The 144,179-nt window shown below is 38.8% G+C and overlaps 1 pseudogene across 1 annotated transcript; it reads right to left on the bottom strand.

Annotated features, from left to right (window-relative positions):
- Positions 1 to 49,896: 49,896 nt before the first annotated feature.
- LOC308264150 (POU domain, class 5, transcription factor 1-like) lies at positions 49,897 to 107,429 on the bottom strand (annotated as a pseudogene). Its single transcript has 5 exons — positions 107,298 to 107,429; positions 99,234 to 99,383; positions 51,778 to 51,884; positions 50,443 to 51,113; positions 49,897 to 50,040 (listed from the first exon to the last, which is right to left on the bottom strand). The product of its transcript is annotated as a POU domain, class 5, transcription factor 1-like (transcript).
- Between the last annotated feature and the right edge of the window lie 36,750 nt (positions 107,430 to 144,179).

Raw genomic sequence — 144,179 nt, 5'->3', positions numbered from 1 at the left:
TCTACATTTTATAAGTTTATTTTATGTGTCTTCTCTCTGTTGGAAAGAGGAACCTCATGCTTATTTATTAAATAAAGTGTTATTGAAAGAATTAAAATTGACAGTAAGAATAAAAATGTAATTTGAGAAATGGCCAATTTTAGGACTGAGGCAGGAAATAATACACAAGGATTCTGGAGCACATTGTGATACTAACAATCAAGGGAGCATTGAAACAAACAAACAACAACAAGAACAAAAAATCCGTGTTGATGTGTGCCTGTCAAAGGAGCACAGGCACCAACAGAAAGCTGCCTGTAGCCAAAGCTGGAGCAATTTGGAGGGATACAATAAATAAAAAGTATTGGATTATAATCTGAAATATAAAATAAATAGCCATTCATCGTCACACACACACACACACACACACACACACACACGTACACATACGATCTAATAAATAAATGACAGTGAAGAGACAAATCTCCCATACAGAAAAATTTCTAATAAATTATATAGATACTCTGTCCTACAGAAAGGATAGCATCAGTCCTCATCCCTTATATGTGAGCCGCACATAGTGGCTCATCTCTAAAATGTCGAGACAGTATGGGAAGGAGGAAAAAAGTAGCTTGACAATGGATAAGTCTGACACTGCTTCGGTCAAGTGATCAGGGCAAATATCATCAGTGATAAGTCATGTTGTGCCTTTGATATGTTATGGTAAAAAATGGCTCTTTATAAACTTCCACTCCAGAATGCATTTCTGCAGCCTAATCATAAAAGAAACACTGGACAAATACCAATAGCAGGCCACCCTACTGTTTATCTGACCAGCATTCCTTAAAACTGTCAAGCTCGCACGCTTGTAATCCCAGCATTCGGGAGGCTGAGACCGGAGAATCATGGTTCGCAGACAGCCTCAGCTACTTAGTGAGGCCCTCTGCAACTCAGTGAGACCCGGTTTCAAAATAAAGAATAAAAAATAGGGCAGGGAGTGGAGTGTAGCTCAGAGGTCAAATTTCCCTGGGTTCCATCCTCAGACCTGCAACAAACAAACAAACAAACAAAAAAACCAACCAACCAAACAAAAAAAACCTGTCAGGCTCTTCAAGAATAGGGAAAATCTGAGAAACTGTCAACCACAAAGAGCCTAAAGAAAGATCATGACTAAATGTCAGGTGTTCCCTTGATTAATTAAGGGAATAGCAGTAAAGAAAAGATATTAGATGAAAACCAAGGAAACAGAATAAAACACAGACTTTAGTTAACAATAGTGTATCAATATTGATTTAGTAATTTTAATAAGTGCACCATAATAATATAAGATGCTAATGGGTGAAATTGTGCAGGGGAGGATAAATAAGATGTCTCCCTATTTCTAGAAATCTAAAACTGTTCAAAACAGATATTTAAAAAACTAAGAAGGAAAGGAAAAAAAAACATAAGGGCCTGCTATGTTCGTATAGGTATGTATGTAGAATTAAGTGCATGCACTCATATGTACAATTAGGTCAACGCCTTATCTGCTAAAATGAGGAATAAGATATTACATAACAGTTATATGTGTCACCTGCATCTTACTTCAGATACACCTCCTGGCAAGTGTGTACTCTCTGGACCATGATTTCAGTTTCTCGTGGCTACCATCTCTTGGAGAAGAAGGAAAGAATGGACAAGAGGAAGAGAAGAGGAGCTTCTGGATACTGTGTCTACTGGAACACTTTCTTGTCTTCTTGAGACCCATTCATTGTTTAAAGTTGCATTTATTATGGTTAAGAAATTTATTATGGTTAAGAAATTTATTATTGTTAAGAAACTATGAAGTAAGAGTGAGGTAGAGAGCAAATAGCTTACAGGTTTAACTCTCAGGGTCCCCTAACCCTCACTCTTCAAATTCACAATTGACTTGGGTAGAAAGGAGGAGAGAAGATACTCTGTTTAAGGAAAGGATTATTCCAAATAGGCATTGACGATCCCTCTTGATATGTCCGATTCAGTACAGTCCAACAATGCTTCCAAGCCCCTAAAATGTCAAATTAAATGACTAAAAATGACAAAATTTTAATGGCATGGTCAAGAAAGAAGGAAAAACTGCAAGAAGACTTCTTATAACTTTAGGTTTAGGGTCATCTGTTTCTGAACTGACAATTGGGAAGAAATGAAGAGTCAAAGAATATGCCAGAAAACAAGTAAGGAGTTTACATTGATATGTTTCCCAAACCAAAGTCAAGACAGGTGGACTAGCTAGTACAAGGAGTTCACAGGAACAAAGGAACAGAATGTTTTTAATGGAGGATGCCTTGGGAATCTGAGCAGAGGGTCTGTTCAAAATGAAGGGCTTCAGAAAAGGAAAAGAGAGATGAGAAATTGAAGGGGAGATGGGCTGTTGGTCCTTTGGTATCAATGCATGCTAACTGGACTTCTATGTCACTGGGCAGCAATACACCGAGCTGAAAAAGACATTTTCCAGCCTGCCTTTTAGCTGGAAGTATCCTTAGGACACAGCTCTGGATGATATGTGAGCACAAATTCTCAGGAGAAGCTTGAGGAAACTCTTTGAAAGGAACAGTATTAGTGGCTTTTTCCCCTTCCCATCTTTCCAATGAAAACCTGGATTCAATATTTGAGGTGAAGGAACAGTCTTTCCATATGAGGCAGCATGAAAATAGCATATCTTTTCAAAGGGACAATGATGGAGTAGAAAAGTCTAATATAGGTCCTTGAGGACATCAAAGAGTTTCCATACCATGCTTGGACTGCCAAACTCAGTACCTGCTTTTCATGAGAAAAACAAAACCTTTGAATTCTTTAGGCCATTGCTTTTATTTTATGTAGTTTACATTACTTCCAGCAGATCCCAACCTTAACAGACAGACCTTGTCTCGAAAGCGTTTGTGGCATGCTACTGTAACTCTCCTATGTGGTGGACAAAATCAAGAACTGTCAGGACTAATAGGATCTCTGCTCTACACCATGAAGGGTATAAATTGGAACTCTTCCTATGTAGACCTAGAATGAAGGTGGTTCATTATAGAGGGTTTCCCCCTAGCTAAAACTGATGACTTCATGACTCAAAGACAGCATGGTGAAATGAAATCAGAAGACTAATAAAATTTGAGAAGTATTTAGTCACCATCTGCTGTGTGACTGGCCTAATCTTTTTGCACCTCTGTTTCTTTATACACAAGATGGGGTTAATGATATCTATTTTATTGGTTTACTATGAAAATTGAATGAGACATGTTATATATAACATTCATCATAGTGATATTCAACATTTACCATGGTGGTTCTTGACATAATAAAAATGCTCAGTAGTAAGTGGTGGTTTTTATTTAAAATAAAAGTGTGTGTGTGTGTGTATGTGTGTGTGTGTGTGTGTGTGTGTGTGTGTGTGTGTGTGTGTGTGTATTACTGGGAATTGAAACCAAGGGCATTCTACCTCTAAGTTACACTCTCAGACCTTATTATAGTTTTTTCTTTTTTCTTTTTGGTACTAGAGATGATACCCATGGGCATTCTACCTCAGAGTTACACCCTCAACCCTATTTTTTTATTCTTTATTTTGAAACAGGGTCTCACAGAGTGGAAAAGGGCCTCACTAAGTACTGGAGGCTGTCCACAAACCTCAATCGTCCTGTCTCAGCCTTTGGGATTACAAGTGTGTGCCACCACACCTGCCTATATTTTAGTTTTTGAAACAAGTTCTCATTAGTTTGCTAAGAGTGTCACTAAACTGCTGTGTCCTCAAACCTGCCATCCTCCTTTCTCAGCCTCCCATGTACTACGTTTACAGACATGTGCCACCATACCCAGCTCTCAAATGAATTTTTAAAAGCTTTGCAAATTGCAGAGGGTTATATAGTATAAAGGCTTATTCTTATGACTATGCTGGTTACTAAACTATTGTCTTTCATCTCGAAGTCCTCTTTTCTAGTTTTGCCTCCAAAATGTCAGAAAACAATTTGGACAAACACATTTTTATGTTGCAGGTGTTCCCCTTCCATTAAGGGGGAGCTATAGGAAGATGGGGAGCCAAGTAGGTAAAGTGGGCACACTCCTTCCTGTTGGCTTCTGATCTGCATCCTGTCCCTGCTCTTGCAATGTACTTTTATCCTGGAAATGACAGTTCCTTCCACAGGAGGTGCATCCAATTTGCAGGTTCTCAGACACTTTGAAACATCATCACTGGCAGTAGACAGACCTTATTTTTCAGGGGTTGTGCCTCAGGCCTATTGGGTTTCCTTAACTTATCAGTACCAGTGGAGCAATACCGTCTCCTCTGAGCTCCAAGTTTCACCTCTGCAAGGCCACTCCTGCAACTTTTAAGTTGTAATAATTCCACGTTTTCCCTTTTACTTCTCAGTGCTAGAGTTGTTGTGATTTGTAGTAATTCTACCTTTTTCCTTTTATTTCTCAGTGCTAGAGTTGTTGGTTGTGTTTTGGAAATTTTTGTGAAATTTTCAAGTAGTGCTTAAACCATTAATAGTGAGAAACGAGCCAGAAGTGGGAGGACTTACACCATAGAAATGGGCAAGTGCTATGAATCACGTTTCCCCAGCCAGAGAGCTGGGTTGATAAACATTTAGCAGCCAGCCAGTAATTAAGAGTTCTCTTTTTACCCTTTCAGTTATCTGGTTGACAACATTATGTCTAGTTAAAAATACTTTATATTCATTTCTCTCCAGAAAAAGAAGTAGTGGGGTTTTTGTGTTCTGGATGGACCTTGAATATAATATAGCAGCCTTGTAGAGTTGTTATCTGTCAACTTGAGTCTTACCCAGGAAGACTAGTACATGTGTGCAAATATTTTTTGACAAATATATTTTGTAAAAACTGTCTGACACTTAAAATTTTAGAAACAGTTGATTAATATTAGTTGTATTACTAATATTAGTGAACATCAGTGATACAAGCTGATGCTGATTGAGTCTTCAGTTGACAGGTAGTAAGTTGGCTAATTTTTATTTTTATTTTTGGGGTACTGAGAAATTGAACTCAGAAGTGTTCTATCTCCAAGCTACATCCCCAAACCTATCTTATTTTAATTTGAAAACTTACTCTCATTAAGTTTATGAGACTGGTCTCACACGTTTAATCTTCCTGTCTCAGCCTTCCAAGTACTGGGATTTTAGGCACTGCCACGGCACCTGGTTAGAAACCCTGTTTTAGAATGTCATTTTCAATTTTATTCTCTGTAGAGAAGAGTATGAGATGCAGCAACTAACCACCTTTTTGCTGAGTAGGGAGGATGACATATTTTTTGGAAAAAAGAAAAACTCCAAAAAAACAAAAAAAAAAACCCCAAAAACTTTAAAAATATGTTATGGTGCTTTGGCTCATAGGAATCCTATTTTAGATCTTTTATAGAAGGAACATTCATTCCCCATTTGGCATGGTATAGATTTGGTTTCACATATCAGATTTCTAAAAACAAGGTGTATTTGATATCTCTGACTTCTTAAAATATACACTGAGGCTTTCTCAATAACTGTATGCTTTCTGCTAACGCTTTTGATCTCCATTTTAACTGCATAGTTTTACTTATTAGACTTGGAGAAATTGTTCATTGGCTCTCCAAAGCTTTGATCTTTCTCAACATGCCTGTGTGAGGCTCCACAAAGTTATATTCTGAAAAGTGATGCCAACATTCTAATATAATCATCAAAATAACATGTAAGAAAAAAAGCAAACTTTTCACACAAATCCTATATTTAAAGATGCCTTCCTTCCAATAACATTCATTAAGCGACCATCTGTTTGCCTTTGATTATCATCTGGACCACTAATAAGCGAGTTTAATCTGAGCAATGTTATTTGCACGCTACTTCTAAATTTAGTGCTTTTCAAAGAAGTCAGCAAGGCTGGCCTCCAGGAAATATGGACTTTGATGTAACATCTGGTTTTCAGGGAGTTTCTGTGTAGTGCCCAACTGGGGGGTGAGAGGGTGTGGACCAGAGGGCAAAGGGAAATCAAGTGACTTGGCTAGAGTCATGTAATTAGTTAATGACTTCATCTGGATTATCTGCAATTTCTATCTGTGGTAAAAGTCCTAGCCTGAGCGTTTCTATTCTATATGTTGTATAGATGATGTATGTGTAGACATAGGACCCAGATATTCACAAATAGATAAGCAAATATGTGAGGTTCTGTAAGGCTAATTATAGATTCATTTATTCACATTTTTCTCTGGTATTTTTTTCCTGTATTTTATGAAAAAAATTTCCTGCATTATCTTCCACTTTGTGGGAAAAATGATTTGAAATAAAAGAAAACTGTTATTGCCTATGAACATTTCTATTTAAATGAACTGACCTTTTTTCTTTGTAAAGGAAATAGAGGGTTAAATTGCATAGACAACTCACTTGATCTGGGGGAGACTGGAACACATCATCAACATTCAGCCTTTTACTCTTCTCAGTCGTTTCCCCTGTTTTCTTTCCCTGGGCCAATGATCACAGAGCTGTCAACATCTAAAATGTGTGACTGTAAAGAAAGTTCAAGGTTATCATGCTTTTATTATAAGAGCAAGTCTTTTTTATATTTTACTGAGTCAATACATTTTATAATCAATGTGTGATTTTAATATCCTTGCACAAATTATAGCATAACATATTCCATCTGATTAGAGCTTTTAACTTACGATATTTTACATTTATGATTTAATTTAATCTTCTCAGGTTTTTATTATAAAATAATTTGCATATGATGCATATTGTATATGCCTAGAATTGTTTTCCCATTACCAGAAGAGCTACTCCAATTTTTATACAGTCAAGCATATCTTAATATCTTATAAATTAGGAAAATTAAAATTCTAATCTGATAAATTAGAGTGTAAGTCTCAGCTCACACTGTCTGTGTGACCTTGGGCAAATCATTAGATCTTTCTAATTTTTAATGTCCTCATGTGTGGAATACCCTAGGATATTGAGAGGATGAAATAAGATTATATGTAAAGCTCTTGGCACAGTGCTCTGATGCACATTAAAAGGTTAGGAAATAGCATTCAATTGTCTTTCTTGTTCTTTTTCCCCCTTGTAAAATATATTAATGTCCAGTGCTGGCTCTTGCCTGACTCTTAGAGAATTTATGAAAATTGCAGACATATTTTGGAGTGAAAAGGAACTTGAAAATCTTAGAAAACCTATTTTTCTTTCTTTCTTTCTTCCTTCCTTCCTTCCTTTCTTTCTTTCTTTCTTTCTTTCTTTCTTTCTTTCTTTCTTTCTTTCTTTCTTTTCTTTCTCTCTTTCTTTTTTGGTGTTACTGGGGTTCCTAGAAACCCTTCTACTTCTGGGCTACACTCCCAGACCTTTTAAATTTGGAAACAGGGTCTCTTAAGCCAGCACGGCTGGCTTCGAACCTGCACGATCCTCCTGTCTCTGCCTCTCAAGTGCGGGGATTACAAGCGTGCGCCACCACGCCCGGCTAGAAAACCTATTTAGAAATGAAACAAAATGGTGTTGCAGGGGCATATGATATTTGGTTGGACAAGGTACATTCTCTCTGACTTGGGTGATTCCACCAGTATTTTCTTTGAGGAAGTTTCTTTTGCTCATTTCTATATAGTCATAGAGGAACTATTAGAAAAGTGACGTGTTCTTCTCTATTGGATAAGGGCTGGGTGTGAGACCCACACCATTTCAGTTGAGAGTCCTCTCCCAGAACTTTGAACTCTACTGAAATAGCACTAAGGCAGGATAATGGTTGAAGTCACTTGGAGCCTTCCAGTGTCCATCAGAGAAGCCATGCAGTATATCAAGAGGTTAAGAGAGAGAGACTCGGGAGCCAGGCAGCCTGGGGTTAAACTCATAGTTGAACTGAACATAGCTAGGGCAAGTTGTTTAGCTTCTCTGGGCCTCAGTTTCCTTATATCTAAAATGGAATCACTCATAGTACCTATAAGGACTGTTGGGAGAGAAAAATAAGAATATAGCTGGGCATGGTGGCACATGTTTGTAATCTCAGTACTTGGGAGGCTGAGACAGGAGGATCACAGGTTCTCGGCCAGCCTCAGCTACTTAGTGAAGCCCTCCATAGCTTAGAGAGTTCCACTTTCAAAATAAAGAATAAAAAATAGGGCTGGGGGTGTAGCTCAGAGGTAGATTGCCTCTGGGTTCAATCCCCAATACTGCAAAGTAAATAAATGACTTAAATATGTCTAATATGTATAAATAAAATGCACATTATAACAGTAACTGGAAATACTGTTATTACAGCTACTCTGTCTCGAGATGCCCATACCTCCCTAGTTTCTTTTATTCCTTGATTTTGGTTTTCTAGCCTTCTCTTTAATCCACTCTTAAGGGCAGAGAATAAGAAGAAGAGTTCTGAGGTTTGAGGGGCAGCGGGCTTTGAATCGCTAGTTAGGACTCTGGATTTTTTCCTAATTGGTTGGGAAGAGTGAAGTCCTACAGCCAGTTTATACTAACTTAGCAAGTCTTCCCAACTCTGATTTTAGTGATTTCCTGTTGGTTATTCAGCACACCACCAGACTGGAAGTTCTTAGAAGCCTAAGGGGAAGAGAATAGACAATCTCATTTACCTCCAAGGTACATCCTCAGCCCCTTTTTTAATATTTATTTTGAAATTGGGTCTCATAAGTTGCTAAGGTCTCACTAAGTCGTTGAGACTGGCCTTGAAACTTCAATCCTCCTGTCTTTGTTTCCTTTGTACTGGGATTACAGGTATGTGCCACTGTACACAGCTTTCATTGACCTTTGAGAAGACCTCCCTGGCTGCTCTGTGGAGAATGGTTGGTAGGAGGCCAAAGATCAAGGTGGCAGCAGATTCTGTTTCTAATGAGCACTCACTCATGGGTTCAGATGGATGGCTTCTTCCTTTGTCCTTGTGTGATGCAGAGTCAGCAAGCTCTTGTTTCTCCCCATTACTTAGTCATGAATCCCACCATGGATTCCCACCCTCATGACCTCACCTAAACTTAATCACTCCTCAAAGGACCCACCCCCAATTCCATCATATTGGGTGTTAGGGCTTCAGCATTTATACTTTGGGGGGAGGGTTGTAAACATTCTGTTCATAGCAAAGAGTAAAATTAAAATGCCATACAAAAAGGAGGAAGGAACTGGGGACTTGGCAGGAGCCAAAGTACTGGTGAGAAGCCAGATTATTCTCGGGAGTGAAGAATTGGAATTGAAATACTTGAGGGCAGATGTTAGCTTATTAGATAGTGAGTTGGTCACTTCTTTCTTAAATATAAACAGTGTTATATGTAGCATTTAAAATGTGCCTGTTTCATAAAGATTGAACAAACATAAGTGCGGAGAATAAAAATGTTTATTTAATCATTGCCTTTATAAGCATACGCCAGATTCTCTTTAATGTATAAAGAAGTTTCTGATAAGCTTTTTACTTAACAATTCATCCTGATTTTAAGCCATGCTGCTACATTGGGGAAAGCATAGAAAGTGATTAAGAGAGCAGATGTTGGAGCTTCAATACTTGGGTTCAAATCTTAGCTCTGTCCATTCCCAGTTGTGTGAAGTTGCCCAAATTGGCTGATCAAGCTCAGCTAGCAGGTCTAATGTCACAGTGTACATGTGTTAACTCTTGAAGATTCATTTTTCAGAAGTGATGCATGCAGCTTTTGCTTACATTTCTTTGGTAGAAGGAATTCATATGGTCCAGCCTGACATCAACAGGGTGAGGATATTTAATTGTCTTGCAGAAGGGCACATGCCACAAGATGAATGATTTTGACCCCTTTCAGGGAGTAAAAGCAAATGAAGAATCCTCCTTAACACTTAAGGAGGAACAGACCACAGAATTATAGACCTGGAAGCTCATTAGAGAGGCAATGATTAATACAAACAATAGTAAATGCTGGAGAGAATGTGGGAAAATAGGAACTTATATACACTGTTGGCAAGATTGCAAATTAGTGCAGCTACTATGGAGATCAGTGTGGAGGTTCGTTAGAAGACTGGGAATGGAACCACCATATGATCCAGCTATACTATTCCTGAGTATCTTTCTAAAGGAATTGAAGTCAGAATATTATAGTGATATGTATATGTATATATAATATATCAGCACAATTCACAACAGCCAAATTATGGAACCAAGCTAGTTATCCTCCAGCAGATGAATGGATTATAAAATTGTGGTATCTACATATTACAAAGAAGAACATAAAGAACACAAAGAAGAACAAAATCATGTTATTTGCAGGAAAATAGATGGAATGACAGAATATTATGTTAAGTTAAATTAGCCTGTCACAGAAAGTTAATGATGACATATTTTCTCTCATATCCAGAAGCTATGAAGAATTTGGGATACAAAAGATGCTCTACATAAAGGAGAAGAAACCCCAATGGAACAATGGAAGGAATCCAGAGGAAGTGGGACGGACACTTGATGAAGGAAACTTCAAATGATGCTATGTTCATATATAAAAATATCAGTGCCAGGGGGAGGGGAGGAAGTGGGATGGGATCCAGTGCTCACCAAGTGCTGTATACTTTTGTGTCCCTACCACTCTGAACTTCATTATGATGTGAGACTACAATGTACCAATAACAGTATATTTAAAAGGAATTTTTTGTACCTTTTTTTTAAAAACAGAGAATGGCTTTCCAATACTAGAATTTTAGATTGCATAGATGAGATTCTGTGGGTATAATACCGGGAATTTAGAATTGCTAGCCACTCTTTAGATTTTCCCCCTGGCTGCCTTTCCGGCATGCTGTAGCCACTTTACCACTCATCCCATCCTGATTTCTCTAGGTAGACCAGTTGTCACCCACTTGACTCACAGTCATATTGTGAGTATTAATGAGTTAAAGTTTGAAAAATATCTCCAGCTCCCCAAAGTGATAAATAGAAGGCAAAATTATTGGTATTTTCTCATCTTTATCTAGGCTTGAAAGGCCTTTCTAGTCACCTTTGAGATTTTGACATAAGCCAGCAATAGTGGTGAATTTAATCTTTTTTACCTCCCTTCTATTTGACATTTCTCTACCCTCACCCCATTTCAGTGACTTTAAAGAAGAAATGTCAACCTTAACCTTTCATGTTTCTACCTGTTGAGATATTTGGCTTGTCTTCTTATTATTTTGTATATTTTATCTTGCCATTTATAAGAGTGTGCTCTTGTAGTATGCTATTAGCAAAATAACACAGAGGCATAAAGGTCAACCTATAGTCACATGCTTATTCTGTACAGTGACCAGTGATTTCATGGAGTGGTTCAATGATTAACCACTACTATTCACAAACAGAAGTTTCCCATGAGCTCTCAATCTGAAAGTCTCGCTACTAGTTTAAGAGTTCAAAACAGGATGGGGAGTGAATGGGGTGGGAATTGCATAGGGGTTAAATCAGTGATGTGTACATGTATGTACACACAAGTTTTTTACCCCAATATGATGTATGAATATAACGCACCAATAGAAAATTAAAAAAATAAAACACTTAACTAAAAAAAATAAAATATAAAGTAATACAGCAAAAAAAAGAGTTCAAAACAAATGTTTACTTATATATTCCATGCATTAGCATGCAGGTACTTTCCATCCCTGGCTTTGTTGGGCTAGCATATATAGAGGTAAGAGTTGAGGGAGGAATAATCTATGTACTAGTTGTTATTTCAGGGATGTCATTTAAGTTAGCACCTTTGTGTCCACTAAGAATTTGCTCTGGGGCCACAGAAGTAAATAATACTTCTGTAATACTTCTTCAGCTAGGCAAATTTGGTTTCTTTTAGGAATATCCAAATAGATGGCTTCTGTTTTCACATCTTTTCTTGTGGCCACTGGAAGAGCAGACACTTCTGCACATTCATGTTTCTCCCTTAAATCTCTCTCTCTCTCTCTCTCTCTCTCTCTCTCTCTCTCTCTCTCTCTCTCTCTCTATTTCTCTCTCTCTCTCTCTCTCTCTCTCTCTCTCTCTCTCTCTCTCTCTCTCTCTCTCGTACTAGGGATTGAACCCAATGGTATTCTACTTCAAGTTATACCTCCAGATATATTTTATATATTTTTTTTATTTTAAAACAGGGTCTTGCTAGGTTGCAGAAAGTCTTGCTAAGTTGCTCAGGCTGGTCTAGAATTTGCAGTCCTTCTGTCTCAGCCTCCCAAGTACTGGGATCACAGGCATGCACCACCACACTCAGCTCTCTCCCTTAAATCTTGCCTCTGAAAAGGCCATTCACATTGATCTACCTCACTTCAATAATGAATCATTTGGCCTTCATTTAGTACTGATGAGGGCAGTTTTGCCTGGTTGTTCCATTAAAGAGCTAGGTCATGTAAAGCTTCATATACAGCGAGGCTCAAGAGGTTAAATGGAAAATTTGAATCAGAAAGATGGAGGTTCAGGTTTTGGTTTATTTCTCTCACCAATCAACAAATATTTATAATGGACTTATTAGGTGTGGCATTTTTTGCCACACTACCTGGTACTATTTATCTAGCATCCGATGAGTTCTTGACTTGTGGAAACTTATTCATGATTCAGTACAGAAATGGAAGAGGCCATGAATTCTTTTTGTCAGTCATCTTTGTATGGTATATACATATTATAGGCTGGTCATGGGTTAGGCCTTCCTAGGATGAAGTAACTTAATATGTATTCATTTTCTACCTCAGAAACATTCTTTTTGAGAGTTAGAAATTGGATGCATCATTGGAACTCTGTTTTCTTAGGCTGACCAACGTCTTTTGTTCCTTTGCTGGAAGACTTGTTTAAAAACTGAATAATATTAATGACAATGGGGTTCATTAATCATTACTCGGCTTTGGTTAAATAGGCATTCTAAATTGCTCAACTCTTTATTCTGTTTATGCTTTCAAATTCTCTATAGTTGATCTTGGGTAAATGATGTACCTATTGAAATCATAGTTTCTTTGCCTATGTAGTGAATATGATCTGAGTTACCTTTCAGGGTTGCTGTAAAGACTAAATGAAGCCAGGCAGTTCTTAGACAAGAATTATTTGAACATCCCCTTTGTGCCAGGCACTGAACAAGGGCACAGATGTATACATGGCATTGTCCTTGTGATCTTATAGATTACATTATAGAGAAGGAAGTAGAAATAAAATAATGAAGATTACTATTAATTATAGTCATGCTCCATGCTATAAAGTAAAAACAAAGATTCTTTGCTTAATCAAACTCCTAAACCTTCTCCCAGGGCTTTCCATGTACTTTCTTATAAAATCGAGTTTTAGCAAGAACTGTGCCAAGTCAGTTTAGAACAGCCTTCATCCTCCATATCTGATTAGTTTTTATTTCTAATTGGGTTCTTCATCTTCCACCACACAATATCTCTATCTCCTAGTGATGTCCAATTACCTGGGGCTGTCTTCTGCAAGAATCTAAGTTTGTTTAGCCAGAATACTCCTTACTACTGATGTTTACTCTTAGTAATCTTCCATCTACCCATTCCCACCATGTCCCTTAGCTATAAATTTCTACCTCCTCAATTCTCATATGTGGAGTTGAGCCAGTTCTACTGAGGTCTCTTTTCTCCTATTGCAATTGTCCTGAATATTGTCTGTTTTACTGCTTGAACTTCTGTTTGGCTCTGGCCTTCCTTTGTCACTATGAGGGAGTATTGCAGGGAAACTGAGCAAGACCTTGGAGTCACAGAAGGAAATTCCCATGGACAGAGATCTATAAATTAAGAACTAAGGACCAGAAGGAGTGATCAGGGTAGATTCAGAGAAAAGCAGTTTAGGCAGAAGAAATAAGCTGAGATGAGGAAAGGTGTGGTGCCCTGATGCTCTGGTAGAATTTCAGCAGGATGTGATGAGTTTAGGGCTTTGGAGTTGAGAGTTTCCAGTTGACTTTAAGATTGTAGAGACCACTGAAACATTTTAAGCAGCATTGAATTTCAGGAACTCTTCATTTGATTTTGATAACAGTGTGGAGGAAGGTTTAGGAGTTCAGAATAAATTCAGGGAAACTAATTAGGAAGCTACCAAAGATGTCCAGGTAAGAAATGTTGGTGCTTTGGAGCTAGAGAGGTATTTATCAATGGACAAAAAGAAGGACTATGGTAAGTTAAGATGAAAGGTTAAGCATGACACTCAGGTTTTCTGATATGAGCTACCACAGAACACATCAATGGTGTTTTTATTGTAAAATGGGCATTGGAAGAGGAAAAGTTTCAGAGACACAAAGAATAGTAAGTTCATTTTCAAATATGTTGGGTTTTAGTTGTATTTCAGACATCCAAGTGAAGACAACAGGTACACAGTGAAAGATAGCTCAAAGAAGAGATCTGGAGCTGGGCATGGCATACACCTGTAATCCCAGTACTTGGGAAGCTGAGACAGGAGGATTGCAGGTTCGGGACCATACTAAGCAAATCAGTGAGTCTCTGAACAACCGAGTAAGACCCTGATTCAAAACAAAAAATCAAAAGGGCTGTGGGTATTTCTCAGAGGTAGAATGTCCCTGGGTTCAATCCCCAGTTTCCTCCTCTTGCCCCCTCATGCACAGAAGTCATTAGAGTCATGGGATAGATGAGGTGGTTTATAAAAAGATCATAGAATAAGGGAAGAGGACCAGGACCATACTGCAAGGGATACCAATGCTTAAAGGTAAAATAGAGTAGGAGGGGTAGGCTAAGTAGGTTAAAAAAAGAATGGTAGAAGAGAGAAGAGCAAAATTAATGTGCTGTCACAGGACCAAGCAAAGAGAGTCTTTAAGAAAGCAGACATGATATTTTTAAGTGAATGTTTAGAAATGAAGAAAGTAGCTCAAGGGATATTTTTGAGATGATGGAAATATTCTATAATTGGACAGTGGTGATGATTGAAAGACTCTGTAGATTTATTTAAAAGAATTGGATTTTGTCCTTAAAATGGATAGGTTTCATGGTAAGTAAGTTATACTTCAATAAGATGTTAGCGAAAGAAGGCATGGTAATCATGTTGACATTTGAAGAGGGATTGAGATAGATAAAGACTAAGAAGTATCTCTTGTCACCTAAATGAGGCATTTTTTAGACAAGAAGAAATATACTTAGAAGGTAGTGAGGGCTGAATGTATGGTGAGGAATGAAGATAGTGTGGACAACTCTTTGTAGATACTGAAAGTACTTTGATAAAGCAAATCACATTATAATGTGATTTTTTGGGGGGAGTACTAGGGATTGAACCAAGGGACATTCTACCTTCCAGATCTTTTTTACTTTGAAACAGGGTCTTGCTAAGTTGAGGAGGCCTTCCTGAAACCAGTGATCCTTCTATCTCAGCCTCCCAAATACTGGAATTACAGGTATGTGCCATGATGCCAGGCTCTTATAGTTTTTGAAAGCATAACACACTCTCCCTATAATGGTGATTTCCAAAGTGAGATATGAAAAGAAATATTTGAACTTAAAGAGTTCAGAGAAAGTTGGCCTTGCTTCTTTTTCAGTGTATAGTGAGTTGTGCTCTCCCCAGTCCAGGAACACTTTTAATGACCAATTATTTTGGTCATTGTGGGTAAAATTTGGGGAATATCAACAGTAATGGGTGGGCATTGGCACTGACCTCATGAGCTTGTTCACTTCCAGAGAAACATTCTGTATTCCAGTTTATGTCTGGAATATAAGAAAAGATGGAATGTTCATATATTATACTATTGGGCTTTAAATGGACCTTCAATAGACGGACAAGTTTCTTTAAAATGTTTCTGTAAAGCTGGGTGTGGTGGCATACACTTATAATTCCAGTACTTGGGAGGTTGAGACAAGAGGATTGTGGTTCGTGGACAGCCTCAGCTATTTAGTGAGGGCTTCTGCAACTTAGTGAGACCTTGTTTCAAAATAAAAAATAAAAAATAGGGCTGGAGGTATAGCATGGAGGTAGAATATCCCTGGGTTTCATCCTCAGTGCCGCAAAAAAAAAAAAATCCCTATAAATAAACTGCATCATCAGAGAGAAGCTTAGCAATTTAACTACAAAGAGCAAGAAAACACCTCTTTCCCTTTTAATACAGATTTTTTTGTCAGCCACATGAGGGCATAAAACAGTGACTTAATATGATAAGAAGCCACCAAAACACCAGAAGCAATTAAAATTTGAAATATGAGTCTCACTGGTAATGCTATTGTAATCAATACTTTTGTTACCAATACTATTGCTACCAATAGTATTGCCAAACTTTGTTCCACTTGTTTTCTTGTTTTCTCTTTTTATCTTTATGTGGATCATACTGAAAATAGCATAAATTCACACAGTGCTTGGTGCCCTCTCCCTCCTGCTTCCTCATTCCTCCCCTCCTGACAATGAGTGTCCAGGTTGACCATGCTACATTCACACTTATACACACATTCAAATGTAGCTCCTCCATTAGTCAACCTCAGCCTTCTTCTCCTTTCGAGTTTTTCTGAGATTTCCCCTCCATTATCTGGAGTCCCTTTAGTATCCCTAATACTCCCTAGTTTGGGCATATTAGAGAAAACATGTCCCTTTTCTTTCTGTGCTTGGCTGATCTCACTTAACATAATGTTCTCCAGATCTTTCCATCTTCTTGTGAATGACACGATTTGTTCGCTATTGCTGAGTAGAATTTCACTGTGTGTATTTCCCATAACTTTGCAATCCATTCATCTGTTGATGGAGACCTAGGTTGGTTCCATATTTTGTCTATTACAAATTGTGCTGCTATGAACATGGGTATGCATATGTTTCTGTAGTTCTCTGATTTCAACCCCTTTGAAAAGATAGCCAGGAGTGGTAGAGCTGGATCATATGGTGCATCCATTCCCAGTTTTCTAAGGAATCTCCACACTGATCTCCATAATAGCTGAACTAGTTTGCATTCCTACCAACAGTATAAAGGAGTTCCTCTTTCCCTACACCCTCTCCAACATTTGTTGTTATTTGACTTCTTTATGCTTGCCACTCTGATTGAGGTTAGATGGAATCTCAGCTTTTTCTATTGATTATATTGTGCCTTTGTGAACTGCATTTTCTAGCTATGAAAAATCTATAAATCAGGCCGGGCATGATGGTGCACGCTTATAATCCCCACACTTGGGAGGCAGAGACAGGAGGATCGCACAGGTTCGAAGCCAGCCTCGCTGACTTAAGAGACTCTGTTTCCAAATAAAAATATAAAATAGGTCTTGGAGTGTAGCCCGGAGGAAGAAGGGTTTCCAGGAACCTCAGTACCACCAAGAAAAGAAAAGAAAAGGAAAGAAAAGAAAAGAAAAATCTATAAATCAATTGGTCATATTACATATGTTCATGTACAAATGTGTCACAATAAATTCCACTATTATGTATAATTATAATGCACTGATAAAAAGATAAAATATCTATAAATCTTTTGAAGCCACCTCTTGAAATAAACATATCTCAGTAGCAAACCTTTAAATTGCTATGTCACCAAGTGTTAAATCCAGGATTTTTGTAAAAATCAAATATAACCAATGCACTGCTCACATCAAAATTAATGTTATTTTGTTCTAAGAAAAATAACGTAGTAAAGTGAGCTTATGTATCTCAGCCATACTACTGTTTACCACATTTGTGCTTAGGGTAAACAGTGTGAAGGTAAAGTCTGTTTATATCCCTTCCTACTCCACACACATATTTTATGAGTACTCTTTCTCTCTAACCTAACCTCTTTTATCCATGCTTCTCCCAATCCATCCTACATGTGCTCACTTCTGAGAGCAGTCCTGCTAATTTTACCTTGAACAACTATAGTAGCTGTGGATGACAACAGCAATTCTCAGGCACCTCTTCATGTCCTTTCTTGCCCTGCCTTAGAGTATGTAAGTTGATAGTCCCTAGGGAATCATTACAATTCTGCATAGCTGCTGATCTCCAAATTCCACTTTTTGGAATTTAATATGAATATATTTTCATTGCAGGCTAGCAATGAAACTTCAACTTTTCTTTTAAGAGTCACCTTTCTGATAATTCAGAAAAAGTTGAAACTATTTAAATATCTAACATTCAGGGTTAAATTATGCTACACATACAACTCCAGCCACTGGGAATAATGCTGTAGAAGAACATTAAATGACCAAGCTCTTTTTGATATATAACAGTTAGTGAAAAAACAGAATATAAAATATGTATATAGAGATATACATAATTCCATTGTTGGAAAAAATTAGTATGAATACAAAAGAGGCTAGAAGGATGTGCATGAGAACTTTACCTTTTACTTAGGGTATTCTGTGTAATATTTAATTCCTTCTGTGTTATTATCTGAATTTCTTGCTCTTCTCCTTTTTAAAAAAATTTGGTACTGAAGATTGAACCCAGAAGCATTCCACCACTTAGCTACACTCCCAACCCTATTTTATTTGTTATTTTGATATTCGGTCTTGCCAAGTTACCATGCTCTGTCCAGAAACCTGTGGCCCTTCTGTCTTGGTTTTTCAAGTACTGGGATTACAAGCATTACTGCTTTCAGATGCTTGTATTTTCTAGAAGGAACTCAAAGTATTAACTTTTGTAATGAGTAAAGATTAGGTATTAAAAATATCTCACTCCCTTTCTTCTTCTCTTTCCCCCCAAAAAAGAGAAGTCAAGATGATTAGGAAGAGCATATCCATTGAGAGCATTGTTGACAGCAAATGGTCAGGATCCCTGATGTTCAGGTCTCTTCCAGTATAACCCAGAACCTCTTTTCAGAGCAGCAGGAAGTGCCATGGTCACAGAATCATCAGCTGATCACCTCTCATTGCATACACAGTAGGCGCTCTGCCTCTGAGTTATACCCCTGCCACCATGCCTGTTTTTTTTAATATTTTATTTTATTACTTTTTTCTTTTAACAATTTTTTATTGAACATAAATAGTATACATTTAAACTATATTTGGTGCCCTCTCCCCCCCGCCCCAGTTTTCCCTTCCCCCCTCCCACCAATGGTTGTCCAGGTTAACCATGTCTTATTCATAATTTTACACATGTTCAGATGTAGACCCTCATTAATCAAGATCAGCCTTCCTCCTCTCCTATCTTTCTATTCAAACTTTGCTGGTATTTCCCCTCCATTATCTGGAGTCACCATGCCTGGTTTATATACTGTATATTTTATCACATCTTAAAAATTATGAGAGGAGGTTGTAGGGGTTACTAGATTTTGAATATAGATTGAAGGTTAAGCCTATGGGATTTCCTGATGGTTTAGATTTTATTTGTGAGAGCAAAAAAAGAATCAATGATAATACCAACTTTGTGAGCCTGAGCGACTAGAATTGCGGTGTTTTCCTTCCCTGAGACTGGGGAGACTGGAGGAGAAGAGAAAGAAATCAAGGGGAAGATTTAGTTTCAGATGTACTAAATGTGAGATGTGAGGTGAAAATGGTGAATTACCCACACGTCAGTAGCTGGCCCATCCAGCTGGGCCTTCCTTTCAGAAATTGTTTAGGATTTTGCCACAAGAAGTACAGTATAGGCTCTGTTACTTATAATGCACCAATTAACTTAATCATGTCAGATTTTATTTGGATATAGCATATGAAACAAATAAACAGATCGATAGAGAAGAAAATAAGTGAATAAAATAAAGCAAGCCGGCTTTTCAGGACAATAGAGATAGAGTTGTGATGTTCCTGTGATTATCCCTAATGCAGAATTTGTAGCAATATAATCTAGGGCTAATTACACTTCTAAAATCAGTACCATTTATTCATTATCTTTTATCATGAGATGACCCTAATTCACTTGGTCCTTCAGAGGAAGTTTAATGGAAGAATCTGAGTCAGCCTGATCTCCCTTACCTAACAAATTAGGGTAATAGAAAACTCAAATCTTACCTGAGCTCCAAGTTGTTAAATACTTTAATTTTCATCTGTGTTTTGTGTTGGGAAATAATTTTAATATTAAAGGACAGCTGTAGACTGCTAATGACTTGAATACAGTTTGACTGTTTTCATGAAGTGCTCTGTGGGATGTCAGAATATTTAATTCAGGATGTTAAAAACATCCCAAAATGTCACAATAATTATATCACAGCAGGCAATTAAAACACTGGAAAATGCCAACTGACTAAGAGTGTTCCTTGTTATTTAGGAAACTATTAAGAACCTGACATATAAAGTAAAAAATGCTGGTTATAACTTTCTATTTCAACAGACAATTTCATCATCTGAGATGAAATTGCTGCTTGATACAGTCAGGGTCAGGCTAAAAACGTAGTCTGGGGAAGAACTAAAGACGAGGCTTCCATTTGATCTTTAACTTCACACATTATAAAAAAAACATTGTTTGGTTTTACATATCATACCATATGTGCTGCAATACCCTTCACACAATGGCTGTGTTAATTATATCTCATGTTGGCAGCTTTAATTGATTTGATTTTACCATCTTAAATTATGGGCAATGGAACTATTTCCTCTCTTTTCAAATCATACTTTTCTAAATCCTAGTGGATTAACAATGTAATGCTGAAGACCAGGGACAGGGCTTGCATAATCCCTGAGGATTAGAGTGTCATTCTCAGTGGGGATGTTAAGATAGGACTACCATGAACTGTAAGTACAGAAGATAGAGTGTACCAAAGTCCCAAGAGTTTCAATGCAATCACAGGCATGTGATTATCTTGGTCTAAATGAACAATTTGCCTCTATAAACATAACATTTGCAAGAACTGTATTTATGGACAAAGAAACCACAGAAAACTCATTTTTAACCTGAAGATGCATTTTGAGAAACTAGGTCAGAGTTTAGAATGAGTCGTTTGAAGGGTTAAATGCTACATTTATTTATTTATTTATTTATTTATTTATTTATTATTTATTTATTTTGTGGTACTGGGAACCCAAGGGCTTTTCTGCTTTTGGGTTATACTCTCAGACCTATTTCATACTTTATTTGGAAACAGGGTCTCACTAAGATGCTGAGAGCCTCACTAAGTAGCTGAGGCTGACTTCCAACCTGTGTGATCCTCCTGTCTCAGCCTCCTGAGTGCAGGGATTACAAGTATTCAGCACCACCCCCGGCTCTAAATGCTATTTTAAACAACTCATTTAAGAAGGATGGGGTTAAATCAGTGATGTGTACATGTATGTACACTCAAGTTTTTTACCCCAACATGATATATGAACATAATGCACCAATAAAAAATTAAAAAGGACTAGTTCAGATATAGAGTTAGCACCATAGCACTTATAGAAAGTAAGAAATATTGTGATTAGCATTTATTTTGGATTTATGGAAAATATGGTGGAAGACAAGTGCCCTACCTTCAAGGTAACATGGATAACTAAATGAAGTAACGTCATAGGTTGCCTAACATGAGGGTCCAGCAGGGAAAAGTTGCTTGAAATATTTTAGTTCATTCTTTGCTTTGTAGAAACAGGAGTCACTAAAATGAACTATGGTGTAGAGGAGGTATTTTGTTTGAGTGTTAAAGGCTACATAAACTGGGTAGAAGAGTAAGACAGTATCTTAAAATAAAATCCAAACACATGCACAGGTTTCAGTGTTTACATAATTTAGGAGGTCTTCTTTTAAAAAGGAATAAAAAATTATCATTACGAAAATAACCAGCAAAGGTGAATATTTAAGAATGAGAAAACATATTAAAACACATTTTTGAAATATGACAAATACCACCATATTCAAAGAAAAATAACATTTTGATTTTATTAATTACCTATCTGCCACACCATTAGATTGCCAGCCTTCGTTTTTTTCCCTTTTCCCTTCCCCTTCCCCTTCCCCTTTTTCCCTCCCTCCCTCCCTTCCTTCCTTCCTTCCTTCCTTCCTCCCTTCCTTCCTTCTTTCCTTCCTTCCTTTTTTTTTCTTCTTACTGGGGATTGAACCCAGAGGCATTCTACCTCCCAGCTGTACCCCTAGCCCAATTTTTATTTCTTATTTGGAAACAGGGTCTCACTAGGTTGCTCAGAGCCTTACTAAGTTGCTGAGGCTGGCTTTGGACCTGTGATCTTCCTGTCTCAGCTTCCCAAGCATCGGGGTTACAGACATGTGCACCATGCCTGCATTTATTATTTTAGCTGCATACATTTTTATTAGGTGTTCGTGTGTCAATGATTTTGTAAGATTTTCTTTGTGTGTATATGTGGTACTGGGGATTAAACCCAGGATCTCTGAGCTACATCTCTGGCCCTTTTTTATCTTTTATTTTGAAACAGAGTCTTGCTGAATTGCTGGGGTTCTCACTAAGTTGCTGAGGCTGGCTTGAACCTGAGATCCTCCTGTCTGAGCCTCCCAAGTACTGGGATTAGAGGGGTGCCACCAGACCTGGCTGATTTTGTAATATTTTCTAGAGAGATGGTATTTAAAATATGATTTTTAACAAGATTAAATTTTGAGAAAAGTTTCAGCTTCCCAACTCATTATTTATATGCTGTATAAATATTTAAGACTATTGCCAAATTTGGGGAAGTTTCTATTAATTTTTTTCCAGTAGAAATTGACAGATTTCAGAGTATTTCACATTTTCTTGTTCAGTGACAAATCTTCCATACTGGCAGAGTTAAGGCATGCAGTAAGCCATTTGTCCTTTTGCAGAGGAGTATGAAGTTAATTGTCATCTTTGTTTATGTAAGCATCTTGTGTTAAGTCAAGTGAGCTCTTTCCCAATGGGTTCACATCACTTATTCCTCCTCTTCATTAATTGGTTTAATAAAATGTACAACAGCCTATTCATTACTTCTATTCAAAATTTATTTCTTCCTCTTAATCACTTCATTTGGTAAGATCTGAAAGCTTTTGTTATGACTTGGTTTTTTCAATGTCATAATAATTTCTGTTGATTTCATTCTGTGTCTTTACTACTTTTATTCCATATTTCATCATTTTGTTTTGAAATTTATCAGTTATTTAAAAGCAATTTAGGAGTGATAAGAAATAATACCCTTCATTAAGAGTCTGTAATTCATAATTCTTGTAGCCATTTTATGGACATGCCTTTCCAAGTGGCAGTAAAAATTGTGCATTTGAACTTTATAAAACATGCCATTTTGATTAAGAAGGAAGTCTTTCTTGCATGGAGATGGCTTACAATAAATTCATTATTCTTGGAAATTATTGTGAATACTAAATTCAGACTGAATGAACAGCCAAATTGACTTCCCTTAGCTAGATCCCCCCAATACTGTAGCCTCCCCAATGCCAACTGACACTAGAGGATATTTGAAGCAGGGGCCATTAGAGTGGAATAGACAGCTGTCGTTACCAATTGCAGTGGAAGAATCATCCTGTTTAAACAATTTTCAAAAACAAGAGACTATGAGAACACCTTGAGAGGGCCCCTCCTGGGGCTCTGGAAGTATTCCATGGAAGCGGAGGTCTTGAAGCTGCAGCTTACGGTCATTTGGTCTTGGTCACATATAGCTATTTGCAATTTGGCATCTGCCAGCTTCCCCAGACCCACAGCTCATCACTTCTCCCCCTTGTTTTCTCTGGCTGAGCCTTACGCAATTGTTTTCAGTTCCTTGACTCTGTTATGTTTGAACTTGCCCCTGGGCATTCGCCAGTGCTGTCCTGTCTGGCTAAAAATCCATCCTTCACCTGTCACTTTTGAAACTCACCTTTACTACCCAAGTCTGAGATTAATGTCTTCTTTATTCACAGTATATTAATAATAATAATATCCAATAATTGATAATCTCATGGTATGATGTAAGTAAAATAAAGACCTATATCATATCCAATTATTTAGCACACACACACACACTGTCTCATCTGTACCTACTTCTGGAGGGATGTTTGTGAGAGGAGGGACTTGGTCTTCTTCTTTATTATAACTCCACTCCCAGGCACAGTTCCTGGAATATTTAATAAATATTTCTTGAGATGTCAAAATGAAGAAGGTAGATTATTTCAGGCTGAGGGAATAATATCAACAAAAGTGGAAGCTTAGAGACAGTATATTATTTGAGACTCTAAGCTCTGGAGCATAGATTCCCAAGTTAGCAAAACTACCCCTTGAGTTGGGGCATTGGAGTGATGGGAGAGAGTGGGAGCCTTTGGTGCAATTGGAATTTGAATAAAAATAAGGGGGTAGTAGAAGTGCCCAGGGTGGACACTGAGCAACTTTTTTCCCTGAAAATGTGGTGGGGAGGTAAGCTAATAAGTTTGGAAATTTTTTCCCCGGAGTCAGACTTCTGGTATTTAAATCCCAGGCCCATCAGCTACATGGAAGTTACTTAACATTTTTGTACCTAAGTTTCCTCACCTGGGAACTGGGAATAAGAGTATTACCAACCTCAGATGGGCTCTGCAAATTAAATAGGCTATAATGTGCATCAAATGCCTAGCACACAATAGATGTTAATTATGAAAATTCATGGCTTTGTTCCAGTCAACCTTTCACCTTTCACTTCCATCTGACATTTATAAGACACAAGGTCAGGGATGCGCGGAAAGAACTTAGAGATCATCAAGCAATCATTTTGCAGAGGAGGGAGTTTAGTGCACAACATATTACATGATTTTCCTTGAGATTCCTGAGCCAGCTGGGCAAGGGCAGGAAAAGAACCCAGCCCCTGCCAGATCAAGTTACTGCTGTGGTGAGTTTTGAATCGCGCCCTGGTGGTATGGGTCTTGAGTGACATGGGGTTTAAAGAGGTGAGCTGTTTCCCTGAAGGTGGTCGTGTGTTTTCTGCTGTGTGAATTGTCGTTGACCTCGATGACTCCACACTGCACATTACATTTACCTACCTGAAACCAAGAATCTAGAAGAGCAAAAACAGCCTCACCGTAGACTTGTGACCTGAGAGCCTGTCTATGCGTCTTTATTTGGGTGTCAGAGAGGCCGACACAATGGGTGGAAAGCTATCAAGGTGATTCCGATTCTAGCTCTTCAGCTTTCAAGTCAAAAAGTCATACAAACTGATCCTCCCAAAGGGTCTCTTCCATTTACTTATACAGGCCAAGACCCTGTAATCTAGAACCTGTCCTCTCTCTGTTGGACTTGAAAGAGAGGCATGTAGACTTCTGGAGGACTCAGTGTCTTGGGTTTCAGAGCTCACCTGTTGGTACACACCACACATCTTGAGTTAGAAAGAAGCAGTTCTTTGTGCAGTGTTTATGAACGTGGCTGGCTTTAGAATGCATCTTAACATCCCCAACTCTTTTGCATAGCCTGTAAACGCTGCTTCCCCAGATAGCAGGAATTCTTACTCATACATACTTCTGTTAAAAGAACTACTTATCATTTTTGCTCAAAGTAAGTGTTAGGTCCTTAATTAAATGGATTTGGTCTACTTGATTCCACTTAATAATAAACTTAAAGGGCTTCATTTAATTCAGGACTTTGAAAGACAAAAGATTGGTTGGAAAATATGGAATGGACAATAAGCAAGTTACTGTATCTGTATGCCAAACTTAGTTTTATAGATGCAGAACACTGCAAATAATACATGAATACCTGTTTAGATATATCATATATGCTTGAATATTATATCTGTATCATATGTAGATATTAAGTATGGATATTATATTAAGATACATTTGGATCAATCAATCAATCAATCAATCAGATAGGTAGATAGATATGAGCAGAATTTGGGGCCAGGTCTGTAGTCAGTCAGCCTGTTTTCAGAGTTCTGGCCGGCAGGCAGTACCTTTGACAGGAAGAGTAATATTTTTTTGTGTGTGGTACTGGGGATGGAACCCCGGGGAATTCTACCTCTAAGCTACTCCCCCAGCTTGACTTTTTATTTTTTATTTTGAAACAGGGTCTCACTGAGTTGCAAAGGACCTCAATAAGTATTAGTTGAGGCTGTCCACGAACTGCTATCCTCCTGTCTCAGCCTCCCGAGTGCTGGGATTAGAAGCATGCACCACCACGCCCAGCTAGAAGGGTAATACAACTTTTGTTATTTCATATCAGCTTTGTTTATTTAAATAATAATTATTTTTGTGGTACTGGGGACCGAATATGAGGGCATTCTCCTTTTGAGCTACGTCCCTAGCTCTTTTTTGTTTTAAAATCAGGTCTCACTAAGTTGCCAAGAATATGCTAACTTGCTGAGGCTATTCTCAAACCTTGTGCTAGCTTCCCAAGTACTGGGATTACAAGTATATACCACAATGCTTGCCCAAGCAGTACTTCTTTTAAAAATATTTACTGAACACCTATGTTATGGAAGCTGTACTGTTCTAATTACTGTGAATGCAAAGATAATTAAGCATGCTTCTTTTGAGTGTGGTGGTCTATGCTTGTCATTCCAGTATTTGGGAGGCTAAGGCAGAAGGATTGCAGGTTCGCAGTCAGCCTCAGCTACTTAGTGAGGTCCTCTGAAATTTACCAAGACCCTGCTTCAAAATAAAGGACAAAAAAAAAAAAAAAAAAAAAAAAAAAAAAAAAATGGGACTGGGGATGTAGTTCAGAGGTGGAATGCCCCTGGGTTTCATCCTTAGTTCTTCAAACAAAAACATGTGCTTCTTATCTTCAAGCTATTTTCTCTCTCTCTCTCTCTCTCTCTCTCTCTCTCTCTCTCTCTCTGTTATTGGGGATCAAGCTCTGGGGTTTTTCTACCTCCAAGATATAATTCCTGTTCTTTTTATATATATTTTTAAAATATGGTCTCACTAGGTTGCTAAAATTCTCATTAAGTTACTGAGGTTGGTTTTTTTTTTTGTGTGGTACTGGGGTTCCTGGAAGCCCTTCTACCTCCAGGCTACACTCCCAGACCTATTTTATACTTTTTTTAATATTTGGAAATAGGGTCTCTTAAGCCAGCATGGCTGGCTTCGAACCTGCGCGATCCTCCTGTCTCCGCCTTCCAAGTGCGGGGTTACAAGCCTGTGCCACCACGCCCGGCCTGAGGTTGGTTTCAATCCTGCAATCCTCCTGTCTCAGCCTCCCAAATACTGGGATTACAGGCATGCATCACCACGCTTGGCTAAGGAATACTTACTTAAAAAATGTACTGAACACCTACTATGTTAGAGGAGCTGTAGTGTTCTAATTATAATTATCATGAATGTAAAGATAATTAAGCTGTGCTTCTTGTCTTCAGGCAGTGTGTGTGTGTGTGTGTGTGTGTGTGTGTGTGTGTGTGTGGCAATGGGACTTAAACCCTTGGGCATTCTACCTCTGATCTATAATCCTGGTACTTTTTATATTTTGTTTTAAAACAGGCTCTTACTAAGTTGCAGAGGACCTCACTAAGTTGCTGAGGCTGGCTGCGAACCTGTGATCCTCCTGTCTCAGCCTCCCAAGTCCTGGATTACAGCTTTGCGCCACCACACCTGGCTAGCAGCTTACTTGTGAAGGGAAGGCTGGTGAAGTCTCTGTGGCCTGAGTCAGGTAAGAAATATTTGAGTTTTTAAAGAGTGTGTTTTTACTTTCAGGTTGAGTCATATCCTCCACTGGATTAATTGTTTTCTGGTGTTAGAATGTTTTTCCTCAGTATAGAGCAACTTCAGTTGGTTAGTGTTCAATCTTTTCCATTAGTTAGAATTCAACTAATAAGCCGGGCATGAGGCGTATGCTTGTAATCCCCGTGCTTGGGAGGCTGAGACAGGAGGATCACACAGGTTTGAAGCCAGCCTCAGCTACTTAGTGAGGCTCTCAGCAACTTAGTGAGACCCTGTTTCCAAATAAAATATAAAATGGGTCTGGGAGTATAGCCCGGAGATAGAAAACCTCTGGGTTCCATCCCCAGTACCACCAAAAAAAAAAAAAAAAAAAAAAGAATTTAACTAATATTTATTGCATTAGCTATCTTTGCTCCTACTTTTTATTGCATGGGTCTCAGCCATGCCAGATATGACAAAGAAGGAGATGCTCCATGTTTTCCCTTTTCCCTTTGATTGACTGTGAACACGTTATGTTTTGCTGAATTGGGCAGAGGTTTAGAGTGAACTCTGATTTGGAGTAAGAAAAATAAAACAAAGAACAGGCTCAAGGCTAGATTTGCCTGGACGACTGCTTCATGTCACTCTAATATCCTTTCCTTTAAAAGTATTTCCTGTCTCCCACAAGCAGTTAAATTCCCTCCGAAACAGATAAGATTTAGAAAGAAGAGCTATTCATGTGCTCTTAAGGCTTTTCCTGTTTAGAGTATCATTGTATTATGTATGAGAATTATACCAAAGTAAAAGCACATTTTCATTTTGGTATGTGAAGGCCGACTCATAAATATGAAGACTAGAGATTGGTCTGGTTTGCACTTTATGTGTTTTTGCAAAATTCCTACACTTAAATCATAGGGCTCTCTCTCTCTCTCTCTCTCTCTCTCTCTCTCTCTCTCTCTCTCTCTCTCTCTCTCTCTGTGTGTGTGTGTGTGTGTGTGTGTGTGTGTTGTGCATTTGAAGTTTATTTGCTTTTCTTCTGATCTTCATTTTTGCCATTGATATAGCCGAGGTGTACAAAGTAACTACTGAATTACAGATTAGGAAACGGAAACTCAAAGAGCTACCTAGAAGTAAGTAGGTAGCAGAATTAGCATTAAGTAGGTGCTTGTGTCCTTATCATCACTTCCTTCTTTCAGTAGTATCCTCCAAGCTTCATTTGGGGATCATGCCTTCCCCATATTCTGCCTGACAGGTTGGGACAGCACCATAGCTTCAGGCAGCCCTAAGACAATTATATCTCCATTTGTCTGGCCTAAGTGATGAGTTCAGAGTAGGCAAGCTACAGAGTCAGACCTGTTCAAAGGACCCCCAGACTTTGGGGGAAGAGTTTAGGAAATGCATCTTCTTTTTCTCTGGGATTGGTTTGGGGAGGAGCTGAAACTGCTTCCTATCACATGGAGTCTTGGATGAAAGCCACAAGAGCAGAAGGCAGTGTCAGATAAGGAGGAGAAGAGAATCCCTGAGTCTGCAATGCTGCTTGAGCACCCACAGCCGGCTGCACCTCCAAGCCAGCCTCACCTTTGGACCTTTGAAGCCCTTCTCTGCTCAAGCCGTTTGGGTTGGGTTCTCAGACCTAAATGGTTATGACTATGGAAATGAGCAGGTCATAGTTTCAGTTTTCAAGGACTCCAGTTTTTCATTTTGGAAAATGAATGAGCTCTTATCATCTGTTACTGCTGTAAAGTCATGGCTCCATCTTGATCCCTGAAGGTTGGTCCACAGAGCACGTCAAGAGGCACTGAGTGTTCTCTGGAGCCTGCCAACTTAGATTTACTCGTGGGTGTGGTGTTTCTTTATCCCCAGGAAATAGTGGGTATTCTCAAGGCTAAAAGAGACTAGGAAACATGTGTTGTAGTCCAAAATTTTGGTTCAGAAATGTTAGAATATCATCCTTTTAAATATTAATAAAAAACTTTGAAGAACTCAGTCAAAATTTGACATTAGGAGAGCCAGACTATATTTTTCTAGCCAGAAAATAATTTATGTATTAAATCCATATATTATTTTGTCATGAAATAACATATGTATATAAATGTAGCATATAAATATGGCAAATTCTATATAAAATCACATGTAAATGTAGTCTATATAGCCTATATAGTGTCTATATCAATACAGTATATAAATATAGCAAATATCATCCATAATCAATGTGATTCCAAATATAAAATAATCATATGGATGTGGTATGTGTTGTTGTAATGTTAAGGAAAAATAATACATATTACACACATATATCATATATGTGTTGTTGCCATTCCAGTTACTGTGTGGAGGAAAACAGTTTTATATTTCATAGATGTGTAGTAACTAGACTGATCGATACATTAAAAATGTGTAACATCCTCTAAACTGAAAAGGCTAGAATGATGAGAGGGTCCTTTTTTTTACACACTTTTCTCCTCTCAGAAGAAAACTAAACCTTTAAAGTTGCCAAAGTGGCCAGGTAGGTTTGCTGAGTGGTGGAGAGGAGCAAACTGCTGTTTTCTAGTCAAATTTGTTACATTGTAAGGATTTACTCTATTTGATTAAAAAAAAAAAAGATGTGAGTATCCTATCCAAATCCTTACAATAAACTAAATGTTTGGGAGTTTCTAGAGAATGATTACCCATGGTTCCATCAATGCACCAAGTATGTTATATTTCCATGGGTTTGCATATGCTGTTCTCCTAGTCTTCCCTTCTCCATCCCTACATGCCATTTTAGACATAGTTCAAGCACTTTGCTTACCTGGACTCCTCTTCTGGGTGTTTGATTCCCTCGTTCATGGTCCAAGCACTGTGCCAGGTGTTTTGCTGTAGAATCAGTCAAAATATATTGCACTATTTCTGCACTCTTCTGTTTCTGTCAGTAGACTTTGAAGACCTTGGTTTTAAGGACTTGCCTGACCCTGCAAGTACCAATATATGTTGGATGAACAAATATCATTAGCGGTCCCTTTTTGAGCAAACATTCTAACTATAGTTATCATGGTCATCCCTTTTGAACATATTGGGCAGGCAATTTATGCACACTGTAATTTATTATAATTTAATCTTTTGCCCTGAAAAGTATAGATTATTTCCCCCCTCCATTTTTTTTTTTAGATGAGAAAACTGAGACTCAGAGGGTTATAGGTTTCCCAAGATGTCACTATTACGTGATTGTGAAGGCATCCCGAATCTGTGCTTTCCTTCACAACATATCTCTAGTTTTGCTTGAAATAGTTATTTAATTAAAACAGTTCTAAAATGCTTCCTTTTAAACATTCCCCGAAGATTCCCTGGGGGGGCTCTGCTTCCTGCTTGATTTGTGCTACCTGCTTCCGTCTGCGAAATCAAATAAGCCACTTTGTGTAAGCTCCTTCCTCAGGAAATCTGGAAAACCAGTGCTGTTCTTTCTAGGAACACTAACAATTTTTCTCCATTTACTTCCTGGTCCTGCTCACCACTGATTTTCAGTTTAACCCATGGATGGGTCTGACTGTAGCTTGCCTACTCTGAACTCATCACTTAGGCTAGACAAATGGAGATATGGTTGTCTTAGGGCTGCCTGAAGCTATGGTGCTGTTCCAACTGGTCCTGCTCACTAACCACTGACTTTCAGTTTAACCCATTGTGTCTCAGGTTCCCTTGGCCTGGTCATCAGTGTGGTACACATACAAACGTTTTCATTGTCAGAAAATGCAAGTAGGAAACAGAAGCAGAATTTTGGAAAGGGAAGTTCAGAAAGAACTTGTTTCAGTAATCAAGGACAGATACATTTTTAAAGATTGTATGACTAATTTCAGTGCTTTGCTCTGTCAGGGCAGAGTTGGTTCACACCTGTTAGCCTCGCAGTGCACTTTACCCCAGTGATCAGCAAATACAGGTCAGTGAACTTGTCCTATACAAGGCTTTGATAAAGTTTTCACTGGTCCGAAGGGGAGCCAGGAAGAAAGGGACCTTGTTCTGCATACATCTGACAGTGTCACCTGCACAGCAATCTCTCTCCCTTCTCTCTTTCTCCATCTCTCTCATTGGTTCCCTTTTGGATAAGATTCTTTTTGTATTCTGAGATTATGACCTTTTACCTATTTTTTGACATGAAAATGTCCTTTCTGCTAAGAGATTATGGTGTGAGTAGTGCTTAGATTTTTCTCTAAAATGTTTCCATTGGAGAGGATGAAAAAGTCCACAAATCCCTATTGCATTCTCCTTGTTATCTCAACACATCTTACGGGCCTATGAAATTCCAGAGTCCTGGAATCATCTCTCCCTTTATTCCCTTGATATTTTTTAAGTCATAAAGTAGAAATTCTGCTTCCAAAGAGGGAAGACTTAATGTTTTCAGAATGGTTTCCTTTTCTGAATTCCTGCCTCAGCTGTCATCTTTACTTGTCATTAGCTATGTTAGATATGACACCTTCCATTATTACCTACAGATTTATGTCCTAGCTTTTGGAATGTAACTGCCCTTACCCATGGCAAGAAGCATTGTTTTCTTTCTAAGTATTGCTGGAATTTATAGAAAATAGTTGCTCAGTTATTTTAATAGCGATGTAGGGTCTGGAACTGTGGGCAGGTGCTAAAAACTAGTAAGATAATAATTGCAATAGATTTTTTTTTTTGGTGGTACTGGGGTTCCTGGAAGCCCTTCTACCTCCGGGCTACACTCCCAGACCTATTTTTACATTTTTATTTTGGAAACAGGGTCTCCTAAGCCAGAGCGCGCGGCTGGCTTCGAACCTGCGCGATCCTCCTGTCTCTGCCTACCAAGCGTGGGGATTACAAGCGTGTGCCACCACGCCCGGCGTAATAGATTTAAATTAGTATTTATTTCATAACTTCTAGATGCCAGCTACTATTTTAAATATTTTATATATAAATTATTTAATATTTATATATTTAAATATTATATTTAAATATTATATTTATATATTTTCAACATATATTTATATGTTTATAAATATTTATATATTTAATATTTATATATTTATATATTTAATATTTATATATTTATAAATATTTATATATATTTAAATATATATTTAAATATTTACACATAATTTAATTCTCCCACTAGCCAAAGAGACATTTTACAGCCATCTCTTCATTTTACAGGAAAGGAAACTGAGATAACCTGACTTAAGTGACCTGCTCAGAGTTGCATGGTTTTTACTTGACAATGGTGGGATTTGAATTTAGGTCTGCTTAGTGTGACTCTCTTCATAACTAACCACCATGCCACTGTGCCTCCTGCCGGAGCAACTCTGAGAACCACATCTGGAAAAGAATAATGATGGCAGCGTTTGCAATCATAACAACTAAAATTAGGAGGATCCCAGGGCTGCAGGTGTGCTAAGGGCCACATGTGTTATTCCATGCTCACAAAGACACCATGTGATTGGAGTTCCTATGATCCCCGCTTTACAGATGAGGAGAGTGAAGCACAGAGATCTTGTGGGGATTGCCCAAGACTTTAAAGTGGCAGAATCAAAATTCAAGCACAGCTTTGACTGCAAAACCCATGAGTGGTGATGGTGTGTTGGGGTGAGTGTAGGATTTGTGGTAGGAAAATTTGGCCCTCCCTGACACAGTTGAGGAGCAGGATATGAGTGTAAGATGCTTAGTAAACAGTATTGTGTTGCTTACCTGTGATTTGCTTTTAAATTTTTAAAAAGTTTTAATTTTTTTATTTTTTGCAGTAATAGGGATTGAACCCAGGAGCATTCTGCCTTCGTGCTATACCACTGACCCTATTTTTTGTTATTTTCTTTTATTTTGAAATAGGTCTCACTAACTTGCGGAGGGCCTCACTAAGTAGCTGAGGCTGGCTGTAAACTTGTGATCCTCCTGTCTCAGCCTCCCAAGTACTGGGATTACAAGTGTGCGCTACCGTGTCCGGCTACATGTGATTTATTAATGAACGTGTCAGAAGCTGAATCCACTCCTCTGGGCAACTTGGGAGATCCAAAATGTGAACTCACTGTCCTTCTACTTCAATTCCCCTGTTAGCATCCCACACTAGTGAACACCTCAGAAAGGCTTGGGCTCCTGAGCCTGAGAAACTCTAGGAGTATTTGAGCCGCTGATCACCTACGGCTGCAAAAAGAAAATCAAAGCTGACAAGCACTGTGCTCATTAGGAAGACGCTCAGTCTTATATGCTGCAAAAATATTGGGGAAAGATATTTATAGCTGACCTTTCAAGATTAATAATTCCAATGAAAGAGAAACTGTGGTATTCAAAACAATTAAAAAGAGTTCTGACTATGAAAGAAAATAATCATTTTCCTGTTTGTAGTATAGTATGTCGCACTTAAGAACTGAATAAAGTGCTTGTGCACACTTCAAAGAGAGGAGCCAATAATATAAAATTGGTTCAGTCGGCTTCTTTAAAGTTAGATGTGTGACATTCTTATGACTCCTAATTATTTTGATATATTTAAAATGTGTGCATTAATTTTGTAATTTGGGTAAGCAAAATTCCATAACAACCAGATAATAAGAAACTCAAAATGGGCTATTTTAAGCATATTAAAATCAAATGTTAAAGCTTTCATTATTTTAAATATTAGGAACTTAAAAGAGAAAAGAAAACAAGAAATTAATACATTCCTTTTTATTTAAAAATATGCTAAAGATTTTTAATTGACACATAATAATTGCACACATTCGTGGGGTCCAGAGCGATCTCTCAATGTGTATATATGATGTATTATGATCAGATCAGAATTACTGGAATATCCGTCACCTCTCATTTATTGTCTCTTTATGTTGGAAGCATCCAGAATCCTCTTGACTAGATATTTTGAAATATGCAATTAATTTTTTTAAACAATTTTTTATTGAACATAAATGGTATACATTTAAACTATATTTGGTGCCCTCTCCCCCCCGCCCCCGTTTTCCCTTCCCCCCTCCCACCAATGGTTGTCCAGGTTAACCATGTCTTATTCATAATTTTACATGTATTCAGATGTAGACCCTCATTAATCAATATCAGCCTTCCTCCTCTCCTATCTTTCCATTCAAACTTTGCTGATATTTCCCCTCCATTATCTGGAGTCCCACTGGTATCCTCTGTGTTTCCTAGTTTGGGCAATGCTCCGTTTTCTTAACCTTTGATCTTTCTTTATTCCTCCTTCAGATTCCACAACAGGCTAGTAACGAGATTCATGTCTAGAATTCATGAACCCGGTAAAAATCTTCATAGCTCATTTTATTGTCTTGGAAAAGAAAGAACTGGTAGACTCCATTTTGTCTCTAAGTTAATAAGTTCTCATTGACGCAGCTTTAGTACACTGCACTGTGCACATAAAAGATGCTATATTCTGAGTGCAAAAACTTACAACTTCTCTCGATGGGACTCCAGTTTCTGAGGTGGAGCAGAGATGCTGGAGGACCATGGGACCCACAGAAGTTATCATCAGGGGATCATTTGCTTAAGTGTTTCAAATGCCTGGTTTGTTGTTTTAGTGGGAATAAAAAGATTGTTATAGATTAAGCTGAAACACAACTGAAAGTAATTTTGTAAGCATACAAGATTTTCTTTTTCTTTTTTGCCTTACTGGGGATTGAGCCTAGGGGCATTCTACCTCCGAGCTACAATTCCAGCCCGATATTTATTCTTTATTTTGAAACAGGGTCTCACTAAGTTGTGAAGGGCTTCACTAAGTAGCTGAACCTGCATGATCCTCCTGTCTCATCCTCCCAAGTACTGGGATTACAAGCATGCGCCACCATGCCCAGCTTATGTATTTCTTGAGTAGAAATATATCATCCTTTCTTACTTAATATAATAAATTATTGTGAAAGGGTTAAAATTTATTTTTTATACTGGGGATGGAATCCAGGGGCTTCATATGAATTCAGTGTATCATGTAACTACATTACCAGTCCTCTTTCTTTTTCATTTTAAGACAGGGTCTTGTTAAGTTGCCCAGGCTGGTCTCAAATTTGTAATATTCCTACCTCCCTCCACCTCCCAAGTAGCTGGGATTACAGGCATTCATCGTCACTAAAAGGATTTTATTACAAAGATCACTACAGAAATATCCAAAAGTGATTTAGTTTTTTTGGGGGAAATACTGGGGATGACATCAGGAGCACTGTACCCCTGAGCTACACCTCCAGCCCTTTTTATTTTTTATTTTGAAGCAGGGTGTCACTGAATTGCAAAGGGTTTTGTTAAATTGCTGAGACTGGACTTGAACCTGTGATCTTCCTGCCTCAGCTTCCCAAGTACTAGGTTACATGAAATGAGCCACCACTCCCAACTATGTGTAGTCTTTAAAAGTCCTGTTCATATATTATAATCAGAATCATCTATTTTAGGTTCTCTAAAGATATTCAATGCTATTACATTTTTCCATTGTCATTTTTATGTCTTGATTTGGTTAGTTATTACTTATTTAGCCATTTCCTTATTTTTTGATAATTATGGTTTCATGTATTTATTTTGCTTTTCTGGGAATCTCAACTACACATTCTAGGTTTCAAAAATGTTTTGGTGTTTTTGTCCTTTAATTTTCATTGTATTTGTGTGTCCTGCCTTTCAATTTTAAAAATAAGGTCTCAATAATTGTGGTTCACAATGCAGGGACCTAAATATGCCTGCAGAATCTTTTCCTGTGGTGAGTTATTTCTTTAAGACAATTTTTTCCCTTTGCCTATTGTCTTTTTTTTTAACCATGTTCCCACCATGAACTCCTACTAATTATTTAATACCCAACCTCAATTTCTTTTCATTGAAGCTTTCATTGATATTCTCTAGTTTGTCACTCTGTCCTTTACATTCATTACTTATTTATAGCAGAAAGTACATTGTAGTACAATTATGTCTAATATCAAATATTTACTGCCTTACTATCATGTGTATTTTGTTAGGGGCAGGCTCTGAATGTATGTAGTGTTTTCGGGATATACATATATCCCCAATGTCACAGGACTTTTTTCACACATTTAATATTTATTACATGCATTGAGTGAATGTGTTAAATAAAAGGGCTTCCAAGGACCTTGATGAATGGAAGAAGAAATAAAGTTCTATGTTAGAGGAGTTCAAGAAGAGGTGAGACAAAGGGGGGCTGGAGGAGAAGGGGGAAGGGAAGGAAGGAAACCCATTTCTATTGAGCTTTGTTACGTATCAGGCCCTGTGCCAGGTACTTTATATATCTTATCTCATTTCACCTTGAGAACAACTCCCAAGTAGGTCCAATTGCTCTCAGACTGCATATTGCAGATAAAGAGATTAATGTTCATGGAGTTGAGTAATTATAGAAGTTCATTTTACTAGTGCCATTGCTGGAAGAGAGAGAGGGACAGAGAGAGAAGGGGCGTTTCATTGACACTCAAAAGAAAGGATGTGGATGGGTCATTTTGCAAAGGCAAATACACAAACAAGGATAGGACAAAACAGCAAGTGTTTATATGTTACCAAGTTGACCAACCTGGTTAATTTAGAGAGTTTAAATGGGGGTGAGGGATCGGTAGTCTGTATCTACGGTGTCACATGCTTTCTGAATCATTAAGTCCTCTCGCTGAGGAGAGGGAGTTAAGGTTCTGCTGCAGGGTGTGTCTGTATAAATAAGGGTTGTAACTCTGTTGGCCTGGGAAACTCCTGATACTCAAGGCAAATCATATTCTCAGTGTTGCTCTGTTACCAGGCCATTACGTTGGGCCCATAGGAATTAATTTATACTGTAGAGCGCTTTGGGGAATCCCCACTAGAGGGTTTTAATGAAACAAGAGAGGGTTGAACGAAGGAAAATAGTTCATGGGAAGAAAAATCAGCTGCTTGAAGGATGACATTATATTAGAGACATTTATAAAATAAAATTCAACTTTTAGGAATGGTGGTTGTGGGCATCTTTTCTATAAATTTCTTCTCTTTGTGTTTTTGGGTCCCTACTACCATCCCCACCAAGTCAATATCACAAACATGGACCTGCTGATGTCTGTCTATAGGCACCACTGGGTAGAATAAGAATGGCAGTCTCTGTTTTGTTTTGATTTTGGGGAGGGGTGCTTGGGATTGAGTCCAGGGGCATTCTACCTCCTAGCTACATCCTCCAACCCTTTTCATGTTCTGTTTTGAAACAGGATCTCTGGTTTGCTGAGACTCTTGCTACATTACTGAGGCTGTCCTCAAATCTGCAATCTACCTTTTTCAGCCTCTCAAGTGCTGGAATTACAGGCTTGTATCATCACGTTGAGCTATAGTTCCTGTTCTCAAATGGCTTATGCCTGCGAAAACAGGAAGTGGAGAGGAGGCAGTAAGAGAACTAATATTTATTTAGCATGTTCTATGTGCCATCTACTTATACCAAATATGTCACACAAGTAGATAAAAATTAAACACCACTTTCTTAATAGTTAGCATAAGAGTTAATTTAGGAAGGGGAGAGTCTTTAGGAAACATTGTTAGGTTACTTTATGGTGGGAAGTGACCCTGGGAGGACTGGTCTTGATTGGAGGATCCCACAGGAACTTAGCAGCCCCCCAAGAATGAAGTAAAACAACAGTCCTGTACTGCCAAACTGTGGTAGGAAGACATTGAGAAGAGGGGTTGCGAAAGCTCGGCAAAAGCAACCTGGAAAACCTGGAGAATTTTGGTTTCTAGAAGAGTCGGAGAGCTGATAAAAGAGACAGTCTACATCAGCACCATTTAGGTGGGAAAGTAGTTGCTTGCCTGCTGTGGCTCAGCTGGGGATGGCAGTGGTGAAAAGTAAAAATTTGGAGATTAAGTAAACAGTGAGAGGGTCAGTGTGGTGCCTCACATTGCTCTCATTTGAAATGGAATACAGATGTTCCAGATCTGACATATAGATCAAATATAGTCTCATCACATCAACCCAGGTATCAGAATTTCTACATCCTACACTCAAACTTCCCAAGCAAGGCAAGCTAGAAAAAGGAATTTTGATTTCTACCTAGGAGAAGCAACAGACATAATTTTAGACAGTCTTAAAATGTGTAAAATCTGTTCAGAAGATGCTGGGGGCTCACTACAAATCTATTTTTATTCCTTCCTTCCTGTGACGGGCCCCGCCCATCAGCCAATAAGTCCGAGAGCTAAGATGGCGCTGAGCGGAATTTCCCCAGAGCACTTAGGTGGTAAACAGCTTTCAGGAAGTGACGACAAGAGCATGAGATACACGGGAACACCGCATGCCATAGGGCAACAGCCAATGGACTGGCTGTTGCCATGAGTTGTGCACGTGAACAGTCTGCTGATTGGCTGTTGGGCTCTATATAAGGGGAAGATTTCTGGGGGGAGGGGATCTACGGGAGAATCTACGGGTGAAGATGAAGAAGATTTACGGGAAGAAGATTTACGGGAACTGTACAAGAACCTGGGGTAATAAAACTGCTTGAGGAAGATCGTGTAAGAGTCGTCACTGCGCACGACACCTTCCTTCCTTCCTTCCTTCCTTCCTTCCTTCCTTCCTTCCTTCCTTCCTTCCTTTTGTGGTACCAGGGGTTGAGCCCAGGGGCATTCTACCTTCAAGCTATATCCCAGCTCTATTTTTTATTCTTCATTTTAAAAACAGGTTCTCAGTAAGTTGTGGAGGGCCTCACTAAGTAGCTGAGGCTGGCTGCAAACTTGTAATCCTCCTGTCTCAGCCTCCCAAGAACTGGGACTACAAGCATGTACCATCATGCTCGATTCTATCTCTTCTTTTGTAATCACAGAGACCCATGGCAGTTAGTGCCCAGGGCCATAGCACTTGGTCACAATGGATGTGTGCTGACTGGATGACTGTTCTGGGAGTGCCATTCACACTGGCCCTGCTGTGAATGGCACTGCTGCATTTGTGCAGCCTGGAAGTCTTCAAAGTATCTCTTGCATTTACAATATTAAGAAAGCACTGAATGTCTACCACAATGCAGGTACTTTCCTACTATATGACAATGGAGAGGTCCAGAGCATGGAGTTTGGGGTCTAATTATAGTCTGGCTTGAATTTGACATCTGTCATTTATTACCTGAGACCAGAGACTAACTCTCAGGATCTTACTCTCTTTGCTCTAAAATGGAAGTACCACTACTTAACTGTATCATGCTTTTATGTGTGCCTGTGCCAGGTAAGCACATGGGGAATGGTAGCATTAATTATGCTTCACAAACATCTTCTCATTTAATTACCATTTCAGTTTTGTAATTTAGCTTGAACACGTAGGGAAACTGAGATTCAGAATAGATGAGACTTGCCCAAGATAAGACAGTGGAGATGTAACAAAGGATGATTCAATCTCAGACTTGGGAGCCTGTGCTCGTTTTGTACTGATATGTTGATTTTCTACCTATTTCCAAGGAGGAGTCTCCAATCTAAAGTTCTTTTCTTCCAAGCCTCTCCTCATGTCCAGCATAAATATTAATGCAGCTACCATCTGCCACCATGTAAAAACACTTGGTCAAATCTATTTTAGCAAATGAAGAAGATTGCTTTGTGTTTGGTTGAGTGTATGTGTGTTATACTTTCTTTTGAGTATCTAGTCCCTTTTTGCATCAGATTCTTGGTTACCTAGGAAACTAGCAAATAGCATTGGCAATTTAAAAAAATGAGTTGTAAGTTCAAAGTCATTGGAATGGGTGGTTGAATTTCAAGTGGTAACCTCTGTTTTGAAAGGAAAGTAACATAATTGTAATTTTTTATAAAAATAAAATTAAAGGTGGGAGAAAATTAAGAGGGCTTGAGGAGAGCTAGTGAGAAATATGCATCTTTAAGTTGTAGATATTTTTGCCTGTGGTTGGAAGCTAAGTAATCAATATCTTCATTTCAGACTGTATAATTTGCACATAATTCTTATTGCTCTGGGACATATTTTATGTGTTTTTAAATAGGAATAAGTCTCACATGCCATGTTATAGAAAACTTTTAGCCAGTAATGGTTCTAAGTTCCTTTCTGAAATGGCACTGCCTATAAACCTATGGCTTTTGCTTAAAGAAGCCTGGGATTAGTTCGTTGACTCAGAACTCTCACAGTGCACACTCACTATCATGGAAAAAAATCACTGAAATTAAAAAAAAATAAAAATTATTATTCAATTTTTTTCTGCCCCACTGAGTACAAGTCATGATGATAAGGCCAGGGAAGAAAGATCCAACCTGAAATGACACCAGTTTGGGGAACTAAAGTCCTCAAGTTGAACAATGTTTTCTGAGAATCTGAGGCTCCTATACACCAAGGCATATGTCATGAGTGCCAGCTTGAAAGGCTAGAGGGAAGGAATTTTTAAGATTCAGAATTAGTAGTGGAAGATCAGGTAGACTCAAAGGTTATGAACCTAAATTGGTACTCAGTGAATAAAAGGTCAAATGAACGGTGTTTGTGTTTTATTTTAAAGATGGCAGGTGATTTGAAACCTGAGCTGATCTGTCCATGTTAAAAGACACAGTTGGAGCAGCTATTTTCACAGAGCATGTGTTTTAATTTTTCATGTTCTATTCTTATCATTCATATTAACTATACAACTGTGGCTTTGGAAGACCATCTTCATTTGGGTTTCCTAATGGCAGAGTCTTAGACTATGGAGCCAAAGAGAGGTTATATAAAACAGATCAGGGCTGAGGTTGGAATGGAGAGCCAAGCATTGGCTGCTGAAATGCTGACTTAATTAAACTGGGCAGAGAAGTAAGTAATCAATTATGTGGTGGGAATTTATGATAACAAAACAGAGCAAGTAGAAAGAAATATAAGGTAGGAGGTACCTACCTGAGGTGCTGGATGTAGCCACAAAAATGGCTTCTAAAGTTCCTGCAGCCTGGTTCACAAGTTTCAGATGGAAAATTATTAAAGTTACTGAACCAGTTTTGGCTAACTGAAGCTTGACAGTGGGTGAGACCCTATGGGGGGGATAGAAGGAAGAGCACTTCAGTGGAGGCGTGCTCACAATGACCCCACATGGGAGATCTAGGAAACATGGCTGGCATGTTTCATAGATCTTTTTAGCCCATTTTCCTCAGCTATGTGTCACTAACCAACATTATGCTGTTCAAGCATCACTTTTTTGTTACTTCTGGGCCTTTTGGTTGAGCCCTTCCCTTAATAAGTACTGAAATTAAAAAAGCCAGCTGCAGTTGGGTGTGGTGGTGCACATTTGTAATCCTAGTACTTGGGAAGCTGAGACAGGAGGATCACATAGGTTTGAAGCCAGGCTCAGAAACTTAGTGAGACCCTTTTTCTAAATAAAAGATAAAAAATAAAAGAGGTCTGGGAGTGTAGCCCAGAGGTAGAAGGCCCCTGGATTTCATCCCCAACACCACACACACACACACACACACACACACACACACACACACACAGCCAGCTGTTGCCTGGCATGGTGGCCCATGCCTATTATTCTCATGCCTGGGAGGCTGAGACTGGTGGATGATAGATTCAAGGCCAGCCTTAGCAACTTAGTGAGGCCCTCAGCAACTTAGACCTTGTTTCAAAAAATAATAATAAACAAACAGAAAAGGGCTGGGGCTGTAGCTTGGAGGTAAAATGCCTCTGGGTTCAATCCCCAGCACAGCAAATAAACAAATGTATGAATAAATAAATAAGTAATAAAATAAATAAATAATAAGCCCATTGTTGTGATGCCACTGTGTAGGAAAACACCACATTAACATTGTTTTGAAGAGTCTCCCTTACACTCCTAATACATGTTATTCTCTGATGGATGGTGCAATCCCAAGACAAAGTAGCCACTTCCTGTTCTATACAGATATTCAGGCTGAAAAAACTGAAAGTCTTCTTAGAGAATGCCTACTGCAAGGCAGAGTATTTTTTAACCTGAAAGGGAGAGTGGCCGTGGCGTGCCATATACAGATGGAGCATGTGCTGAGGAAGGCAAGTGTGCAAGGAGCCACAAGTAGAGAAGGGAAGGTGAGATTTACCAAAACTAGTCCTGGGAGCAGGAGAGCATCCTGAGGGATATAGTGCAGGACCAGGGGTGGGTGCATTAGGAATGTGTAATAAGCACATTGCAGTCCACGCCAGAGAGACCAGGGAAAAAGAAACACAGGCTGGAGGGGACAGCAGTCAGACTCTGAGCACCATACCCAGAGGGAGTGTGTACAACTCTGCTGGTCAATAGTGAAGGCACAAGTGGTTCAAATACACATTCCAAGTACCTTATTTAATAGCTAACCAATATTTTAGTATATGTGATGCATTATCATCATGTCGTTTTTTAGAAATTATTGGCTCCAGCTGAAAATACTAGTAAGTTAGGGAAATACTTCAATTTGAATGGTTTTAACAGCCTCTTGTCCCCTAAATTAATAATTTCCAGACTAGATAATCTCTTCCAACTTGCAGCTACCTGGCTCCTTATTTTCCTTGTAGGAGTAAAGGAGCTTTAAGTACTTACTCATTACTTAAGAGAACTTTGATGCGATGAAATTGTATATAAATCTAGACACTTAAAAATACTTTCCACGTGCAGAAAGGCATAAATTTAATGACAAATTTATATAAGTAAATCTCTTTGTACACATTTGCTGATATATGAATATATAATGCTTTTAGAAATAAATAGAAATGGACTCAATTGCTTACACAGACATATAAATCCTTCACATTTGAAAAGCCTGAGCAAGGACACTGAAATATTCACAAAGGCTCCTTTCAACAGAGTTGACTTAAGACTTTCCCCTACATAGACTGTACTTCATTGTTCTGAGGATTAGAAAAATCTATGTCGTTGTCTCCTACAACAGGTGTGAAGGCTATTGCTCTGTTGGAGGGGAAGATACTTTCGAACCAGTTTAGAGTGAATGGTTGCTACATTCTAAATTTCCTTGAAGTGTTCAATTACTAGATTTAAAAAAGCAGACATGAATAGTCACCAAGTACATGGTTTCTAACATAGTTGCATATGACACCATCTGATAATGTAAAAGGATGGTAAGGAGACATAAAAAAAATCTATCTTTATTTGGTTATTTTAGTAGTACTGGGGATTAATGCCCAGGGGCATTCTACCTCTTAGCTATACCCCTAAACCCCTTTTTATTTTTAATTTTGAAACAGGATCTCTCTAAGTTGCTGAAGTTGGCCTCAAACCTGTTACCTTTCTGTGTCAGCCTCCCAAATGCTGGGATACAGGTGTGTGTCACCACATTCAATTAAAGATGTATTTTTGAATAAGTTGGAAAGGAGAGAATATCTCCAAAATGTGCTTTTCACTATTTTTGAGTGACTATGGAAATCCATAAAATATATTTATCTATATCTTTTTCCACTTAATAACTTTGTAAGTTATTTATTTGTTGCTCTATAGAATCTGTATTAGCTGGAAGGGAATCAGATGAAAAATTTTAGCTCCATTTTTCCAGGATAAATTATAGGTAGTTGTAGCATTCTTTGTGCATGTTAAAGGTCTGTCATAGAATAAAGGTCTTAGAAATGCAATTCTATGGGTAACAGGAATCCTGAGATGAATCAGAACTGATTGATACGAATTGTAGGGGGACATATGTGAGTGACTCGTGTGTAGTGATAGAGGAGTCATATAATTTGCTATTTGTCACCGTTTTTGGCAGTTGCTTTTGTGTATAATACTAAACAACAGAAGTGATACCAAGGAGACAGGAAAAACAAAAGTTGACCTTTGAAGGGTCAAGTTCAAAGAGTGCAGCTGACAGCCAGAAGAGTAAGATTATATTCTGTGTGGGTGGTGAGAGGTACACTAATCAATTCGATTGTAGTCACCATCAGAAAATATAAATGTATATCCAATTACCACATTGTCACCTTAAATACATTCAACCTTTGCTTGACAATTAAATAATTTGAATGAAAGAGTATGGAGGATTAGAATTAAAGAATAGTTCAGTGTTCACAGTAACAAGTACAAGAAATGTAAAAGAAGGAGAGAGATTGAAAGTTGGTCATATTCCTAGACCTAAGGCTTTGCACTTCTAAACAGTGGTTATCTCTTTCTGATATTCCCCTTAGAGATGAGGCATTCTAGTTTTGGATAGTTATAATTTTCTAAAAGTATCCTTTGTATATTGAACATGACTTCTTCATTTTAATTTTATGCATTGGTACCAAATACCTCAAAATTCCTTCTTGTCATAAATATTTAGGACCTGCTACATGTAGGCACTGTTGTGGGTACTTGTACTAAGTTTGGATATAGTGTGTCCTCAAGGGTTCATGTGTTGGAGGCTTGGTCTCCAGCATGGTGATGTGAGTGGGGTGGGACCTTTGAAAGGCAGGGATTAGTCTAAAGTAATTAGGTCAAGTAGGGTGCTGCTTTCAGAAGGAATTAATTAATACTAGTCTTATGAATAATTTAGTTTTGTTAAGAGTGAGTTATGGAAAATCAAGACCATCTGTGGTGATATTTCATTTTTAATCTCTTATTTTAGTAATTGGGTCAACTCTTTCTTTTGGTTAGGTTGGTTAAAGGTTTATTGATCTTATTTATCGTCTCAAAAAACCCAACCTTTTTTTTATTCTTTTGTGTATGCTTATTGAGGCACAATTAACCACAGCCAAGTTATAGAACTAACCTAGGTGTCCATCAACAGATGAATGGATAACAAAAATGTGTCATATAAGCCAGTTGTGGTGGCGTATGCTTGTAATCTCTGTGCTTGGGAGGTGGAGACAGGAGGATTGTGCAGATTCGAAGCCAGCCACGCTAAGAGACCCTATTTCCCCCCCCCAAAAAAAATAGGTCTGGGAGTGTAGCCCGGGGGTAGAAGGGCTTTCAGGAACTCCAGTACCAATGCCCTCCCCCCAAAAATGTGTCATATATACACAATGAAAGTTTACTCAGCCAAGAAGAACAGCAAAATTATGTCACTTACAGAAAAATAAAGTGAATTAGAGTATATTATGCTGTCTCAGTCAACATTTTTACTGATATAATGCAAATCAACTGACCATATATCTTAGAGGAAAGAAAATTTATTTGCTGTATTTTTGGAGATTCTGGGTTCAGTCCAAGTGAGGCTAGGGTCTGAAGCTCAAAGAATGGTGTCAGGAAGTGGAGCCAGGGAGAGAGCAAGGCTCTGTTCTCATAATGGAGACTGGATGTGATGGGGTTGTATATCAATCTAGACACTTAAAAATATTTTCCAAATGCAGAAAGGAAAGGGGAGGAGAGAAGCATAGAGTCTTCAAGGCCACATCCCCAGGACCTTTGCTTAGCAACCAAACCCTGCTTCCAACACTGCAACTTTGTTTTCATGAGGGCTGGTGGGGGCATTCTAAATTCAGACCATTACATATGCTAAGTGAGATCAGCCAGTCAGAAAGTCAAGGGCTGAATGTTTTCTCCTAAATGTGGAAGCTAGAGAGGAAATGGGAAACAAAATGAACTTTAGATATTTGAGGAGAGAAATCAGTAGAATAGTAGAAGGGAATAGAGGAGAGGTTGGGGAGTGGAAAAGGAAGAACTGATGACAGATACAATTCAAGTTATGCTGTTCTTAGGTATGAAGGTATCACTACCAGCCTCACTAATATGTACAAGGAGGAGTTCGTAGTGGGGTGGGGTGTGACCTGAAGGTAGACATACCAAGACTTGTGTGAATGTCGGTTTGAACCTCACTATGATATGTAATTAAAATACACCAATATATATATATATATATATATATATATATATATATATATATATAATCTGGAGGAGTGGCCCCTCCCCACTCTTTGGCTTCCTGTCTCACCATGTGACTTCACCCTTTTACATGTGGTCCCATCATTTAGTATAACAACAAACCTGATCAACATTCCATTAGGAAAATGGGCAAAGAGCGTGGAAAAGCACTTCACAGGAGAAAAAGTCAATTGCATGAGAGAAAGCTCAACCACACCAGTAATCAAATTCTTAAACACATAAAATAACACTGAGAAAAGTGTCAGAGTGGTTAGGAAAAGAAACATCAGGGCTAGAATTGCTGAGTTTGTGGACATCTCTCTAAAACTGACTAGCTGGCTAACATTGGTCAAGTTACTTAATCTTTTCTTGATTCAGTTTCCTCATCAATAAATGGGGACCCATAAAAGACCTCAGACAAAGGAGTGAGCAATGGAGGAGGTTTTGGGGAGGGAAGAAGGGAGAAGGAGATATAACAAAAGCAAAAGTTTAAATAATGCTATGTATATATGTGAAATTATCAATACCAAACTCAATGATATATATATATATATATATATATGGAGAGAGAGAGAGAGAGAGAGAGAGAGAGAGAGAGAGAGAGAGAGAGAGAGAGAGAGAGAGAGAGAGACAGGACCCAGAGGGAAACACCAAAATATTTTTTTATTTATCTCTTATTCTGTGGACTGCCTCTTTTTTGTTATTGGTGTATTATACATCTTAATGGGGTACAAGATGGTAGAGGCATACATGCACACATCACTCATTTAGTCTTTCCCCAATTTCCTCCCCCTACCCTCCTTCTTATGTTTGGCTTAGGGATTGACTTTGAGATGTTTGTGAATTTGCATCATGTACATTAGGGAATTTCCCTCTTTGCCCTCCCATCCCCCTCAGTTAGGTTGCTTTATTTGCTCATCTGTAGATTCTCTGTCATCATCTAGAGTTCCTCCTGTGACCCATTTTCTCCCTAGCTTTGGCATATTAGAGAGGGCATCTGATTTTTTTTTACTTTTTGTGCCTTACTAATCTTACTTAGCATAATATTCTCCAGTTCCATCCATTTCCCTGTAAATGATGTAATTTTATTCTTCTTTATGGCTGTGTAAAATGATTTTGTGTACATATCCCATAGTTTTGTAATCCATTCATCTGCTGATGGACATCTTGGCTGGTTCCATAGTTTAGCAATGGTAAATTGTGTATCTTTGAACATAAATATGGATGCATTAGTTCGGTATTTTGGTTTCTCTTTTATAGGGTAGATACTCAGAAGTGGTATTGCTGTATCACATGGTATGTACATTCCCATTCTTCTGAGGATCCTTCATACTGTTTTCCAAAGTTGTTGCACTAATTTGCAATCCCACCAATAATATATTAGAATTCCCACTTCTCCATATCCTCACCAGAATTTTTTGCTGTTTGTGTTTCTAATGATTGTGATTCTAGTTGGAGTTAGGTTAAAATCTCAAGGAAGTTTTGATTTGCATCTCTCTAATTGCTAGTGATATTGAGAATTTTTTATACAGTTATTGGCCATTTGAATTTCTCCTTTTGTGAAGCATCTATTTAGTTCACTTTTCCATTTTTTGATTGGGCTATATGTTTTCTTAGTGTTGAGTTTCTTGAGTTCTCTATATCCTCTAGATATTAGTCCTTTATCAAAGGAATAGCTGGCAAAAAGTTTCTCCATTCTATAGACTCTCTGTTGAGATTCTTGATAATTTCCTTTGTTTTACAGAAGCTCTTCAGTTTAAAACAACCCCACATATTGATCCACCTTTTAGTTTCTTGTGCCTTTAGGGTCTTGTTGAGAAAGATTTTACTTGTGCCTATGTATTGTAGTGTTGGACCTATGCCCCCTTCAAGATGCTGCAAGGTCTTTGGTCTAATTTCCAAGTCTTTTGTTTTGAATTGATTCTTGTGCAAGGTGAGAAAGTGGGGTTTATTTCTATTTTTCTGCATATGGCTAACCAGTTTTGCCAACACCATTTGTCGAAGAGGCTTTTTTCCAGTGTATGTTTTTGTTCTCTGTCAAAAATCAATTGGCTGTAAATATAGAGATTTGTTTGAGTCTTCTATTCTGCTCCATTGGTCTGTGTATCTGTTTTTATGCCAGTATGATGCTGTTTTTATTTCTATGGCTTCATAGTATAGTTTGAAGTCAGATATTGTGATGCTTCCTGAATGGTTTTTATTGCTGAGAACTATGTTGGCTGGCTAATCTGTCTTGTTTCAAATGAAATTAAGGACTAATTTTTTTTTATGTATGTGAGGAATGACCTTGATAATTTAATGAGTATTGTGTTAAATCTGTAGATCACTTTTGAAAAAAATGATCATTTTGATGATGTTTATTCCACATATCCAAGACCATGGAAGATTTTTCCATCTTCTAAGGTCATCTTCAATTTCTTTTTATTTCAATGTTTTATATTCTTTTGTAGAGGTCTTTTACTTCCTTGATTAGGTTTATTCCTAAATATTTTGTTTTTTTGTGGTATATCCTGAGTGAAAGTGTTTTCTGGATTTCTTTTTCAGTGGATTTATGGCTGTCATTCAGGAATCTTCTGATTTAAGATTAACTTTGTATCCAGACACTTTTCTGAATTTGTTGATCAGTTTTATAAGTCTTTAAGTTGAGTTTGTTGGGTCCTCTTGGTATCATGTCATCTGCATATAGTGATAATTTTAGTTCTTCCTTGTATTCCTTTGATTTCCTTTTCCTGCCTTATTGCTCTGGCTAGAGCCTCAAGTACCATATTGAAAAGAAATGGTGATAATGAACATCCTTGTCTTGTTCCTGTTTTTAGGGGGAATTCTCACAGTTTTTCCCCACTTAATATGATGTTGGCTGTGGGCCTATTCTGTATTGCCTTTATAATAGTGAGGTATGTTCTTTCGATTCCAATTCTCTGCAGTGCTTTTAGCATAAATGGGTGTTGAATATTGGCAAATGCTTTTTCAGTATCTATTGAAATGATCATGCAATTTTTGTCTTTGGTTCTGCTTATGTGATGAATTATATAGATTGATTTTTGTATGTTGAACTAGCCTTGCATCCCTACTTGGTCATGGTATATAATTTTCTTGATGTGTTTTTGAGTGTGCATTGCTACTATTTTGTTCAGCAGTTTTGCATCTAAGTTTATAAGTAATATAGGCCTGTAGTTCTATTTCCTTGAGCTGTCTTTATTTGGTTTTAGTATTAATGTGATGTTGGTTTTATAGAATGTATTTGGGAGAGCCCCATTTATTTTTATTTCACAAAATAAATTGAAGAGTATTGGGATTAGATTTTCTATAAAGGTTTTATTTATTTATTTATTTATTTATTTATTTATTTATTTATTTATTGGTGGTATTGGGGTTCCTGGAAACCCTTTTACCTCCGGGCTACACTCCCAGACCTATTTTTATACTTTTTTTATTTGGAAACAGGGTCTCTTAAGCCAGTGCACCTGGCTTTAAACCTGTGTGATCCTCCTGTCTCCACCTCCCAAGCGCAGGGATTACAAGCATGTGCCACCATACCTAGCTCTATAAAGGTTTTATAAAATTCATTTGGGAAACCATCAGGTCCTAGGCTTTTCTTTGATGGTAGGCTCTTTATTGCTGCTTCAGTCTCTTTAATTGCTATTGGTTGGTTTAAATTTTCTATATTCTCTTGACTCAGTTTAGGAAGGTTATATTCATCTAGAAGGTTGTCATTTTCTTCCAGACTTTCTAATTTGTTGGAGTATAGTTTTGCAAAGTAGTTTCTGATAATCCTCTGGATTAGCATTGTCCATGGTAATATCTCCTTTTTTACCTCTTATCTTCATAATTTGAATTGAATCTCTTTTGTTATTGTGTCCCAGGTTTCTTTATTCAAAAACAAAGTATTGAGCAATGTGAGGATTAAAATCAAGAGCATCATTAGCCTCACCTCCTTCCAACCAGTCCCCTAAAACTGTCTCCACCCTTTGTGCTTTCAATTCCTTCCTCAGTAAATGAAGACCTTCACCTCAGAAGCCTTGGCACAGGCTCCAATCTCCCCTCCCAAGTCCCCTCCTCCATCCCTGGGAAGGGCCACCACTTTAGTTTAGGGACAAGGAGAGCCCAGAGTAGTGACAGGGACCAGAAGTAAGGTGCTACCCTCAGGGAAAGGGACCTAGGGGTAGAGCGAGGTAAAATGGCGCCTGGGGCACCAAAATGGGGCCCTGGGGCCAGAGGAAAGGGTACAGGTCTGCCGAAGCCAGCCAGCAAAAGTACGGGTTCCGAAGAGAGGAGTGAGGATTAAAGAATTTAATTCAAAGAATTCAATTCAAGCATGGGAGGATCGCCAGTCTACTCCTGGGTCGATATCTCTACTGACTGATCCTGGGTTTATTTCTCTTGTGGTATTTATACAGTTTCTCACTTCATGTTACACCAGAATACAATAATGACAATCCAAAGTACATACATCACAGGCAGGTCAATCAATACCCTCATGCCATCATGAACAACACAAACCTAATCTTCTCTCAGACCTTAATTACTTTGAACCCTCCATGACCCTAAACCTTGTTGACTCTAGGCGAAGGAAATTCAGTCAGAAGTATTCTTTTAGTAAAGATAAGGGGAAAACCTTAATGGCTCCCCACACAGATCTTCTTGGGAAGGTGACCCCACTGGCTCAAAACCCTCTGGCTGGGAATAGTTACTGCTTGATTGTTTGCCCTTCTGGCGCCAGTTACAGAACCACACTCAGACTGCATCCTTCTCGAGTCTGAGCTCCTGGGCGATGTCATTGATCTGCTGCAGCATGGGCTTTGGGCACTGCAGGAGCAAGGCCTTCAGATTGCCTTTTACTCAGTTTTTGATGCTTGTCTGCTTTCTCTTCTGGGCCCTGCATGAGGTTCTCCGTTTTGCATATCTCCTGGAGGTTCTCATTGTTGTCCGCTTCCTCCACCCACCTCTGCATCAGCGGTTGTAGCTTACACATGTTCTTGAAGCTCAGCTGCAGAGCTTCAAACCTACCCAAAGAGAACCCCCAGGGTAAGCCCCACATCAGCCTGGGTGTACCCCAGGGCGAGCCTCTTCTGCTTCAACACCTTGGCAAATTCCTCAAGTTATTTCTGTAGAGCTTCAATGTCCTGGTACTCCTCAGACTTCCACTCTGGCTTCTTCTCCTTCTTCAAGGGAAGAGGATTGGCAGCACAGGGCTCCAGGGAGGCTCCCTCAGAACTGCTGCTCTCTACCCTGGCTACCACCTCACCCTTGAGCTGAGAGCTTTCTTGGCAGCCTTGGGGCACCAGGCCCATTCCAACTGGAGGTCTGCAGCAAGGCACCCATCTTCAGAACTCCTATGGTGAGGTGCACGGGGAAATCCCCCATACCTCCCTGTCTGACCCAACCACCGGCCCAATTCCCTGCTCACTGGGAGAGCCTGGGAAGCTAAACCAGCTCCGATGGTCAACCAAGCCTGGCTCAGGCCCTTTAGGCCCATTGCTCCACCACTCGCAGGGGCGAGAAGGTGAAATCTGAAGCCAGATAGCTGGCCATGGGGAAGAAGCACACCCCGAAGCTGGGGCCCTGAAGATGAGTTCTCTCTCTCTCTCTCTCTCTCTCTCTCTCTCTCTCTCTCTCTCTCTCTCTCTCTCGTTAAGTTGGCTAGTGGTTTATCTATTTTGTTAATATTTTTGAGAAACCAGCTTTTGCTTTTGTTGATTTTCTGTATTTTTTTTAATTCTCTACTTCATTTATTTCTGCTCTGCTTTTAATAATTTCCTGTGTTCTACTGACTTTTGGATTAGACTGTTTCTATTTTTCAAGGGAATTGATGTATGTCATTAGGTAGTTTATTTGGTGATTTTCTGTTCTTATTTGGGCACTCAGTGCTATGAATTTTCCTATTAATACTGCCTTCAACATGCCCCAGAGGGTTTGTTATATCTCTAATTTCACTTGTTTCCAGGAATTTCTTGATTTCACCCATTACTTCTTACTTACTTCTTCCATGACCCATTCTTCATTCATCAATGTGATGTTCGGTCTCCACATGTTTATGTAGCTTCTCTGGGTCTTCTTGTAGTTGCTTTCTAGTTTCTATTGGTCTGAAAAGACACAGGGAAGTATGTCACATTTTTTGAATTTTCTAGTACTCATTTTGTGGCCCAGGATGTGGTCTTCTTTGGAGACAGTTCCATGAGCAGCTGAGATAAAGGTGAACTCTTTTGTAGTTGGGTGGAATATTCTATATCTGTCTAATAAGTCCATTTGATTTATTGTTTTTTAGGTTTGGTGCATTTTTACTGACCTTTTGTCTAAAAGATTGGTCCAGCTATGTGAGAGGGGTGTTGACTCTCTCATTATTGTTGTATTGGGATTTATGTATGACTTAATATCACAAATTATTTATTTTATGAAAGTAGCTATACCTTTGGAGCATAATTGTTGACTATCATTATTTCCTCTTGCTAGATTGCTCCTTTTCTCAGTAAAATATTACCTGCTTTGTCTTTTCTGATAGCTTGGGCTTGAAGTCTAACTTGTCTGATATTATAGTTGCTACTCTTGCTTGTCTTCAAGTTCTGTTGGCATAGATTACCTTGCTCTAGACCTTCACCTTTAGTTCATTACTATCTTTACTTGTAAGGTGTGTTTCTTGCAGGCAGCAAATAAATGGATTCTGATTTTTATTCTATTTTGTCACCTTATGTTTTTTATTGGGGAATTGTTTAATTCTTCAATAAATTGCCATTTATGTTCAGCATGATTATTGAAAGATTTTTAATTCCTAACATTTTTTAGTTTTAACTTATGTTTGAGGTAGTGTTTGTTCTTCTTTGCTTAGTTGTTTGTTTGATGGAAATTCTTTCTTTGGTTCTAGCATGTATTACTTATTTCTTTTGTGCAGTGCTTGATGGAAATTCTGTTTCTCTGATTCTGGCATGTATTACTTATTTCTTCTTTGCAGTTAATCTCAAGTATTTTCTCTAGTGTTGGCTTTGAAGATATAAATTACGTCAGGTTCTGTTTGTTGTGGGAGTTTTTATTTCTCCATCAAATTTGAGAGATAGTTTTGCTGGGTAGGAAATTTTGATCTGCAAGTTGTTTTCTTTCAGAGTTTGAAATATGTTACTCCAGGCCCTTATGGCTTTCCTGACTTGTTTTGGGAAATCTGAAGGGATTCTAGGTGGTTTGCCTCTGAATGTCACTTGGTCTTTTGTATAGTAGAGATTAGAGATAGAGAATATGTAGTAGGATTATAGTAACCGATGTAGTGTATTTAGTATAGTGTTATGAAGTGGGTTTAATATAAAACAAAGAAGAGAAAAGAAATAAAAATAGAAGTGATATATATAAGGAAAGAGGCTTGTGGAAGGGACTATGTATAAGGAAAGAGGCTTGTGGAAAGGGTCGGGAAGAGAACAAACAAACAAGCATACACACACACACACACACACACACACACACATACACACACACAAAAAAAAACCCCACCAAAATTAAAAACAACCTCCCCCAAAACAACAACAAAATAATGCAACCCTATAAATATATGAATACTCAGCAGACTTGGCCTCTGCAGTCTCTTTTTCAAATGCTGAGTGTCACTGGCACCTTTCTTGCTGAAAACTTGGTTCTCTGAGTCTCTCTCAGTCTATGCAGATGGCCAGTATTAATAGAGCAGGATCTAGTGTTATGCGTAGTTGTTTCTCCACAATTTCCACCAATGCGGAGCCCAGGTCTTTGCTGTGTCTAACAACAGACTCCATCTGCCCATTGTCAGGTTGAACTGCAAAGTCTCAGACCCAGCGAGCTTATTGCAGCTGTAAGAGTCCCTCTAGGTGCCTCACTGGGCTTTCTCCCACAGGGATGGTGGGATATGGTGTTGTTAAATGCCACTCTGAATCTCTGGAGGGCAAGGTCAGTTTGGCCGTCAGTGCTACAAGTTGTAGCCGGTATTTACAGGAGGAATGGATGGTTTACAATTACAATGAGATGCAGCCACTTACTTTCTTTCAAGTCATTGGCTTTTTTCCTGTGGGTCTCTGGCAGTCCAGTACAGTGAGTCAAGATGGTGCTGCCACAGCAATTGGAGGCAGGTGTGGACCTTTTCTGCTCTCGTCTGCCTTCTAGCTTTTTTTTTTTCTGCTGCCATTCACTTGTGCTCATTTTAAATTTATGCTGTTTTTTTTTTCTTTTGTCAGAATGCTGTTTTTCATGGCAATAGGGACTTAGTGTCAGCAGGACTGATGTGTACTGCTTGCCTTGGTCTCCATCTTCCTGAAAGTCTTCTCCTTACCAAATGTTGTGTACATATGTGTACCTATATGCTTATACCTCAGTATGATGTATAATTATAATGCACCAATTAAAGCATATTGAAAAAGGGAGTCATACTAGTACTCAACTCATAAAGTTGTTTTGTATATTAAGGGGATGTTAATATAGGTAAATAACTTAGAAAAATTTATAGCATATAATAATTGCTATTTTATTTTATTTTATTTTATTTTTGTGGTACTGGGGGTGGAACCCAGGGGCTTTTCTACCTCAGGGTTATACTCCCAGACCTATTTTATATTTTATTTGGAAACAGGGTCCACTAAGTTGCTGAGAACCTCACTAAGTAGCTGAGGCTGGCTTCAATCCTGTGCAATCCTTCTGTCTCAGCCTTCCAAGTGCTGGGATTACATGCATGCACCACTGCGCCTGGCTATAATTGCTATTTTAGATATGCTCATTGTTGCTATTTTATAACTGTTTAGTGTATAAATTATTGTCAGATGATTTTGAAATGACAATATGAGCTGATCTTAACCACTGTTATATCTGTACATGCCTAAGTATGGCAGTTTTCTATACAAAGTAGCTAAAATTGTGCTTCTGCACCTGAAGGACTCCGAGGCTTTTTCTCTCACTGTACAGTTTGAATGTGCTCGCCCATTCTTGTTTCCTTAATTTCCAGGTTCTTGGCTCTTTATCACTCTCATACTTTGTGCCAGGACTTGCTTTTTGACTGTGACCCTCAGATTAAATACTTTGATTTAATGCATGAGAGTGTCTGGAAAATATGTTTTGTCCCTGTGATTAGTCTTAGTTCAGTTTAATATTTTGGTTTCCTCATGTCTGGAAGGACCAAACTAATCTGAAATCTTACTTTGTTTGTTTTTATTAGTCCTTTACGGACCAGCCAGAATTGCAGCTGTATGCCTCCATTTTCCTGTCTGACAGTCAAGGTCAAAAAGCAAGTACTGGTACAAGGCACAAGCAGGTTATCAGTACAAATGGACAAGGCCTGATTGTTTCCAAGAAATAATGCAATTATTTTGCTGTGTGATTGTAGATATTAGATTATTCTGTAAAGGTCTTACTGTTTTATATTAAAAATAAATCTGGTAGTTAGCACTCTGTTTCTGAATGGGATAGCTTTTTTGTTGTGTAGAGTAGAGCATTAATCTGGAATTGGTTAGGGTTAAGACTGTTCTAATGTTATTATCACTAACTGCCTAGAGAGGAGGTCATGCTACTGAGATAAAACACAATTTGAAAGATAATATAATAGTAGTACAATTAAAGTAGAAAATTTTGGGCAATTTCAGGATTTTAAAGACAGGTATTAAATGAGCTGAACAGTTATCTACATAAAGACAGCCAATGGGTACAAGAAGCCCAGATTGCAAAAGCATGTAATATGGAATTACACCTATAAGAATATTCCATTGTTAATTTTGAAATGAACTAGGAGAGGGGAGAGAGAGAGAGAGAGAGAGAGAGAGAGAGAGAGAGAACAAAAGAGTAAGAGAGCTAGAAAGAGAGAGTGAAAGCAGGAAAGCAAGAGTTAGCACACACATAAAAGCTTTGGTGTAAGCTTCACATATAAATTAGCAGATACAGTATTTGGTTTGTTTGAACCTTATCCAAATTCAGTCATTCTTGTCCAATCAGGGCAACATATTCTTCAGTCATATTTATGTTTACTTTTCAAATGGCAACAACCCATTTATGACACAACCGAAATCATGTAAAAGTCCAATCCCTGTAAATGATCTCCTACTCCTGATGTCAGGACTGAGTGACGTCACTTACTTGCTTTGCCTGGCTGTTGAATCTTTAGACTAATGCCTCCCAGCATACTGGGCTACTCTATTGGATCTTAAAGTTTATATTATTTATCTACTTTTGTTTATTACAAAAAGATAAAATAGAAGATAAAATAAATACCAATTTTAACCCCAGCTATGCAAAATAATTGCTGCTGTCAAATTATCAGTATCATTTACAGTATATCATTAAATCTAAGATAATATCAGGTCTAATTTTATTTTATTTATTTATTTATTTTGTGGTACCTGGGGATGGAACTCAGGGGAATTGTACTTCCGAGCTATACTTCCAGCCCTATTATTATTATTATTATTATTATTATTATTATTATTATTATTTTAGTCTTTTTAGTTTTGAGACAGGGTCTTACTGAGTTGTGAAGGACCTCATTAAGTAGCTGAGGCTGTCTGGGAACCTCCATCCTCTGGTCTCTATCTCCTAAATGCTAATATCAGTTCTAATTTTATTACTGAGAAAGAAGAATGCTGTCAACTAAACTGTGACATAAATTGACTGATTGAAAACGTTCTTCTAGAGTTTTAAAAATGGCCATATTAAGCCGCGCGTGGTGGCGCACACTTGTAATCCCCGCGCTTGGGAGGCAGAGACAGGAGGATCGCGCTGGTTCGGAGCCAGCCTCGCTGGCTTAAGAGACCCTGTTTCCAAATATAAAATATAAAATAGGTCTGGAAGTGTAGCCGGGAGATAGAAGGGCTTCCAGGAACCCCAGTACCGCCAAAAAAAAAAAAAAAAAAAAAAGCCATATTAATTTTGTCCATTATTTTAGTAATTTTTATCAATACTTTTTATCTTCCTGTTCCCTCCTCTTCCTTTACCCTCTCCTCTTCCTCCTGTTCCTTCTTAATTTTCTTTTTTTGTACTCAGATTAAATCAAGTAATATTCTATGTTTGGGCTCTACTCTTGGTCCTTTTTATTTTTCATTTTGAAACAGGGTCTTACTAAGTTACTGAGGATACTCTTTACCCTCCTGTTTTAGCCTCCCAAGTGTTGGGGTTACAGGCATGCACCCCTATGCCTTAATAGATTCATTAAGGTCAAGCACTTGAATTACTGGAGTGAATTCGGCTTGGACTTTAAAGTGCTAGCAGGGTATGTCTGCCATTTTACTTTCATTTATTGGTATCAACATTGTACTTGTTTTATAAGCAGACTTGCTCTGATATAGACTTTTATCATGGGTAACTTTAGAATAGATATTAAAATGAAAATATAGAAAATTGTTTTAAGTTAGTATTAAAATGTCTTTCCATTCAGAGTTCATATATTCTATGTTACTTTTTTTTCCAGTCCTGGGGCCCCATGTCAATTTTTTGAATCAGCAAAGTCTCTATCCTATCTGTGTTTTCCTTCAGGGTTTCAACCTCTGTGGCATTAAGAACACAATGATGTGGCATTTGTTAAAGAGTGCTCTGTGTCTCCTAGAATGGAATAACCATTCGCCCTTGCTTCCTTTTAGCACTGGAATCACAACTCCCTGTGTCAGGCGATAAGGGGCAGCCCAGCTAGGGGCATTCCTGTACTTCACTGGCAGCTTGGCATGACCAAGCTCTGACCTGAGGGGCAGGAAGAAAAGTGTGTGCCATGTTGTTGATATCTGGAAAGGAAGCTGCTCACCTTCCACTTTCTTCTCATGCTTTCTGTGGGCTGAAGTACAGTCATTGTACTAGGACTCAGCCTTAGTCATGTAGAAGAAGATGCTCCACAGATGGTGAAGTGACTAGATGAAACCTTTATCTTTGAATTACTTGTGCAGTAGAGCTGCCTACCTGCCAGTATTGCAAGGCTACTACTTTTATGAGAGAGAACAATCAATTTTCCATCTTGGTAAACCACTGTGCTTGTCAAAATAGCCAAATCAATAATCATATTATGGATCTTGTTTTTAAAATTCCTCTTTTTATGTAATATCACATTGAAAATTACCTTTATATGGTATTAAATATTTTAATGGCTAAATAATATTCAAGGTACAAATATATCAGTTTAACTAAGCCTCTATTGTTGGACATTTATTTTTTTATTTTTTTTGTGGAGTTGGGGATTGAACCCAGGGGCATTCTACCTGTGAATTACATCCCCAGCCCTAATTTTTATTCTTTATTTTTTGAAACAAATTCTCACTAAGTTGCAAAGGGCCTCACTATGTAGCTGAGGCTGGCTGTGAACCTGCAATCCTCCAGTCTCAGTCTCCCAAGGACTGGGATTACAAGTGTGCACCACCATGACTGGCTTATTGTTGGATATTTATATTCCAGTTTTTCAGTAATAAACAACACTGGAATAAAAGTTCTATATGTATACACATACATACACGTTTGTGTGCATTTGTACAATACCATGCATATGTCTGCTAATTTCTTTAAAATACATTTCCATGTATATACTTACAAAAGTTATTTTTCACATTTTAAGGATTTTGAAACTTACTACTAAATTTACTATCAGTATTTCCACACTAATTTCCTCTATGATTAGGAATATATGTAGACTACTCTATGACACTGAAGTCATAACCTGTTCTTAAGGTATAATTTGTATACAATAAAGCCATAGACCTTATCCGTTCAGTTGTCCAGTTTCATAGTTTTGTTTTAATAATTGTATACATCCATGTAACTACAGAGAGAGAGAGAGAGAGAGAGAGAGAGAGAGAGAGAGAGAGCGAGCGGAGGGCATTTTATTATTCAGAACATTTTTTGTGTCCCTTTTCTCAATTACCATGCTACAGAGGGAACCACTGATTTCTTATTTTGTCTGCTTTAGAATTTTATATAGATGGACTCTTCTAGTAGGTATTATTTTGTTTCTAACTTCTTTTGCTTTCATTTTTTTGAGGCTCATCCAAGTTGTAAATATCAGTACTCTTCTGTTGATAAATATTTGGGTTATTTCCAGTTTGGGGCTACTATGAATATAATTTTTTGTGGGCATATGTTTTTAATTAATTTCTCTCTTGGGTAAATACCTGAGGGATAGGATTGCTGTGTCATAGGAAAGATGCATGCTTATTTTTCTTTCTTGGTACTTGAGACAGATATTCTATGTCCAAGCTTGACGCCCAGCCCTATTTTATTTTTTGTTTTGAAACAGAGTCTCACCAAGTTGCTAAAGGTCTCACTAAGTTTCTGAGGCTGGCATTGGACCTATAACTATCCTGTAGAGCCTCCCAAGTATTGGAATTACTGACATGCACCACCATCCCAGCTCATGTTTACATTTTTTGAAGAAATATGTGACTCTCCAAAATTTTTACAACATGATGCTTGCAAAGGTGATATTATCAGCTTTAGATTTTAGCAGTTCTAATGGTATGGGATTGTCAATTTGTATTTATCTAATGATGTCAAACTCTTTTGTATATACCTATTAGCTAATCCTCCTTTCTTTTCTTTTTTTTTTAAGTACTAGTGATTGATTTCAGGGCCATTCTACTTCAGCTCTAAACCCTTGGAACTATTTTTTATTTTGAAACAGGGTCTCACTATGTTGCAGAGAGCCTCACTAAGTAACTCAGGCTGGCTGTGAATCTGTGATCCTCCAGTATCAGCCTGGATTGTAAGTGTGAGCCACTATAACTGGCTTCTTACATCTTTTGAAAAGTGTTTGTCCAAGACTTTTTATGAATTAAGTCTTGTTTTAATTTTTTTATTTGCAAGAGTTCTTTATGTGTTCTGGATACAAGTTCTTCATCAGATTTACATGTTGTGTACTTTTCTTCTAGAAGACAGCTTTATAAACAAAAATTTTAATTAAGATGAAATAAAATATATAAATTTTTCTTTTATGCTTAGCTGTTTCTTGTGTATTCTAAAAATGTTTGCCCACTATAACATTACAAAGATATTCTATATTTTTCTTTGAAACTTCATTATTCTAATTTTCTTATATAGTTTGTGATTCATCTCAAATTAATTGTTATTGAAATTAGTTAAGGGTCAAGGTTCATTTATTTCACAGTTTTTATACAGGCTTTTGAACATATTAGTTAAGTATTTCTCTTTTGTTTTTTTTTCAAAATGATAGGTAAAATGATATTTTACTGTTTGGGGCACTAGTGGATGTTCCACTTAGAATACTTTCTGAATTTCCATGTTCCTATATCTCTGAGTTAGAGATATTATAGTATCCAGCCCCAAAGGATTAACTTCCTGACTTCAATTTTCTATATAAGTGAAATTACCTTAGCAAGACTGATCTAAGGATATCTATGCCAATTAAAGATCATAAGATACCAGAATTATTGGCAACTGTTAAAATATGTTAAATTAGCCAACATTTAGACTGACTTCTGAAGCATTAAGATTATCATATTTACAATGATGTTGCTCAATCATAATGTAGGTTACAACACAAGTAAAGACAAATTATACCAAATACTTAAAGTAGAATAATAACTGTTGAATCTGCAAGGCATGAACTATGCTTCCTAAGGTAATAAAAGCAAGCTGTCTGAACTATATTTAAGTGAAAGATATAAAGAGAATAGAGAATTATATTTCAAGGAAGTAGCTTATGCCAGTAAGTTAAATCAAATTACTATGGTGCTTTTGCCTTTAGATTTCTATGACCTCCAAACTAAGAGCCAGCTTCTTGATGCCAAAGCCTGAGAAATTCAGTAAAGGGCAAGTCTGAGCTCTATTGTGTTTTTAAGGGATTATACTTTACATAGAGAGGATTGAGATCCGAGCAGAGCAAAATATTCATATTCATTCTGGAGGGTTAATGTCTGAGAAAAATGACTAGCTAAGCAGCTATAATAATTCCAATAGAGAGCACATTTACATTTTTCTAATAATACAATTCATGTAATTCTTTATGCCACATAAATCCTTTCCACATACTTCCAGATATTTGGCTTACATATGGTCTATAAAAGCTATAAAGCCAGCTCAATTCTTTTCTTTTCTCTCCTATTTTTCTGCCAGTTAACTTCTTCCCATGACCTCTAGTAATGATGTGACATTGCTTGGACTTAGAACCCTAAATAATTTTTCCTTCCTTTTCTGACAAATACTAATAGCAATTATTTAATTATCTAAATGTATTTCTTACATATATTTGATCAAATCATTTGCATCTTGAACCTCTTAAATCCTTCTTATTTTGTATTTGGTAGAAAAATAATTTAAAGCTTTGATAGCACAGCAAATAATTTTCACAAGGAGAACACTGCCATAATCTCCCCAAGGAATGCCATTCTTGTTAACTCTTTAAAATTGCTGAGCATATTTTTCTTAAGGGATTTAGCCTTGATTTTGTCAGTACTTTTTATGCTGCTAAAAAAATCCATTTGATGTATTGAATAGAGTACTAGTAATATCTGTGACAGCAGTCCTGTCAAAACACACAAAATGTATGCTCACTCATTATAGAAATTTTGAAAGTGTCTGTCTGTGCAAAAAAAAAAAATTATATGTTTTGCTTTGGAATCTATGTAAAACAGCTGAAATTTTGGAACACTATGGGAGCAATTCTGAGAGAAACCATCTTCATTTTCTAATTAAAGAATCCAGGACAATGTTACGGAAACCAATCTAGACAGCACTGCTTAACCGAAGATAGTTCTAAGAACACCTAAAAGGTTCTAGTGCAACAGAGATATTTTCATTTTCCAGCATTGCCCTAACATTTTATTGGCAGTTTAAAGAACTATAGTGTCTTGCATGCAAGCCACTGAAGATCTGACTTCACTGAGTTGGTCCTTTCTGACAGAGGAGAAAGGCCAGTAAGCCAGCCCCAAATGGTATAATTAGGAGCAGTGCATAATTAAAAGCCATCTGCATGTCTTGTGTGCCCCTTTTTGTATGTGAAATAGGGCCAGTACTATTTGAGTGCTTAAAAGCTCCTTTCAAAAATTTCAACTCCTTATTGAGACATTACACTACAGTGCAAAGAATAAGACAGACCAAAGTATTCATAACCAACCGAACCCCCACTTCTTTTTTTCTCCTAAAATGTATGAGCGATTTACAACCAAATTAACATAATGCCGTAGCACAACACTAGAAATGTTTATTGTAGATTTTAAAATATTCCATAGTTCATGAAAAAAAGTTAAGTTGGAGGAGTTGAGAAAATAACTTTGTTGTGTGTATCCATCCAGACAGTAGTCAAAAGTTCATTCTGAATTCTAATGTAGGCCATGCCCTACACCCACAGTAAATGCTAGTTACTAAGCTTTGGGATTCAGATGTTTTAATTATATTATCTTAGAAGTGTTGTTTTTTAAAAATACCTAATTTTTAAAAATGTGGTTTTGAGTTTATAGCAAACTGGAAAGGAAGACTCAGTGATATTCCATATGCTTCCTGCTCCCACTGTCAGCATCCCACGCCAAAGAAATTTTAGTTTTTCTTTTGAATGAGTTTGCCTTCTAAGCACACATTTAATCTACTTTCTTTGCTTGGAAGTAACTGGTAAAGGAACCTAACCTTAGCGCTAGTACTAGGTTTGATTGTAACGCGGTGGTATTCCTTTTAATCCCATAATGGTAGGTTGCCCTGGTTAAGAGAACACAAATGTTCGGCAGACCATTTTGGAAGTTGGGCTCATCACACCCAGACCACCAGTCCCTTCAGGAATAGATTTACCTGTTGTGTAATCTAGGTTATCACAGAGGGGAAGTTGGCCCTGACACCCTCAGAAGTTCCTTCCAACTATTAGAGCTGACAAGTTTATGAGTTTCATTTTTAGAATTTCATATGTCAACAGTGCAAGTATGCGGGATGATAATTTAAACACATAAAATAATATTCAAAGATCTGAACTTCAAACGTATTTTAATTCAAGTTTTAGAAACTTAAAATAATTTTGCTTCTGGTGTGTCATACTTGCTGAACTTATACTACTATCCCACATGCTCTCGGCATTTTCCATGAGTCGGAATCCTTTTTTTTTTTTTTTTTGATATTTCAAACCTAACTTCTGAGGTTTTGTTTAGTACTCCTGACATCACATTCGGGCTGATACTCTCACCTGCAGCACTTGCGAATTCCTGCAGGTTTAGAGGTTAGCGGAGGCATCTAGTGTTCCCTTTGAGCTTCGTTACTGGTGTGTCCCTGCGTCCCTTGGGCTTGTTGGTGTCTAACTGGTCATTTCTGGGCATTTTTTGCCATTCACAACTGCAGCCAGAATGCAGTGCATTTCACTCTTTTGAGGTGAGCAGATTTGGCAACCCAGGACATCATCTCTCCCATGTGTGGCTTCTGCTGTTATAGCCACAAAACCCCTAAATCTTCATAGAATCACTAGGTCTCTGCGTGGTTTCGTGTGGCCCTGAGGGCAGAATGTGAAGTGCTCCAGGCCTCTCTGGAGTTTAGAGTCTCTGTTCTGACAGTTTTAGCTCTTGGGAGAAGAAGTCTTTCTATCCTCCTGCCCCCAGACTTTTTTCTTAGGAGATTAATCTCAGAGGATGGCTGAGAGGAGGGGTGTATCCTATCTTACGCAGATGCCCTCCTCTCTCTCCTTGGGGGAGTGGTCTGGCTTCTATCGACCTGACAAGACAATCAATAACTAGCTTGGCATGACTATCAGGGTTATGTGGTCATTTTTTAATGCATGGATAGTCCAAAGAGGAGACTTGCATGGTTGGTATTAATTTGGAGTCAATGGAGAAGGAAATGTGTGTTAAATCCCTCCTCCCTTCCTTCCTCCTTTTCCTTCCTTTCTTCCTTTGTAGTACTGAGTATCGCATGCAGGGGCTACCATTTCCCCTGCCCTTTTTATTTTTTGAAACAGGTTCTTGTTAAGTTGTCCAGGCTGGCCTCAGATTTGCGATTCTCCTGCCTTAGCCTCTTAAGTGGCTGGGATTATAGGCATATATCATCACAGACAGCACTTTCTAATTTTTTAAAATCCTATTTCCCTCAAACTTTGTACCTCTAAAATATCTCTTGATTCGAGAGTGCTGCCCATTTAATAGATATTGTGATTTCACTTAGGAGAAAACACAGATTTTGTAACTTATTAAGTAATAGTTACATGGTTCCTACAGCCAAAATTATATATATGTGTGTATCAAATTTCTCTTATAAATATTTATTTTATATCCACAATGTGTCATTGCAGCGACAGATCTCTTGAGGCTGGGAAAAATATGAGAAAACACTAGATAAAATTGTTTACATTTGAGAACCTAGGAGTAAAGTGGTCTTAAAATTATTTACATGTTCAGTCAAGAGAAAATAATAATAGTGATATAAAACAAATAGTTGATTATAAAGAAATTGTTATCAGTTGGGCAGGGTGGTACATGCTTGTAATCCTAGTACTGAAGAGGCTGAGACAAGAGGATCCCAGGTTTGGGACCATCCTCAAGCAAGTTACTTAGAACAGTCATCTGCAACATAGACCCAGTTTCAAAATAGAAACTAAGATATCTCAGAAGTACAATGTCTCTGAGTTCAATCCCCAGTTCCACATACACAGACATATGAAATTTAAAAAAAAGTTATTTTCAAAGAAATATAATCACTTCCAAGGAAATGTGGATGAAATTTATAATTATTTTAAAAGCTATTAAAACAAGTATGATAGATTTTGTATACTGTTGCTTATACAACAGGAGAAAAATTAAATTTCTCAGAAAATTTCTGCTTTTTTCCTTCTCTATCTATGGAAAAATATTGCTGCCTTCTTTTTTACCCCCAAGTTGTAATATGAAAACAAGCCCTTTATCCAAAGAACTAAAAATATTTATTTGAAGTAGTTGAAGCTGCTGCAAGGTCTATGTGTTCATTGTTTAGGCAGCGTTTTCTGTCAGTGGATGGTACGGTTTCAAGGATGTTGATAGTAGAAAAAAATGTAATTGCTTAATTTCATTTATATCCATGGCTACAGATGCTAAAGGATTAACTCTTTTATTTCCAAAGTAGATGTTGCTTTTGAAATCATGCTTTGAAACATACATTAGAGTAAAAATTTATTTGACTTAATGTTTGCCACAGAAATGACAGGGAACTGACTTTTGTTTTTAGGCCATCAAATACCTTGTGCCAGGCTCTTTCAGGGGTGAGGTAGAACTGCTCTTTCTTCATCTACTTATCTGTCTATATACTCATCAAGTATTTACTTAATGCTTCCCACGTGCCAAGCTTAATTCTGACACTAATGATAACAATCAGATGTGCCTTGTGAGTAAAGGAAGAAGTCTAATCATGAGTAGAGTGATTAGGTGTGTGTGTGGTGGGATTGATTCTGGACTCAGGATGTCAGAGATTGAAAACTCCTCCTGATCCCAGTCCATTGGCAATTGCTGTCAGAGGCAACAGGAAAGATAATTGTTGGGAATTTGATTGGAACCTCCCTAGATGTGTATGTTTAATCTGTCTCATATGGACAGTCAGCCACAGGGAAGAGGCCTCTCTGCACGGGCTGATGAGATTCTCTGGCAGTGGTAAATGGCCCTGTTGCTGTGGACGGAGAAAGCAGCATACATATTTTATGGATATGCCTCCAAGTACTGTGGACTGTGTATAGTGGATTTGGAATGTTCCCCAAAGGCTCACGTGTTGATGGCTTTGGGGAAGTGATTGGATAATGAGACTCAGACCTCACCAGTGGATAGTCTGATGATGAGTTCATAGCTGATAGAATCGTTGATAGGTGGTGGAAACTGTAAGAGGTGGGGCCTAGCCAGAGGAAGTAGGCCCCTGGAGGCGTGCCCGGGAAGAGTATGCCTTGGCTAAGGCCTCTCTCACCCTCTGCAATCCCATGCCATCCCTACCATGACGTTCTGCCTCACTGCAAGTCCTCAGGGATGGAACCAAGAGACTGCTGGAACCTCTAAAACATGAGCCAAAATAAACCTTTCTTTCATTTAATATTTGACTTTCCCAGATACTTTGTCACACACACAAGAAAAAGAAAGCTAACACTGACAGAGACTAGAAGAATGGGATTTGAGATTCATTAATTTGGATACGGCCGTGTACAATAAGGTAATAAAGTTTGGCATATAGGTTATATACATTTGAAGACAGTGAGGCTTTGAAAAGCTGTGTAGATGATAAGCAGACACAGGGATTCAAACCTTGGTTTGTACTTCCTTTGACAACTTTCTAATCATTTAGAGACATTTGTTTGGAATGCTATCCTTAGACTTTGCCTTTGTGACTGCATACATACAAAATTTCCATATAAAGCAGAACAATTTTTTCTAACAGCAAAATGTTTTAATAAATAGTGAGAAAGTCATTGCAAGTTGTACTCTGACTCTCTGTCCTTTGTTCACACTGCACAAACTCAGAGACAGAGTGTCTCTATGACTTAATTATAATGAGTATAATAATTGAAAGTAGGTGGTTATATTATGTCAGAGGAGATAATTAAATGGGGAATTGTACTCTTAGCTGGGCTTTTAGTACATGCATTATTTTTATGAAAGAGGATATGATTCCACTATACATTGCTCAGATAAAAAATATTTACAGAGTCAACATTTAAGATCAGAGGTCATTAAAAAGTATATTAGATAATATACTTCTAAAGCATATTAGAAGATATCCCAGAGAAATCATTTAGATACTTTGGAAATTTTACAAGCACAATATACAGGACATCGACTTCCTTTCTGATGAATAGATTTATTGTCAATGGGATTGGCAATTCTTCCTGCACCCACAGTTTCAGCTGAAATAAATTAATCATTGAAGCAGATAGAATAGGAGCATAGTTGACAGCTTAGCTTTAAATCTCCCCACTTCTTTTCTTGGAAACCATATACGAGAAGGACAGAAAAAAAAAAAAAAACTGCCCTCAAATTAGATTCTCAGCAACACTAGAAAGCAGAGAATCCACCCGCTCTGACTTATATTTTGTTATAGCCCCAGAAAATGAGATCGACATTAATTTTATGGGGGAAGTGAAGTATGGAGCGGCAATAACGGGGCCTGGCAGTGGTAGATCTTTTAAATCAGAAGCAAATATTCAGTCATAGAGGGAACACGTCCCTCCCTCAATGAGAAGTTCTATGAGCTGGATTGAGATGGGACCAGGTGTAATTGCTAGGGAAGGAAGGTGAAGGCATTGCAGAAAGCACCTGGGGAAAATCAGAAGGGGACAAACTTTTCTCAGAAGGCCTTATTTCAAAAGGGAGTTAATGCTTTGTAATGCAAAGATACACCCCGCAGTGTCTATGCCAAGGAAAGGAACTGGGGGGAACTGGAGATGGGGGTAGATGGTCTTCTCAACCATGTTGGCTGCTAAGAGGCTCAGGAGATGTGAATTATAAAGAGTCTACACTTTGACAGTACTGAAGAAGATCTGGAACAAAGAAAATTAAAAGACAACCTATTGGCTCTCTTGTGAATAGTGGTCCCGGAAAATCGAGCTCATTTAAATATGAATTAAAAAGTGAACTAAACACAGATTTAAAAAAAATTACTATAATGCCGGGCATGGTGGCACACGCTTGTAATCCCCGTGCTTGGGAGGTGGAGACAGGAGGATCGCACAGGTTTGAAGCCAGCCTCGCTGGCTTAAGATACCCTGTTTCCAAATAAAAAAAATATAAAATAGGTCTGGGAGTATAGCCCAGAGGTAGAAAGGTTTCCAGGAACCCCAGTACCACCAAAAACAAACAAACAAAAAATACTATAAAAATGCTCCTGTATGGAAGAAAACACAATATAAAATGTTTCCAGGAAGCAGGTGAAAATTATAAACCAAAATTGCAACACCAATGAAAAGAGTGTAGCCAATGCAGCTTTGGAGAAATACAGTGAAGCAGAAATGAAAGAGTCAGGAGGAGCTGAGCAGTTAACAGGGAGTATCAAGCAAAGGGTTGAGGAGCTAAAGCAGAGAGTGGTAGAAAGAAAGGGAAGGAGAGAAAAGGCTTAGAGGTGGACTAAATTACAAGGAAAACAACATGAAAGAAATAACAGAGGAAGCCCAGTAAGAGACAAAGAAGAAAGAAATGAGAGAAACTAACAAGTGAGACATACACAAAAACAACTAGAAAGAGACAACAACAGCAACAAGAAAAAAAGACCAGGGAAAGATACCATATGCATAATTGGAGTTTCAAAAAAAAAAAAAAAACCATCTAAAACAATGTAATGTAGCAAGTATACAAAATATATATAATTTGTGAAAACCTTTTGGGAAACAAAAAATCTTAAGTTACAAATTGAAGGGGTACATCCTATTTTACGGAAAAATGACCCACAAGGGTCAATGCCAACATATACCAGAGTAGGCTGTAAAAATAAAGAATATAATAGACAGTCACATGATTGGGTTGTCTATAAATCAGGTACCCATTAGACTTCTCTACTGCAATATTGAATTTTAGATTATATCAGATCTATATCTCAAAGTTACTCAAGGAAGAAAAAAACTGTGACTTAGGAGTTTTATATCCAGTCGAGCTGTATTTCAAGTATATAGTTTTGCAAAAAAAAAAAACTCAGGGCACATTGTTTACAATAAGCCTGAAGAGACCTTCTTAGAAGATGAACTCTGATCTACTAAGAGATGATAAAGGAAACATCAGCAAAATCGATGGTGAGCTTTAAACAATTTAACTATAGTTATAAGACAAAAATCACAAGGTAAAATATCAGTGTGCCATACTAATATTACGAACTCTGAAAAATGTAAAAACATAGCTACGAAAATGGTTGAGACCTGAGACTACTATTCTTTAAAAATTCTTCTATAAAGATTAGTATTAGGCTCAGGTCTGACTTTGGGTGGGTCTCTAACATTCAGAAATCATAAAGAACACTTATTGTGCCAAAAATTTGCAGAACCTTACGTTTCATACTAAACACCTTCTTTCCTTCTCAGAGTCTGGAATTTGGAGATGTGCTTGGTAGAGGGTGCTTATTTGACTAACCGTAAGTAAAAATCTTGGGTACTGAGTCTCTCGTGAGCTTTCCTGGTAGACATTTCATACGTGTCATTATAACTTGCTTTTGGAGGAATTATGTGCAGCCTGCAGTCGGAACTCCTCCCCCATATGGTAAGCTTGTGCCTGACTCTCCTGGACTTTGTTCCATGCACTTTTTACCTTTGTTGATTTTATTTGTATCCTCTAACTAAAATAAATGATACCCCTGAATACAACTATACATTGTGTCCCGTGAGTCCTCTTCATGAATCATTAACACTGGGAGTGGTATTGATTAAACATAACCATTGGAACAAAATATAAATCTTCCAAAGTATCACAACTACTATATAAATTAAGATAAGAGAGCATATAGTGAGAGCTTTTCTCTTTCTAGTCATCCATCCTCTACCTATAACACGGCAAAACCCCAAACTTTCTGTAAATCAATAATTATCAATGCCAATATCAATATCATGATTGGGGAGGGGAAGAAATGCAGAGGGAGCTGGGGAGAAGCTTGCCAAGTGCTATGTGCATGTATGTCTCTATCACTGTGATCGACATTATCATGTGAGCCTACAGGGCACCAATAAAGGTGAGTTTGTGTGTGTGTGTGTGTGTGTGTGTGTGTGTGTGTGTGTGTTTAAGTCCACTTATTTATAATGTACTTAACTCATAGAAGGGAAAAAAATCTTCAAAAGTCACACTTAAATTAGTTCAGAAATATTAAAAATGGAAGTATGAGCAACTTTATAGAGGCAAATGAAGACAGAAAAAAGTAAGCAGACTTGCATTCTGAAATATCAAACATAAAAATTGAGATGCAAAGATATTAAAAGAGACAAAAATTATCATTCACTTCACAATGAAAATATAGCAGTTACGGTGATGGTTAATTTTTATGTCAACTTGACTTGTCTAAGGAAAGCCTAGACATCTGGTAAAATATTTCTAAATAGATCTGTTTCAAGAAGAAACCAGAATATGAACTGGTAGACTGATTAAAGTAGACCCAGCCTCACCAAAGTGGGCCGTCATCTTTCACTCCATCAAAAGTTCAGATTGAACAAAATTGGAGGAAGTGTGACTTTATTCCATTTTCCTGAGTGAGGCCATGCATCATCACCTGCCCTTGGACATTGGCGCCCCTGGCTCTTAGGTCTTTGAACTTGAACTTGTAACAAGACTTACACTATTGGCTCCCCAAGTTCTTAAAGGCTTGGGTTAGAACTAGATGACCTGGGCTTCCAGCTATCAGACAGCCAAGGTGTGAGACTTGGTCTCCATAGTCTCATGAGCCAATCCCTCATAATAAATCTCTATTTCTATCTTTATATATCTTTTGGTTCTGTTTCTCTGAAGAACCCTGACTAATACAATGATATAATATTGAAGGATAAAATTAATAATTCATAATTATCTATGTACCAGATAACATCATGAAGAAGAAAATAGAAGGAATTAATTGAAAAAATAGATAAAAATACATTAGTAATAGAAAACTCAAATTTCTCTCTCTACTTGAAGATCAAGAGGACAGAAATAAATATCTAGGCTACCTATACAATTTAATCAGTAAGGTAACTCTAGTGGGATATGCATCAAATTCTGAACTCTAAATAATAAAGAGTATCTTTGATTTTCTGAAATTATCATAAAATTGATTATATATAGTGAAGCACAATTCCAAAATAAACAAGATTCAGACAATATTACTACAATGTAGTAAAACTAGAAATGAATGACAAATGTATAGAGAGGTTTTTTATATCTTTAAAAACATTTTAAGGCTATCTTAAAGGACTCTTGAGAGAAAAGGAACATTAGCAAAAATGCAGCAGCTTTTTAAACATATTGGTGAAAATAATACATATCAGAATCTGTGGAATAAGCTAAGTTCAGAAGAAAAACAGCAATAAAAACCATAAAAGCATGACATTAAAGTAGAAAAAGTATTACAAAATAAACCAAATCAAGTAAAAAGAAGATTAGTGAAGAAAAAGGCAGAAGGGGAAGTGTTAGAGAATATAGCTAAAAATAATATGAAAATCTGGAGATTTGAACAATTAAACAAATAAATGATTAGGCAATCATTTATTTTTTTCTGTGAGCTATTGATCAATGACTTTTATTTATTTTTTTAATTTTTTAATTGGTGCATTGTAGTCATATATCAATCACATTGGAGTACAAGATTTGAGAGGATATACAAGCACACATCATCCAATTAGCCCTCATCCAGCCCCCATCCCATTCCCTCCCCCTCCCTCAATCCCATGCTTGTTTGGTGATTAACTTTGACACATTTGTTTATGTACCTCCTGTTTTAAAGAGGCTCCGTCCTCCACTATTCCATACCCTCTGATTGGTCACATTAGTTGCTTCACTATAGGGCCCTTTCTATAGCTCAACCTCTTCCTGTTGATTAGGGGAAGCATCTGATTTATATTTTATTTCTTTTTATTTTTTTCTTTGGTGGTACTGGGGTTCCTGGAAGCCCTTCTACCTCTGGTATACACTCCCACAGGCTACACTCCCAGACCTATTTTTTAACATTTTTATGTGGAAACAGAGTCTCTTAAGCCAGCGAGGCTGGCTCCGAACCAGCGAGATCCTCCTGTCTCCGCCTCCCAAGTACGGGGATTACAAGCGTGCGCTACCACACCCGGCCTGATTTATATTTTCTGCGATATTTCTTTGTGCATGCCACGTTGCAAGTACCGATCCCACTCTTGACGGCCCCAGTAGTGGCCTGGCTACTCAGTGGACTGATCCAGACCTCACTGGCTCAAGCAGCGGCCTTGCCTCATGGGAGGCCCCAATTCTGGTCTCGCTGGCCCCGACACCAGCCTAACTCCTCAGCTGGCTCCGATCCCAGCCTCGGAGGCCCCAGTAGCGGCCTTGCCTCCTGTCAGGCTCCGATGCCGGCCATTGGCCCCAGCATCGGCCTAACCCTTTGGCAAGCTCCGATCCCGGCCTCGGAGGCCCCAGCACCGGCTTTGTTAGGCAATCATTTAGAAATGAAGAAAGAAGGAAGAAAGTACAAACATAGAAGATAAATGACAAGAAGAAAAAGCAAACCAGAAAGAAGAAAATAAAATATTATAAGGGCATTTAATGCAACTCTATGAAAATTTAAAAAATATTTTGGTACTGGGGATAGAATATGGGGTCATTCTTTCTCTGAGTTCCACCTCCAGCCATTTTAATTTTCTTTTGTTTTGTGGTTTTGAGAATTGAACTTAGAGGCATTCTACCTCTGAGCAACACCCCTAGACCAATTTATTTCTTATTTGGAAACAGGGTCTCACTAGGTTGATGATAGTCTCCATGCTGAGGTTGTCCTTGAACCTGTGATCCTCCTGCCTCAGCCTCCCAAGTACTAGGATTACAAGCATGCACCACCACTTCTGGCTTTACCCTTTTTCATTTTTATTTTTGTTACAGGATCTTTCTAATTTGCTGAGGGCCTCAGTGAATTGCAGAGACTGACCTTAAACATGTGCTCCTCCTGTTGCAGTCTTCCAAGTAATGGGATTACAGGTGTATTCCTGGCTCCATGAAAATAAAATTTAAAGTGAATGAAATAATTTTCAAAACTAACTTAGTTTTGAAACATGTAGTATGGGTTTTCAATACCCAAAATGATGATTTTCTAAGTAGTTATGTTTATTTGATTTGTATGCTATACAACCTATACATGTATTGAAACATCACATGGAACTCCATAAATATATGTAACTATTTTGTATGTAACTGTGGATTAAATTTAGGACCTCATGCATGTTAGACAAATGCTCCATCACTGAGCAATGTCCCCAGCCACATATGTGCTTTTTTATGTGTCAAAAATAAAACAGAAAAATAATTTTTAAGAAACTATCACTTAGACATACTAAATATGTCAAACATGGCAAAACTGACCTGAGATAGAAATTCCTAACAGGAAAAATTTCTTAGGAATTAAGAGAAACAGGAGAAATCTTGGCTCCCTCATTCACTGCCCTTGAGACCTGTAAAGGTTTGGGTTTAAAATGTTCTCCTAGACCTCCTGGATACAAGATAGTCATGTTGGAGGTGGGGCTTGTTTGCTGAGGAGGGGGTCCCTGGGGGTGTGGCCTTGAGGATTATATAGGGTCCATCCTCCCTTGCTCTTTCTCTTGCTTAGGACCTCCTTGGTGTGAGAGTGGAACCTTCTCTCTCCCTCTCTCTTAGCTTACCACCATCATGCTCTGATCTCCACCAACGTAACCTGGCCTGACATGGACTGAACCCCTGAAATCTCCAGAATTGTGAGCAAACAATTCTTCCTTTCTCCAAATTGTGGTAGTCAGGTGTTTTCAGTCACAGCAGTCAGAAGATGTACTAATACTTTGAATCCATCTTTCCAAATTTGGCCTTCAGTGCTGGGGCTGGCTTGTATTTACAGGGTTACATTGTAGTTCACAGGTTTCTTTGCTACTGACTTTAGCAGTAGAGGGCACTAAGGAAGGCAGGAGCTGCAGAGAGGGTCTTTCTGCAAGTTTGTTGCTATTTCTGTTTGTCACCTTTGCCAGGCTACTGCTCCAGTAGGGATTGTGAGTTTCAGCTTTGTGCTTATAATGGAGTCCCTTGTAACAGCCAGAATGCTGGGCCCCTCTTTTAAACTTCTAAGTTAGTTCTTGCACTTGTATCCCTTCCCTTGTGTTATTCCATCCCTATTCCATCCCTACTGTTGGTCCCAACTTTTTGCAGTTATCTCTCGTACCTCAGTTTTCCCATTGTCTTGTTTCAGCTCTTCAGTACCTGTGTAAATATCCCCTATTTTACATTCCATCTGTTAATAGAATGATGCTGAAATCTATTTTTTTCTATAACTTATTCTTTTTGTGGTTCAGTTTCCTCAGATATAAGTTAGAGAGAATGATGATTTTTAGGGTTTGGGTATGCCCTGTCCCCCAGAAAAGCTCACATGTTGGCAGTATAGCAATGTTTAGAAGTAAAATAATTGAATCATAAAGGCTCTAACCTCATCAGTGAATCAATCCATTTGATGAATTAGTAATTTAAATAGATTTACTGGGTGGTAACTATAGGCAGGTGGGTGTGGCTGTTGGAAGTAGGTCACTGGGGGTGTGGCCTGGGGAACTGTATCAGTTCTTGGTTCTTTTTCTGTCTCGCTCTGCTTCCAGGTGGCCATGAGCTGAGCAGCTCTCCTCTGCCACTGCCATGCCCTGTGCCACAATGTTTCTACCTTGGAGCCAGCTGTCCATGGACTGAACTGCTGAAACCATGAGCAAATAAACCTTTCTTTTTTTTAGGTTGTTCTTGTGAGGTATTCTGCTCACAGTAAAAAGCTAACTAATACAATGATGATGATGATGATACTACCTAATTCAATTGTGTAGATTGACTAAAAACAAGGTCTTGCTGAGAGTAAACTCTATGTAAATTATTGCCATTATTGAACAGATCTGCTCACCAACACCTGCACTCACCACAAAAAAACCACAACAAACAAACAAACAAAAAACAAATCAAACCAACAAACACATCTGGCCCAGAAAAATCTGGAGGGACTGTTATGAAAAGTGCAGATACTGCCATTGTTACTTTTCTATTATAGAGAAAGAAAGAAAACTCCAAGTCAAATTTTGTGATGTGAGTATAATATGATAACAAAGCTGAACAAATATTTTACATTTTATAACTTATAAGAAACATTTTACACTGCATAAATTAAAGTACTATCTCACTTTAAAAATAAGGATGAAGAATCCTAGATTAGACATTAGCAAAGAAAACTTGGGCAGCACATTAAAGAATAATACATCATGACCAAGTCAGAAATGTAAAAAAAAGGCTCCACGTTAAGAGATCTACGAACATAATTCACCACACTAATAGATTTAACAGGTGTAATTTCATGTCGGAGGCCCTAGGGCTTGTATATCTGGGATGTTCTCCTCTTTTCTATCTATATTCATTCTCTTCCAAGTTCTCTTGACTTCAAATGCTATCATGGCCTGCTTTTGTACAGGCTTCGAGTTATTTTTTTTTACATTTTAAAAGTGTCTTAAAAAAACAGACAAATGAAAAATAAGAACAAAGACGGAGACTCTATGTACCTCATAAAGCCTAAGATGTTTACTATTTACAGAAGCAAACAAACCTTTACAGAAAAGGTTCCACTGCCCAATTTTATATAATTTAATGGTGTTTGAAACAGACTGACAGTTTTGGAAACATTTATGTATAACCTGCATTCAGAAAGTGCACACACCCTACCTGTACCACTCTACAAGCTTCACAAACTGATCATCCTTTTTCCACTATCGCCCAGATCAACAGAATATTACTTGGTCCTCAGAAGCCACCTCGTTCTGGGAGTGTTTGCTCTTGCAGGTGTATATCCACGTTTTCAAAACTCCATTACAACCTGTAGCGTACAAGTTTTTAAATGTGTCGCAGTACTCTTGATTACATCTCCCACTCATTAATTTCCTTCCTACCTGAGAGAAAAATGCCTCAACTTTATCATTATCTTGCCTGATTTCTTTTAACAACTTGAAAACTTTAACAGAAGAGAAAATTCAAAGCTACATCAAGCGAAACAACATGAAACTAACAGCCTTGTGTAGGATGGCAGTGTGTTTTTTTTTCCCTCTCCGAAACAGACGGAACATAACACTGAGAAATAACATAGTACTTCACTTTAAATAGATTAGAGAGAATGATGCTTTGTGTCTTCAAGGTAGCATATACACAATCTAATGCCACAGTTGCTATGGAAACAATTGAATGATAGAAAAAAGAGTTGCATAAATCTTTATAATCCATGGATTTCTTAGAATTTTAACCCCTAAGTTTATAAAGCACAGAACTTCTTACCAATGGGGTATTTATCTCTTTTGTAAACATCTTTCTTTCTTTTTTTTTTTTTGTTGCATGTTATGAACTACTTCTATTGACTAAATTACTCTGAAATTCTTTCCTGAATGATCAAACTTTTGTTTTAAAGGCTTAAAATTGTTAATCATATTTGTTTTTTTTAAAGAGTACACATATATTTTTCTTATCTTAAAAATTGATAAGCCCTATCAACAATTTAAATTCTTTTTTTTTTTTGTGGTACTGAGGATGGAACCCCGGGACATTCTATCACCAAGCTACACCCCTGGCTCTATTTTTTATTCTTTATTTTTGAAACAGGGTCTCATGGAGTTGCAGAGCCTCCCTAAGTAGCCTAGGCTGTCCACAAACCGTGATACTCCTGTCTCAGCCTCTCAAATGCTAACAATATAGTTTCTAAAGGCACTGTTTAGCCTTTTAGAAATTAAACAGGCACAAATTATTTATGGAAAATGAGAATGCTAATTTAGAAATCACTACAATAAGTATTAATTGTGTGTGTGTGTGTGTGTGTGTGTGTGTGTGTGTGTGTGTTTGTGTTGTGCTGGGGATTGAACCCAGGGTCATTCTACCTCCAGTCTACACTCCAGCCCTTTTTAATATTTTGTTTTAAAGGAGGATCTAGCTGGATTGTTGTTAGTTTTGCTACTCTGCTGAAGCTGTCCTCAATCCTGCGATCCTCTTGTCTCAGCCTTCCAAGTACTAGGATTACTGGTGTGGGGTACTGCTCCTGGATTAAGTACTAATGTTTTCTTTTCTTAATTTTTATTCTTTATTTTGAAACAGGGTCTCACTGAGTTGCAAAGGGCCTCAGTAAGTAGCTGAGGCTGTCCATGAACCATGGTCCTCCTGTCTCAGCCTCCCAAATGCTGGGATTACAAATGTCGGGCACCACGCCCAGTTTAAGTACTAATGTTTTACTCCGAGGTGGATTTGAAACCAGTTTAGGAAAGATGATGGGACTCTGTGTCCCAGACCAGAGATATTTTCACCTGCCTTTTCCAAGATAAAGGAAATAGATTCTTTAGTTCTATATGCCTTCTTCAATTCAAAGTCCTCTTTGTTTTTGGCATGCTGGGGGGCAATGGGAAATAGCAGAAAATAAGACCCGAGGAGGAAAATCCTTGTTCTCATTACATGGTAGGCAGATGATAAAAAATATTAACTAGTGGTAAATGCTCTAATGAGAACCAAGCAGAGGAGCTTTATGTTTTACTGTAGCTGGGGAAATTCTCATTTGATCGGAATTCTGAATGGTAAGGAGGAGGCAGCTGGGCGAAGATCTGAGTCAACGAGACCCTGGTGGAGAAAAAGCAGACACCGCCGAGCTCATTTCTCTCTCCCAAGAACTCTGAGTTGCATTTAGTTTGTACTCAAGTTCACGTGAAGTCCACAGACCACTGTGTTGTTGGACATTTAGAGTGAGACTTTTACTGACTAGCTCTCCGCAGCCATGGCCTTGATGCTCTGAAGTAATCACCTGCTGTCAAACGGAAACAGGATCCAACAGCAGTGTCCTGGCCAGCAAGCTCTTATGTAGCTCTTTTCTTTTTCTTTGCCTCTTTCTTGTCTGCTAGCCTTCTCCCTTCTCCTCTTCTTCTCCCTTCCTCTCTCCCTCTTCCTTCCTCCCATCCTCCCATCCTTCCTGCCTCGTTTTCTTCCAGAAGCAATCTATGAAGTGTCCAGGGTGTGTGTACGTGCCGGAGTCATAGTGAAGGGAGTTTTAGGGGAACAGATTCATCAGTCGGAGTTCACCCAGAACAGGTGGTCCTCATCCAAGAAATTCAAACGCACAGCTTGCTTCAGCCTTGGCTGATTTTCCGAGGCAGAATTTTAAAAGTTCCAGATTCCCCAATTTCAAAACACAATAACCTCTTCTGTTTGTTTCACTTATTATAGCAAATGTCTCTCATGTGTGAGATCAACATTTTTGGCGTGTGCCTCATGAGGTGGGAGTGTGGGGGAAAGTGTTATGCCAACAGTGAGGGGGAGACCAAACTTTGTTCTCTGTGCTTGAAAATAATGACTAATTCCTGTGCATCAGGGTTGGCCTTTGGGATACTGGCTTTGAAAACTTAACTCATTGGTGAGGGGAGAAAAGGTAATAGACACACAAATGTAACCATAAAACAGGGCAAAGTGGACTAGGTGTTTGAGGGTGAATGTGAAGACTTCTCATAATATGTAGCAGATCCAGAAAGAAATATGATTTAGAGAACTTTTACAAGTGGATTGGCAAGAATTAGTTATTTGATTTACCCCCTCTGCATTAATAAAATGTTGACTGCAACTGTCAGTGGAGTCAGTACCATTTGGATATTATTATTATTATTATTAGTGTTTTAATTAACAATATCCAAGGAGCTTCTTTAGGAACTTCGGAAGATTATTAAGGGGTTAAGAGAGTAACTGAATCTGTATAGCAAATGAACACTATGCACAGTTCGCTATATATCTAACGTAGACATAATTATATTTTAGTTGAGTCTGGGTATAACTGGATATGAACTTCTATCTCTTCTCACTGAGAATACATGCAGGCCTTAGCTTTGCATTGCAAGGGAAAGGCCCTGCCCCAGGCTGACTCTCATTTTCTCTTCCTACAGTCTCTGTTGATCCATACCTGCAACCTATGGGTTGTGGGAAAACTGCTTCCCTGTATTAGGTTGTCTGAGGCCAATCTGGAGAACTCTGTCTCTGCTTCTTTCAATCTCTGACCACTCTTTTTGTTGCTTTTCTTCAGTGTCTTCCCAGAATATGGGCTGCTCAACACACACACACACACACACACACACACACACACACACACACATGTTCCCCTTCTTTGTAGCTGTCTCTGGCCCCCCTGATGCTATGCTACTGACCCTGCTCTGGCTGTCTGGGCTCTGATCTCTGCCCACTCACTTCAACCTACCTACTTTCCCCCGCCTTCCTGCTTGCTCTCTATGCTTCAGATATGCTGGACTTTTCCTACTTTCTGGATCCTCCACATTACTACCTTCTCAGGGCGGTCATATATGCTCTTCCCTCTGCTTGAAAATGTTTTTCTGCTTTGATCAACCCATCTTTTTTTTTTTCCAGTACTGGGGATGGAACCCAGGGGCATTCTACCACCAAGCTACAGCCCAGCCCTAATTTTTTTTTATTCTTTATTTTGAGACAGGGTCTCACTGAGTTGGAAAGGGCTCACTAAGTAGCAGAGGCTGTCTTCGAACCCGGATCCTCCTGTCTCAGCCTCCCAAATGCTGGGATTACAAGCGTGCACCATCACGCCTGGCTAACTTCCTTCTTTACTAACTACTTTACTTCCTAAATCCATTTTACTCCCAGCACCCCTCCCTGCATGACTTTGCAGATTCCTTCTCATTTCTCTTGATCTCTGTGATATGCCTTGGCTGCAGACTGATGTCCTCAATCATGCAGCCTTTTTGCTTACAGTATGTTTCTTGAACTCATCAGGGTGAGGTGAACTTTTGGAATACATTTCCCATGTTCAGTACTCTAACACAAGGTTTATATCTTACTCACCATATTAGTTTCTTAGGACTGATGAAACAGTATCCACAGTTGGTTCCTTAAAACAACAGGAACATATTGTTCTAGAGGTTGAATGTCTGAAATCCAGGTTTTGAAGGAGCATCCTTTCTGACTTTTATGGCTTCTGCTACTTACCTGTCATTCTTGTTCTGTGGCTTATAAAGTCATGGCTTTAGTTGTGTGACCATCGTCTCATGTGTCTTTACCTCCTCTTCCCTCTGTGAATGCCTGTCTCTGTATCCAAGTTTCTCTTTTTCATAAGGACATCAATCATATTGGATTATAGGCCACTCTAATAACTTCAGTTAACTTGATTCCCTCTGTAAAGACATATTCCTAAATGAGGTCACATTCTGAGGCACCGGAGTGCTGATTTCAACATATCTTCAGTGGTAACACTTATATCATGGCATTATTTTTGGTCAGTGGGTAGCTTTTCCATTCGGGGTGATTTAGGAGCCAGATTCACCTCACTGTGCAGTTTCGCTTCCCATAAGATTTTGGCATCATCTATTCCAGCTGATGATAAAGGGAAGAGTGTGTAGGGCAAGATACTTCACACCCACATTGGCTCAAGGCGGCACTGGGAGAACATGCCTCATGATCCTCCTGGAAGAAAGGGAGAATGAAAATTATAGTTCTTGCCAGGCACTGCTTCTTAAGTCATCCATGGCAAAGATCTAGTTTTTTTTTGTTTTACAATCCATCATAGCCCAATATTTATTAAATGTAATTAATCTATGTTATTTATCAAGGAATCAAAACCATACAAAATACAAGGCTCCATTTTTTATTAAGTTTATCAGACATAAAATACTTCCATAAAATTTTATAAATTGCTAAACCCTTAAGCTTTCTACTTGTATTCTTCGTCTTACAGACCACTAACAAATAGTTTGCAGAAGGGCACGGCTCCCATTTTGAGTAGCACTGCCTTTTACTGTGGAGGGGACTATAAAATTTGTCATATAGATGGCTACCTCTGTCTCACTCTAATGGCCTCGGCATTTGCTTCCTCCTGAATTCACACTTCAGTCTAATTATTTGTTTGACATTTGTCTTTCCTGCTTGTCTTCTAGACTCCAAGTTCTGTGAGGGGAGAGACCACATTTGTCTTGTTTATGGCCGTGTTTTCAGCACTTAGCTGAGTACCCAGCATGAAGTTAAAGGTTAGTAAATACATGTCAAAATCCTGTTTCTGGTCTGCACCTGAAGTGATCCCTATGAAAACATGTTTACATAAAATGTGACATTAATTTATTTAACAGAAGCTCGGCTGTTTTCTTCTGCCTAGGAGATGTTTTCCTTCTGCCTTGTGAACCAAACACTCATGCTCTAAGTTTATGCAGTGCAGACAAAAGGGATTTCCTTGGAACAATGGGCCTAATGAGATGGCAAGCAGGTGGTCAGGCCAGGGCAGGCCTTTGTTGCTGCAAGAGGAGGGTTAATAGTTGTCAGAACCCTGACTGCTCTCAGAAAAAATAGTTCTGTAAGCAGCACAAGAAATTGTGCTAAAGAATACTGAGAAATCTAGGGAAGCCCAGTTAGAGCCATCAAGGAGAGCTCTTCCAAGAAGACAGAAAAAGAAAAATTATAGATAAAGCCTGATGAAAACACAGGCATGTTGCTGAGTTACAAGAAGATAAATTTAGCAAGTGTTAACCATCAAATTCAGAAACATCCCTATTAGTCAAGCAAGAAGCTAATAAAATGTTTGAACTGGATTATTTATAATTTTTTTTCCAGCAGCTGGAAATATGATTTTTTTTAGAAAGAACTTGTGTGGATTTCCTCTACCGCCCCTCCCCAGTTTTGTCTCTTAAAGTCTTTCTTGAGTGTCTGGTTGTTACATGTAGAAAGAAACTATGCTTAACAAGTTTATATTGTAAAAATATCTAGCATTTATTGAGAGGTTACCTGTGTAAGGTACTAAAGTAGTTAGCTTTTTATGAATTGTTCACTTAACCACCACAACACCTTCCCGAGGTAGATTCTGTTATTGTCTTCATCCCATAAGTGCGAGAACTGAATCTGCTTGAGGGTAAGTAATTTACCAGGATCCCAGAGCTTGTAAGGGGACAGAGATTTACTTAGTTGTTAATAACTTCTTATTTTAATAAAAATTTAGTCATCCAAAATTAACTCCCTTGCATGAACAAACCATCCAAGATGTCTTTTAGTTTTAGAAAGAAGAGCATCTTATGTAAGCACGTTCTTTTTTTTCTTCCTGAAACTCTTCATATTACATTGTGTTGTGCCTTATTGAGTTATTTGCTTTTGATGACAAGTATTTTAACTGATAACTATGATAACTGATAGGGGATCACACAGTATTTTCAGAGCAATCACAATTCAGTGTCAGAGGAATAAAAGCATTGTAGGAATTTAGGTTAATGCTACTCAGGATTTCATAGGCAACCCATTGCTTTCATGTATTAGCCTCAGGAGAAACTCTTGGGCTATGGAGAAAATTGTTTAACTCTAGTAACAATAAGCCAGCAAAATATTGTGTTGGAAAATGTTGACTGGAGATGTCATCCTGATGAAATCGAAGTTATTGCTGCAAGAAAGGAGATGATGGTAACTTTCAGTGACTCAATTTATTTTTCCCAGAAGTTAAATGTGTTTTAAATTCATAAGCTCTGGTGTGTATTGCTTGAGTTTCCTGTTTAGCAATTCTCATTGACTTATTACAGTGTGGCCTTTCTTGCCTTCTTTAAAGTGCCAATCAACTCAGGTTTGTGTGTTCCTTCCTTTCCTGTGTATCCTCTGGCTTTGTGACAGATGCATGCCCTTTAGGACAGCAGGTGTTCCTAGGCCACGGGGAAAGTTGTTGCACAGCTGAAAAGCACCTGGCTTGGCCTATTGTCTGAGACACGGTAAACCTTGGGAACTCTTGAAGTATTCTGGATGCACAGAAGAGGAAATTAGTTGTGTTTATAGAGACAAGGGGAGGCTTAACCAAAGAGGAAAAATTTATTCTGGGTTTCTGAATGCAGCAGACCAACAGCTTCATGAAAGGAAAGCTATTTGGCTACCATGGTAGTAGCTGGAGCTTACAGTGATCCCTAAAACTTAATGGGCATGGAATAAATATTTGCTGAATGAACGAATAAATGAACAAATGATTCAAAAGCCATTGTGGAGTAGTGAGAAAAAGTAAAGACTGTAGAGCTGAACTGCTAGGATTGTTTCCTTCCTTCTTGGCTGTTCTATTCACCAGCCCTGTGGTCTTGATGGCATCACCCACTTCCTAGCATTAGCTTCCTTCACTGCAAAAGCAGAGAAGGTAAAATAGTGGAAAACATAGTAAAAGGCAAAAATAGCCATTACAGTGTCTGGTATTTTTCAGGTGCTCAGTTTATAAGGATTTATTTAATATCTATTAACATCCACCTTTTTCAAATGTATTGAGGTATAGTTAGTAAATAAAATTTGTACATATTTGCAGTATATAGTATAATGTTTTGGGATATATAGATTGTGAAAATCACCACAACCAAGCTCATTAACCTGTCAACTCACACTATATTTTTATGTGTGGATATTTTTATTTAATTAATTAATTAATTAATTAATTTTTTTGGTGGTACTGGGGTTCCTGGAAACCCTTCTACCTCCGGGCTACACCCCCAGACCAATTTTTATATTTTTATTTGGAAACAGGGTTTCTTAAGCCAGCGAGGCTGGCTTTGAACCTTGCCGATCCTCCTGTCTCCACCTCCCAAGCGTGGGGATTACAAGCGTGCGCCACCACGCCCGGCCTATGTGTGGATATTAAAGATCCACCATTTCAGAAAATCGCAAGTATGCAATATTGTTGGTTAGAGTCACCATGTTATATGTTACATCTTCAGATGTTGCTTCTCCTGCATAATAAATTTTGTATCCTTTGACCAATATCTTTCCACAGTTCCTAACCCCCCAGTCCCTGACAACCATCATACTATTCTGCTACTATGAGTTAAACAATTTAGATTCCACACGTAAGTGAGGTCATGCAATATTTTCTTTTTGTGGCATATTTAACTTAGCACAATGTCTTCCAGTATGGAAGGAATATCTATATCTATATCTATCTATCTATCTATCTATCTAGAGAGAATGAGAATGAATATAGCTTAATATAATAAAGGCCATATATGACAGGCCCATGGCTAACATCATACTCAATGGCGAAAAGCTAGAAGATTTTCCTCTAAGATAATAAGTGGAAAATAAGGAAGCCCGGATGCCCACTCTTGCTACTTCCATTCAAAACAGTAGTGGGAGTCCTAGCCAGAGAAATTTTAGGCAAGAAAAAGAAAAGTTACTCAAGTTGGCAGATCCAAGGTGGCAGAACAGAGACCCATCACTCACCTACCCCTCCCACAAAGAACTAAAGTAATAAGTGTGTAGCTGAATTTTGAGGTAAGGGATTGACTGTGGGAGAATGCTAGGAATCAGCAGTAGAGACAGATATATTGCAAGATACAGGTTAATGGAACAGAATAGATTCAAGAAATTAACCCTTGCTTCTAAAGCCCACTGAGTCACACCAATGATGTAAAAAACACACATTAGAGAAAAGACAGCCTTTCCAGTAAATGGAACTGGCAAATTTTTATTTACAGGCTGAAACTTGACCCCCAACCAACCTTTTTTTTTTTTTTTTTTTTTTTTAGGAACTGGAGATGGAACGCAGGGGCATTCTATCTCTGAGCTCTGTCCCCAGTCCTATTTTTTATTCTTTATTTTGAAACAAGCTCTCACTAAGTTGCAGAGGGCCTCACTAAGTAGCTGAGACTGTCCACAAGCCTGTAATCCTCCTGTTTCAGCCTCCCAAGTAATGGGATTACAAGCATGCTCCGTCATGCCCAGCTGACCCCTAACTTTTGTCTTGTGTAAAAATCAACTCATAATGGATCAAATACCTAAATGTAAGACTTGAAACTATGAAACTACTAGAAGAAAACATGGGGAAACACATGGAGACATTGGTACAGGAAACAAAAAATAAAAATTGACAAATGAGAGAACATCCAAGCTAAAAAGCTTCTGTACAGCAAAAGAAACATTCAACACAGTGAAGAGACACCTATGGAATGGAAGAAAATATTTGTAAACTACTCATTTTGTTACCAAATGATGATTTTCCTAGAAATTAGTATTATAGGGAAGTAATCTCTCTTACTCAGTTCTTGCTTTCTGAGAGAAATATTATAAATAGGCCTACTAGGGAATACAAGATGTTTATTTAGAAAGTGGGGGTGCAGTAATAGAAGGCCATGAAAAAAGGAAGTTGCAGTCCAGAGAAAGGGTCGAGTAATGAGCGAGAGACATAACCTGGAGAGGGTTGCTTCCCTGGTCTGAAGTGGTCCATTTTTTGGGAATGGAAAATGGTGTGGAGTCTTCCACAGGGCGAGTTTTATTCAGTTGGAATGCACAGCACCTTATGCACCCCTAATGCACAGCACCTTAGTCCTCCGCGTGCACAATAGAAAATCTACATTGTTTCTGCTTCTTCTCAGGAGGAGGGTTAGGGTCTCAGTGAGACCCTGCAGGGGTATAGCCATCTGATAGCCTGTCAGTTTTCCAACCCAGCTATTTTCATTTAAAAGGGCCTGTTTAACCTCTTCCCTTTGATGTTTCAGGTCTGTTCCAACACGGCCCACCTGCTTCTCTAAATACCTAAAATGTTGATCCAGAATATATCAACGTTATAGGTTTGGGGTTGGGCTATTCCCCCAAAACTCATGTGTTGCCAGTGTAGTCAGGTGGGACAGAGCTGGAGGAGGTGGGTCCTTGGGAGTGTGGTTGAGGGGACTATCTCTGTCTTTTATCCCTCCTCTCCCTCTGTTTCTCAGCTGCCATAGCTGATAGAAGTTCTTCCTTTTCTTCACACCTTGCTGCCTAGCCATTCCTGTGGCCAGCCAGTTGGTCAGCGACTGGCCTCTGAAATCACGAAACCTAAAATGAACCTTTCTCCCTCTAAGTTGTGCTTTTCAGGTATTTTGGTTACAGTGATGAAAAAGTTGGCTAACACAATGGGGAACTCAAAAATATTAACAAGAAAAACCCCAAATAAAAGCTGACAAATGATTTAAATAGATATTTCTCAAAAGAAGAAATGCAAGTGGCCAAAATGTATATAAAAAATGTTCCATATCACTGTCTACCAGGGAAATGAAAATAAAAACTACAATGAGATACCATTTTACTCTAGTTAGAATGCTTATTATTAAACAAACAAAAAGGAAAAAGAATAACAAAGGTTAGTGAGGATGTGGAAAGAAGAAACTCATACACGGTTGGTGGGATGTTAATTAATATAGTCATTATGGAGAACAGTATGGAGGGTCCTCAAGAAACTAAAAATAGATCTACCACCTAATCCAACTATCCCACTTCTGGCTGTGTATCCAAAGGAAATGAAATCAGCATATCCAAGAGGTACTTGCATGTCCATGTTTATTGTGGCACTAAATCAGCTAAATTGTAGCTAAAATATGAAATCAGCCTAGGTGTCCATCAACAGATGCGTGAACAAAGAAAATGTGGTATATAAATACAATGGGGTATTATTCAACATAAGAAAGAATAAAATCCTGTCATTTGCAGGAAAATGGATGGAACTGGAAGATAGTAAGTTAAATAAGCCAGACACAGAAAGATAGGTACCACATGCTATTTCTTATGTGGAAGCTAATAAAGTCAATCTGAAAATAGAATGGATTCCTAGAGATTGGAAAGTGTGTGTGTGTGTGTGTGTGTGTGTGTGTGTGTGTGTAATGGGACTATTTGATCAGTGCATGCTATATGTATGTACAGAAATATCACACTGTACCCTCTTAAGAGGTATGATTAATATGTATTAATAAGCTGGTCATGGTGGCACACACTTGTAATCCCAGCATTCAGGAGGCTGAGACAGGAGGATCATGGTTTAAGAACAACCTCAGCTACTTAGTGAGGCCCTTTGCAACTTAGTGAGACCCTGTTTCAAAATAAGGAATAAAAAATAGGGCTGAGGGTATAGCTCGGAGGTAGAATGCCCTGGGTTCTATCCCCAGTACTGCCAAAAATAAAATGTATTAATAAAAATAAAAGACATACAAATAAAAGAGGCATCCCAAAGGAAGAAGTTAATTTGCTTTTCTTTCCCCCCCTCCTCGTTTTATAGTCTCTTTATTTTACCTTACACTGGCTTTCACAGGTGCCTGGAAAACTCAATGTGCAGGAATCAAGGCCCTTGTGATACCACACAGTGCAGGTAGAGGGTAAGGACTCATTCAGAGGCCAAGCAAATCCAGGACTGGCTCAGGGCAGTGGGCTCTGGCATCAGCAACACGTGGGATGAAATTTGCGGTCATTTTAAAATAGATTCTTAATAGGTGGAGCTTCTTTCAATTCTGGGCTTGAATCTGGGTCAGCAGGAGGGCTGTGTTCGACCAATGGAAGAATAGCAAATGCAGTGCAAGCAGGGTTTAAAATAAGTATATTGGGCCTGGCCCTCTCGAGCATTTATTTCTTCAGTACGAAGGCTTGAACTCAAGGGGCTTGTACATGTTAGGCCAGGGCTTTACCATTGAGTTACCTCCCCTGCCCAGAACTTGTCTCTCTTGTTAGGTGTAGAGCCCCAAGACTCCTTGTGTAAATGAGCCTGCGAGAGCCTTCTGGGTGATGGAACCCATGCAGATGAGAATCCAGGTACCCCAGCTGGTCCCAGCTGACCCCGCAGGTGATCCAGTAACTGAGTGTAGACATGTGATGGAGGCCCAGCTGAGCTCATCTGAATCCAGCTTAGGTTTCTGACCTCCTTACAGCTTTGTGAGCTAAAAGAAATGGTTGTGGTTTTAAGGTACTAAGTTGTAGGGTCGTTTCTTAATACAGCAAAGCTTATTAATCAACAGTCTCAGCTAGAGACTAATTACTAGCTACACAACTTGGCACAAATCGTTTACTTTTTGTTACTTTCCTTTTGTGTGATATGGGAATTATGATCGTATTGATGTCACAGGATATTTGGAAAGTTTCAATGAGAGAAAGCATGTAAAACGGAACTGTAGTGCTAGGTACATGAGTTCTCAATAAACTGTAGCCATTACCGTAATGATGTAAGGATATTTCAGCCTACGTCCTGACTAATTATTGACTCTCCCTATATGAAAAAAAAAAAACAGCAATGAGGAAGTTATTACTTAACAGGGCACAGATCAACACAAATGTTTTATTAAGAAGCCATTTTAATTTTCCTGCTGGCATGAGGCAAATGAAGAGGGCAGATATATTTTAAATTAAAAAGTACATAATTCTCTCTTTGGAATATATATGTAACCCTGCAAAGCTGAATCTATAAAACAGAGAGGGTATTCAGCAAGATAGGTCTTGAATAACAATTGTGATTCACGTGGAATTTGTATTTGAAACACTGGATAAGATAATGTCAAAAAGTGCAGGATAATAAATTGCTGAAACTCTTCAGTTCATATAAAATCGACATGCACTGCCATATTCCAGATGCTAGATTGCAGTTCCTTAATATAACAAGTTGCCAATTCCTCTCTCTAGAGAGCGATTGACAGATTGCAATGCAATCTGTTGATGTTCTTTGACGGTGATTCTCAGTTACCGTCACTACGGAGGCTTTGCTCTGGAAACCGTGTATCACCACTGGGTGTTGTGACCATTGCAATCTGTATTAGGACCTATAAACTATCACTTAAAGAATGGGATTTAGGGGGCTTCAAAAAATAAGCAAGACTCGCTAAGCATATTACACAGAAGAGCCAATAATGAAATTACGGTGTGTATTTTACAGAACAAAATGTCTTCATGAAGACAAAGAAAAGCTGATAAAAATGAATTATAAGGAAAGTAAAAGACCATAAAAAATTTAGTCAAATTTTTAGGCAGGGATGAGGCTGGGATAATTTTCAACATGACTAAGCTTGCCTTTGAAATACTGAAGATTGATTACAGGGGAGGAATAAACTCATAGATCATAATGCTGGGGACACTGTTTGTTACATGTGATTTGCTTTTAGTTCATATTTACATCTAATTTAATTCAATCATGAAAGGTACATTTTGATTGGCTGTATTATGACACAGTGATTGAGTTCTACAGTCAGCCTATCTGTGTTGAAACTCTTCATAGCTATGGGGCTTGGGGAGAAGTGCTCACCTCTCTAAGGGTTTATGTGTAGAACAGGGATAATAGTTGGCTCTCCCTTTCTTGCTTTGATAATACAGTGAAATAATACTTGGAAAGTGCTTAGAACAATGTCTGGCAGAGAGAAGCATTCTATAATTCCTATCATTTGGAGAAAAAAATGTAAAAGGTAGCAAGGAGATAAGAAAAAATCACATATCACACATGATACCATTACTATTTTGATCTATTTCATTTTGGATTTTATGGGTGTGTGTGTGTGTGTGTGTGTGTGTGTGTGTGTGTAATGCAGGGGCATTCATCTGAGCTACATGACCAGCCCTATTTTATTTTTTAAATAAAAAAACAGGGTGTCCTTAAGTTGCTGAGTGCCTCAGCAAATCGCTGCGGCTGGCTTCAAACCTGTGACCCTCCTCTCTCAGCCTTCCAAGTACTGGCTGAATTTTATGCCTTTTCAAAAGGATATTGGTGAACTCAGATAAACTTGGAGAAGATTGGCATTTCTATTATTTATGAAGTTTTTTTTAGGGAGAAAATGAAAAATAAAATCACTTTGAATGAAAGCAATTTGCTGTATCAGGTAGAGTTCTAGAATAATACAAATTCAGAAGATGCATTGAGATTGAGGAATACTTTTTATAAGTGCCACAAAATCTGGTTTTGTACATCTATAATATTGTAAAACCTGAAAAGTTTGGTTATATCCAGTGTAGGTCAGGGAGTGGGGAATAAGGATATATTTAAGCACTGCTTTTGAGAGAACAAGTTGGCATAGTTTATTGGAAGGGCTAGATAGCAACGCCATTCTTCCTATTTTTTTATTTTTATTTTTTGGTGGTACTGGGGTTCCTGGAAGCCCTTCTATATCCGGGCTACACTCCCAGACCTATTTTTTTATTTTTTTGAAACAGGGTCTCTTAAGCCAGCAAGGCTGGCTTCGAACCTGTGTGATCCTCCTGTCTCCGCCTCCCAAGCGCGAGGATTACAAGCGTGCGCCACCATGCCTGGCCCGCAATGCCATTCTTAGTTTCCACTTCTAATGATCATTCTGTTCAAGCAATGCTAGAATCTTTTATTAAAAACAAGGAATGACCAAGAATGTTCACGCTGGCATTGTTAGCAATAGGAAAAGGTTAGAAACAACCTAAAATGTCCCCCTTAAAGAGGAGAGTAATGACACATGCCTGCTTAGTAAATTTTTAGGATTTATTTTTGAGGAAAGGTGGTGATTTGATTGTGCTAAGACACGTTTTCATAGACATACCTGATTTGGTAGAAATCCAGTAAGAAACATATTCAGTACATTTAGCAAGTCATTTATAAATGGACAGAAAAACACCCAAACATGATAGTTTGTTATGCTCCTGATTGGAAAATTCTACTTTTATTTATTTTTCGGTACTGGGGATGGAATTTGGGCATTCTACCTCTGAGCTACACCCCCAGTTTATTTTTTATTCTTTACTTTGAAAGAGTCTCACTGAGTTGCAAAGTGCTTCACCAATTAGTAGCTGAGCCTGTCTGTGAAGTGCGATCCTCCTGTCTCAGCCTTATGAATGTTGGGAATACAAACTTGTGCCACCATGCCCGACTCTGCATTATATTTTTTTAAGAAGTTGTTATTTTTAAAGGAGTTGAACTACTGGTGAAGGGAGGATTTTCAAGCTTTTTAATGGTTATTTGGAGGTAGAAGATTTTATGAGTTCTTGCTTGAAAATGGGGGATTTGCAACAGGATTCTTGCTTTGTTTATATGCTATGCTAGTTTCTTCCAATAATTTTGAAGAATGTATTAGACCATTGATTTTCAAAGTATGCCCTCCCAAGCAGCATGTACATCTCCTGGACCCATGTTAAAAATGCAAATTCTGAACTAAAAGTGGTGGTGAATGCCTGTAATCCCAGTGCTTAGAAGGCCAAGATTGGAAGATCAATGGTTTGAGGTCAGCCTCAGCAACTTAGTGAGCTCTTATTTCAAAATAGAAAAAAAAAAAAAAAAGACTAGCAGTGTAGCTCAGAGGTAGAATGCTGCTGGGTTCAAAAAGGAGGGAGGAAATGCAAATTTAGTGACACTGTTGCTCATTAAAGATTGAGAGCTATCACCTTAGACTGAACACATTGAAAGCAGGAGTTATATTGCTGAATTTACACACAGGTCTAGTATGCTATATTTTATTCAAGTTTTGGAGATGGAGGGTGTGAATGTAGCAAGAGAGCTGTCTATTGGTTACAGAGGTCAATGTGATACCTAACCAACCATAGGGGTGCTGACTTAGCACCCGCTATATTAGAAGATTAAACAAAAAGCTGTTCATTAAGGTATACATGCTCTTGAAAAGTGTAGTTTACTTGGAAGAAAGGAAATAGATGTGGAATATGCGGAGGCTCATAGGAGTAATGATTTTCTTTTCTTTTATTTTGAGCATAGAAAATAGGAGTTTTCTGATGGTCTAAATGTGGATGGCACCTTCTTGACCTGTTTAATGAATTATAGATTTTTGGATTATTATCTATTGCTTCTAGGACTCCAATAAAGGTTAAATACAACTATCATGATCTTTTAAAATACCAGTCTGACTCTGCCAGTCTCTTGCTTCATGTTTTTTTCAAATGAATGCCTACGTTGTATTTAAAGAGACAAACGTTCACTCAATTATTCATTTGCTCATTTATTTTTTACAAATATATGTTGAACATTTACCATATGCCAGGCAAATAATATTTTTTTCCAAATGTGAATAATAGCCTTCAAAGTGCTGATTTTAGAAAATGTAAATGGTATGTAATAAAATCCTTCCTTGCTGCAAGTCAAATTATTCACTCATATAATCAGTCCTAGTATGTTGTGAAGATTTGGAGATTATTTAATAAATTTCAATCACAAGGTCATAAAGAGATCTGATGCTGCAGAGTTGGTTTCCTGTATCCGAGGATCTGGTTTTATTCTCCACAAAGATCAGATAAATGGAGAATTTCAAGATACTTCATTTTGTGTTTGGTGGACACAGCCAGAGGGGGCAATAAAGCTGAGTTTGAAGAAGCAGGATGTTTTCAAAGACAGAAATAACACTTAAGGGGAACTCTTTTATATGTAAGGAAGAAGCTTGATTATTCTTGGCCTGAGGGAGCAGGGCTTATGGGCACGGAGGCCCAGTGATCTGAGATTTGGAGTGATCAAGGGGCCCTCTGGCAAGTGGCATGAACACTTGCTAAATGGCTAACATTTAGAAAAAAGTCATCCATAAAAAATCTTTTGTATAGATGGGGTGGTGGCGCATGCTTGAAATCCCAGCATTTGGGAGGCTGAGAAAGAGGATCTCTTGGACAGCCTCAGTTACTACTTAGTGAGACCCTTTGCAACTCAGTGAGACCTTGTTTCAAAATAAAGAATAAAAAATAGGGCTAGGGATGTAGCTTGGAGGTAGATTGCCCCTGGGTTTCGTCCCCAGTATTGAAAAGAAAAAGTCTTTTGTGTGCTGCTGAAACATATAGATTCAGAGTGAGTTGGGTTGAGTTGATCAAAGTGAGTCTTCTGTGATCTGATTTGATACTTTTAAGCCTGACCCAGAATCAGAGGCTGGGAAACCTGGTCTTGGATTGTACTAGGGATGGAGAATTCAACATTGTTTTGAGGTAGCTAGAAATCCCAGACTGCTCAGGAGTCCAGTGCGTGATCTTCTGCACCCAGGACTTCAGTGTGCTGGGCCTTACCGCAGCACCTGTTCAGCCAAGATCACCAAAGTTTATAGAAACTTGCACTTCTTGTCTATCACTCTTCATATACAGGACCCTCCCCACACCTGGAAATACCAAGCTCACATGAGAAGAAGTACTTCTTTCTTCAGAGATGGTTTCACACTGGGATCTCATCTTTACAATTTTTATATTAAATAACCTGATCATCACTGCAGTGAATTTTAAAGACTTTAATATAGACTTTTAAAAAATGTAACAGCTTATTACAAGGCATGCACTAATTTATTTGTTTATTTTAACATTTATTAAAATCACCAAAGCTTACTTTCTAAAGCTTTTAAGAAAAATTGGAAAAACCCAGACTAGCTCATATATGCTCCCCCGCCCACTGCTTTAGTTCGCTTATGTTGCCATAGCAACGTACCATGAACTGGATGGCTTATAAACAACAGAACTTTATTTCTTCCAGTTCTGCAGTCTAAAGTCCAGGTGCCAGAAGCCCTGGTGTCCAGTGAGAGCCCACTTGCTTTCTGATTCATACATGGAGCTTTCTAGCTGTATCTCCACGTGGTAGGAGAAACAAGGCAGCACACACTCCTCTTTTATAAGGCACTGTGTCTCACTCATGGGGTTCAACCTTCATGACCCGAACCTTCACCTCCCCCAAGCCCCATCTCTCAACATCGCTGCATGGGTGACCAGGTTGCAATCTCCAAGTTTGGGGGTACAAAAGCACTTAGAAAGTAGCACCCCCAAATCTAGATGCTAGCTTAGGGAGTAGAATAAGAGGACAAAATCTGAAAGATTGAACATTTAAGAAAATAATCCAAGAAGATACTAAGATGTTTAAAGAAAGTATCAAACATGGTTCTCTCTGTCTCTGTCTAACACACATTTTTAAAAATATCAAGATGGGGAAATGTGACCTGTGTTCCTTGGATGGACTTGAGGTAACTAGGAAGTTTGTCTTTGCTTCTTCTAACCCCAGCTCCCCATCTTTCACTGGGTGCCCTTCTCCCCATCGGAAAGGCTAGACTAATGACATTTGAAGCTACAAAAGGGGCTTCTCCTACAGTAGAGCACACCTGTGCCACCTCAGGGCTGGTGGATGAACAACTGGTTGCCCCTTCTCCAATCCCTCCTCGGCATGACCTTTCAAGACTCACCTTATGAGTCTCCTCTTGAAGGTATAACACTCCTATGCAGAAAGAATTTGACTTCTGGGCACATTGTATCGTTATGCTATGTCTTCCTGTTTGTCTTCATGACTAGGTTGTGAGTCTCTAAGACAACACTTTCTGATTTACTGTTGTATCTCGGGTGACAAGTAGAGCCCTGTCCTATAAAAAGTGTCCAATAAACTGAATCGAGGAATTAGTTGAAGCATCTGCATTGGGAACTTTGATATCTCAAGCTTAAACAGTGAAAGGGGCATTTCAAGGTCAGAGCGAAAACAGTAATTGGTAAGATGTTGGCAGCAAACCTGGAATTTGAGCCCAATAGCTGAGCAGAGGTCATGCCAGTTTTAAAGAGCTACACGAAGGGGTTGAACAACTGCTTCAAAAGACTATTAAAAGTGCTCCTAACATACTGTACGCAGAATAGATGTTGCTTCTGGCTGTTGCCCAGAGCTCTTGGGGGAATTGGGCAAGAAAGAAATCAAATGACAGATTTACGCAGTGCTTTACAATTTATGAATCCTTTCCATAGCTTGTTTCATTTGATATTCACAAAACACTGTGAAGTAGGTACCAATTTTTATTCTTATTTTAGAAATGTGAAAAGTGAGGGTCAGAGATAGTGAATGAATTGTGGAGACCACAGGGCCCAGTGTTTTTATCATCCCAGTTTGGCTCGGTGAAGATGCCATCACTTCCATCTCTTTGCCTGAGCAGATCCAATAGGTAGCTGCCAAGGTGGAATAAAACAGAGCATCATTCATCCATTGGCAGTTTTGTACCAGAAGCTGGGCTAAGCACTATTTGTACATTGATTCACTTAATACTCATAAAATGCATCATTATTATTCCCATTATATATAGGTGAAAACCAAGGCATAGAGAAATTAATTGCCTTGTGCATAGTCACATAGCTGATAAATAGCAGTGCTGGATCTAGAATTCAGTCAGTCTGACATCAGAACCCTAATATACTATCTTGCAAGAGTACAGGTGCTGAAATTATACCTCCAAGTCTAGAATAGCACCTGCTGTTCTTTTTTACTGGGAATACTTAGCCAAGAAATGTAACTTCTCCAAGACTTTTTACTTACTTATAAGATTAAAAATAACAGTTACGAATAAGACAAGAAAATAGGCCACAATGCCTGGCACATAGTGAGTATTTAACAAATGTTAGTCATTATTTTGGCAGTAGACATTCTTTGTCCATACATACCTAGATGAGTTAATGGTAGGCACTGGAGGGAAGACACTCTTGAAACTTTGAGGGTTTAATCTGAATGTAACAGGTAAGAAAAGAGCTATGTAATGCTTTCTCAAGATACAGAATTATTCTCAGGTTATCAGAACTTGGCCATAGCTCTAATGATAGAATGCAACAGATGTGAGGATGAGGATGAAAGAGTGGTGGTCAGCATGGAAATGCATGCTTACATATATGCAGACATATATACATATATGATGGTGCAGAGAGGAAACATTTGTGCATGTGCAGTCAGTACTGGTGAGGAAAGAGGGTAACTTTACCTGGATTTATCTGATGCTTGGAAAGTCTACTAATTAGGGGTTAAGAATAGCTGTATAAAATAGAAAATCAGACTCTTGTGGCTTAACCAAATGGGGAATTATTTTTACCATGTAAGAAGTGTGGCAGTAGACTGTCTGGAGCTGCTACCATGGAAGATCCAGCTTCTTTTTATGTTTCTACTTTGCCATCCTTGGCTTTCATCCTCAGTTTGCCTTAGAGTGACAAGATGTCTGCTCTTCCTGTGGCTTCTTGTCTCTCTTCTCAAAGGAAGAAGGCACAGCAAAGAAGAAATTATATATATTTGGAAAGGAAAAAAAAAATCCCCAAAAGTTCCAAGCAGAATTTCTGCTCACATGTCATTTGTTGACCAACACGGTGTCACTAGGAGCAATTAAAAAGGAAGTAACAAGCCGGGCGTGGTGGCGCACACTTGTAATCTCCGCGCTTGGGAGGCAGAAACAGGAGGATCGCGCAGGTTCGAAGCCAGCCGCGTGCGCTGGCTTAGGAGACCCTGTTTCCAAATAAAAATGTAAAAATAGGTCTGGGAGTGTAGCCCGGAGGTAGAAGGGCTTCCAGGAACCCCAGTACCACCAAAAAAAAAAAAAAAAGGAAGTAACAATAACCTGACAATGAGCTAGCAGATGTGCAGAAAATGCGTGCTCTTGATCTACTGTCTAATCTTCTCTAACTTTTCTTCTCTTGACACTGACCTGCATACACTGCCTCTCTGAGTTGCTGGTCCATTGGCTTCCTGTTGGGTTTGAGCAATGGAAACTTGGATGGGAGGTTGCAGCAATGGAAAGTGGAGGGTTTGAGAATATTTCTTTCTCAGCTTCTTTCTTGCAGGATGACCCAGAGAGGACTCAGCCCTTGATCAAAGATCACACCTCTTCTCAAGATGGCCTTGATATAAACATTTTTCCCTGAATTCTCTCATGTTTATTTCCCATAGATATAAAATGCACTTTTGATGTGGTTTCAAGATTCAGTCATGAGTTTTATTTTGTAGAAGCTATCTTTAAATTACTGGTAATTTTGTAAAGGGCCAACACTTTTACAAAATGTATCTTAAAGATATACAAGGTAATGTTATGAGATGCATGCATATAATAAAATAATTATTATAGTGAACTTAACATTAACATCATATCAAATACTTACCCACTTTATTTCCATTTTTTGGCAAGAACAGCTCTAGCCTACTCATTTAGAAAATAATCCTGACAACAGTACATTATTGTTAAATATAATCCCCAAGTTGTATAATCACCTTGTTCATCCTATATATCTGCTACTTTGAATTCTCTGATATGTATCTTCCCATTTCCTTCCTCAACAACCCACCTCTGGTAACCAATCTTTTATTCTCTATTTTCTTTTCTTTTTAAAGTCTACATAAAATTGTAATCATACAACATTTTTTCTGTGTCTGTCTTATTTTAATCAAAGTAAATGTTGTTAGCAAATGGCAAGATCTCATCCTTTTAATAGGTATCACATACATTTGCAGAGGGGAAACATTTGGGCATGTGCAGTCAGTACTGGTGAGGGAAGAGGGTAACTTCACCTGGTTTTATCTGATGCTTGGGCGGTCTACTTATTAGAGGTTAAGAATAGCTGCATAGAATAGAAAATTAGACTCTTGTGGTTTAACCAAATGGGGAATTATTTTTACCATGTAAGAAGTGTGGCAGTAGACAGTCTGGAGCTGATACCACTGGTGTATCACAATTTCTTAATCTATCAACAGATGGATTATTATTATCACAATCTTGCTTATTGTGAATAATATTGAAGTGAATATGGGGCCACATATATCTTCATGGGGTAATGATCTGATTAAATGAATATATACCCAGAAGAGGAAATGCTGGGTCATATGGTAGTTAAATTTTTAATTTCTTTAGGGACCTCCATTCTGTGTTTCATAGTGACTGCACTAATCCACCCCAGTAATGTACAAATTTTGTTTTCTACACCAACAGTAATCTTCTGGTTGGAAACAGATATTCTAACCTGTGTGTAAGGTGATTTCTCATTGTGGCTTTAATTTTCATTTTTTCTGATGATTAATTATCTTGAGTATCTTTTCATATATCTGTTGGTCATTTTTATGTCTTCATTGTAGAAATGTCTATTCAGGTCCTTTGCCTATTTTTAAATTGGGTTATATGTTTCTTGTCATATGATTTATCAATTTTTATTTCATCCTTTATCATATATGTATGGTTTGAAAATATTTTCTTAACAGACTGTAGGTTGCCTCTTCATTTTGTTGAGTGGCTTCTCTGCTGCATAGAAACTTTTTGGTTATATGTGGCCCTATTCATTTATTTTTACTTTAGGAGTCTGAGATTTTTGTGTAGTAAAAATGTCATTGCTGAGGACAATACCAAGGAGCTTTCCCCCTATATTTTCTTCTAGGAATTTTATAGTTTCAGATTTCACATTTATATATTTTGTGTTGGCTTTTGTGGATAGTGTAAGATAAGGGTCCAGTGTTACTCTATTTGGTGTAATAGAAGGGTCCAATATTACTCTATTGCATATGAAAATCCAGTTTTCCCAGCCCTATTTATGGAAGAGTTGTTCTTTTTCCTATTGTGCCTTCTTGGGGACTATGATGGCTTGGGTCTGAAATGTCCCCTAAAACTTATATGTTTGGCAATGCAGCAAGGTGCAGAGGTGGAGCAAGGCTGAAGGAGATGAGTCAGTGAGGGTGGGGACCTGAGGACTACATCTGTCCCTGGCTGTTTTATGTCTCTCTTTCTCAGCTTCCTGATGCTATGAGTTGAGCAGCTTTCCTTTGCCAGACCATATACCACTGTTATTCTGCCTTGGAGCTGACCTATTTACTGAACTTCTGAAACTCTGAGCCAAATAATTTTTTCCCTCCTCTATGTTGTTCTTATCAGATATTTTGGTCACAGTGATTAAAAAAAAAGCTGCCTAACACAATGCCCTTGTTGACAATTAATTGACTTTATAGGTTTGGATGTATTTTGAGGCTTTCTATTCTACTCTACTGGTCTGTGTGCCCCCTTTTTTTTCTAGAATCACAATGTTTTTTTATTACCACATCTTGTAATATATTTTGAAATAAGGAAATATGATGTCTCCAGCTTTGTTTTCCTTTCTTGTAATTGTTCTGGCCATTCATGATCTTTTGTGGTTCCACACAAATTTTAGAATTGTTTTTCTATCTATGAAAAGTAACATTGATTTATTTTTTGATAGAGGTTGCATTGAATCTGTACATTGCTATGAGTAGTGTGGTTATTTTAATAATATTAAGTATTCCATTCCATGAATATGAAATATCTTTCCATTTGTGTTCTCTTTGATTTTTTAATCAACATTTTCTAGTTTTCAATGTGTGTATCTTTTACCTCCTTCATTAAATTTATTATTATTGCTAGGCGTGGTGGTACACACTTGTAATCCCTGTGCTTGGGAGGCTGACAGGAGGATCCCACAGGTTCGAAGCCAGCCTCAGCTACTTAGTGAGGCTTTCAGCAACTTAGTGAGACCCTGTTTTCAAAAAAAATATAAAAAAGGTCTGGGAGTATAGCCCGGAGGTAGAAAGCCTCTGGGTTCCACCCCCAGTACCACTCACCCACAAAAAAAAGGAAAAATAATTTATTCTTGTTATTTCACTTTTTATTCTAAGTGGAATTGCTTTCTCTATTTCTTTTTAGGCTAGGTTATTACTTGTGTCCAAAAATGCCATACTTTTTCGTATGTTAATTTTTTAATCTTGTAATTTTTCTGAATTCATTTACTAGTTCTAATAGTTTTTTTTTGTTTGTTTGTTTTTGGTGGTACTGGGGTTCCTGGAAGCCCTTCTACCTCTGGGCTACACTCCCAGACCTATTTTTACATTTTTTTTTTTGTTTTGAAACAGGGTCTCCTAAACCAGCGTGCGGGGCTGGCTTCGAACCTTCGCGATCCTCCTGTCTCTGCCTCCCAAGCGCGGCGATTACAAGCGTACGCCACCACACCCGGCCTCTAATAGTTTTTTGATAGTCTAGGGTTTTCTACATTTAGCATCATATTATCTGCAAATAGATATGATTTTATTTTTTCCTTTTAAAAAACCTTTTTATTGGTGAATTGTAGTCATAGATCTCTTTCTTTATGACTGAGTAAAATTTCATTGTGTACATATCCCACAGTTTTTTAATCCTACTGCAAGCATGGTTTTCTGAGTCTTTCTCAGTCTGTGCAGATGGCCAGTATCAATGGGGCTGGATCTAGTGTTAAACACAGGTCTCCCTCCATGCTTTCCATGGATGTGTAGCCTGGGTCTCTCCTGCTTCCGAAGATGGCATATGCCTTTGAGACCAAACTCAATGTAAGAGTCTTTGTTCTTCACAGCTAGGGCTGGCCTGGTCTGGCTTCTCTCTGTTTACCACAATTGGGTGGCTCTTGGTGATTCCAGAGATCCTTCTAGTTGTACCTAATATTAAGTAAGCATGGGTCTCCCCCCACATTTTACGCTGATGCAGAGCCTGAGTCTGTCTGAGCCTCTGCTATGACCAATAGCAGACTCAGTCTCCACCTTTTCTGGGTTGAGCTGCAAAGTCTCAGACCCAGGGAGTTTATCATAGCTGTGCGAGTCCCTTGGGGAGCTGCACTGGGCATTCTCCTGCGGAGACAGTGGCTTTACTTAGGGTGTTGCTGTGCACTGGTCTGGATCTTTGGTGGGTGTGGTAAGCGTGGCCACCACTGCTGTAAGTTGTAGACTCCATTCCCATCTTTGCCAGGTTGAACCACAAAGTCTAAGGTCCAGGGTGTTTGGCTGTGGGAGTCCCTGGGGGAACCACGCTTGGCATTCTCCCGTGGGGACCATGACTTCACTTACAGTGTTGTTGAGTGCTGGTCTGGATCTTTGGAGGGCATGGTGAACTCAGCTGCCATGCCACTGCTGCAAGTTGTAGCTGGTGTTTGCGCAGGAGGAATTGATGACTGATGATCAGAATTGTTTCTGATGATCTGCAGCTGCTCACTTCAGGTTCTTGGTTATTTTCCTGTTTGTTTCTGGAGTTGGGTGGAGTGAGGCAAGATGGCACTGCTACAACATCCACCAGTGCAAAGCAGCGTGTTTCTTTTCTGCTCTCTGATTGGTCTTCTAACCTTTTTATTCCTGTTTCCTTGTATCTATTCTGTTATTTCTCTACTGTTAGTATTTTCTGGCTTTTTAGAATGTTGTTTTTAAGGAAATGGAGATCGGGTGTCAACAGGACTGGTATGTGCTGCTTCCCTCGGTCACCATCTTTTCAAAAGTTTCTTTCTTTCTTTCTTTCTTTCTTTCTTTCTTTCTTTCTTTCTTTCTTTCTTTCTTTCTTTCGGTACTGGGGATAAAACCCAGGGGCATTCTACCTCTGAGCTATGCCCCAGCCCTAATTTTTATTCTTTAGTTTTGAAAGAGGGTCTCATTGAGTTGCAAAGGGCCTCACTAAGTAGTAGCAGAGGCTGTATACAAACTGTGATCCTCCCGTTTCAGCCTCCCTAATGCTGGGATTACAAGCATGCACAACCATGCCTAGCTCTATATTTTTCTTTCTGATTTGCATGCCCTTAATTTCTTTTTCTTGTGTGATTGTTTCTTTTTCCTTAATGATACTAGGGATTGAACCCAAGGGAATTCAACCTCCGAGCTATACCCCCATCCCTATTTTTTAATTCTTTATTTTGAAATAGAGTCTCACTAAGTTGAAGAGGGCCTCATTCAGTAACTGAGGCTGGCCACAAACTTGTGATCCTCCTATCTCAGCCTCTCAAGTACTGGGATTACAAGCATGCACCACCATGGGCAGCTGTGTGATTGTTCTTGCTAGTATTTCCAATACTCTGTTGAAAGAAGTGACAAGAGTGGTAATCCTTGCCTTATACCAGATTTTTGATGAAAAACAATCAGTTTTTGCCTGTAAATTATATTAGCTATTGGTCTTTCATAAATGGCCTTTATTATGTTGAGAAACTTTTCTTCTTCAGAAATTCATTTGCTGAATTTCCTGACCTTCAAAACTCAGAACAAGACTCTTTGTCTATTATTATACAACCCAGAAAATGTTATCAAGAAAGGCTCCCTTGGGGTATGATAGAAGTTAGTCCTCTGCTTTGCTAGAGGATCTAATCCATACTACTAATAAAGTCCCATTTCTTGGGAGTCTGGAGTATGCAGACTAGGTGAGTCATTTAGCTCTAGCAGGTAAGAAGTACAATTTGCCAGGAGAGCACAGGGTCACAGGACCAGGCAGGCTACACGCAAGAGGGTGTTTGAATTTAGGGGAGTCAGGAACTGAGGAAAGTATAAAACAGTGTAGCTGAGTTCAATCCAGAGAACAGGAAATCAAACGCTTAGGAAAAGTGCCTGTCAGGCAGGAAACAAGAGCATCTTATCCTGATGACTTGCTCTAATACAATCCTTCTTATGTTTTTTGCTCTGGCATAAGCAGGTAAGTTCAAAGATGTGGGATTTTAGCCAGAAGAAGAAACAGAATTGAGAAGGCATCATTAGGGTCTGATGAGAGCAGGAGAGAGGGCTAGGATTTCCAGAATTTCTACTTTCTCAGATAGACAAGATTCTATTTTGAAGGAACCTAGAAAGATCTTTTTCCTGCTTGGCTATTTAATTCATATAACCACAAAGCTGGAAATAATTCCAAGAGTGTCATCATTAAGAATCCACAGAATAAACAATATTGTACTACTACTCTTTAATCTGGTTTTGATTATACACTGTTTCTAACTTAATAATACCTTATGATTCTATAGCACATTACAGTTTTCAAAATGTTTTTACTTGGATGATCTAATTTAATCCTTATAGCAACACTGTGAGATGCTTATTATTATCATATTATTATCATCAATATAATCTCTGTTGTAGATTCAGTTCAGTTCAATTCCATTGAACATTTGTTGAGCACCTAATGTTTGTCTGGAACTCTAATAACTGCTGGAGCTTAACTTTACATAAACAAAGCCCACCTGAATGAGAATAAACAGATTATTTATCCAGAGTTTGCTCTCACAAGGGATCAGCCATGTTTATGTGTATTTGGGAGAACTCAAAGGCATGTGGAGGAGTGGGAAAGATTTAGAATGAAAAGAGGTTGTTTGGCTATGTCTGACTGGAGGATGCCTGGAGAAGCTGGAGGTAGGCTAACAGGAAGTGGGGCATCTGATGTTTTGGGTTAAGGACTAAGGATGCGTGATTGGCTTTCTTTGGTTGGTCCAAAGCTGATAATGGGGATGCATATGAGGAAGTATAGCAAACATTATTGTATTGTGAATGGATGGTTGCAGAGGCTGTGGTTCATTTCTTGAGCTGGTTGCTACAGAGGTGGGTTAGAGGACTATTTCTGTAGATAGGCTGGCGATGGCCCATTTGTATATTCAGTCTCTTAATATGTGGGTGGTGAACATACAGTGACACTAATGGGCTAAGGAGTAGGGAGCATCTGTCTGAGAGATGAAGAAACGGAGGCACGGGGTTCTGCTGGAGGTCCTGCCCGGAGTTAGGGAGTAAGTAGAGTGAAGAGCCAGCGATTGAATGTGGGGTTTTGACCCTTTCTTCAGAGTTTCTCCTGGGTAGAGTTTCAGGAGCATCTAATTCAATTTGGGGAAGATATATGCAGAAGTCTTTTTTTTTTTTTAGTTTTATTGGAGTGTGCTTCTGAATAAGAGCAAAATTTTCCCTTGAATCTTCTATCTATATAGGTATCGATAGTGATCCGTGAGACACCTTCCTTATTTTATTATTATTATTTTTGTGTTTTGCGGCAATGGGGATGGAATCAGGCGCATTCTACCTCCAAGATACACCCCAGCCCTATTTATTTATTTATTTATTTATTTATTTATTTATTTATTTATTTTTTTGGTGGTACTGGGGTTCCTGGAAGCCCTTCTTCCTCCAGGCTACACTCCCAGTCCTATTTTATATTTTTGAAACAGGGTCTCTTACGCCAGCACGGCTGGCTTCGAACCTGCGCGATCCTCCTGTCTCCACCTCCCAAGCGCGGGGATTACAAGCGTGCGCCACCACGCCCGGCTTTATTTTTTTATTCTTGATTTTGAAATAGGATCTCACTGAGTTGACAAGGGCCTCACTAAGTAGCTGAGGCTGTCTCTGAACCTCGATCCTCCTGTTTCAGCCTCTTGTATGCTAGGATTGTGTGTGCCAACACGCTTGGCACACCTTTCTTATTTGCAATAAAAAGTGGACCAAAGTAACCTGGTACAGTAATAAAGATGTGCAAAGACTGGCATCAGATCTTCAACTTATAAGCCCTGTGCTCCTTTTTGGGGGGGAGTGTTTTATAACTGTTTTCTATTATTCTGGATATTATCACCAATATTTGCTTACCTCTTGGACAGACTCTTGATGCACTTTTTGGTTTTAACATCTTCTCATCTTACTCTTTACCTTACCTTCCTCAGCCATTCTTGGAAAGTTTCACAACTATGTTCACCATCTTTTCATATTATGACTTCATACATTCTATTTTCATTCACTTTTTTTCATTAGCCATAAATTTACCAGTCCTTGATGAGCTATAAAGGACTGTTCCATTGCAAGGAGAACAGAGGTGAAAAGATGGTGAAAGTTCTTGATATTGCATTTATACTCTAGTGGAGGAACAGATAAGACGTGGATAAGGAGGTGGATATAAAGTCAGGTAGTGGTAAGTGCTATGAAAAAAAAACTAACTCACATCAAATGTAGAACCTAGTTGCATGTATATGTTTGTGGGTAGAGTTGTTTTAAATGTTATGGTCAATGAAAGTCTCTCTAAGAAGGTGACACTGAAGCAGATGTTTGAATGAAAAGTAGTGAGACAATGGAAGTTCTAGAGGAAATAGCATTCCAGTGAGGAAGAACAGCAACGCAGTAGCCTGGAGGTAGGAAAACCCTCAGTGTATTTATGCACTATCAAGATGCTTGCTGACCTAGAGTGGGTTAATGAGGCAACTTGTGAAGATATTAGCCTAATAAATAAAATTTTACCCTGAGAAAGAAGTGTCAGTAAAAGCAGAAAGAGAATATTTGTTTGCTGATCACACTGGTTAAAGGAATCATACAATTGATTTCCACTAATTTTTTTTTTTTAGTATGAAAACATATATGTCTCTCAAGTTGATTGTTCCTTTTCTATCAGGGATATTTGATGTTTAAAACAAAAACAAATACTAAATTTAATAGATTTGAGAAGAGTTGTCTTCTGTGTTTGTTTTTGTGTTTTTATGTCCATATCCATTGGCCTTGATCTGAAATTGCATAATGCTCATGTACTTGATATTTTATATTCAAATGAAGAAGGGCAAAGGACATGAGAGCGTTGTCTGCCCAGGGCTGCTTCCTCCTTCTGTCAGCACTACTCTGTCCTTTCACTTGAGAACTTCCACACTTTTGGAGTCATTTGAATAAGAGGTGCCATCTCCATCTCAAGAAGTCCCTCACCCTATAACCCTGAACATCTCATTGATTGCTTGGCACAGTTGATGATCAGAAGATGGACAGCTGATTTGACTTTAAACTGGCTAAATGGAGAATTTTCATAGATATTTTCTGAGCTGGAGATTGAAAACAAAAACTATACCCTCCTGGATGGCAAAATCTAGAGACAAGTAGAGAGCTGAGACTTGTTGGCCAGGCTCCTTGCGTTGTGGTATACTTTATCAGGGAGAATGGAGAAGACACACCAACACAGTGGCCAAGATGAATGGCAGGCATTAGTATTGTATCTCTGTTTCTAGTACTCTCAGAAGACTGGCCATATTCTTTCTTATTCTTCTCCTGGCTACTTGAACCTTTTAATACATTTACCTTTCTTAACTTAGGCATATTTGAGTTGTTACTGTTAACCTAAAGTGTTCTAAGAAAAAGCAGACTACTTTAAAAATACACCATTTTGAGTTTGGCTACATTATTTTCTTTACATTAAGAACTGTGGTCATAAGTAATCCACTAAGTACCAGAAGTAACCCTTACAGTCAGTTTGGTTAGTGCTTCTAAAACTTAATGCAATAACAAAGCCCCAGGGAGTCTTGTGAAAGTGTGACTCAGTAGGTCAGGGTGTGTCCAGAGATGGCATTCTCAGCAAGTCCTGGGATGCTGCTGATGCAGTTTTATAAACAACAATTTGAGAAATGAGGGACTAGATAGCAAATTCCACATAGTACACAGGACTGATGGTTTCAGATATCTAATGTTAAATACACACTTACTGAGCTGAGTGAAAACTTTCAGATTCCCAGTGGCCTATGGAGGCTTGATTAGTTAAAGGATGACATCAATTGGAAAAAGAGTTTAATACAAGGGATTGTGAGGTTTATTCACCAGTAAAAATGCACACTTGTATTTTTAAAGAAGATTTGAAAATGTGAATGACACATTTAAACGAATCTTTTAGCTAGCTGAGAGCAAGTCTTTCACAGAGCTTGCATGGGACAGCGTAAAGAATGCTCATCGTGGAGCCACTGTGCCTGTGCTTGGAAGCACGTGCCATTGCTTTCCAGATGTGTGCACCAAAAAGTCCTAGGCCAGCCTGCAGAAACACAGACACATCAAAGTCAATCACGAAGCCAAACATGAGAAGGAGGAAGAGGGGAGGGAGTGGGGTAGGAATTGGGGAAGGGCTAAATGAATGATGTGCGCAGACATGCCTCTACCATCTCAGACCCCCACTAAGATGTATGATAATAATACACCGATTAACAAAAAAGAAATGTAATGAGACCCTGTCTCAAAATAAAAAATAAAAGAGTCTGGGGATACGCCTCAGTGATAGAACACTCTCAGTAATAGAACACTCCCAATACTGAAAAACAAAATATCAGGCGTAGAGAGGAGTATTGAAACCTCTCTCCCATTAGATGTAAATAGTGTAAGTAGTGAATGTAAGTAGTGGATGCCTTCCAGAAATCACCTGCAAGGACCAAGGAACTAGGGACATGGGCTAAGCAAATTGCTCTGAACTGCTTGGCTGTGCATTAAGACTTAATTCTTCCTCCCTCATGAATGAAATCCTCAATCCTTATCAAATGGCTGAAGCCCAATCTGTCTGAAAGAGAGAGCTGGCTGTTTTACAAGAATTCTTGTTTCCATCCTCCCAGGTTCCATCTGTGCCCTGGATGTCACCTGGAGAGATGGTTTTAGGAAGCACAAATCAGGGCAAACCAAGGACAAAACATGGATGAGTCAGGCAGGAGCTATCCATGGGGAGCCAGACCCCTCCTTGTCTTCTAGTATTGTTCCTCATAGTGGGGAGGGCTGTTTATTTTAACTTTCCTTTTCTGTGCTTGCAAAGGCTGCTTTCTGAGACTGCAAGAGCTGTCTAAGACCTTTAGAAACACTGCCTGGTTACCTGTCTCAGAGCCCTTTTGAGGTAGCACCCTGAGACATTTGCTTCTCTCCCCAGGATTACATTTATAATTTTAAGGTTATTTCTAATGAGCTATGGCTGAGAAGAAATAGAAAAAAAAAAGAATGATTTTTTTTGAGAGGAGTTCCCTTCCCCCTACCCAACATACACACACAGGCATGCAAAATGGGAAAAATGTTTGAAATAGAGGCAGGCTCTAATTACTCCGGTTGGACTAGGGCCAGGCTATTGGTCATTGGATTTTCTCTCTTCCCACCCCAGTTTCTTTTCTTCTCCCTTCTGTCATCTTTCCCCAACCATCAGGTGGGTGGGTGGGTTGCTGGCTGGCTGCTGGTTGGCAAACAGAAATAGTTTGGGAGCAAGCATTCTTGGGGTATGTTCACTGACAGGATGAACCAGAGCAGCAAAGAATGATTTTTCTCTCAACGTTCAGCCAATTTATATCCAAGGAGAGCAGGTGGGGAGATATAATGCACAAAAAACTGCAGACACACAAATTTAAGTCCGAGTAAGTGATAGTGAGGCTTTTCAGAGTGAAGACAAGAATGGAGAAAGTAAATAATCTCCCCCAAATGTGAGCTGAGATGGAAGTGTTTTAACCAATGGGGGTGGGGGAGGTATGCATATGTACATCACTATAGACAATAAATCACTCCATTCTGAGAGGTGCAGGAAAGGATGTAGATGCTTGATATGGATTCCATTATAAAATGGACCAGAGGATATTTAAAACCCACGACATTTGAACTACCTAGAAGTTTAGCAGTTTAAGGGGGGAAAGGCATGCTTAGACCTTTCTGGTTTGGTGATATATCCTTACGTTAGCCACAGCACATTGTTTGCAAGAAAATTGTGCCGCAGATTAATTTAGTCATCAAAGATACTCTGAGTGAGTGTTACCATTTGTAATCTGGATTTCAAAGCTGCAGTCTGTTGATGTTCAGACAGTTTAAGAGGATTTGTTCAATAAGCAGAGATTTGTCTTGCAACAAGACTGTCTGGGCCACCTACAGAAGAAAGCAAGCTGAACTCCTCTCCTCGGACTTGTCTTTGAGGCGCTCTGGCAACCGGCATTGCAGACCTACGAGTGTGCACACATTACGTGTTTCTTTTGGATATTTCTGTGCTCGAACTCAGTGGGTCTGCTCATCTTCAACAGCACCTACCTGCCGGATTCTGGGCAGTGTATCTTGACTGATGCTCTTTTTCTTGTCTGAAAATTCTTTGGATTCACCTTCTCCAATCTGTGTGCTGTATTTTTTTTTTTCCTTTGGGCGAATCCTCCTCTGGATGCACATCCTACACAGCATCTCCTTCTGAGGTGACAGGATCTTCTGGGGGGTGGGAGGGAGGGATCTCGAAGATTATCTTTTAGAACACAGTATTCACTGCATGGTGCAGTCTTTGCAGGATCGCTCCTCAGTAACAGTTGCTACATGCACTCAGCAATTTATAGTCTATTCCTCATAGCAATCCAGTAGGAGAAAAGTGACACATAGGAAGACTGAATAACTTACTAGGACAATACAAAGAGTAGAAATTGATCAGGAATTCTCAAAATTTATCTAACTCTATGCCCAGTGTAGACTGCTACTCTGGTCTTTTTGGCATTGGGCAAATTATTTCCATCCTCAATTCCTTCTGGGACACATCCATCAAATGTGAAAAAGGATTAGAGACTGGGCACATTAAACACTTAGTACAATGCCTGACAATATTAGTTACTTCCTAAGTGGTAATGAGGCTGTTATTAGTAATTGTGTGGCGATTCCATGCCTTGCCAATCAGAGTTTGGTGTTAGTCACATCAGCTTTGCCTGGGACCTTGCTAGGAATGAAGAATCTTGGGCTGGATCCAGATCTACCAAATCAGAATCTGCATTTTTTTTTTTTTTTTTTTTTTTTTGGTGTGTGTGCTACTGACTGAGGATTGAACCCAGGGCATTCTGCCACCAAGCTACACCCCCAACCCAAAATTTCTTTAATTCCTTATTTTGAAAAAGAGTCTCACTAAGTTGCAGAGGGCCTCACTAAGTAGCTGAGGTTGGTGGCGAACCTGCGATCCTCTTGTCTCAGCCTTCTATGTACTGGAAAGCATATGCCACCACACCTGGCTAGAATCTGCATTTTAAAAAGTTTTCCGTGTGAGATTTGTGTGTATTCTAAAGTTGGAGAAGCACTGGGCTAGCTTTTGCTTGCATGCCTACTGGGAATGAAATTTGCTACCTTTCCCCCTCATTGTTTATTTAGAATTAATTTCTTGCTCACAGAAATATGTCAGTAGTGCAAAGAACCCTGGTTCCTTTTAGTGGAAAATGATATTTAGAAGTTAAAAGCCATGTTCTGGATGCGCTTGAGACCACATTATTTATTCCAGCTTTCCCCCTTTTTGTGTTTGTAACTCCCTTCTCTGAAGTGGGAAACTCTGACTTTATTGTCCTCATCATGTGTATATATTTGCTCACTTCTACTCTATGTAAACAGTTTCCCGATCTGCTCATTTTCCCCTTGAACACCTTCTTGATGGTTTCTGATCCCACTCACAGTCCTACCTGGTGGTCCATTTATTACTTCTTGAGGCAACTCCTTCTATCCTAGAGCAGCAAGGGAAGGTTCTTTTGTATCCTGCACTAAGCCATGCTCTGGCAGTGCCCTCTTCTCTCTCTTCCTTCTTCCTCCTTGGACTCCCAGGGAAGGGTAATTGTGCGCAGATGTGGTAGAAAGACCATGGCCTGGAAGAGAGACACTGTTCTGTACTTGCTCCTTGTGAGAATGGTGTTAGTTATTAATCTCTTTTTGCTTCTGTTTCCTCATTTGCAAAGCTAGGGACAAAATTATCTACTTGCAGGTAATTGAGGAGCAAATGAAGCAGGCATATAAATGGCTTAGCAGAGTGCTTGGCCCATATTAGGGGAAAAGTGAGCCTGCCTGCCTGCCTGCCTTCCCTCCTTCCCTCCTTCCCTCCTTCCTTTCTTCTTTTAATAAAACATTTGCCAAGGGCCTAATATAGCTTTCATTTTATAGCAGACATAGTTATAAAACTTACAAGATAGAGCTCATAGAGTTTACAAGATAGAGGATAAATAGGTATTAAAATATAATTGAATATGCAATTCGAAGTTTTGGCAATTGTATGCTCTAAGCTTTGGGATTCAGGACTGAGCCAGAGAGAGAAGAACCCTGCTTTCTGTAGCTAATATTTTCTGGGAAAAGAGAAACAATAAACAGGAAGCAAGTTATTAAAGACAAAAGATGGCATTAGATACTATTAAGTGCTATGAACAAGCAAGCACAGGCAGACACTGGAGCTCAGGGAGTGAGGGCCACGGTGCAGGTGGGTGTGGACAAGTCAGCTGCACCCAGGTCACATGAAGCTTTGGAGACACTGTCCTTTTATCAGTAAACACTTTCCAGATCATCCTAGCATACATGTCCAATCTATGTGGGACTGCAACGAATCCAGATGTGATAGCTTCTGACTGACAAAGCGTATAAACATGCTCTCCCATGGAGTTAACACTGTACTGGAAAGAGCTCTGGGTTCAGATGAGCAGTGTTTTGTGATATCCAAGTTTGTAACCATGTAAAAACTTTATAATGTTTCTGGCACACAATTACTAAAATAGGATAACGACAGCTCTTTATAGAGTTATTTTTAATGCTTATGTAAAATGCCCACAGGAAGTAGAACATCAATAAATGCTTATCTTACCCTGTTTTCATAATTCTCTTTTTCATAAGAATGGGATTAGGGGAGGGGGTGGCAAGCAGGTGAAAACTTGAGCTAGTCCAAACCCTAAAGATTGCAGCATGTGTTTCTGACCTCCCAGCGGGCCCCTCCGCAGAAACAGTTACTGATGAGGGATGTGTTTCTCCTCAATTCAGTGACACAATATTCCCACTGGAGGAGTCCTTTTCTAACCCCAGCCCTGAAGAAGTCTTTATCAAAGTGCAGTTCAGAGCAGGGCTCCAATGTCATCCAGGCAGGGAAAGCCCTAAGGTCCTGATGCTCAGGAAGTGGTAGCAAGGAGGTGAGGGTGTCTTAGGTCCATCTGGATGGCTCTGCTACCATGACTACGGACTGCGTGACTCTAGCATCATTTATTTCTTATTCTGAGGCCTGTAACACCCGAGATCGAGGCACCAGCAGATTTGGTGTTTGTCAAGAGCCGGCTTCACTTTCTGGGTCTTCTCTGTGCCTTCTAACATGGCAGGAAGAGGTATGGGTTGGTCTGGAGTTTTATTTATTTACTCATTCATTCATTGGTATGGTGATTGAACCCACATACATTCTATCTCCAAGCTACACCATCTCCAGCCCTATTTTTTATTATTTATTTAGAAACAGGGTCTCACTAAGTTGCAAAAGGCCTCACTAAGTAGCTGAGGCTGGCTGCAAATCCGCAATCCTTCTGTCTCAAACTCCCAACTACAGGGATTATAAGCATGTGCCACCACACCTGGCCTGAAGTCTCTTTTAAATAAAAAAGTCACCAATTCTGCTCATGAGGGCGCCATCCTCATCACCTAAGCACCTTCTCAAAGCCTAGATTCACTTCCTAAATTCATTAATTACATTGGAGGTTGGGATTTCGATGTATGAATTTTGGAATGGATATGAATCTTCAGTCTATTACAGAGGGTGACTGTCTCAGACCAGTGCTGATGGCTGAGGCCCACTGGGTCCAAAAATACCCTTTTGACTTGGAACTGTGTGGTATGCTAAAATTTTCATCAGCCTCCCGTTGGATATCACACCGACTATTTTCTGCCAAGATCTCTTTTAACCCTGCTTCCATTTTTATAAAATTTTACAGGAGATTTTATTTTCTGGTAACCAAGTCTGCATTTAAAAAAAAATATTTTGGTGGTACTGGGGTTCCTGGAAACCCGGCTTTGACCCAGCACGATCCTCCTGTGTCTGCCTCCCAAGCACGGGGATTACAAGTGAGCGCCACTACGCCTGGCACCAAGTCTCCATTTTAAGATCAGAGTCAAAGGCATACTTGGGGTAGGGAGGGCAGCCCCTTTTCTCCATAACCTCAATTTTCAACTCCATCCAAATCAATGCACGATTTTTCATATTATCTGTTTTTCATATTATCTATTCACTTTTCAATATAGTGTATTTTGTATACTTTTTGATTTTTTAAAATTTTATTTTATGCACTATATTCTCACATCATAATGTGGATAATGTTGACAATGGCATATATTCACATAGAACTTGGTGCCCTCCCCCTTCCCCTTTTCCCTCCATTTCAACACTGAATGTCCAGGTTAACAATGTTATATTCACATGTAGACACATATGTGAATGTAGCTTTTCCTGGGTATCTTTCCAAAGGGTTTGAAATCAGAGAACTACAGCAATGTATGGATACCCATGTTCATAACAGCACAGTTTGCAATAGTCAAAATATGAAACCAACCTAAGTCTCCATCAACAGAAAAATGGATTGGAAAATTATGGGAAATACACACAATGGAATTCTACTCAGCAATAAAGAAGAACAAAATCATGTCGTTCGCAAGAAAGATGGAAAGACCTGGAGAACATTATGTTAAGTGATATCAGCCAAGCACAGAAAGAGAAGGGACACGTGTTTTCTCTAATTTGTGCACTTTTTTTGTGGTACTGGGGGGTGGAACCCAGGGCCTTTTCTACCTCTGGGTATACTCCCAGACCTATTCCTATTTTATACTTTATTTGAAAACAGGGTCTCATGAAGTTGCTGAGATCCTCACTAAGTAGCTGAGGCTGGCTTCAAACCTGCATGATCCTCCTGTCTCAGCCTCCCAAGCACTGGGATTACAAGCGTGCACCACCATGTCCAGCTTAATTTGTGCACTTTTTGACCACTGTCATGCATTTAGCAAATATTTTTATTGGGCGGCTCCTGACAATACCTGCATCTGTTTCTTGTGGTTATTAATTCAGGTTCATCATATATGAGAGCATTTTATAGACTCATCTCCAAAGTTCTCATATGGAAATAGAAATGTGAAAGATGAACACAATTAATAAACAAAATATTCACTTGTTCCTAAGGCTGCCTGTTTAAATGGGAGATATGCTTTTCACGAGATATAATTCTAATTGTGGGCTGAGAATTTTTACTGATATTTATTTGTAATATATATGGAGAGGAGCTAGATAAACTAAGCATTCAGGGCAAAGGACCTAGGAATAGAAAGGGTAAAGGTAAACCATCTGCAAAATAAAGGGAAGGTTAAAAAGATACGGGGCAACAATGACCAGGCAAGATCTATGGAAATTAGAACAATCCTTCAACTCCTTCTGCAGAGTAGGGCAGAATTCAGGACAAGCGGTATAAATTAATTCTAAGAGTAGACAAAGTGGGGAGGCAGCCCCAGAAAAATTAAAGCCAATCAGCCCACAAGATAACAACTCAAATTAAAGATTGAAATTTGGCAAAAGACATTGGGTCCGCAAGACTCAGTTCTTTTTTATATACTTTTATTTGTGCATGGTGATTATATATTATAGTGAGATTCAAAGTGATACAAACATACATGCATGCAGCACTTGGCATGTTTCCCTCTAGATCCCATCCAGCTCCCTCCCCACCTCTCACATGCTAGTGAGATCGGTAGTGATCCCTTAGTATATGGACATGGAGTTATCTGAACTGTTCCCTTAGTCAGTTCTTCTTCTCTTCCCATTCTTCCCCCACCCCAAAATGAGAAAAGTCAAGTGACCAAAATTGAGGTTTCCATATTTCACTCAAAGTAGTGAATATTAATACTAGTAGACTGTGATAAATCCCATTTATATACTGTAATGCTAACAACAATCACTAAGAAAACTATACAAAGAGATAAACTAAAAATATCATAAACAAATCAAAATGAAACTCTAACATATGTTCAAGTAACACACAGGGTACTGTTTACAAAAAAAAAAAAAAGAACTTCAAATGTAATGATATAAGTAGGTTGAAAGCAAAAGGATGGAAAAGTATATCACTCAAGACCCAGTTCTGATGAGTCCCAAAAAGAGCAAAGGATAAACTATAGGAAGGGATAAAAGCTGGCCCTCTGGGAATCTTCAGCTGCTACTTTCTTTCAAGAGCCTTTGCCCTGTGTGAAAACTATTATCTCTATTTTCTGTTTTGCTTGACTTACAAATAAACTTTCATATTTATACACCCTTCATTAGTCCTTGGACTTCATTGACTGAGATCCCTTGGACCAAGATCTCAATAATAGAAGATACCTGTATCATTAGTATGGTATGGCCACTTGAAGTGATATTATTCCACAAAGCAGTTATAGAAGGATGTAGTATGAATGAATTAACTCATCTCCATCTGTCTTTGTTTCTCTCATATGCACATTTCTTTCATTTTATCTTAAAAGAATATTTTTAGTTTTAACTGGCATAGTAATTGTGCATTTGTATGGGGTGCAGTGTGATGTTTTGATACATATGTACAATGTATACTGATCAGATTGGAGTACTTGACATATCCAACACCTGAGACATATATCACTTCCTTGTGTAGTGAATTTGCAAACCTTCTCCTTGTTATTTTGAATTATTCAATTGTTGTCAACCACAAGTTGTCCTATTCTGCTACAGAACATTAGAAGCCACTCTTCCTAACCAAATATACTCCTGTACCCATTTACCATCTTCTCTGTTCCTCCCTCTTCCACTCCCTTTCAAGCCTCTGGTAGCCACTTTATTGCTACCAGAGCAATAGGGAAGTCCATTCCCTAAGTGATTGCACACCTGTGAACACACACTCACAGCCACCCATGCACTCACACAATGCTACTACCCAAACACAGGAGGATGGCTGACTTTTTTTATTCTTGCTAGTAGATTTTCACTGATGGATCCATATCGTCCTTCCTGGTAGCTGTGACCAATTTTTTTTTAATGTTTTCCTGTTTTTTATTTGATTAAAGATAACCTTCTCCTCCTTTAAAGCTCAGATCAAATCCTACCTCCATCACAAACTCTGTCCTGATAGGTTCAGCCCACTTTGTTATCACCCTTATTTCCATTCATATAGAATTAATGACCAATAACATATAATTTGAGGTTACAGCTATTGTATAACTGCTTCAGGTGAATTATGTTGTTCAGAAAAGATTGAGGACCTATGAGGAACTCTCCAGAAGAGAATAGGTTTCAAAAAATATAATATGAGATATTAAGTCCTCTTCTACTCTTCAGAAGTATTTGATACAAAGCTGGGGCTTTAATTGATGTCAATAAGTATTTTGATGTGTGATTCATTGTTAATAAAATAAAGACAATAGTATGTGATAAAATAAAACATCAGGCTTTAAAAATGGGGCATGTTTTGCATTAGATAGAACCGCCCTCCCCCAGTACAGGAAGATTTTTATCAATGTAGTTTTCATGAAATTACATGTTCAGAAGTAGCCTTTGGGGGTGTTTAGAAAGAAATCTGTCTCTGAGGAGCTTTTAGAAAGTTGGCTTTAAGTCAACACTGCCTCTGGGTTGTCCCCAGCAGGATGAAAATGATGCGTGTAAAGGGACAGAGTAAGAGCTACGAGCCCAGTAGAGAGGAGGGCATGTAGATACCTCTGCCCTGGTGTAAAGAGAGGCTGTTTTTCTCCATTTCTAGAGTGGTGTCTAACTTTAGTAGGGACACAATAGACATTTACTGAATTAATGTGGATATACTTGGTCAACACTGGTGTCAAGCAAGCCCTTAGTCTTACATCTTAGTCTGCACATCACAAACACTCATGCCAGACAATTTTTTGTATAGACGTAATCATATCAACAGAATAACAAAAAGCCAAAGATGACCTATGGGTAACTAGTTGGCCACTATTTTAAGTGTTCAGCACGGACATGTCCTATAGCTTACTTAAGGTGACCAAATTACTCAGTTTCAATGCTAGTTAGGAACTTGATTAAAATGTACCTGAATCAGGACCTGTCTCTATCAGCTGGTGGATTCCCATTTCTTGCTTGCATCATTTGCCACTTTGCTTAGTGAAGAGACTTAGATTGCAGGGAGGCTTGTAACAGGTGTTGTGTGCGTTCTTGTTTTTCCTAGTAGCAGATGGTCCTGAAAGACGATCATCTCTGTGGGGCCATTACAGGATAATGCAGAGGAATAAATAAGCACAATGATAGGTCTCAGCAAAGACAGCCGGATTTTGGGGTAGGCTAGCCTCTGAAACCAGAATATATATATATATATATATATATATATATATATATATATATATCGGGCAGCTTTATCTATTAGCTCAGAAAGGCCAATTTAAAACGCTGTTTCCTTTTCCTTTTCTTTTATATTAAACTTTTCCCCCTAAAATCAAACAACCCACTTTTCGCTTGAATTATAGGTAGTGTATTAAAGGGATCTAAATAAAGGGAAGTTCTTTCTGATGATGCTTTGTACTAAAAAGGAGGAGGTAATTTTCCTTGGAGTTCCTCCCCAGCTCCCAGCAATTTCTGTTTTTATTTTAATGGATTTTATGGGACTTGGTCTTTGATCTTACCCTCTTAAAAACCAAAGGAGCCGATGGAAGGTTAATTCTAGCAATTCTATCCTAATGTACCTCTGCTATTTTGCATGAAGGACACGGCATGAATATAATTTAACCTGGTATTGGACTGAGGATATGATTATTTTTCTTTGTGCAAGGGTAATTTTCATCTTGGAGAAAAAAAACTAATCTCCATGGGTCTCAGTAAATACATGTGGAATATATCTACACTGAATATATATATATATATATATACACTTATATTTCTCCTATTTGAATAATATTTAAAATTGACAATGCCAGAGAAATATTTCAGCAGGACCTAGGCTCATCTTCTTGCTTGCCTTGTTTGAATTTTATTTCATACTATCTCAGCCTCAGCAGTATTTAAGGAATATTGTTCCCTTGGCTTAATGCAATCCTTTCCACATGATGGACTCTCAGACTGTCCCTTGTCTTCCTGTCACTCACTGACAACATTGGGGCTAAAATGCATTGAAAGCAAATATATACCATTTTAACATTCTGCCCAGTTCTTTAACATAGCTCTGTGTTCATTAGCCAGAAATACTATCTAGCAGGTTGGTTAAATGGCCTTCATTCTTTTTAAGAAAAAATAAGACCAAAGAATTCTGTGATGTCTTTGGCAAATAAAGATGGTTTGCAAGCTTATCAAATCTACTGGCATTTTCCAAAGCATCTAAGTGTGCTTGCACCTGTGGGTTTATGCACACAACCGCACATCTGCAACCAGATTTATTTTCTTATTTCTCAATGGCATTATTATTGATGCTTTCTACAATTTCATTATGCATGTGGATCTAAGACTTACGGAAGTATTTCATTTCCGATGTTAAAAATATTTGATGTAAGCATTTAAAATGTGGCTTTTATATGGCCAGACTCTACATTAATGCAGACATTTGAACTATGGTTGACCTCTGCTGTGCAAACATCTGTGGGCCCCAGAGGGTTAATTTTTGATTGCCTGCTCTACCTGCATCCTCAGAACGGCAAGATGCATGCATAAGAAAGAACAAAAACAGACTGCCTTTGTGATGTCACGTGGATCTGCCTGTAAATTTCTGTATGGAAAATAAATGGCAACAAGAATTTAAATAGAAAACACACAAAAAAAATCTCTTGAATTGGGATTATTCCAGTTTAAAGCTCCACATTAATTATGTCCAGTTTTTACAGTTTTTCAAACACTGGGTGCATGCAGCAGTGGTGATGAGTGTGTAAAGCAAAGGAAGATTGAAGAGAATTTCAGCTAAATCAGAGCAAACCCTGTGCCACTCTTCCCCAATTTGGCTAAATAGCCAAACAACAATCTCCAGAGTATAAACAAAGTTAAGAGAATGCATTTTTTTCTAGTAAAAAGGAGCATGCAGAGAGGTAAAATTATTGTAATACTGATCATACAGACTGAGTTTATTCAATGAAAATAATACATCGCATGACTGAGAATTACAGAAGAGAAAATCGTTGCCATCGTTGGACAACTTAATATAAATTCCTTTATTGTTTACTGTGTCTAATTAGCCTTAGCTTCATTTTACAGGCAATATTTAATCCAGGGTATTTTTAATTTATTTTTGTTTTTAATATTATCATCTTACCTCGAGTACAATTATCCATTCCTGTCTAGTAGGAATAAATTTGCCCAGGAGTTACTGCAAGATAAACATTGCTTAGAAACCGTAATTTTTCTATTGTGTTTGTCTAGTTAATAAAGGAAGGCATTTTATCTTCCCCTGGTGACCACTTGTACTTTGTTCAGTAATTAAGGAAGTAAGTCAGGGCTCCTAGATTTTAGCCTTTCTATAACCCCTGCTAGTTTGCCCAGGATCCCAGAGCCTGCAGTATTATGTTTTTGGGTAGTTACAGAAAAAGATGAAATAAAAACAGGGAGGATTGTAATAGTGACACTTTGAGCTGCTGTCAGTATTATTTCAGATGTCAAATATATTCTGCCTGAGAACAATCTTCAGGTTTCTTTTCTGTTTGGATGTTTCCAATTGTCACCATGATGGAATAAGTTAAAACATAGATGTCATCTCTCTATATTTTTATGCATATATTTGTTTATATGGGAAGCTATACCTTTGCTGTTAAATGATAGTTTGAATCCTGACTCTATCACCAATTAGCTGCATTATCGTTACTTAATCTCTCTAAGCCTTTGTTTTCTCATCCATAGATTGAGAATAATGATATTGCTTACCTCATAGTATTAGTGTGAGGGTTACATGGGGGCAATACATGGAAGGTACTTTTATAGCACTTAACTCATATTAAAAATTCAGCAATATTTTAATTACTATTGCTAAGGTGATAAGAATGAAAATACCAACTGGACTATGAAGTCATGATCCTGAGTTCTGCGTGAAGTTCCATCGGTCTACTTGTCTGTCTTTATGTCAATACCACACTGTTTTATGAAGTCATTCTACTGATTTTCTTTTTACTTTGTCAATCCAAGGCACAGTTACAAGTAACCCTTGTGAACTGTACATTCCTGCCTTATTCTATTCATGGTTCAAGTTTCCACCCAGGTGTTTCCTCTTCCTGGAAGTATCTCAATTCTACTCCCTCCAGCTGGGACTTTGTTTTCTGCATGGTATAGCACTGTAAACCTATCCAAAAAAGCTCTGTCATTAGAAGTGTATTATAATTGTTATTTTCCATATCTTCCTCTACAGAAGGTGAACATTGTGTTTTGTTTATCTTGGACATATGCACTGCTTTGTGTACATGTAGCCATAGCAAGTGATTAGAAAGGTTTCTTGACAAATAAATGAAGCCTAAAATACCATTATTTATGAATGCAAATATTGATCTTTCAGTGATGTTGTCCTTTATATTATTTTTCTTATGTTGTCTTTAACCATGTTTTTGTCTTTCAGTTAAATAATATCAGTGTTTATGACACCTTCTTATAAAAATTATTTTCTCAAGGGGAAAGAATTGTGTACTGAATTTTTTTTTTTAAATTGCTGAAAGAAGACACAGATATATAGAAAGATACCCCATGTTCATGGACTTCATGTTGTTCAAATGTCTATACTATCCAAAGCGATCTTTTGACTCAATATAATCTGTATCAACATTCCAATGACATTTTTGCAAAAATAGAAAAATTCATCCTAAAATTCACATGGAATCTAATAAACCCTGACCAACCGAAACAATTTTGAAAAAGAATAGGAGGTTTTACACTACTTGACTTAAAATCCCCGCTTGTAATCCCCGCGCTTGGGAGGCTGAGACAGGAGGATCACACGGGTTCGAAGCCAGCCTCAGCTACTTAGTGAGGCTTTCAGCAACTTAGTGAGACCCTGTTTCCAAATAAAATATAAAAAAAGGTCTGGGAGTATAGCCTGGAGGTAGGAAGCCTCTGGGTTCCACCCCCAGTACCACCAAAAAAAAAAAAATCATTACAAATTGACAGTAATAAAAACAGTATGGTAGCCGGGCGTGGTGGCGCACGCTTGTAATCCCTGCGCTTGGGAGGCAGAAACAGAAGGATTGCTCAGGTTCGAAGCCAGCCGCGCTGGTTTAAGAGACCCTGTTTCCAAATTAAAAAAAATAAATAAATAAAATAGGTCTGGGAATGTAGCCCGAAAGTAGAAGGGCTTTCAGGAACTCCAGTACCATAAAAAACCCCCAAAACAAAACAAAAAACCCCAGTATGGTATAATAGTAGTAGTAGTGCAATTTAATAGTAGAATAGAGATACCAGAAATAGACCCTAATATATATGATCAAGTGCTCTTTTCTTGGGGTACTGGGGATGAAACTCCAGGGCATTTTACCTCCAAGCTACACACACAGCCCTATTTTTTATTCTTTATTTTGAAACAGGGTCTCACTGAGTTGCAAAGGGCCTCACTAAGTAGTTGAGGGTGTCTGTGAACCACAATCCTCCTGTCTCAGCCTCCCAAATGCTGGGATTACAAGCATGTACCACCATGCTTGTCTCAAGTGATTTTTGATAAGAGTGCTAAGACATTGGGAAAAGAATAGTCTCTTTTAGAGGAGGGCATAGGCTCAACACTCCAACATATAGGCGTAGGCAAGAACTTTCTCAACAAGACCTCCAAAGCACAGGAAATTAAAACAAGAATTAACAAGTGGGATGGCATCAAACTAAAAAGTTTCTGCTATCAAAGCAAAACATCAAGAACCTAAAGAGGAAGCCTACAGAATGAGAGAAGATCTTTACCAGCCACCACTCTGATAGGGGGCTAATATCCAGAATATTCAAAGAGCTCAAAAGACTCTACATTAGCAAAACAAATAACCCAATCAAGAAATAGGCAACTGAATTGAATAGACACTTCACAAAAGAAGAGATACAAATGGCCAATAAATACATGAAAAACTGTTCAACATCATTAGTCATCATGTCATTTGCAAGAAGATGGAAAGACCTGGAGAACAATATGTTAAGTGAGATTAGTCAAGCACAGAAAGAAAAGGGACATATGTTTTCTCTAATATGCTGCCCAAACTAGGGAGTATTAGGGATACTAGAGGGACTCCAGATAATGGAGGGGAAACCTCAGAAAAGCTAGAAAGGAAGGGTAGGAGAGGAAGAAAGCTGAGGTTGATTAATGGGGGAGCTACATTTGAATATGTGTATAAGTGTGAATGTAGTATGGCCAACCTGGACTCTCATTATTGGGAGGGGAGAGAAGTGAAAGTGGGGGGAGGAGGGCACCAAGTACTGTGTGAATGTATGCCATTGTCAGTTGTCGGGGCCCGCTCAGCTAAACCAGGATGGGGCAGTGGCTCAAGATGGCGCCTAGGCATGTTGCCAAGTCACGAGGCTCACGAGGCTGGCGGTGCTCTGAGCCTGCGCAGTGAGCCCTATCAGGCACCCTATGGATGATCAGTGACGCAGCGCCTCGTGCTACCACCAGCCCGCCTATGAGAGGGTTAGAAATGTGCATGCCCTAGCTGTGGGAAGCTTGGGGTTGGTGGAGTGATGAGGGAGGGGTTATGAGACTGATATATATTTGCCTGCTGTGCACATTGAAGGGGAAGCATTAAAGAGGAAGCATCATCAACAGACTCGGCATTTGTGTCTTCTTTCCCAGGGCTCTGCAGTACGGAGCCTTAGGGACGCGACAAGTGGTGCCGAGACCCGGGAACGCCGTGGGGTAAGTTCGCAGGTAAGCGACGAAGGGACAGCACTGTGTAGGTTCCAGGATTTAGCGACAAAGTAGAAAGCTCACAGATTGCGATGAAGCAAGCCGTGGGGTAAGTTCGCAGGTACAGCGCTGTGTAGGTTCGCAGGATTTAGTGACGAAGTAGAAAGCTCGCAGATTGCGACAAAGCAAGACTTATTATGGGGTCTAAGGTTACTACTATGAAAGTCAAAGAGGCTCTCTGTAAGATTCTTTTTAAGGGAGGAGTGAAAGAAATGGGCAGCTTAAAGCAGGCATAATGATGGTAAATCAAAGAGTGGACCTATTACAAGAACAGGTCGACATCTTGGGACAAATGGCCATGGTACCATGTATTCAAAAATTGTCTGGATTATGCATAACCTCTGTGCATTATCAGAATTTTTCCTGTGCAGGCAATCTATCCTGACAGATAGGTAGAATGCTTCTGGGAAATTGGAGTCATAAATTTGAACAGACTATGACAGAACTTCGAGCGTCCATTGTCGCGATCAAATCTACCTGTGTGAAGATTGCCTGAGTACAACAATGGATGGACCTGATACAGGGGACGTGGGCTTCTTAAGAGATTGGGGTGGCGTGGCATTCTGGGCATTTTTTGCTGGTGGTAGTATGCTGTGTCCTGGTTGGATATATCAGGCGTATTCGACAACAAACTGCGCAACAACAGCACATGCTGGTGCAAGTTCTGGCTGCCCTTGAAGCTGGCTCATCTCCTCATGTATAGCTCAATATGCTGGATCGGTAGTCAAAGACAGGTATGATCGTCCCCAGGATCATATCAACCTAAGACAGGGGAGTAATCATGCTATTGGTTTCCCGATGATGGGTAAGAATGATCCTTGAGGTTCGACAACCTAAGACAGGCACGGTCCCAAGCCTTAATTTTAATAAAACAAAAAGGGGGAGATGTTGGGTCCCGCTCGGCTAGACTAGGATGGGGCAGTGGCTCAAGATGGCGCCTAGGCATGTTGCCAAGTCATGAGGCTCATGAGGCTGGCAGTGCCCTGAGCCTGCGCAGTGAGACCTATCAGGCACCCTATGGATGATCAGTGATGCAGCGCCTCGTGCTACCACCAGCCCGCCTATGAGAGGGTTAGAAATGTGCATGCCCTAGCTGTGGGAAGCTTGGGGTTGGTGGAGTGATGAGGGATGGGTTATGAGACTGATATATATTTGCCTGCTGTGCGCATTGAAGGGGAAGCATTAAAGAGGAAGCATCATCAACAGACTTGGCATTTGTGTCTTCTTTCCCAGGGCTCTGCAGGTCGGAGCCTTAGGGATGCGACAGTCAGTGTGATCCACATTATGATGTGAAAATATAGTATACCAATAAAAAAAGAATAGTCTCTTTTACAGATGGTATTGGGAAAACTGAATATTCAAATGAAAAAGAATGAAGTTGGACTCATATCATACATACAAATTACTAAAAATGGATTAAAGTCCTAAACTTAAGACTTAAAACTCTAAAACTCGTAAGGGGAAACATAGGGGGAAATTTTTTCATGACACTAGATTTGGCAATAATTTTTTTAATGTAACACAACTAGCACAGGAAACAAAAGAAAAGAGGTATGTGTGACTGTATCAAAGTAAGAAATTTTGTGCACCAAAGGGTTCACTCAACAAAGTAAAGAGACAACCTGTGGAATGGGAGAAGCTTATTGCTTCTCTCTGCCCAGCATCTCAAGTCTCTTATTTTGCTTTTAGTGGCTCAGTTTCCCTTTGGGATATTTCCTTTAAGCATTGCAAGTGACCTTAAAATTGTCCATCAAGTTGCTCTGCTCATTCTTGACAGAATAGTGGAGAGAAGACCTGAGGAATAATTCTCCCCTGGAAATCAGATGCTTGGGAAGAGCCCATGGTTGTAGCCTGACTGTTTGGGGTGTTTGCTGCACCCCAAAGTATTTCCGGCTGAGACCCTCAGTGCCCTCTTGCTCCTACCTTTCCTGAGGCTTACCGAATCACCTTGACCTTCACTCCTGTGAGCTTCCTTGTATTTTCAAATCACCCCATTAGTTTTTATGGTTTATGGATCAGGAATCATCTTCTGTTACTTGTAGCCAAATAATCGAATACACCTGTCAATGGGTTCCTACTGTCCTAATGTCAAAGCCCAAATCCTTAAGCATGGCTGCTTAGGTGAGCTCCCCAGAAGCAGACCCCAGGGCAAGGATGTGAGCACAAGTAGTCCCTATTGGAAGTGATTTCAGGAAGACCTGGCAGAAGAGTAGGGAAGCAAAATGGTGAAGTAAAGGCAATTACTAAAGGTACAAAATGGAGTTGTTAACTTGGGGCTGAGTGATTCAGTTCTGGAGCAAAGGCTGAGACACAGCATAGGACACAGTAAGAGTGACCCACTGAGGGCTGGGAAAGCTGGAAGTATTTATCCTCCTACTCCTATATTTTCTTATCCAAGAGCTTTCCCTGCTGCAGCAAGTCCTTGGAATTCTGCCCGTGCCCCCCGTAGGACTTAGGAAAACTCCAGCTGAGAGTTGTAGATGTGGGCAGTAGGAGGTGATCAGCATGGGCTGAAACCGCTGTGCCAAGATTGTGTGGCTGCACAACAGAGCATCTGCGGAGTAGCTCACGGTGCCTGATCTCAACCACCCTCCCCTTGCGGTCCATGCAGTTGTCACACAGAGCCTCTCTTGGTTGTCTCTGGGCACTGTGTTCCTGAGCCCTTGTGCCTTTGCACAGATGGGAACTTTTCAGTCTGGGACACTCTTCCTTTTCTTTTTGTCATTTTTGAACTGACTCCAACTTATTCTGTCTCAACTCAGTTGTCTTTTATTCCAGGGACCCTTTTCTGAGGGACCCCAGAGCAGGTGTAGGTCCCTTCATCCGGGATCCCATTGCACTCCATCCTTCCTGCACCACAGCACTTACCACATCTACATTAAATGCATTCTCTGCACTTCCAATTATAGTTGTTCCCACTTATCCATGAAAGGTACATTCCAAGATTTTCTGCAGATGGCTGAAACTGTGGATAGTTTCAAACCACACATATATATATGTGTGTGTGTGTAGTATGTGTTTATATAGGTTTATATATGTCATTTATATAGTACAAACCCCTATATATATTACATACTATATATATATATATATATATATATATATATATATATATATATGGAGAGAGAGAGAGAGAGAGAGAGAGAGAGAGAGAGAGAGAGAGATGATGGTTTTCCCTATATATATATAATGGTATGATAAAGTTCAACTTATAAATTAGACACAGTAAGGGATTGACAGGAGCTGATAATAAAACAGGGATTATAACAATATACTATAATGACATTTAAAACTTATGAATTGTTTATTTCTGGGATTTTTCAGTTAATATTCTCATCTTAGACCATGGTTGACCATTGGTAAGGTAACTGAAAATGCAGAAAATGAAATAGCAGATAATGAGATTACTGCATGCATATTCTGTATTTGTGTGTGTTTGTGTGTGTGTGTGTGTGTGTGTGTGTGTGTGTGTGTGTGTGTGTATGTGTGTGTGTACTGAACCCAGGGGGAGTTCTTCCTCAAAACTATACCTCCAGATCTATTTTATTTATTTGTTTTAGGTACTAGGAATTGAACACAGGGGCATTTTGCCTCTGAGCTTTATCCCAAATCCTTTTTATTTTGAAGCAGGGTCTCACTAAGTTATAGAGTGTCTGGTAAAGTTACAGAGGCTGGCTTCAAATCTACAATCTTCCTATCTCAGCCTCCCAAGCACTGAAGTTATAGGCATGTACCACCATGCTCAGTTTATCTTATTTTATTTTGAAAAGAGTCTCAATAAGTTATTGTGTCTTGGTCTTGAACCTGCCATCCTCTTATTTCAGCCTTGATTGCTAGATGTTCCTGATGCCATGAGAAAAGCAACTTTGTCTTTATCACCAGGGTGTCCCTAGATCCAAGAGCAGAGTTTGGCATTTGAACACAATATTTGAATGAACAAATAAATGGGCACAGGATAGGGACAGTGGAGTGAGATGAGAGGGTTCACATGGTGGGCACTGAAGTCCACGCTGTGGTGCTGACTGTGGTGGTGTTGACTGTGGATGCTTTGACTAGACTTGCAGTTTTAGAATAAAGCGAGTAATTTTTCACTTCCTACGCTATGAATGCACTATTTCATTTTAAGTTTTTGCCTTACTCCTCATGCCCTACCACACACTACCCTCTTTCCTGACCCTTAATTTCTTATTAGCAGTCTAACCTTGTATGATGGAGAAGTGTTCATTTATGACCCGGTGGTTTCCCACTTCAAAAGCATCAGAACACCTCACCCGAGGATAGTGTACTTTCGTAAAATTAGACTTTTGTATTGTGTTTTACCAAATTTTGTGTGTACTTCTAACCTTAGCATTATGGGTAATTACTTTTCTGGCCTGAAAAAAATCCAGGGGCTTTCTACCTCTGAGCAATACAACCAGCCCTATTTTTTTATTCTTTATTTTGAAACTGGGTCTCACTGAGTTGCAAAGGACCTTATTGAGTAGCTGAGGCTGTCTATAAACCGTGATCCTCCCGTCTCAGCAACCTGAATGCTGGGATTACAAGCATGCACCACCACGCCTGGCTTCTGGCCTGAATTTTAAAATTAATTCCATAGATATAGAAATAGGTCTTAAATGCTGTTTATATAATATTAAACACAGAACCATTTATCTTCACAAAGTGAAGGGCCATACCATGTTTCAGCATGGTATGAATGCTGAAGACTCCGGCAAAGTCTAGAGGCTTGCTTGTAGAATATGGTCCACATCCTAAATTACTTGAGGCCACTATGTTCTTAATAATACAGAAAGCTAACCAAGTAAATGAACTTAAAAAACTGTAGATGAGCCAGGCATGGTGGCGCACACTTGTAATCCCCACGCTTGGGAGGTAGAGACAGGAGGACCATGCAGGTTCGAAGCCAGCCACGCTGGCTTAAGAGACCCCATTTCCAAATTTAAAAAAGTTTAAAAATAGGTCTGGGAGTGTAGCCCAGAGGTAGAAAGGCTTCCAGAAACCCCAGTACCACCAAAACACAAAAAAACAAAAACAAAAACAAAACTGTAGATGAGCCTCCAATGAATGTACACATTAGATTTGAAAGATTAACCTATATAGAAGTTTGAAAAAAATCCCTAATGATAAGTGATTAGACATCTCAACTGCAGGAAGAAAAACAAGTGCCTCAGGGTAGGCTTTATGCAATTTATGTAGCTTTGATTATTTGTATTTTAGATTTCCTTAAATAACTCAGCAAGAATGGTTGAAAACACTCTCTCTTTCCCACAGAGAAAATGTATTTCTTAGCTTGTGAAAAGACTTGCTGATCTCTAACATATTGTAGGTGATATTTTGTGTGACAGCAAAAATATGTGAAACTCTTATTAGGTGCATTATAGTTTAAAAATTAACTGAAAATAAAATATGATGGCTCCTTAGATGCTATTTTACTTTTATAGAGATAATATCAATGACTGTCATTTTCATAGCTAAAATGCAATCCTCTGGGATTAGTGATGACGTTTATTTGTTTATTTTTTGCCTTTATGTCTTATGCTCTTTAATGCACCTCAAGCCAGTCATGCCTATGAGTCCAGGTACTGAGAAAGCTGAGGCAGGATTGTGCGTTCAAGACAAGCCTGGGCAACACAGCAAGATCCTGTCTCAAACAACAACAACCAAACCGCATGAATTCACCTCTACTATGTGCATTAGGCAGGTGGAACATAAGGGCAATTGACACGTGGTCCATATGCTCTAAGTTCTTCCCAATCCAGTACAGGAGAGAAAAAAAAAATGTCCCCAAACTGCAATACTAGGCAGATCATGACTGGCTAACTAGGAGAAGATAAGTTGTAGACCCCAGAGACCCGTGAGACCCCTGTATTTGGGAGAATATGGGAATGCTTTCAGGAGATGGTGGCCTTAGATATAGGTCATAACATATGGGCAGAAATCTACCAGGAAGGACTTCCAGGAAGATGGCGACCGAGAAAAGCGGGGCTTAAGAGCCCCGCTAACAACCAATCTCCATTACTACAAAATCAGCGCCTTTCATAGCCAGAAAACACCATCACCAGAGAAACAAAAAAATCACCAGGCTCCAGAGAGAAAGCGGACTGAGACCAGAGCTCAGCGCCACAGAGGAGATACACCGGCCTCATGCCCGAGGACGCGGCAGCAGCGCCATACTGCCGGTGGCAGCGGCAAATTCACCGGACGGCTACAGCAAGCCGAGGTGAGCTGCTGCAGGACAGCCAGGCGGGATTTCTCGCCGCAGGTAAAATCTAAAGCTCCCAGTGGCTGAGCTCAGCACACGCCGCAGGGATTCAGAGTGGAAATCAAAACCAAGAAGAAATACGCCAGCCTCATGGCCGAGGGCGTAGCAGCGGAGCGACATTGCCACCGGCGGCAGCAGCAGAGAATTCACCGAATCCAGTACAGCTACATCTGCGTACTTAAGAACAGTGAGTCAAATTGCGGGCCACAGAGGAGAAATCCCAGTACTGTACTCCCTGGGACTTGACCCAGTGGGGGAGTGGCGGTGGTAGAGATATCACACCATAGGAGAACATGCAACCTGGCACCCCCCACAGTCTAAAGCAGCCTCTATCGACTCTCTGGTTTGGAGACTCTGTGATACAACTCAGTAAAGGAGTAGTGGGGTCTGAGATACTACTGACTCGAGATCCAGAGCACCTTAAGTGAAGTCATAGTGACCCAAGGGAAGAACCCAGAGAAGGAACAAACTTCCGAAATCATAGGAAAGAGGAATAATACTGGAGCAATGAATGCCCACAACCCCACAACATCAGAACCCGATAAAACAGAAAATCAGAGATTTCTAGAAGATCAAATTAGGAAAATAACTGTAGAAATAATAGAGGTGCTTCGAAAAGAACTCAGAGAGAGACAAAAAGAGATAAAGGATGCAATTAATGAAGTAAAGGCCTCAATTCAAAGCACAAACAACCGACTAGACCACATGGAGAACAGAATCTCGCTCTTAGAAGATGATCATTCCAAAAAGGAACGCATAGTTTCTAATCTAGAAAAAAATATCCAACAGCAGGAATCTGACATTGAAGAAATATGGGTCCATCTTAAGAGAGCTAACCTAAGAATAATTGGAATAGAGGAGGGAAAAGAAAGTGAAACAAAAGGGATCAACAATCTCTTCAAGGAAGTAATAGCAGAAAATTTTCCAAACATAGAGCAAGAGGTCGATACACAGGTCCAAGAAACTTATAGAACTCCCTTTAGACAGGATCGGAGAAGAGGATCCCCACACCACATAATTGTCAAAATGACCAATGTGGAAGCCAAGCAGAGAATCTTAAAGGCAACAAAAACAAAGGGCCAAGTGACATTCAGAGGCAAACCAATTAGAATCACTCCAGACTTCCCAAACCAAGTTATGAGAGCCAGAAGGGCTTGGAGTAACATATTCCAAACTCTGAAAGAAAACAACTTCCAGCCAAAAATTTCCTACCCAGCAAAACTTTCTATCAAATTAGATGGAGAAATAAGAAGCTTCCATGACAAACAGAAACTGAAGGAATTTATGTCTTCAAAACCAGCACTTGAGAAAATACTCAGAGATTAACTACAAAGAAGAAATAGGTAACACACACTAGAACCAGAGAAACAAGAGTTTCCATTCAACAGTCAACTAAGATTGGTTATCTGTGGAGATTACTTATGTTAGTCTTTTACCTATCTCTAAATGGTATTGTTTGCCTTTATTGTTGTTAATTTTTAGGATTTCTAGTTGAAATATTAATATACCTTCAGATATAGCATTTGGAAATATTTTATCCCATTCTATTAGTAACTGTTAACTCTGTTTACATTGTCTTTGGATATACAATATATATATATATATATATATATATATATATATATTTTTTTTTTTTTTTTTAGGGAGTTTGTATACTCTTCTGTTGCCTGTGCCATTGAAATCATAACCAAGAAATCACTGCCAATTTCAATGTTGTGAGGTTTTATGACCCAGATATTCTCCTAAAAGTTTATAGTCTTAAGATTTATATGTAGGTCTTTTACCTATTTTGAGTTAATATTTGTATATGGGATTAGGTAAGGGTCCAACTTTATTCTTTTCCGTGTAATTAGTATGTTTCAACAATATTTAGTTAAAAGATCATTATTTCCACCACCAAATGTTCGTGGAAACCTTGTCAAAAATAACTTGACAATATAGGGAAGAATTTAGCTCTAGGCTTGTATTTAACTCCAATGGTTTATATATCTGCCTTTAGAATAGTACTACACTGTTTCAATTATTGTAGCTTTATATGGTTTGAAATCAGAAAATATATATCTTCTAGCTTTGTACTTTTTCAAGATCATTTTGGGTATCCAGAGTCCATATTCCATATTAGGATAGATTTTTTTTCTGAAAAATAAATATATAAATATATGATAGTTTTACCTAAAAAAATAGAAAAAAAATATTCTCTGGTAAGAAAGAAAGTAAAAAGAAATATTGAAATGTTATCTTTAAGTCATCAAAAGCTTGGTATCAGACAAATGAAACTGTTATGTGAGATTATCATTTTTAATTTAGGATAAATTGCTATAATACTAGATGTCAACCACTAAGCCAAGCATGGGAGGGAGGGATGGGGAGAGAATGGGGTGGGGATCGGGTGGGGGCTGACTGGGCGATGTGTGCATGTATGTCTACAAAAGTTTGTATCCCACTATGATGTATGAATACAGTGCACCAATAAAAAAAAAAAAAAAAAGAAATCTACCAGGAAGAGATGGGAGGTCATTTCAGGAAGAAGAAACAGTGAAACAAAGCTGTGAAAAAGGATACTTGTGGAATACAAAGGACATAGGAGATTTGCCTGGAGTAAGAGATATACAAGGAGAAAAGGGAGAAAGATCTAATTATCTAGGTTAGTCCCCTGCTCACAAAGAAGCGACGTGGGCATGGCCTCTGGAATCTGGGCTGAAGGCATATCTACTAGAAGTCTTATTCAGTGCAATGGCAGGATAAGCCATCATTTAAGAAGGTTCCTCTGACAATGTGTGCAGACTTTCCACTGATATTGGGATGGAGCCCAAATCCTTTACATGGTAGATGAGCCCCTTAGACCTCTCCAGTCTCTTCTCTCCTCTCCCTCTCCCTCTCCCTCTCTCTCTCTCTCTTTGTGGTACTGGGGTTCCTGGAAGCCCTTCTACCTCCGGGATACACTCCCAGAGAATTTTTTTTTTTTTTTTTTTTTTTTGGAAACAGGGTCTCTTAAGCCAGCTTGGCTGGCTTCGAACCTGCGTGATCATCCTGTCTCCGCCTCCCAAGCATGGGGATTACAAGCGTGCGCCACCACGCCTGGCTTCCAGTTTCTTCTCTAATCTTAGTTCCCCTATTCTCCAAGTAACTATGGGTTTTTCAGCCTGGTAGGCACCTGCTCCCTCATCCCCCTTCCCCACCCCTAGCCAGTTAATTCTTATTTCTTTCACAGCCTAGATAAATGCCATGCGCTGAGGGAAACTGTCACTGACCTCCAACCATCTTTCTTTTTCCTTTGTATCTTATCACATCCCAGTGGTGGAATTAGTGTTTTACTCTTCCTGTTACAAGTGAGGAGATTGTCTAGATCAGAGAAGTTTCCCCCCATCTCAATAGAAGTCAAAAGAAGGAGATGTGAAAACTGAGGCTCAGCAAAGCATTTGCCCTAGAATAACAAAGAGAAACATTTCCACTGCTTAGTTGATTTTATGCCTTGATTTCTCCTTTGCAGCCCTTGAATTAGAAAATATGAATTCTTCATCTTCTGTAATAACTAACCATTGAATAGAGGTTTGTAATTTTTATGTCCACACGAATGTGATGATACTACCTTTCTTGACCTTCATAATGCTCCTGGGAAAGCTATGGAGCAGGTGTGACCCCACTTGATAGGTAGTGCAACTGAGGACAGAGAGGTGGCTGGCCCATGGACATGGTAGTAAGTGACAAGCTGGGACATAGTTCATCCCCTTTGACTTTGAATCCTGCTCTTCTGATCAAATTGTTTTACCTAATAGAATATTAATGGAAGTATGAAAATGCTGTGTCATGTGTAACATAAATATTCTGTACTCAATTAATGTAGAGAGAAATGGCAGAAAAACGGAGAGCCCGACTCCAAGAATGGGGCAGAGTCAGATTAGGACATAGATGCACTGCATTTCTTAAAGTCTATGTGAAACATTGGAGAAGCAAAATGTATTTACATTCTGCCTAAATGACCTCAATTTCTATTCCAATAAATTACTGGTCTTCTTTGCAATTAGTTATCCAGCTTGTCAACCATATGAAGGGAAGATTTATTTTCTGTTTCAGGCAGTGCTGTGGAACAGATGGGCAGGCTGCCATGATGGAACCTGGCTGTGCTTCCAGGTAATGAGGGGAGGGGGCTGGAGGAGGGAGACAGAGGATACCGTCATCACCTCAAGGAATCTCCTTATTGTTTATTCAGCTCTGAGTTCGCGTTCCAGCTTTGTCCTCAAATCTGCTTTCAGACCTGCAGTTTGGAAGTTGGGAGACATTGTCTTATTGTTATTCCTGGCTGGAGGCCAGCTGGGCAGAGGGGACAGCAGAGTGTATGCACACTCAGACCTAGAAAGCAGCGGTGTGTGTGTGTGTGCGTGTGTGTGTGTGCGTGTGTGCGTGTGTGTGTGTGTGTGTGTGTGTGACACAATTCATCACCAGGAAAAGGCAGGGGCTTGTGGGGCAGCCAGACGTCATGACTTGGAGGTCACTGGAAGGTCTAGAGCAGGAGAGAGCAACAGATCAGAGCCTGGAGAAGCAGGGAAGAGGAGACCCTGCAGGCAGAAGTGCACACAGAGCGGTGACGGCTCCTACCAGAGGATGATGCTCTTGCCCCGGGTTCTGCTCACCTACTGCTGCAGGGATCCCCTTTCTTGCCCATTATACTCCACAGTGCGTTCAACCCCAGATGGTCCTGAGTTGCCATGATCACCTCAGCTTGGGCTCCCCACCCAGACCTTCCTAAAGCATTGCAATAATGTATATGCCTTGTGAATTTTATGGCGATTAGTGATGATAACAATGACAGTGAGATAAATACAATAAAAATAACTCATCATCAACAACATAACTAATAATTCCATTATTGCGTAGTCCCTAAAGTGCCACATACTTTTGGAACCTGTATTGAATTATTGAATCCTCATTACAACCTTATAAAATAGGTGTTATTTTAGGGGCCATTTTCTCTTTTTTGCTTCATTAAGTCCAGGCAGTCTGGCTCCAGAGCCTGCTCTTTTATATGTGCCTGGATTGTAGCAGCCACTCAGTAAATGACTCAGTAAGTGTCTGCTGCTTTTTTAAAAAAATCCTTTACCAGCCGGGCGTGGTGGCGCACGCTTGTAATCCCCGCGCTTGGGAGGTGGAGACAGGAGGATCGCGCAGGTTCGAAGCCAGCCGTGCTGGCGTAAGAGACCCTGTTTCAAAAATATAAAATAGGTCTGGGAGTGTAGCCCGGAGGAAGGAGGGCTTCCAGGAACCCCAGTACCACCAAAAAAAAAAAAAAAAAATCCTTTACCTATGTAATATTTCAAATGAACATACTGTAAACCCTATTGTTTTCTCAGAGATTTCAATGATGAAATAGGCAGTTTAATATTAGATTGCAAAAAGATCAAAAGGAAATTCACAGTGACATAAAGAAATAATTTGAAAACTCAATTATTTTATTACTTAGGGATTTATTAAAATATACACTAATTTATATAGAATGATATATTTCATTGATCATTAAATCTCTTTGAAGATACAACATGTGTTACATCTTACTGGCAACTGATATCTCTTACAAATAAGCTTCCAGAATTCCAGTTTGGCTTAGGTAATTCTGTGAGTGAATTAATATATGTGTTCTGGACTATTCTCCAACAAAAATAGCTTGGCAAATTCTGACATATAGGTATTCAGAATTGCTCATGAGTTGTTAAAATTGAACAGTAAATCCTCAAATGTCAAGTGAATTCTGTAGTTTTTATTTTTTGTTCCATACTTGTATCATGGACATTTGTATACTTATTAAATTGTATTAATTTAAAGAGCAAGTAATATATTTTTGTCATTATTTCTCTCACTACCTTATTCCAGAGGCTTACATCTAATTAAGACTATTTTTTTAAAAAACAAATCACAGTTAACTTGTGCGTATTTGGGTTTTAGATTTCCTATTTAAGAAAATTGTTTTTCCTGGAATTAAATCATGACATAGAGTGACTAAGTGTACACAAATGTCACTTTGCAGGCTTCCAGAAAATGCAGCACTGTGTTCAAAGGGAAGATCTCTGTGTAGATTGTGTAGAGGTGTGGCTGGTACACCCAGTGATGGCATCTAAGAGAATTTTAGAGCTGGAAAGGATGTCAGGACTGTGCCATTCAATCTCTTTTTTTTTTATAATGAGGAGATGGGAAGTCTGGGAGTGTAAGTGACTTGTGTAAAACCACACAGCTAGTTACTACCAGCAATAGGCCTCCTGATTCCTGTTTGGCTGTTTTGTCAAAGGGCAGAGATAAATATGCTCCAGGAATTTTACTCCCCTGTCATAGGCAGTAGGACTTAGAAAATTTACATAAGTGGATCATCATTGTGCTCATTAGACCATCTGTCTCAAAGAACAAATGTGTTAAGAAAAATTTTCATGAGGCTTTTAATTTAATCTGCTAAAAAGAGTATGCGTAAAGATATATTTTGGTTTTGCTAAAAATAATGCATCTTTCCACTTAAAATAGCTCACATTCATTATAGAAATTAAAAGTATACAAAAATAGATAAAACCATTAAAGTAGTCCCTCTATGCCATGCACTGTTGTAATCTGTATTATTTACTTCCTATTATAACCTTGCAATGGAAACTATCGAGGGGTTCAAAAGGTTCAAAAGTCACCCATTATTTTACCACTTGCTCTGGTTTGGATAAAGTTTGGGTATGTCCTCCAAAGGTTCATGTGTTGGGGGGGGGTCCTTGAGTGGCAATGTGGGAGATGTGGAGACATGGGGACACAGGGAAGTCCTTAGGTCACTGGGAGGCTGCCCTCAGAAAAGACTAGGGGGCTGTTAGGGAACCCCTGAGCTCTAGCGAGTGTGGGGTGTTATGAGTTTGACCCTTGAGTTGTTCTTTGCTTGTTTTGAAACATGATCTATTCATCATATAGACATTTCCACCATGATGTGATGATATTTGGGTCCTCGATCCAGCTATCTAATCTATTTGTTGAGGGACCTTAGATGGATCATTTAGTCTCTCTGAATCATGTTCTTTATGAACAAGAATAGTTTGTTTTGAACATCAAATGAGGAGTAGGTGAAAGGTTCTGTACAATAAATGGAGTTATTGTTAAAGATGGAAATGGACCTAGAAAGGAATGGAAAGATGAGCTTGGCAAATGTAATCTTTGAGGTAATAAAGAAATAAGAAGAGTAACAACTCAACTGAATTATTAGTGAAGGAAATGGGAGAAAATGGTATATTAATAAATAATACCTTTATAGAACTTACTAAAAGGTGTTATCCCAAGCATTTGGTGTACATTTATTTCATAATCTCATGAAGGAGGTACTATCACCATCTTTAGAGAAAGGTAAATCCTTTCTCTAAGTCCTCCCCATGTAAACTCTACTAGAAAGTCTGGAATTCAAATATAGGTGGGCTCTCTCCAGAACTTCTATTTGAACTAGAGTGACATTGACTTTCAAAATTTAATGGGGACGAGCCGGGCATGGTGGCGCACGCTTGTAATGCCCGTGCTTGGGAGGCGGAGACAGGAGGATCACGCTGGTTCAAAGCCAGCCTTGCTGGCTTAAGAGACCCTGTTTCAAAAAAAAAAAAAAAAAAAAAAAAAAAAAAAATATATATATATATATATATATATATATATATATATATATATATATATGTCTGGGAGTGTAACCTGGAGGTAGAAGGGTTTCCAGGAACACCAGTACCACCAAAAAAAAAAAAAAAAAAATTTAATGGGGATGCCAGGCATGGTGGCGCACCCTTGAAATCCCTGCACTTGGGAGCCGGAGACAAGGAGGAGACAAGGAGGATCGTGCAGGTTCGAAGCCAGCCTCTCTGGCTTAAGAGACCCTGTTTCCAAATAAAAATATAAAAATAGGTCTGGGGGTATAGCCCGGAGGTAGAAGGTCTTCCAGGAACCCCAGTACCACCCCAAACAAACAAAAACAAAAAATCCCAAAGTTTAATGGGGAGATTTGATGAACATGATGTATAAAAACATCATTTTTATCTTTAGTTTTGCTCCAATTTCCAGGATTAGGCTATCAAATAAGGAAGTAAGGTATCCACTGATTATTGTTTTGTTTCCTATCATTTTTGGAATCACTTTAAATGCTACTATATGCCTACTTAAATGAGAAATAAGTTCTAGAGATTTTAGAGTCATTCCATTATAAAAATACCTGCAGTTTCTGTGGTCATTTTGAAAATTTCAGTTTAAAAAAATTGCAGAAATAAGGCAATTATCTCCTTAGCAAAGTGACCAAACTCAACAGCATTACTCACTGTGGGACACCTGACAACGTAAGCTCAACATATTTGGAGTTCAGTGCATTCCGAGGAAGTGTTCCTTATGAACAGCTTACCTGGTATCTACTCAAGCCTCTCTGCCCAACTTCTGGTTTATAAGGCATACAGTGGGCAGAGGATCAAGATAAATGGCACCGTAAAAAGACAGTCCAGAATGTGGAGCGTTCTAGAAAGCGATTGTCTGCACTCTGAAAACGTCAGTGTCACGAGAAAAGACAGAAACAGCTTTAAATGAGGAGAAATCACAGTGATATACAGTGGAATGTAAGATGTGGACCGTAACAGGGTTCTTCACTGGTAAATAAAAGAAAACAGGCATAAAGTACATTTGAAACAACTGGCAAATTTGAAGAATATTTACAAATTATATTTCGGAAAAAAATGCCAGGCATTCCACTTCCTACCCATTTCTATTTCCTGTACCCTCTCATCTCCATCCATATTACAGTTGAACGTATTAATGGACTACAATGTGAAGTTAAGATGCATGCATAGATTGTGTAACGTTTAAACCAGTTAAAAATTTATCTCCTCAAACATCTGTCATTTCTTTATGGTGAAATATTCAGAATTGTTTCCTCTAGCTTTTTGAACTATACACTACATAATTATCTATCGTTACCCCATAAATACAATTTCACCCCATAAATTCTTAATCTAATTTAGTACCCATTAGTTGACTTTCCTCTATCTCTCCTTCCCCACTTTTCACCCCAGTCTCTGGAAACCACCACTCTATTCTCAGCTTCCAACTCTCTTCTCAACTTTTTTAGATTCCCCTCATTAGTAAGATCACGTGGCACTTTTTTTTTTTGCACCTAGCTTGTTTCACTTAACATTACAATCAATCTCCAGTACTATCTATATTATTGAAAATGACACAATTTCATTCTTTTTGTGGCCAAATAGTATTCTATTGTGTATATATACTCCATTTTCTTTTTCTATTCATCAATTGATGGACACTTAGGTTGTTTCCTGGGGTACAGTGCAAGAGTTATTTTAGAGCTCTTGTCTCATTAAAATCACTCAGGGGATGCCAGGCATGGTGGCGCATGCTTGTAATCCCAGCATTTGAGAGGCTGAGACAGGAGGATTGTAGCTTGTGGACAGCCTCAGTTATTTAGTGAGACCCTCCACAACTCAGTGAGACAGTTTCAAAATAAAGAATAAAAAAAAATTAGGGCTGGGGGTATAGCTCAGAGGTAGAATGCCCCTGAGTTCTTCCCCAGTACTGCAAAAAAAAAAAAAAAATCACCCAAAATATTTCTTAACTACTGTCAATAGTGCTGCAATAGACATATGAGTGCAGATGTCTCTTTGATGTAGTGGTTGCATTCCTTTTGCTATTTACCTAGTAGTGGGATTGCCGAATCATATGGTGGTGCTATATTAATTTTTTGAGGACCCTCCATACCATTTTCCATAATGGTTATATTAATTCACATTCCCACAACAGTGTGCAAGGGTTCCCTTTAGCTATGTCCTTGCCTGTACTGGTTAACTTTCGTCTTTTTTATGGTATCCATATTTATTGGAGTGAAGTAGAAGCTCACTGTGGTTTTGATTTGAACTTCACTGATGATTAGAAATATTGTGCCTTTTTTCATATACCTGTTGCCCATCTATATGCCTTGTTTTGAGAAGTATCTATTTAGGTCTGTTGCCCACTTTTTAATTGGATTATTATTATGTTTTTGCTATTGAGGTTTTGGAGATCCTTATATATTTTGTATATTAACCCCTGCTCTGAAACCAGAACATTGGTATCTAATAAAAATCCTTTAGTTGGTTTTAATGAGATGACGGTTCTAAAATAACTCTTGTACCCATACACCAGGAGATTAATACAAGATAGTTTATAGCAGCATTGCATGTAATATCACAAATGGAAACTACCCACATGACCATGAACAATAGGATGGATAAATTGTGCTATGTCTACAACAAAGGAAAATAACTTTTTAATGCCTATAAATAGCCCACAGTTAGCTTTTGGTTTTCTCAAGTTGGACTTCCAGTTTTGATTTAATCTACTTTCTTGTACTCCAGAATTAATTGTCTATTATAACAAGGACATTCCTAGACATTGCTTTTGAAGTTGATGTTTCCCTTTAATGAGCAAATTACATTTGCTGGTTATCATTTCTTCAGAGTGAATTTTGCCTCTCTCTTTGGATATCTAATTCTTATCTTCCAGTTTGTGGATTTTGGAGAACAGAAACTGACTTGCCTTTAAAAAGCCATTTGTAGTAGTCTGCCTGAAATTTAAAATTTTATGGCTTATCCCATCAGTCCATGTGATATTACCCCATCTGAACTTAGCTAACGGAGCTAATGTGTAATTAGCATTTCTCTTCACTTCTCCCTCTGTCTCCCTAATGAGTTGGGAATTATGTTTTCACAGTGTGTACCGGGAAGGCAGACATACCATTCCTGGAATGAATTTCTGAGTTGAAATTTCCCTTCTCTACCCAGTAAACTTTCATTTTTCTGTATTTTGTAATTTTTTCTTACAAACTTTTTCCTATAGGCCTTTGGAAATATTATTATCCAATAAAATTCTCAGGTTTGTGGTTCCTCAAATTCCTCAAATTCTCAGGCTTGTGGAACCCAAGTTCCAGCATTATGACCTTCACAATCAACTGGGCCTCTTCTTGCAAAAGCAACAGTGTTGTTTAATTTTTTTTCCTGTTGAGAGGTAGTAATGATTCACCTGCAGGTTATTAATATTTATTTTCATCCAATGATAATGAAAATACATATTTTACAGTTTGTTATTTTTAAGGTTCCCTGGCTCAAAATCACCTGCAATGGCTAAAAGCCGCTCAAAATATTGCCATATGCTCACCCGACTTATGATAATTTTAAAGCCTGTGTTCCTTTTGACAAAGGGAGGTATATTAATCCATGAAGGGATGGAGTTTTGTGATCAAGGTAAACATTTTTATGAGCTTTTAAAAGAATTCTAGATGGTGTCACTGATTTAAAAACTAGGGTTTAGGTTTTCTCCTCTACTAGAAAAGAATATGTAATAACTATCTCTAAGTTTCATTTTTAGAATATTATAAAAGTTAATATTGTGGCCTAAAAATTAAATATAGAAGCCAGAAATCCTTATTTTCCTTTAGGTTTTTCTTAAACACAGGGCCAAAACTACCAGCTAGTTTTTGCTTCATAATAAACTACCCTAATATTGAGGTTTAAAATGACAATTCTTTCTTTAGTTCACAATTCTATTGTTTGGTGCCATGGTTTGGATTTTGAATGTCTTCCTAGACCTCACATAGACAAAGCGGCTATGTTGAAGGCAGGACTTGTGGCTGAGAAGGGGCCTCTGGGGGTGTGGCCTCCATTCCTTGCTTTCTTGCTTGCTCCAAGCTTTTGTGATTTGAGAGCAGAGCTCTTGAACTCTTCTCTCTTTTCCTCTTTCCCCATTATGCCCTGAGCTCTGGAGATGTAACATAAAATCTCCCAAACTATGAGCTAATAAAGATTCCTCTAAATTGTGGTGGTCAGGTATTTTGGATGATAGTTGTGAGGATGATGACTGAAACAGTTGGCAGCATGGGCAGAGCTCTGCTGTGTAGTTATTTTGCTGTCTCCACTATGTTACAGCTCAGTTGTGTGTCATTAGTCAGTTGACAGATAATGGCTAGGGTCTTGTTGGTCGAGGAGAGACTTCAGGTGGAGTAGTTGTAGTTGTTCTTTGTTTAATATATGCTCTCACATCTTCTAGAAGTATTACTTTATCTTTTAGCTTGTGATGATGACAAAGGAATAAATGACATCAAGACGGCAAATTCCAGGGTGCAAGCATTAAGTTTTTGCTTGCCTTGAATTTAGTGTTGCTTTATTGGCTGAAGCAAGACAGAGAGAGAGAGAGAGAGAGAGAGAGAGAGAGAGAGAGAGAGAGAGAGAGAGAAAGAAGAAGAAGAAGAAGAAGAAGAAGAAGAAGAAGGAGGAGGAGGAGGAGGAGGAGGAGGAGGAGAAAAGAGAAAGGTGAGAGATCGGGAAGTGGGAATAATGGGGAGTGGATTGGTGACCAAGGACAGGATATACAAAAGTATGAAAAGATCTGGGTTATTACTGAAAAACAAAAGAAATAAAAAGAGTGAGAGAGAGGAAAATCATGGCATAGATCAACATTTTATCAAGTGGATTCTAAGAAATTCTGGTTTATATATCTACATGATATTGAAAGAAGAATTCTAGAATTAAATGAGTTTGTATAATGCTGAGCTAAGTAAAGGGAAAGAGATTTATTTATGACAGAACTTCTCACAGCCATTAATGTGCTAAAAGTCATGGTGAATCTTCAAGTGTAGATGCAAAATTTCCCAGACTAACTTAACTATAGAATCTCTCATTTCCACCCCCCCCACCTGCCATGCATAATCTTCAGGAATATACAATGTTTAAAACAAGTCACAAATGCTGCTTTCAAAAAGCAATTACCTCATTGACAAATCTTTTGTTTTTAAATTCTTGCTTTTGGCAGTGGCTTTAACTATGTCAACTTCATATTCACCCCATTTTTTGCCTATTTCTTCAGAATTAAAATGGGAGCAAGTGAATTTTACTATCAGTTTTCTCAGAAAGATAAAATACTGAGGACTGCTGAGGAATCACTGCATTTTGTGATAGGATTGGTTACATTTGTTATTATCTCAGGAAAATATTTGCATATAGTTTTACTACAATGGGATTTTAAATATGGAGCATTTTTATGGTTTGCACCTTTATTTTAATATTTTCCTACTGATAACACTAGAATGAGCTAAGATTCAGGAGTAAATGACCTCCATATATACCCTTTGGGAAGAACCTACGGTATGTTTTCCATTTTTTATTTTAGCATGTAGATAGTTTATTCTAGTAATGATAAAACAGGTAGAAAGATGAGAACCTTATTGTCTCCATTTGAATCTTGGGCTAATGGCTCTCTAACCATATGACCTTAAAAATGTGTCTCAACTGCTCTAAAATTTCATTTCCTTAAATATAAATAAATATGACAGTGTTTAACTTTCAGCATTCTGAAATTCCATTAGATAGTGCAAGTAAACTTTTTTTAAAAATCATGGTACTTAGAGTACAGTGGACGCCTAATAAATGGTAGAAACTGTTCTTAAGGAAAGAATCCTGTTTTTGAGGAAAAGATTGGAAGAGCTCGAAGCTTCATTTTGGGTTGGGTTCAATATAAAGCCCTGATTTTGCAGAGGATGTCAGAGAGATTCTCTTTCCAGTCTTTGGATGTGTAGGAGCTTGCTTTGACCCAAGGGCCTTTGTACTTTGTGTACCTTCTCCCTGAAATGATGCTCTTCCTAAGTTTTGTACAGTTTCTAAGTCATTTAAGTCTAATTTCAAAAGCCAGATATTCAGCCTTTTTGTGGCCACATTAAAGCTCTTATTTCCTTTACTTGATCACCCCTCCCCTTACCATATCTCAGGACTCAACTACTTTGTTTTTTTCTAACACTTAACTTATGATATGACCTTATACACGTGTGTGTGTGTGTGTGTGTGTGTGTGTGTGTGTGTATGTATGTGTATTGGCTGCTTCTCTTCTGCTAGAAATTAACCTCTGTGAGACCTTAAGTTCCCAGGACTAGAATATCATCTGACCCCTAAAAGAAGCCAGCTAAATATTTGTGTTTGAACACAGAAAAAGCAGAGACCAGACAGAAAGTTTGTCTTGTGGACTTAGCAGTGAAGGTTGTCTGGGGAAGCAGTCTCTGAAAGTTTGTCTAGTGAACTTAGTATTGAAGGTTGTCTAGGGGAGCAGGCCCTGAGCCCCACCTGTGCCCTGAGGCCCTGGAATTTAGTGCTGGGATATCAACAACACTCACCTTTCTATTGAGAGGGAGAGCAGACCTTTGGTATGCAGCATGTTTCTCTGAGTGGCCGACTGGACCTGGAGCAGACAGTGACATCTGAATAGAGGGGCAGTCAGTGGGAAAATCTGTGAGGATTCAGAAATCACAAGGATGCAGAGGGCAAGGAGATGGAGAGGCACAGAATTTCCCACAATGCCCCAGGAATATTTTTTTAGCTCAAAGCTTTTGCTCTAGAAGCAGCCTCCTCCTTTGTGCAACAAAAACCTACTTCCCTTTCAAGACTCAGTTTGGCCATGATGAACCTTTCCTGATTTTCCCTCCCACAGGTATAATTAGCTCCTCTTCTCTGTGTCCTCTCTGTACTGTACACACTTCCCTAACTCATAACTCCTTATGGAATCAGATATATAGAGAGCTTTAGAGGGTATGTGAAGTTATTATCACCAGAACTCGTTTCTCCCTTGCTCAGGACAGGCAGCTCTTTTATTTATGTCTGCATTTCAGTTACTAGGGTTTACATGGGGCCACTGCTCTCCTTGTCCAGAGGGGGGCAGGTAACTGATTCTCTGGCAACGCCATGTCCTAGACCAGTGTTCAGTTCAGAAAAGGACACATATCTCAAGGCTGGTGAGTCTAGCCTGGTACTTTGGCTGACATTATTGGAAAAAAGGATTCTTCCTTTCCACTGGTGTTGGCAGGCCAGTGGACTGTAAGCCTGGAGTGGCTGGAGATGGTTTTATCACCCAAATTATGGAAAAACAGAAAGTGACACAGAAAAGAGCAGAGTTTATGATGTAAAAAGACAGCACTCTTTGGCCTTTTGAATATTTGGGTCTGAAATGTTCCTGAAGTAACGGAGCTTTTGGATGTTACAATTATTTTTCATTCTTGTTTAGTCCAGTTTAAGTTGAAATTTTGGCCTTTTATAATCATGACCCTGACTTGTACAATGTTTGTTTTTCCCCTACAAGCAAAGTGGGCACCCCTGACTGCAGGATCTGTCTCTTTATCCTCTTGATATCTCACCATCAGCTCAGCTCAGCTCAGCTTGAATGACCAGGTGAGCAGGTAAATGAGTTGAGTAGGCAACCAGTCACATTTTACATTGTAAACTCAGGATTGGGGGTTTCCATCTTTTCTGGATTACTCACATAATTCACTGTGTCCTGACTCCATGTCAGCAAGCGGAAGCATTTTTTTCTTCTTTTAATGCTCATTAGCTGGTTTTCTTGTCATTTGATTTTTTTTCTCTCTGTGCTGAGGGGCAGGAGAAACACATTCCCTTTAATTGAGGGTTTGTGTTATGCGGATTTATTTGCACTACAGCTTGGTTTTAACAAACAGGACATTACAGCATCTGGTGATTCATGTGATGGGAAGGAGTGAACATGCTACATGAGTCATTACATTATACCCAACATGTTTAATGGTTTGTAATGCTGAGCAGTAAGCACAGGATGCCTGCTGGGGTAGGGGGGAAGCAAAAAGCTCAGAGGTGATTTTGTTCTTTCAAACCATCTAACTTACAATCAGAGAGCTGTTACCGTCCTCCTAACTGAACTTGGAGAAACAAGTCTGATAAATTTTTATTCTTTTCTTTCTTTTCCTTTTCCCCTTTCTCTCCTTCTTCCTTCCTTCCTTCCTTCCTTTCTTTGTTTGCTTCCTTCCTTCTCTTCCTCCCTTCCTTCCACCAATGAGTGTAGGATATAACTTGAGCTGGGTTGTACCAGAATGTTCTAAGGTGATACAATCATTCTCTAACATTTACCTTCCTGCCTGTGAAATGGAAAAGGGAGACCTGCTTTAAAAAATCATAATGGGCCGGGCGTGGTGGCGCACGCTTGTAATCCCAGAATTCGGGAGGCTGAGACCAGAGGATCGCAATTCGCGGACAGCCTCAGCTACTTAGTGAGGTCCTCTGCAACTCAGTGAGACCTGGTTTCAAAATAAAGAATAAAAAAAAAAATAGGGCAGGGGATGTATCTTGGAGGTCAAATGCCCCTGGGTTCCATCCCCAAATCCGAAAAATTAATAAATAAATAAATAAATAAATAAATAGTCGTAATGGGGATGGGCGTGGTGGCTCATGCTTGTAATCCCAGCATTTGGGAGGCTGAGACTGGAGGATCGTGGTTTGCGGACAGCCTCAGCTACTTAGTGAGACCCTGTTTTCAGATAAAGAATGCAAAAGAGGGCAGGAGGTGCAGCTCGGAGGTCGAATGCCCTGGGTTCCATCCCCAGACCCATACACAAAGAAATAGTCATAATGGGTATGGTGGTGCCCACCTGTAATCTTAGTATGTAGGAGGCTCAGACAGGAGGATTTCAGGTTTGAGGTCAGCCTTAGCAACTTACTGAGACCCTCAGACTCTTAAAATAAAGTAATAAAAATAACTGGAGGTGTAACTTGGAGGTAGAACACCCTGAGTTCAGTACTTATTACAAAATGATAAAATAAAAATATAAGGAGATGTCTCAATACTACCCTCAGCTGCTCAGTCCCTTTCTATGAGTGTGACGTTCATTTTTGGATGCCACATAGACAAACAACAACAGTGTACGTCTTGAGAACATTCACAGGAGGGTGTCAAGGAGGGTGAATCAATAAGAAACCATTGATAAAGAGAAAGTTTTCAAGGAAGTGGGGATGTTTGCTGAGAAGAGAGACTTTGTGTTTGTGGGGTACTGAGAAAGATTTATACTATTATAGAAAGATTGCCATGTGGGAGAAGAATGGCTCTTATTCTGCATTATATCAAGGGACAGATCTGGAATCAATGGAAGTAGTTGGGGAGGTCAAGGGATTAAGGAGCTTTGTGTTGCATAAATGTGGAATAGTTTTCCAATAAGTAGCAAATGCAGTGGTAGAGTTCCATCCCCCATAAGGGAAAACCAGTGAG

This window comes from Muscardinus avellanarius (assembly GCF_963383645.1).
Source record: "Muscardinus avellanarius genome assembly, chromosome: 6".
Classification (NCBI taxonomy): domain Eukaryota; kingdom Metazoa; phylum Chordata; class Mammalia; order Rodentia; family Gliridae; genus Muscardinus; species Muscardinus avellanarius.
The sequence above is the reverse complement of the archived record's forward strand: the minus strand, read 5'-3'. Positions and strand labels throughout refer to the sequence as shown.